Source organism: Mugil cephalus, chromosome 5, assembly GCF_022458985.1.
Source record: "Mugil cephalus isolate CIBA_MC_2020 chromosome 5, CIBA_Mcephalus_1.1, whole genome shotgun sequence".
Classification (NCBI taxonomy): Eukaryota; Metazoa; Chordata; class Actinopteri; order Mugiliformes; family Mugilidae; genus Mugil; species Mugil cephalus.
The window spans coordinates 5,765,938-5,905,910 of NC_061774.1; the positions used below are offsets into that span (position 1 = coordinate 5,765,938).

General features: G+C 40.6%; 12 protein-coding genes, 1 non-coding gene and 1 pseudogene across 19 annotated transcripts in view; 10 read left to right on the forward strand and 4 right to left on the reverse strand.

Annotated features, from left to right (window-relative positions):
* Positions 1-4,359: 4,359 nt before the first annotated feature.
* Positions 4,360-9,451, reverse strand: LOC125008388. Its single transcript, XM_047585606.1, has 6 exons — positions 9,309-9,451; positions 8,858-9,199; positions 8,412-8,756; positions 6,921-7,034; positions 6,724-6,788; positions 4,360-5,324 (listed from the first exon to the last, which is right to left on the reverse strand). Exons 1-6 carry the CDS (start codon positions 9,349-9,351, stop codon positions 5,199-5,201), a joined length of 1,035 nt encoding a protein of 344 aa, XP_047441562.1. The 5' UTR covers positions 9,352-9,451; the 3' UTR covers positions 4,360-5,198.
* Positions 9,452-16,706: 7,255 nt separating this feature from the next.
* LOC125008390 lies at positions 16,707-19,000 on the reverse strand (annotated as a pseudogene).
* A 15,332-nt stretch (positions 19,001-34,332) lies between these two features.
* On the reverse strand, positions 34,333-48,767 carry gpc2 (glypican 2). The gene is made up of 11 exons (XM_047585769.1): positions 47,134-48,767; positions 45,487-45,645; positions 44,075-44,209; positions 42,302-42,477; positions 42,122-42,202; positions 41,388-41,553; positions 40,550-40,680; positions 39,626-39,772; positions 38,943-39,079; positions 37,536-37,708; positions 34,333-37,413 (listed from the first exon to the last, which is right to left on the reverse strand). The coding sequence occupies exons 1-11, from the start codon at positions 47,303-47,305 to the stop codon at positions 37,136-37,138; spliced, it is 1,755 nt and encodes a 584-aa protein (XP_047441725.1). The 5' UTR covers positions 47,306-48,767; the 3' UTR covers positions 34,333-37,135.
* Positions 48,768-49,409: 642 nt separating this feature from the next.
* LOC125008205 (cohesin subunit SA-1) lies at positions 49,410-68,166 on the forward strand. 2 transcript variants are annotated; one of them, XM_047585333.1, is made up of 32 exons: positions 49,410-49,505; positions 49,869-49,959; positions 50,404-50,497; positions 50,765-50,989; positions 51,709-51,805; positions 52,127-52,203; positions 52,598-52,802; positions 53,277-53,422; positions 54,373-54,570; positions 54,930-55,028; positions 55,538-55,617; positions 56,796-56,903; positions 57,131-57,227; positions 57,477-57,579; positions 57,744-57,847; positions 58,483-58,575; positions 58,663-58,755; positions 58,956-59,156; positions 59,555-59,622; positions 59,717-59,804; positions 60,385-60,465; positions 61,300-61,392; positions 61,897-62,065; positions 62,509-62,642; positions 63,353-63,454; positions 64,987-65,120; positions 65,371-65,493; positions 65,846-66,024; positions 66,464-66,659; positions 66,872-66,973; positions 67,153-67,246; positions 67,737-68,166. In XM_047585333.1, the coding sequence occupies exons 2-32, from the start codon at positions 49,931-49,933 to the stop codon at positions 67,785-67,787; spliced, it is 3,663 nt and encodes a 1,220-aa protein (XP_047441289.1). In that variant the 5' UTR covers positions 49,410-49,505; positions 49,869-49,930; the 3' UTR covers positions 67,788-68,166. The 2 variants fall into 2 exon arrangements, with proteins under 2 accessions (XP_047441289.1, XP_047441290.1); XM_047585334.1 differs by having other exon boundaries at positions 49,413-49,505; positions 49,874-49,959.
* A 2,212-nt stretch (positions 68,167-70,378) lies between these two features.
* Positions 70,379-73,255, forward strand: LOC125008327. The gene is made up of 5 exons (XM_047585525.1): positions 70,379-70,653; positions 70,777-71,244; positions 71,577-71,881; positions 72,245-72,546; positions 72,702-73,255. Exons 1-4 carry the CDS (start codon positions 70,484-70,486, stop codon positions 72,520-72,522), a joined length of 1,221 nt encoding a protein of 406 aa, XP_047441481.1. The 5' UTR covers positions 70,379-70,483; the 3' UTR covers positions 72,523-72,546; positions 72,702-73,255.
* Positions 73,256-73,700: 445 nt separating this feature from the next.
* On the forward strand, positions 73,701-82,128 carry mcm7 (minichromosome maintenance complex component 7). 2 transcript variants are annotated; one of them, XM_047585593.1, is made up of 15 exons: positions 73,701-73,929; positions 76,163-76,242; positions 76,911-77,075; positions 77,164-77,288; positions 77,379-77,559; positions 77,641-77,778; positions 77,866-78,015; positions 78,147-78,261; positions 78,369-78,500; positions 78,846-78,929; positions 79,180-79,391; positions 79,474-79,739; positions 79,858-80,026; positions 80,962-81,071; positions 81,552-82,128. In XM_047585593.1, the coding sequence occupies exons 1-15, from the start codon at positions 73,899-73,901 to the stop codon at positions 81,775-81,777; spliced, it is 2,184 nt and encodes a 727-aa protein (XP_047441549.1). In that variant the 5' UTR covers positions 73,701-73,898; the 3' UTR covers positions 81,778-82,128. The 2 variants fall into 2 exon arrangements, with proteins under 2 accessions (XP_047441549.1, XP_047441550.1); XM_047585594.1 differs by lacking the exon at positions 73,701-73,929 and adding an exon at positions 75,457-75,561.
* A 1,481-nt stretch (positions 82,129-83,609) lies between these two features.
* LOC125008066 (leucine-rich repeat extensin-like protein 3) lies at positions 83,610-85,978 on the forward strand. The gene is made up of 5 exons (XM_047585095.1): positions 83,610-83,669; positions 83,947-84,010; positions 84,095-84,139; positions 84,233-84,393; positions 84,832-85,978. The coding sequence occupies exons 2-5, from the start codon at positions 83,956-83,958 to the stop codon at positions 85,615-85,617; spliced, it is 1,047 nt and encodes a 348-aa protein (XP_047441051.1). The 5' UTR covers positions 83,610-83,669; positions 83,947-83,955; the 3' UTR covers positions 85,618-85,978.
* A 246-nt stretch (positions 85,979-86,224) lies between these two features.
* On the reverse strand, positions 86,225-91,407 carry cops6 (COP9 signalosome subunit 6). 2 transcript variants are annotated; one of them, XM_047585098.1, is made up of 10 exons: positions 91,138-91,407; positions 90,508-90,633; positions 90,276-90,407; positions 89,735-89,823; positions 89,369-89,431; positions 89,223-89,270; positions 88,989-89,103; positions 88,224-88,316; positions 87,885-87,985; positions 86,225-86,698 (listed from the first exon to the last, which is right to left on the reverse strand). In XM_047585098.1, exons 1-10 carry the CDS (start codon positions 91,217-91,219, stop codon positions 86,558-86,560), a joined length of 990 nt encoding a protein of 329 aa, XP_047441054.1. In that variant the 5' UTR covers positions 91,220-91,407; the 3' UTR covers positions 86,225-86,557. The 2 variants fall into 2 exon arrangements, with proteins under 2 accessions (XP_047441054.1, XP_047441053.1); XM_047585097.1 differs by having other exon boundaries at positions 89,223-89,288.
* Positions 91,408-91,456: 49 nt separating this feature from the next.
* On the forward strand, positions 91,457-94,751 carry LOC125008065 (F-box/LRR-repeat protein 12-like). Its single transcript, XM_047585094.1, has 3 exons — positions 91,457-91,597; positions 91,737-91,812; positions 92,459-94,751. Exons 1-3 carry the CDS (start codon positions 91,497-91,499, stop codon positions 93,506-93,508), a joined length of 1,227 nt encoding a protein of 408 aa, XP_047441050.1. The 5' UTR covers positions 91,457-91,496; the 3' UTR covers positions 93,509-94,751.
* Positions 94,752-95,458: 707 nt separating this feature from the next.
* Positions 95,459-100,399, forward strand: aurkb (aurora kinase B). Of its 2 annotated transcripts, XM_047584377.1 has the most exons (9): positions 95,459-95,583; positions 96,897-96,935; positions 97,148-97,211; positions 97,293-97,326; positions 97,401-97,589; positions 98,048-98,186; positions 98,275-98,423; positions 98,548-98,722; positions 99,670-100,399. In XM_047584377.1, the coding sequence occupies exons 1-9, from the start codon at positions 95,578-95,580 to the stop codon at positions 99,841-99,843; spliced, it is 969 nt and encodes a 322-aa protein (XP_047440333.1). In that variant the 5' UTR covers positions 95,459-95,577; the 3' UTR covers positions 99,844-100,399. The 2 variants fall into 2 exon arrangements, with proteins under 2 accessions (XP_047440333.1, XP_047440334.1); XM_047584378.1 differs by lacking the exon at positions 96,897-96,935 and having other exon boundaries at positions 95,497-95,583.
* A 214-nt stretch (positions 100,400-100,613) lies between these two features.
* On the forward strand, positions 100,614-100,695 carry trnal-aag. Its single transcript has one exon. It is a non-coding gene; the product is annotated as a tRNA-Leu (tRNA).
* Positions 100,696-101,976: 1,281 nt separating this feature from the next.
* On the forward strand, positions 101,977-114,585 carry bod1l1 (biorientation of chromosomes in cell division 1-like 1). 2 transcript variants are annotated; one of them, XM_047585474.1, is made up of 30 exons: positions 101,977-102,216; positions 102,856-102,980; positions 103,065-103,255; positions 103,405-103,896; positions 103,981-104,130; positions 104,227-104,393; positions 104,519-104,615; positions 105,538-105,664; positions 105,753-105,813; positions 105,902-107,798; positions 107,889-107,959; positions 108,067-108,184; positions 108,819-108,932; positions 109,008-109,051; positions 109,141-109,192; positions 109,271-109,335; positions 109,449-109,524; positions 109,871-109,929; positions 110,015-110,090; positions 110,312-110,358; positions 110,439-110,622; positions 110,743-110,813; positions 110,980-111,106; positions 111,223-111,275; positions 111,392-111,467; positions 111,604-111,683; positions 111,858-111,954; positions 112,184-112,322; positions 112,610-112,681; positions 113,602-114,585. In XM_047585474.1, exons 1-30 carry the CDS (start codon positions 102,100-102,102, stop codon positions 113,726-113,728), a joined length of 5,172 nt encoding a protein of 1,723 aa, XP_047441430.1. In that variant the 5' UTR covers positions 101,977-102,099; the 3' UTR covers positions 113,729-114,585. The 2 variants fall into 2 exon arrangements, with proteins under 2 accessions (XP_047441430.1, XP_047441431.1); XM_047585475.1 differs by having other exon boundaries at positions 110,454-110,622.
* Positions 114,586-124,523: 9,938 nt separating this feature from the next.
* Positions 124,524-127,078, forward strand: nkx3-2 (NK3 homeobox 2). Its single transcript, XM_047585476.1, has 2 exons — positions 124,524-125,235; positions 125,945-127,078. The coding sequence occupies exons 1-2, from the start codon at positions 124,857-124,859 to the stop codon at positions 126,367-126,369; spliced, it is 804 nt and encodes a 267-aa protein (XP_047441432.1). The 5' UTR covers positions 124,524-124,856; the 3' UTR covers positions 126,370-127,078.
* A 4,942-nt stretch (positions 127,079-132,020) lies between these two features.
* Positions 132,021-139,973, forward strand: part of rab28 (RAB28, member RAS oncogene family) — a 27,018-nt gene continuing 19,065 nt past the window's right edge. For both annotated transcript variants that reach the window (XM_047585851.1, XM_047585853.1), the window contains exons 1-2: positions 132,021-132,486; positions 137,661-137,757. In XM_047585851.1, coding sequence (XP_047441807.1) covers positions 132,412-132,486; positions 137,661-137,757 — 172 coding nt within the window. In that variant the 5' untranslated portion in view covers positions 132,021-132,411. The remainder of the gene's footprint in view (positions 132,487-137,660; positions 137,758-139,973) is intronic.

Sequence of the window (139,973 nt, forward strand, 5' to 3'; positions counted from 1 at the left end):
CTACACCAAAACAACAACATTGACAAACTTATCTCACAGCCCTCCAGAGCGTAAACTTAAGAAGTAACTTAATGTATGATTTCATCAACAAATACAGCATAAATTAATATTACCTGACATTAAATGTGAACCGCAGCACCGGGTTTGTGCCTGGATTCCAATTGTTTCGTAGTAATGCTGCGATCCAATTACTTCTCTTTGGCAGTCGGAGATATCTATAAGAATATATCTCTGACTGCTTTTCACATCTGTTGGTACAGTCAATCGAAAAACAGCTATTCTTCTTTAAAATTAATTTTACAATTTAGGCGCTATTGAAGCCTATGATTCAAACTAATGTTGCTAATCTCCATCTTCAACTGTCACTTTTTGCCGCTCAGTGGCCGTAACCACGGAGACTTCGCTAGCTGTGACGTCACGTGTATATGCAAACCCTCTATTTAAAAAAAAAAATGTTTTGTTGTTTTTTGAAAAATTAGTGTTAATTTAAATAAATGCATTTACAATGGAGACCCAACAGTCCAATCCAAGTCCAAACAGGAACTTCCTATTAAGAATGATAAAACCACAATGTGCTGAAGTGAATATTTATCATATATTTGTGATAATTATTTTAGAAAAATATGTCAATATCAACATTAATGCTTTTTAATTCACATTTACAGACACCAACATTATAAAAAACAAGTACAACTCTAAGACACATGTTGGGCTGTTAATGTACTTTAGAAATCTTAAAACTCTGGACTGTTCTGTTGATATCTTGAAAACATTGTTTTATAAAATACCATCATGTTCCAGCAGAAAGTTAATGAAATGTTAATTAGTCTGGGTCTCATGCTGAACTGTATTGAACTTAAATGAATTCATATACATTTCACCCTAAATATTGCACATGAGAGTTAGCTAAGGTAGATTATAATATGTGGATAAGTGTTTTATCAGCTCAGTGTAATGATACAAATAAGATGTTTCCTCTCAAATCTGCCAATATTCTCAAACAGAGTCACATCAGATTCACTCCAGCACAAATCATCCTTCAAAAATAATTAGGTTTACAGTGAATTACGACATTTAAGCTGTCCTGACTGTCTCGGGGTTCAAATACTGTCCAACTCTGTTGTTTAAAAATATATTTTTTTAAAAAGTCTCACATTCATGATGAACTGGATCTTGTCAGTCTTTGTCGTTGGACGATGGTCGCTGGAAAAGTTGTCGCTGGAAATCTTTGTTTTCAGAAATCGTGGAGAAATGCTGAAAGCTGCTTTTTCTTGGCTGTCTGTAGTAGAGTGCGTATTTTTGAATAATTGTAATTTTGAAATGTATTTTTGGAATTTGTTGTGAATTTGTGTAGCAACGGTGGAACCTCTGAGCTCAGAGTTCTACTGAGGATCATCTCAATCAGAATCAGAGATCAGAATAATAATGATATGAGGATCCATGATGGAAAATAGAAGTTATTTACTGTCTGTGTTCATTAGATCTAAGGTGGTTACCATTTTTGCCTTCCAATTGTGACTGAGGGGCATTCAGGCAATTTAACTAAATCTCAACACATTTAGCTGTTCCTGTGGAATAACTGTATCTTAGTTTGAAGTTTAATGAAAGGGGATTAACTTAATATTTTTAGGGCTAAGAAATCAAATGACAGGATGATTCAGAGCTGAAGGGTAAAATAAAATCAGTTCTCATACTAAATTCTACAAGAAAGTTATAGTGTTGCAGACAGTTGTGGTTATTATGTACAATGTATTGAATGGCAGTTATTTAGAAAAAAAATCAGAGACAAAACAGCTCTACGTTTTCAGTTTTATAGTCATTTATAAACTTGGCCTATGGGCAGAAAGCAGCAGCAGCTACACACCTACCACCTCAATCTCCCATCATCTCCAGTTGCGATGGTTGAAACGTAGACATCAGTAGAGCAGCATTGTTGCTGTAGTTACCTGGCATCTAAATCCTCAGCAGTCAGAAGTGAAGTCTGTATCACTTTGGAGTTCCTGGGCAGATGAAACAATAAATAAAAAACACTTTCGGCTCTTTTGAAATGTTGAACATTAATGAGGGGACCCCATTCAGCAACCAAATGCATCTCCCCTTTGCTTGGTTTATTTGTAAAACTTTATATTATTTTGTGGCAGTACTGAGCATTATGGATTTCAGCCCCTTTCCACACAGTTAAAGAAAACCATATCAGCTCAAAACTGCATCATTTGCATCTGGCAGGATGCAGCCTGACACACACACAACAATTCAACAAACATAAAACAGAACAAGGTGTTGACCTCGCCTCCAATTTTGCGGGATGCACTGGAACAAGCCGGATTTCTGTTTACATGGATGCAAAATAAAATGACCCAGATCATCAAGAAGAATGTAACGTGCTGTTTTATTTCTGTCCCTCCTGGAAACTCTTCACATACCTGATGTTTAACAGACTTCAGGCAAACATGTAGAGGAAGAACAGGTTTACATGCCTGCCTGTGTAGTGCTGTGCTCCCTCCCTGCCGGTAGGGGCCTCTGTGTTTTCTTTGTTTTTTCTGCTTCCTGTGTGTGAGCAGAGATTGGACAAAATGGATTGAGCTCAGTTTAAAAAGTCCACTATGGGGACTTATTATGGGTAGAGCACCCCCCATGTTTTGAGGCTGCAGACGGCCCCAGTTCGAATCCCGCACCAAACGGCCTTTGCTGCATGTCAGTCCCAGGCGGCAACCTCCAGGTCTGAGCGATGAAGCCCATGCAGAAGATGCAAACAATTGCAGTTCATCGAGTGGCCACTTGAGGCTGGCTGCAAAAGGGAGAAAATCCCCATTGACCCCCATGTTAAAAAGCCCAACTTTACAGTATTATTAAACATGTTTCCAGCCTGGTTCAAAAAACGGTTTTGGTGTCAATGGTTTATTTCACTATGCTAGTCAATAATATATTTTATTTTATTTTAATCTAATCTTATTTATTTGATTTTTTCTTGTGTGTGTGTTTTACTTTTATGTGCACGAAGCAACAGTAGTTGTACTGTAAGTAATTTCCCTCGTGGATCATTAAAGTCTGTCTAAGTCTAAGTTTGCAGCAAACACTTAATCATGATGATGCTAACATTAGCTAATGTCAGTCGTCAGAGTGGTTATGTTAAAGATTCATGCTAATTCAAAGTAGTGAATGTTGATGCTGAACTAAAATGACGGGTAACAACGGGGCACAGAGTTATGTTCCTGTATTTATGTCATGATTCATTAATCTAACATTATGGAATTATTATGAATTGATGGCGACTGTCATATATTACCCGGTGATTCAATGACACAAGAGTACATGTCCGGTATGATTACATACGGCTCCTATTTTTTATTTCTTTATTTTTTTCTATTTATGTGTCTGTTTGACTAAGGATAGTCATTTTGCCCAAGTTCCGGCTTCCAGAGGCTCAAATGTAACTCCATATTTATAGACCCTTTCACAGTTTGTAAACACAGTGACCTTTGTTGAGGGGCGGGGCTCAACTGGATGCCAAACATCTCAAACACTATAGCCTGTAAACGCTGGTTAGCATATTTCAATGGACTGTTTTGATACGAATGGACGAGGAAAACGCATATTTTAGAGACTGACTCTGACGGATGGGACTACATTCACATCGACCCCTACACTGTCACTGGATGGACATTTGACCAAAGGAGGACAGGGGCGAAGTCTGGTCTGTTTTTATCAAGTGAAGCCTCTCCAACAAAAATATTACAAGAAATAAGTGGAACCACTGTGGAGGGTAACGTAGGAAATGCAACTTTTGCTTGGACACCGCTGAAGTGTTGCATTGGCTCGCAATTAGCATTAGCATTAACGTGTGGCAAGAATCCCCCAAATAATGATTAACATAATTTGTCAAATCATCCATCACTGGATGGATCATTTGACAGGACTGCCCACCCTGCAAAGGGCAGGCATTTACATGGACCTAATTGAGAAACCCAACATTTACATGAAAGAAAAGAGGCATACAAATTATTAGACGCCTATAACAATGTCTTGAATAGATATGTGCAAGATTTGCAAATTTGAACGATGACTTTTGTCCATGCTTTTGCCGCTCTGTACATACAGAGGGGCTGTCTTTGTCAATTGAAGCCTCTTCTACAAAGATATTACAGTGGAACCACTGTGGAGGGTAATGTAGCAAATGCAACTTCTGCTTGGACACCTCTGAAACTCGTTGCGTTACTTAGCGGTTATCATTAGCATTAATAACAAAAATCCCCTAAATAATGATTTATTTATTTATTATAATTTCAGTCACGTTTTAGTTGTTGTATATTGATTTGTTGATGAAAAGAAGTTATCACCGCTGACAAGTCTTCTCTTGTACTCAAAAAAGCTTTATTAGAAGAAAGATCAGTGTCAAAAAAATCCTGGGCGAAACAGAGAGACTTTCAGGTGCCAACAGTTCAGCTCCAACACTCTCCTTATATAGCGTTTCTTTTCTCCAAGAATTCCACATTATAAACAAAGAGATTTTTCATGCCTTACTGCTGGCATTTTTACCACCATCAGCTGGTGAATAACCATTAATAACCTAACCTGTTTAGACAATGAACACGTTAGACAAACCTTGGACCCTAACCCATAGCGTTCTCCAGGCTGAAGCTGATGCTGCATTACATATTAATCTTATCTGATATGAAGTGTTCACATTTTTGATTGTCTCACTCCAATCCTTTCTTTTAATCAACTGACCAAAGACGTATGACTGACTGGGAAAAATACAGAAAGGACATTTTCATGGTTGAAGGGTATGCACGTGACGTCACAGCAAGCGAAGTCCCTGTGGTTACAACCACTGAGTGGCAAAAAGTGACAGTTGAGCGTGGAGATTAGCAGCATTAGTTTGAATCATAGGCTAAATTATAAATTTGATTAAACAATGGGGAAGAGCTATTGTGCGATTGACTGCACCAACAGATTTGAAGAGCAGTCAGAGATGTTTTTTTCTGATAATATTCGTGTTTATCCATGTTTTTATGAGGTTATTCAAAAACAATCTGATATGCAATACAAGACAAAAACAAAAGCACATTAGTAATCATGACAGTATCCAGCTTTAGTTTAAACAGCCAACATCCGACAGTTATAGCGCTATATGTATCTTACTGTATTTAAAAGCTGAACAATAACAATAACTGATCATTTTTCATGGGGTCAACCTTTCACGATTTGTCTCTCATGCTGGAGTACAAACATTCCTCCTGCAACTCCTTCTTCTCCTTCCATCTTTTGGATTTTCTTGAAGGGAAATCCAGCGCCACATAGTTTAATTCAACTTCTTCGCCATTCTGCAAAACAACAATATCATAACTTATTTTACAACTGTAAAACAGTATACATTCAAATCTGTTAAATACAGCGTGCCACAAAACATCCAATGATGATTTCCATTGTAACTGAATTGTGTGGTAACATAACATAACAATCTTGAACCAATGCAAACTCTTCTTCCTTTAAGGAGATCCTCTGTACTAGGAAGCCCAATCTAATCTAAGGTCATTTAGATGGGACTAAGAATAAGACACATTCGTCTCATCAAAGCTCGGTTGTAACTTAAATTAATTTGCATATAATATAAAAACAGCAGTAACAAATGGAAACTGAAGAAGTGCCTTGCATTAGTTGTGGCAAAGTTTAAATGATAAAACAAAATCAGCTGCTGTTTCTGTTTCACTTCTCTTCTGAAAGGCTTGTTTTGGTCTAATTGATGGGGATTGGTGGGAGTCCGTTATTTTTATTTATTTTTTTTACCTACGGTGTAGGTTCGTGGAGAGCTCTCAGGGTTGTTTACTCACTTGTCAGTGTGGTAACCAGCCAGCAATTGTGGACATTCATGGTTAGAGTGTAATGTAGAGAAATGCTATTTGTTAAAGGTGTCTATTAAAGGACGTTTTTCCAGGGGTGACCTTACATCATGGTCTAGGACCGAGAAACTGTTCAGCCTGTGCAGGAACATGAACGTTGAATGTAAATCCTGACTTTTTGTACAAGTTCTGTAAAATTGTGAACAATGGAACAGTTGCAGATATTTCTCTATTGCAACAATCTTTTACCTGTGTGCAACTAAAACTCGTTCAAACATGTTTGTTCATTACCGCTCCGACTACAAACAAAAACCAGAAGGCTTCCAGTAAAAAGAAATCTTACCTCCACATTTGCAATTTGATACGTGATGTGGATGTCATAAACGGACAAAAATAGGGTCACTGACGCCCACTTTCACCAAGTAGTCTCGCTTTGACTGAAACCACATCCCGTACAGACTGATGTGAATGCAGTCGCCCAATCACCAGGTTTTTATTGTAACTGTGACAACAAAGAACCCTTAACCTCAACATTATAACCTGACCTACAATATTTCCTTCTGTCCCAACCAAGGAAAACCTATTTTTTTTGCCCACACATAACCTGTCGTTGACCTCAGCTGTGTAAAAACAGAAAATGCTAATATGTTTTGTTCAAGAAGGAATTAACCAACAACCTTTTTTCGTACTTTGATTTTATATTCTGTAATCCCCTCCAGGTCAGAGGTCATGTATTTTTGTCTCCCCCTGCCCACATCTCACTGCAAACTCATTTTAGTTAGGGAATTTTCCTTTTCTCATTCAAACCGCACTTTGTGCATTAATCAGCATTCATTTATTTACCAAAGAATTGCACATTTGGCGATATTTAGATTATATTTACCCCATTACTTGTCTGACCCTCATTTGATCCGTCTTGTTCAGCATGATTCGAAGCTGTTACGCGTCCTGTTACAAAAAATTAAAAAATACTAATTAGCAAGGCAACTTTAACATTTGAGAAGATCCAGAGTTAATATTAAAGCAGTACATCTGGCACCAACAATCATGCCACATGTGTCGTACACGTGATAAACCCACCTTTGCAATGTCCACAAACTGGCTTTTTCCTCCTTTTGATGATCAGAGCAATATTCACAAGCAGACTGCAGCCCAGCAGTGCCCCGAACACAATGACCAGCAGACACTGTTGTTCTGGAAAGAGAAAACATCCCACACATACAGAGCTGACATCAGTTCACAGAAACAACACATGGACTTATTGTGGATTTTTTGTTTTTAAATATTTTTATTAATTTTGTCGGAAATAGAACACAACAGATATAACATATAATCACAGTCCAGAATGGTATGTGGCACAAAAAAAAAAAAAAATGAAATTTAAAATACAGCGACCAAAATAACACATGAACAAACTTTTCAGACTACACTTATCGGATTTATGTACGGGTCCCAAGTCCTAGCAAAACATTTCAATTTAATTTTGTTGTAATTTCTGATTTTTTTCCAGACTTCCCATCTAAGCCACATCTCAAACGTTGGTGCGGAGTCAGTTATCCACATTTGCAAAATAATACCAAAAGATGCAGCCTGAGTTTTGTATTAATTAGCCCTAAGACCGCAATCAATTGGTCTGGGCTCCGGCTCTTCTTAAAGGCTCTGGAAAAACACTGAAAAATATCATACCACTAGGAAGATAACTTGACCAAAGAGTATGTGCCAGTGTTCCTTCAGAAATCTTGCATCTGATACATAATGGTGATGTTGTTGAATCCAACTTGTGGATCTTAGCTTTACAATAGTACAAATGATGAAGTGTCTAAAACTGTATCAAATTGTGTCTAACACTGGCTGAACAGTCATTTATATTTATCATACATTGTTCCCAAAAGCCTTCTCCCCAAGGTTTGATTAAAAAAAAAACAAAAACAAAAACACACTGCACCTTGACTAAGTGGTTCAGATTTGTTAATAGCATTGAGGGTATGGTGACAAGGTTTGTTTTGTGGATTTTTTTTAGCTAGATTAGTCGCATGTATCTCAACAATGAATGGATTATCATAATCTTGAGTACAGCCTTTATAGGCCTTCTGATTAGCGAGCGCGACACATCATCGTGTTGAGAACATCAGATCCTGTCTGCAGACTTGCGGCAAGACGTTGCTTCAGATACTTCAGTATCTGTTCAGATAATAACACTAAAGTTGTTAGAAAGATTTTGTGGTAGTAGTTCTCGAAGTAGCAGATTTGGTTGTTATCTGTGTCTACAGCATTTCACACCTCCTCATTTTCATTGACATGTTCATGGAAATAACTCAAATTTAAAACTTGAAACTAACTCCATTTTAAACACAGACGAATGAAAAAATATACAAACAATAATGTGATACATGAATGATTCTTAATTGATCAAATGCTTTTAAAATACCTTCTGCCAATTACGTTTTTTTAAAGCTGTTAAAATTTAGTGTGTTTGACCAAACTGGTTTCTAAAAATTGACGACTAACTTAAATCAATATTATTAATGTTAATAAATGATCGTCATTTAAATAACACGTTAAAATACATACCTGTCTCCACTTTAGTTCCCTCACCAAGCAGGATCTCTCCACAGGTGACCACAGCACAGTAGTAAGTCCCAGCATCAGAGGCGTCACTGATAGTTTTGGAAAGACGGTAGACACACTTTCTTTGCCCTTGGTCATGACTGCTGTTACCTTGAGTGTAAATGATGCTTGGATATGATTCTGCTCCAGCTCTGAACCAGTACACACTGTGGTTGTCAGGACACTGAGGTACCTTTACTTGGTTTCTGCTGACAAGGGAACACTGCAGAGTCACAGAGCCTCCGATCTGGACTGACTCTTTGTTGGGACTTTGTTTCACATAGACAGATTTCTGCTGATTTTTTGGATCTGTGTGATTCACCAAAACAAAAGAACCATAACTTTTCGGCTCACAGATATAAATATAATGGCACGTTCAAAGCAAACACGTTCAAAGGAATATACTTTACCTTTCACAGCCACCAGAGTTCCAGAGATAAATCTCATGTTGTATGGCGATCCCGCTTGACAGAAGTATGTCGCTTCATCTTCTTTGCTGACATTTGTTATGGTAAGGTAATACACATCACTCACTTTCGTGACTTTGATTCTCGAGTTATTAAATGGTTCCTCCATTTTTATTTTGCCAAAACTTCCTGAAACAATAGTTTCAGTCACGTATCCAAAACTCTGCTTATGCCAGAAAAGCAGACCAGGTTCACTCCCCACTGAACATGTCAGGGTCAAATTGTCCCCAAGTTCGGCCACAGTCAAAGAGATCTGATGAGAAGCCTTGTTGGTTTCCATCAGAGCTAAAGAAAACACACAAACATTCACGTCATTACAACATGACAGACTCTGACACTAAATAATAAATCTACATTGGGTTAAAATAAAACGGTAGTGAAGAAGTGAACTCACACAGTATACTAAGAAGAATCAAAGCAGCCAGTCCTCTGATCATTGTGGTTTATCACCCCTCTCTTGCACAACTGATGTCTTCAAATGGAAGATCTAGTCACAAGCTGATGAAAGTTTACAAAGAAACAATCATAGCGATTGGCTGAAACATAGAACTTCCTGTGAACGTTTGCAAGCCAGTGACCCATTTTCAGAGAATCTGAGCAGCATTTAGTTTTCTTTGACTGACTGAAAATAACTGCACTAAAAGGATTTTTAAAATGTTGTAGCTCCGACGCAACTCCTAAAAAGTTATGGAAAAAATGAGTGGAAAAGGTCTTTGAAGGAACACTAAATTTAAGTAGATTTCAGTGACATATACTAGTATTTTTTGCCCCACTGCATTTTTTAAAACTTATACTGTGCTTTTTCTCATATTCAGATTTTATGTATGAAACATTCAATGAGTGATATAATGATATAACCAGTTAAAATTAGGCCCTGCTCTTCACTTATAACATTATTAAATATGATCTACACAGGGGAACGATGTAAACACATCGTTCACCTGTTTGAAGTCGTCTAATGTGATTTTGGCAATGATAAGATGATGATGATAATCTTTTTGTTTGTGGAAAGTGGGGCAGGCAGTTCAATTTCCGTCGCTCTTTTTTGCGCTGTGCAGACAGATTTAACACCCACATCATCACTGACCAAGAGTAAACATCTTATTTCTTACACAAGACAGTTGACGAGTGGTTACAGTAATGAAAAAGCCACAGCTTCTCATGCAATTCTACAAAAGGTGAGAAAAACAAAGATTGATTCAGTCTCATGGCAGAGACTAAATGCTGTCACATGTTATGTGCAACACAACACGATACAAATCAGGTCCGAGAAACCAAATATAGTACACAGAATTAAATCATACCCAAAAGTTAAAAATAAAGTGCCAAGTTAATTTGAAAGTCCTATCAAAAAGCATTTATAGACTCTGGCCTCATCAGAGTATCTTTCACTATACTAGATGGAGAGAGATGGCTATGTTCACATGGACAATCCCTTCAACTTTTTTGCACTACAACTTAGCCAATGTAAACCACTAACTAACACTAACAACTAACTGTTGCTCAGATTGTTTTAAACATTTGTCTCCAGAGGATTAATCCAGCCCTATGATAGACTGGCGACCTGTCCAGGGTGTACCCCACCTCACACCAGCTGGGATAGGCTCCAGCAACCTCCACCACCCCAGTGAGGATAGGTGGTAGTAGAAGAAGAGATGAGCAGAGGATTAATCTGTAGGCCAAAATTTTAGGTCAACATTTGTGTTGCCAAGAGAATAAAATCTAATGGTTATCACATTCAGTACAGATGCTTATTTTCACTGCATTGTGAATTTAAATAATTTTAGTCATTCCCTTAATTATCTATCTTAATACTAACATTAACATTTTATCGGTGCTATGGACACGTGAGCATGTTAAACAATACTTGCTAAATAAGTTAGCACCGTCAGTGCAGCATGTTAGCAGACTGACATTTAACTGAGTAGGAACACTCAGCAGTGTGATTATGTGCACGTGCACAGCTTAATTGATCTTAAATAACTGACGGGAACATGTCCTCCTCCACACTAGGTGGCGATATGTGTCTCGTCAACAGGTTAACACCATGATAATACCATCCCTTTTCTAGTTGACCTATTAAGTCATATAATAAAGAGTTGTTCATGCGGCCACAGAAAAACGTTTTCCAATGGCATTATCTCTGTGTCTTAATCGGATAAAGAGAACTCGGATTTTAGTTGGAGTAACTTGTTTACATGCACTTCAGTTGTACAGTTAAAGTTGGATTAAGGCGTTAATTAGTTTTTTTCACATTCATGTAAATGTACTGACTGTGCAAAATTACAGTCTCACTGAGATATTGCCATGACTGTGTTATGCTGCATACACACAGACACTGCATCAGAGCAGGAAGCAGGTTTTGGTTCATCACAAACCTGTAGCTCAGTGTATGAAACATGTCATTTATAGTCTGACTCGGTAGGACAGCACCTTACTAACGTAGGCACAACACTACGTATGAGGAACATGTTGAGTCATTGCTGCTCATACTGCCTCCCAGCTGGAGAAACTTTTGACTGGTAGTGTGTGTGTTGTATAGTCTTAAGTGTATCGCCCTCTGTGCAGATACACCTGTCAGCTTGACAGAGTTGTATTCACAATAATTAGGTAACAACCCCTCACCAGCTTCCCACTCACCAAAAATTATGGTACTGAATAATAACCTGTACTGAAAAGAGTTGCTGTTGTTGTGAGTATTAATTATTTTATTTTTTTTAATCTCTGACCTTTTATCTTTATTATTTCAACATGAGTCAACATGAGATTAAGTTTGGGTTTTCTCATATATTATCTTAGTGGGACTTTTGTGAAAGTCATCACTATACAGACTTTCGGTTGCTGGCACAACTCAAAAGTTGCATCACATTGTCTTTGCCAGAGGAAAGTTTCTGTCAAGGATTCCTTTTGAAACAAAAAATAGAATTTGACTCATAGTCAATTTGACTCATAGTCATGTGATGCCATCTCTTCCTAAAAGCACATGATGTAGCAAACCTTGTGCTTTGATGGTAAAAGCTCCTTGTAAGCACATCCGCTGGTGGGTCCCACCACTTCAGAACGGATTGCTTTTGTGCTCATGTACTGAGCAGTGAATTATCAGCAGTGGTGGAGTTAGGTGATATGTTAAATCAACAACAGCTATGATGGGAGGCTTAGACATAGACTCAGACAGACTTTAAGTCAAGTCACTTTATTTAATGATCCATGAGGGAAATTACTTTGTCACAGTAGCTTTGTTACACATGAAAGTAAACACTCATTAAAACACAAAATAGATGAAATAAAACAAGATTAGATGAAAATCAAATCAAAATAATTATTATCTAGTAAAATAAAATGAACATTGTAATCAGAATGAGCGTTAGGAACAAATATACAAAAGGTGCCTTGGCATGTTCAGTGTGTGAGTGTGTGTGTGTGTGTGTGTGTGTGTGTGTGTGTGTGTGTGTGTGTGTGTGTATAACTCATAGTTCAACACACTGTAATTACAAAAGATCTGATCTTTTTAATAACAATTATCTTTTCAGCTGGAGGGCAGAGATGAAATGACATTGGGTACAACAGTAAAAATCATTAAGCCAACTGACCTTATTGGTAGATTAGACAAGCCTGCAAAGAATATCTGATGAACAAGTAGTTCATATGCACTTTAGTTTGAACCAACAAGGTATTTTACTTTCAAAGCACTTTGGTGTTTGTGTGTGACTGTGAAAACAAATTTCAAAGCCACAAATGTCAACTGAGCTGCAAGATGTTCGCAGTGGCTGGCCATATCTGACGCTTCTGACAGACCGCCGAGCATGTTTACTCAGAATGTGCATGACTTTGGCATCAACAGGATAAGAAAGTATATAATAACAGCAAGAGTACAGTATATACAAACTCATAATGATATTTTTGTAATATACTGAAAATAAGGAGCACAGATTTTGGTGCTTAATATGAAAAAGGTGGCTACCATCACAGGTTGGTAGCTTTTTAGGTGAACATCAGCTCAAAAATATCTCTTTGTTTAGAAGGTACACAGCAAATAAAGAAGAGTGGAATTCTTGGTGTTAAACTAGACATACACTTGAAGAGTTAATTATACTCTGGGTAGAGTTAATCCATTATAATTAACTCTCAGTCGATAAATAGTTGTTGTTAAAACTGAGTGTAAAAAGGAAGTGTCACTAAATCATAACCTCTAGGTGTAAATGTTTAAATATTAACTCAGAACTTCCTACTCCAAACTCTAATCCTGTGTTTAACACCTCAAGTGTTAACGACAAACTTTACTTGTCGCGCTGTTACTAATCATCCGAACACTTGCTTAATGAGCTAGAGGTTAGCATGCATGCCTGGCCTCACTGTAACATAGAAAGTGAGTAACAGCAGTAAACGGTACGTTTGGCTTAACGTTTCGGCTGAGTGAGACGAGTCATGCAGTTTGTAACCATAGATATAAAACGTGATAAGATGATGCTAATGGTTGGGAGTTGCTAGCTAGCGTGCTAATGTGGTGCTAACGCTACATACATACATTGTGCCTTACTGTTGCATGTTGTGATATTTTTGTGGTGCAAGTTTGAAAATAAATGTTTTTGAACTGTCAAACAGGACTACCTTTTTTATTTTAGTTAAGTTTATTTTCCAAGTATTTTTTGTAGGATTGTATAAGAATTATATTGACACATTTTAAGTGTTATGGGGATAACACTTAAGTGTTAAAAAAAACTAACACCGGTTGGTGTTAGGCAGTGTTAAATTTAACTACAAGAAGAGTCAAATTTACACTAATTTAGTGTAAAGCTATCAACACTCAAAAAAGTGTTAAATTAACACTCTGACGTGTGGACCCATATAGACACTTTAAAAGTGTTAAGATCAACTCTTACAGTGTTAATTTGGGTATGGTGATTTTACTGTGTAATAGTGGGATCTGAACACTGAAGTCTCTAGTCTCAGTCGTGACTAGAGACTAGGGACAGAAACATTTCCTTCACTCTTGAGCCTTTTCTGCTTCATTTGTCTTGTAATTTTCCCACCAGACAAATAGAACTTGTGAAGAGGTGCTTTCTATTCCTAATGATGAATAAAACAGAAATACCGATTATTCAGAAGGATTTAGTAGATGATTTACCAACTTAAAGTTGTTAAACTGTCTTGAAAAATGACACATTATTTACTAGAATGTTAAAACAATACTCACCTTCATATTGTTCACACATTGTTCTTGGAGTTTGACAAGAGATGAAAACAAAATGTGCGATCATAAATATGGCCAAGCAGATTGTTGTTATCACCAGCACAACTAATTCAGAACCTGCTGCGTGAGCTAGAAAACAGAGAAAATGATACCAGAGCTTCAGAAAAAGACTATTAGTCATGATGCCATCAACCTATTTTAAGTAATAGTTCATTCATTAAAGGCAAAGTCATAACACTTTCCAGTTTAGTTCCATTTCCAAATAATATCTCTCCACATGTGGCCACAGCATCAGAGGAGCTGACGTCCTTAGAGATGCTGTAGTTACATCTCCGAGCCTCAGATCTTTTCTCACATTTATTACTCATATCTCCATCCGTATAGATAATGTTTGGATGAGATGTCTGTGATCCAGCTCTGAACCAGAACACACTGAGATTTCCTGGACACGTCTTGTTCTCAGAGTCAGAGAGGACTGAACACTGGAGAGTCACTGAGTCTCCTGGACGGACTGGACCTGATACTGTCTGAACAACAGTATAGTTTGACGTCCTCTCAGTGTTAGTACATTATGGTTGTTTAGTGGCATGTGTCTCAATGAATGGATTACCATGAGCTTGAGTACAGACTTTATACACATCACCGTGTTGACTACATCAGATCCTGTCTGCAAATTTACAACAACACAGAGTTCAGATACTAACACTGAAGTAGTTAGAGGAGTAAAGGTTTTGTGGTAGTAGTTCTCGTAGTAGTAGAAGTAGTTGTTATCTGTGTCTTCAGCATACGTGTGGCTCAGTGGCACTAGGAGAAGCAGCATTTCACACCTCTACGTTTTCACTGACATATTCATGGAAATAACTCAAATTTAAAACCTGAAACTAACTCGATTATAAACATAGACAAATGAAAAAATATACAGACAAAAATGTGATCCATGAATGATTCTTAATTGATCAAATGCTTTTAAAATATTTTCTGCCCAATTCGTTTTTTTAAAGCTAAAATTAATGAATTAATTAATTAAAAGTAATCTATTAAAATGTTGACTTTCACCAATAATGTGCAGAACGTGTGTAAACTTGTAGATTTAAAGGTATTTTTTATTTATTTAATTTTTGGCTTGGGACAGAACACTGACAGAACAGAGGAATGGTGGCGAGGAGGCCAGACTTCACTGGTGAAAGGTCAAGTCACCCTCCTGTATCCTGTTAACTTAACTGGTTTCTAAAAATCGACGACTAACTTAAATCAATGTTATAAATGTTAATAAATGATCGTCATTTAAATAAGACGTTAAAATACATACCTGTCTCCACTTTAGTTCCCTCACCAAGCAGGATCTCTCCACATGTGGCCACAGCACAGTAGTAAGTCCCAGCATCAGAGGCGTCACTGATAGTTTTGGAAAGACGGTAGACACACTTTCTTTGCCCTTGGTCATGACTGCTGTTACCTTGAGTGTAAATGATGCTTGGATAGGATTCTGCTCCAGCTCTGAACCAGTACACACTGTGGTTGTCAGGACACTGATGTACCTTTACTTGGTTTCTGCTGACAAGGGAACACAACAGTGGTTTGCGCTATTGACAATATTCATTGTGACTGAACACTGGTTAGTTGTGCTTTTGCCTGGAAGACCTTCTTGACATCTCAAGGGTATAACTAACTTACTTTTTACCAACAAATTCCTCCAAACAAGTCTCTCTTGCTGGGGCTCCGTGATCGTTGCTCTCCAACCTGCAGCCAACAGCAGCGGTGCGTCATCATTACCGTAATGGCAGCATTTTTTCTAGAAAGCGCAACTTGAATATTATCCATCGGGGAGTTACGGTAATTCAAATACAGCAAGCTTCTCTTTGTGGGCAGACGGACATCCAGGTCTTAAAGGGTTAAACATTTCTTGAAATTTATTGAGATACAGAAAATAATTCATGTAGCTACATGGTCCCTCCTTGGTCCACCGAAGTTTTCCAAAGAGGACAAAGTTTCCAACATTCCAATGCGTTATATCCAAAACTACACATCGATTGTGTTTCATTTCCCTCTTCAACCTACACCAAAACTCATAAATTTAAATAAATATTTACAGAATATTCTTATGTTTCTGATTACCAGTAGCAGCTTATCAACATATATAATTTACTGCTTTTTACAATGGGAGAAAATTAATAATTAATACTGAGCAGAATTACTTTCAAGTTATCGTTTGGTTTGGCCCTCCAACACAGTTCAGATTTCTCATGTGGCCCCTGGTAGAAATCAATTGCCCAGCCCTGGAGTAACGTGTTTACATGCACTTCAGTTGTTCGGTTAAAGTCGGATTAAGGCGTTAATTTGTTTTTTTCACATGCATTTAAATGTACTGACTGTGCCAAATTACAGTCTCACTGAGATATTGCCATGACTGTGTTATGCTGCATACACACAGACACTGCATCAGAGCAGGAAGCAGGTTTTGGTTCATCACAAACCTGTAGCTCAGTGTATGAAACATGTCATTTATAGTCTGACTCGGTAGGACAGCAGCTTACTAACGTAGGCACAACACTACGTATGAGGAACATGTTCAGTCATTGCTGCTCATAGTGCCTCCCAGCTGGAGAAACTTTTGACTGGTAGTGTGTGTGTTGTATAGTCTTAAGTGTATCGCCCTCTGTGCAGATACACCTGTCAGCTTGACAGAGTTGTATTCACAATAATTAGGTAACAACCCCTCACCAGCTTCCCACTCACCAAAAATTATGCTACTGAATAATAACCTGTACTGAATAAGAGTTGCTGTTGTTGTGGGAATAGAATTTTACTTTCAAAGCACTTTGGTGTTTTGTATCAGAATGTGCAAGACTTTGGCATCAACAGGATAAGAAAGTATATAATAACACTAACAGTACAGTATATACAAACTCAAACTCTGCTTAATATGAAAAAGGTGGCTACCATCACAGGTTGGTAGCTTTTTTGGGTGAACATCAGCTCAAAAATATCTCTTTGTTTAGAAGGTAATAGTGGGATCTGAACATTGAAGTTTCTGGTCACAGTAGTGACTAAGACGACCAATCGTTTTTTGTTTTTTTTCATAGGTTGAGCTCAGTCATGTTTGAGAGAGCAGCTCTTAACATTCACAAATCTTTTTATTTATTTTCTCTTTTTTCAGACAATTAGACATCAAATAAACGATAATTATTTTGAACTACTGTGGAAAAATATGAGAAAGTACATAGAGAAATACAATAAAGAGATAATATTATTACTATGTCATTATAGGTATAAGTAAAATAAAGTAAAATAATAACAACCAACAACATCTTTTGTTACTCACACAAAGGGTTAGTGCAACAAACCAGCCCACAGAAACACAAACTCATATTCACATATCCAGGGACAGAAACATTTCCTTCACTCTTGAGCCTTTTCTGCTTCATTTGTCTTGTAGTTTTCCCGCCAGACAAATAGAACATGTGAAGAGGTGCTTTCTATTCCTAATGATGAATACAACAGAAATACTGATTATTCAGAAGGATTTAGTAGATGATTTACCAACTTAAAGTTGTTAAACTGTCTTGAAAATGTAAACATTATTTACTAGAATGTTAAAATATAATTTCATAAATTCAACTCACCTTCATATTGTTCACACATTGCTCTTGGAGTTTGACAACAGATGAAAACAAAATGTGCGATCATACATATGGCCAAGCAGATTGTTGTTATCACCAGCGCAACTAATTCAGAACCTGCTGCGTGAGCTAGAAAACAGAGAAAATTATACCAGAGCTTCAGAAAAAGACTATTAGTCACAATGCCATCAACCTATTTTAAGTAATAGTTCATTCATTAAAGACAAAATCCTACCAGTCTCCAGTTTAGTTCCATTTCCAAATAATATCTCTCCACAGGTGACCACAGCACAGTAGTAAGTCCCAGCATCAGAGGCGTCACTGATAGTTTTGGAAAGACGGTAGACACACTTTCTTTGCCCTTGGTCATGACTGCTGTTACCTTGAGTGTAAATGATGCTTGGATAGGATTCTGCTCCAGCTCTGAACCAGTACACACTGTGGTTGTCAGGACACTGAGGTACCTTTACTTAGTTTCTGCTGACAAGGGAACACTGCAGAGTCACAGAGCCTCCGATCTGGACTGACTCTTTGTCGGGACTTTGTTTCACATAGACAGATTTCTGCTGATTTTTTGGATCTGTGTGATTCACCAAAACAAAAGAACCATAACTTTTTAGCTCACAGATATAAATATAATGGCACGTTGAAAGCAAACACGTTAAAATTAATATACTTTACCTTTCACAGCCACCAGAGTGCCAGTGATAAATCTCATGGTGTATGGCGATCCTGCTTGACAGAAGTATGTCGCTTCATCTTCTTTGCTGACATTTGTTATGGTAAGGTAATACACATCACTTACTTTCGTGACTTTGATTCTGGAGTTGTTAAATGGTTCCTCCATTTTTATTTTGTTAAAATCTCCTGAAACAATAGTTTCAGTCACGTATCCAAAACTCTGCTTATGCCAGAAAAGCAGACCAGGTTCACTCCCCACTGAACATGTCAGGGTCAAATTGTCCCCAAGTTCAGCCACAGTCAAAGAGATCTGATGAGATACCTTGTTGGTTTCCATCAGAGCTAAAGAAAACAGACAAACATTCACGTCATTACAACATGACAGACTCTGACACTCAATAAAAAATCTACATCGGGTTAAAATAAAACGGTAGTGAAGAAGTAAACTCACTCAATGTACTAAGGAGAATCAAAGCAGCCAGTCCTCTGATCATTGTGGTTTATCACCCCTCTCTTGCACAACTGATGTCTTCAAATGGAAGATCTAGTCTCAAGCTGATGAAAGTTTACGAAGTAACAATCATAGCGATGGGCAGAAACGTAGAACTTCCTGTGAACGTTCACAAGCCAGTGACCCATTTTCAGAGAATCTGAGCAGCATTTAATTTTCTTTGACTGACAGAAAATAACTGGAGGAACCCTAGTACTAGATTTCAGTGACATATACTAGTACTTTTTGCCCCACTGCATTTTTAGCACTTACAGGTGCTGGCCAGTAAATTAGAATATCATCAAAAAGTTGAATTATTTCAGTAATTCCATTCAAAAGGTGAAACTTGTATACTGTATACTTTCCTTCCACACATAGTGATATATTTCAAGTGTTTATTCATTTTCATTTTTATTATTACAACTGACAGGTAAAGAAAACACCAAATTCAGTATCTCAGAAAATTATAGATTATATTATTATATATATATATTATTATATATTATAGAAGACACCTGGTGCCACACTAATCAGCTGATTAACTCAAAACACCTGCAAAGGCCTTTAAAAGGTTCCTCAGTCTTGTTCTGAAGGCTCCACAATCATGGGGAAGACTTCTGACTTAACAGTTGTCCAAAAGACGAACATTGACACCTTGTACAAGGAGGGCAAGACACAAAAGTTGATTGCTAAAGAAGCTGGCTGTTCGCAGAGCTCTGTGTCCAAGCACATTAACAGACAGGCGAAGGGACGGAAAAAATGTGGTAGAAAAAAGTGTACAAGCTCTAGGGATAACCGCACCCTGCAGAGAATTGTGACGACAAACCCATTCAAAAATGTGGGGGAGATCCACAAAGAGTGGACTGCAGCTGGAGTCAGCGCTTCAAGAACCACCACGAAGAGACGCATGAAAGACATGGGATTCAGCTGTCGCATTCTGTGTGTCAAGCCACTCTTGAACAAGAAACAGCGTAAGAAGCGTCTTGCCTGGGCCAAGGATAAAAAGGACTGGACTGCTGCTGAGTGGTCCAAAGTTATGTTTTCTGATGAAAGCAAATTTTGCATTTCCTTTGGAAATCAAGGACCCAGAGTCTGGAGGAAGAGCGGAGAAGCACAGAATCCACGTTGCATGAGGTCCAGTGTAAAGTTTCCACCGTCAGTGATGGTGTGGGGTGCCATGTCATCTGCCGGTGTTGGCCCACTCTGTTTCCTGAGGTCCAAGGTCAATGCAGCTGTCTACCAGGAAGTTTTAAAGCACTTCATGCTTCCTGCTGCTGACCAACTTTATGGAGATGCAGATTTCACTTTTCAACAGGACTTGGCACCTGCACACAGTGCCAAAACCACCAGTACCTGGTTCAAGGACCATGGTATCCCTGTCCTTGATTGGCCAGCAAACTCGCCTGACCTTAACCCCATAGAAAATCTATGGGGTATTGTGAAGCGGAAGATGCAATGCGCTAGACCCAACAATGCAGAGGAGCTGAAGACGACTATCAGAGCAACCTGGGCTCTCATAACACCTGAGCAGTGCCACAGACTGATCGAGTCCATGCCACGCCGCATTAATGCAGTGATTGAGGCAAAAGGAGCCCCGACTAAGTATTGAGTGCTATACATGCGCATGCTTTTCATGTTCATTCTTTTCAGTTGGCCAACATTTCTAAAAAAACATTTTTTTCATTGGCCTTTTCAATATTCTAATTTTTTGAGATGCCAAATTTGGAGTTTTCATTAGTTGTCACTTATAAATATCAAAATTAAAAGAAATAAACATTGGAAATACATCGGTCTGTGTGCATTGCATGAATATAATGTACAAATTTCACTTTTTGAATGGAATTACTGAAATAATTCAACTTTTTGATGATATTCTAATTTACTGGCCAGCACCTGTATACAGTGCCGTCGTCATAGTCGTCTGCCACTTATCCGGGTTTGGGTTGTGGGGGCAGCAGCTTCAGCAGGGAAGTAAAGACGGCCCTCTTCACAGCCACTTCCACTAACTCCTCCTGAGGAATCCCCAGGTGCTCCCAGTGCTACTGGTAGTGCAGTGCAGGATCCAGTGCTACAAGAATGAATTCACCACTAGAAAGAAACATTTGGATCGTGTGTTTACATGGTTATTATTACACCCTTCTATAATAATTACTGAAATATTAGTGTCCATGGAAACCTAGACTATGTAAACCTGCATTTCAGGTGACCCAATATGTTGGCCCAAATAAAATGACAAAAATTTGTCTCCAGAGGATTAATCCAGCCCTGTGATAGACTAGCGACCTGTCCAGGGTGTACCCCACCTCTCACCCAATGACAGCTGGAATAGTCTCCAGCAACCTCCGCAACCCTAGTGTGGTTACGCTGTAGTAGAAGATGAGATGAGGATTAATCTGTAGGCCACAAAAAATTGTGTCAACATTCGTGTTGCTAAGAGAATAATATCTAATGCTTATCACATTTAGTACAGATGCTTATTTTCTTATAACTTTAGTGATTCCCTTAATTATCAATCTTAATAATGAGATTAACATTTAATCAGTACTATGGACACGTAAGCATGTTGAACAATACTTGCTAAATAAGTTAGCACTGTCATTGTAGCATGTTAGCAGACTGACATGTGCTTTTAACTGAGTAGCCATACTGTGCCAAATTAGAACCTCACTGAGATATTGCCATGGCTATGTTATGCTGCATACACACAGACACTGCATCAGAGTGGGAAGCAGTTTCTGGCCCATCACAAACTTGTAGCATGTAATTTATAGTCTGACTCGACAGTGGCTTTGTAACATAGCCCCAGTACTACGCCTGAGGAACATATTCATTCACTTCATTCATGCCTAAGTTGCCAAGACTGACATTGGGGCCTCATTTATCAACCGTGCTTATGCACAGATCTGTCCGTAAAGAGAGCGTAAGCACATTCCAGTGCAGAGTATGGCATTTATCAATTTGTACTTGTGCTTAGAAAAGTGTGTAAATTTACGCACAACTCACACAAAATCTAGTGGTAGAACAGTGGAACTACACATAGAACCCATTAAGAGAGTCGCAGTGTTAAGCAATCTCAAACTTCACGTTACCACATGTTATAATAATGTTCAGTCAGTAGTTTAGCAGACACTTTGAATATTTGCCGTGACGAGTTATAAAAGACAAGAAAAGTTCAAGTACACTGCTACTTGCTTATTGTGTATTATTGGAGGATTTTGAGAACCGTGCGTTTCCAAAGATCGTTAATTAATTTGATCTGTCCAACACCCCAACTTCCCCAAAAACACTCTTGTTTTAAACCAAAGGCAACCCAGTGCACATCTCCTGTCCACCCTGGGATGTATGGCCACAGGAACATTTCAGCGTGAGTTTGCAGATATATGTAGCACTTCACAGCCTACACTAATTAGAACCATTCCGGCAGTGTTGGATGAAATAATTTCTCTGGCCTCAGTTTACATCCAGTTCCCATACAGACATCACCAACAAGCCAACTTAAACGAGGATTTCGGGCCATTGCTGGATTTCCAAACATAATTTGGAGCCATAGATTGATCCACATCACAATAAACCACACAGTATTTACATGAGGATTTCATTCAATCAATAGACAAATAAGGGGAGATGCAACTAAGTCTTGTAGAAACGCACTTCAGTGTAAACCTCGAAAACTCAATCAAGAGAGAGGATCATACAAAGATTTTAGGTCTGTCTGTTAGCTGATGTTTGGAATGTGACAAATTTCATTTTTCTTTATTTTAATTTGCTCTATTTAAATTTATTTAACATTTGATGCGCATGCATCAATCTGTTTCGGCGAGTCGTTTATTTGCAGTAAAGTATTTTCGATGTTCGTCAGATGATCCTTTATTTCATGTATGGATTTGGTGGGGTCTTGTTGATTTTGCAACGATTTTCTTACAACTCTTCCATGAATTCATATTAATCCATATGTCGGGTGGACTGGTTGGGCTGGGTCATAAAAATTAACATTTGGATTAAAAGCGGACAGATGGCGGTTGGGTAAAAAAATAAGCTACTGCATCAATGAGGAGAATATTAGGTAGATATACGTGGTAACACCCACCACAAGTCACAATATCACAAATATCACAAACAGTTGCACGAGCGATATGATGATGGAAAACCCTCTACCTCCTGCTGAGGTTGTTCAGGGCAGATATGGCTGTGGGGATTAAGCTCTTGGCAAAGCATGCCCTTTTGCAAATTATTTGTCTCTATCAGATACCAGAGGGGATGAGCGTGTGGGTGGCAGGTGTCATGTGCTATTTTCAGTGCTTTACAGGTTGAGGTGGTGTGAACTAAAGCTGGTAGGTTGAGAGTGGGAAGGCCAATTATTTTGGAGCATATGTGGGTGATTAGTCTGTTTCTATTGGTGATAGGGACCATGGTGAAGTAACAGGTGGCACAGCACATGATGACGGGTTCAATAATGCTACAGTACAGAAGGAGTAGAAGGTGGGGCTTGACAGAGAGGGGCCTGAGTGTGTGGTTGGTATAGAGTGTCTGCTGGCAGCGTTTGTGGATGTCTGTGGTGGGTTGGATAAAGTTGAGGTTATTGTCCAGCGTGACGCTGAGATATTTGAAACTGTCCGCTGGCCATTGATGAGTGTGGGGTCCTGCGTAGGGTTGGTCCTGTGGTTGTCAATTATGCGTTCTTTTGTCTTGATGATGTTGAAAACAGAAAGTGTGTGTTACTGAGGAAGTTGTGTATGAAACGGATGAGGTGAGATGGGATGTGGAGGTTAGGGAGTTTACTGATTACCAGATGTCGTTGGATGATATTGAAAGCTGAGCCCAAGTCACGTTTCAGTACCTGAGTGTAATTCAAGAAAGTCGCAATAATTACCAGCTTCCCACTCACCAAAAAGTATACTGTCTACTGAATAATAACATAAACTGAATAAGAGTGCTGCAGTGGGTAGGTTTTTTTATGTTTTAATCTCTGACCTTTCATCTGTATTATTTCAACATGAGCCAACATGAGATCAAGGTTGGGTTTTGTCTTGCATTATCTCAGTGGGACTTTTGTGAAAGTCATCACTATACAGACGTTTCCGTTGCTGGCACAGCTCAAAAGCTGCATCACATTGTCTTGGCCAAAGGAGAGAAAAGTTTCTGTGAAGGATTCCTTTTGAAACAAAGAATAGAAGTTACTCAATTTGACTCAAAGTCATGTGATGCCGTCTCTTCCTAAAAGAAAAGAAGCTAAGAATAGGGAGTTCATATGTACTTTTGTTTGAACCAACAAGGTATTTTACTTTCAAAGCACATTGGTGTTTGTATGTGACTGTGAAAACGAATTGCAAAGCCACAAGTGTCAACTGAGCTGTGAGATGTTCGCTGTGGCTGGCCATTTCTGACGCTTCTGACAGACCGCCGAGCATGTTTACTCAGAATATGCATGACTTTGGCATCAACAGGATATGTTGTAGTTCACAAGAAGCCTCCACAAGCTAATTTTAGCGGGAGCTGTTGAACGGTTTTCAGTTGGGGCTTCCTGGATCTTGACTTGTTTAAGACAGATTAATATACAAAAATGTTTTTTAACCACATGCCTGCAAATATATGTTGTGCAACATTTAATGTTTGTGTGGGTTTTGGGCTTCGTGGGGGTTGAGCTGTTCGTCAAATTTCTGCACCATGTTAGTTGAGGGAGGGGACGACACCAGTGTTATAGTGTGAATGTTGGTAAGGTCCCCTGAGGTGGGTGTGGGGTATCAAAACTCAATCTTCAAACCGATCAGCCACACATCTGGTTAAACAAAACAACCTTTACTCTTATAGATACAATCTTCAAGTTAAGTTAGTCATATTTGTACGGTCCAGCATCGCCTCTGCACTTGAGTCTGCACAGTCTGTACCACATCCTCTAACCACAAGCCTGACAAACAAGAAGCTCCACTAAAGACCCTTTAAGGTCAACATGAACACACAAAAATAGCAACAATGTGAGACTACGTTTAGTCAAAAAGAGGAGGGATTAAAGCAGATACCCAAATTAATATTAGAAAAATAAATAAGATGCTTAAAAAGCTCAAAATGTGTACACAGCTGTTTAAAGGACCAGTATGACCAGAAATGAGTATTTGTATCGCATAGTATAATATAAAAATAGTTTTTATAAATGTGTTTTCATTAGCATATTACATAGCAGCCTTTCCAAGCTGTTGGCTCTACAGAGAAGCTCATGCAATTTTACACTGTGAAGAATGGTGGCTAGTTGTCATTAAATCTCACAAAGTAGTGCTTTAAACTGGTTGTATTAGAGTAATCGGTCAGGTTGGCGAATAATACACAAAACTTGCATAAGTAAGTCGACTACATCCCACATGTTACTGGGATTTGGAAAATGTTTACTATAGAGATTTTGTATTCAAATGTTTGAGAATGTGTATTTACTCTCAAAGGCTAAGAGACATGAGAATTCTTCATCTGATTCTTGGGCAAGAAAGGGAATAATCTCAACTCCCCAAATGAAACTTCTTCTTATGATCTGAGCCGTTCTAATTCCACACACAGCAGCTCTTCATTATTATGATATATTAAGTTCAAAAATAGCTACTTCTCATCATATTATAGTTGATGTATTTCAAGATTTGCAAGTGGGATCAATCTAAAGGTCAGAAAAGCGGGTGTACAAGGGGCAGATCAGCAATTTCACCATGTGATTTCACCACTTTTTTTTACAAACATGTACACTACCAGTCAAAAGTTCTGACACACCTTCTGATTCAATTCAGTGAGAAAGTGTGTCCAAACTTTTGCCTGGTAGCGTAGGCGTAGATGTTCGCTGACAACTGCAGTAGAAATGCTCAGGGTAGTTATATTGTCTGGCATTTGTGTGTGCATGTGTCCATTTCTGCAAACAGCTATTTTAAAAAAGGATGTCGTGTAGTTTAGCAGGAGAGAAACACGACACTAAAAAGCGAAGCGGTAAATAGCACCCTCTGTGGATTTACACCTCTGACCACGCAACCACATTGCTGCTCAATTTTCCATTCGTCATTGTCTGCTTCTCACCATGTCCGCACCATGTACATGTGAAACACTGACCACAGGATTTACTCACATAAAAATAAACTCAACGCAAAACATCATATATAGACTCAGCACAGTGGTTTCAAAATAAACACTTTATGGGATTATATTACATGACTCCATTGTGTTTCTTTACTAAGAGACAGGAAGTTGAATGGAGAGTGGACGCGATGCAGCAGCAGGTGCAAAGTCAAACCATCACCTTCTTAGTGTGTCATAAGTCGTAGTCCGCCAACTCCCCTGAACTCATTGCTTTTAAGATAGTTTATCATTTAATGTCATTCATATCAATAACATGGCTGTAGTTATTAGTGTGAGCTGTATCAGTGATCTAAATTATTTCCTGATATTGAAAAAAAAACTATTTATGTTTACGTTCCAGAGCTGAAAGCAAGTAAAGCATTTAAAACACACTTTAAAACACTCATATCACCACAACCACTAATACTACAGCTATTATGACAACTGACATTTATCTTTTCAATAAATAAAGCAAATAGTACCTCTAAAATAGATGAATAGTAGTTATCGGGACTTCTGGAATAGTTTCAGTTGTAATCGTCAAGTTGCACAACATCTTACAGTAGGGGTTGCAAGTACTTTGGCGCCACCCAGTGGTGACTTGTTCATTTCCTTGTGATGTGATGTGTTGACTCAACTGCGACTTTTTTTGTGTTTTCTGTGAACGTGTGTCAGTGTTAATTGGTCCATCTTAAAACTCTGTCCACCTTAAACCTGGTTAAGATTTGTAGGCACCAGGCAAAGTAAAGTTTAGGTGGTTATTTTATCTTTATACCAAAGGAACTGATAACTGATTTGATGAGAAAAATGTGCCCTCTGCTCTTCTCATGTGGCACCATTTAAGTAAGACTTTTTCAACAGATTGTTTTGTGTGTTTTATGTTTTTATGTTCTGATATGTTTTGCATTATCTGTGTCTTATATAGTAGTTTCTGTCCCAACAGTTACAAATTTTTGCTTTGTAGGTATTCTTAATTGAATTTGTCATCCATAGAAAATGGCGTACAAAGGCCTGTGACTCCATCCTGCACTTGCTCATGTGTAGAAATTTTGCACCTAGTGGAAGGCTTTCTCCAATTAAAAAGACACTGCAGCAAAACAGTTAGCTCTACTTGTTGAGTTCCTTGATAGTAAAAGCACAAACAGCCAGTGGATGGGAGTTAGAGTCATAAGTCATAGGCCCTGATAAAAATGTCAATACTCTACCTTTTCAAACATTAAGACGAACCAGCTGCTTTTTTTACCCTGGGAATGAAAATGACTTGCGGCAGAGGGTAGTTTGAAGCCTGTTTTGCCAAGGATAACAAATCCCTGTTATTTGGAGCGCCAGGAGCTTATCAGTGGAAAAGTACAAGTAAACTTACCGTAGCAGATTAAAATTAAGCATATGACTGATAAACTGGGAATGGGCTTCATATACTTCATCTTTTATTGCACATTGAGGAACAAATCTGAGCTTTTACGTTGTGTATTTATCTTTGTACAGCTGCACTTTTCCAGGACAAGTCTTAAAAGATTAGCACTGACTAAGAACCAACCAAACAAAAGTAAAACTAAACATGTAGCCATCTGTCTCCTCGCTGTAGATTCTTAATTAAGATATATATTTAAAGACAATGGTTTATTTTGTTAAAAAAAATCAAATCAAAGCGTTTTTAACTTCATTTGGCACTCTTAGCTGCAGATGAATGCAAAGTGTTGCTATAGCTTCTACATAAAGACATTTGAATATGAGATTGACTCAAATCCAGAGAATAATGAACAAGATCTGCATTCGGATACACAGTTTTACTTAATATTTATGGTGTTATTCTTCTTATTCTATTTTTGTCCCATTATTTCATACACAAGCCAGTGAATTTCTGCTCATTGTCGTCTTTGTGACAACATTACAGATCAAGGCTGGTGGTCACCGTCAGCAACACTTTGAAGACACCAAATTAAATAAACACCACAAAGGAGCAATGCCACCAACCGACATGGTGAGATATGCAAAACTACAAATTAGAACTGAACTTACTGCTAGCTTGTTGCCTTTTAATCTATTTATGCACAAACCTCGATTTATTTTACAGGTCAGGCCTGCTTTACCTACACAGTACATCCAGCATCCTTCAAACCTAAACTGAGCTTCCTTGCTGCCTGTCTGTCTGTGAACGTTGTCAGTCATCCAGGTCATCCTTATGTTCATTTTTTTTTTTTTTTAATTTCCTTGCTATGTATTTTCTCTCATATTTAATGTATTTTTGACATATACTTTGGAAAATAGCCTTTGGATAAGTTGGAATTTCAAAAGGAGTGAAAACTAGTAAGTAGTGAGACATAATTATTTGCAGCCTCAGAAGTTTGAGAAGTAGTGACAGTAGCAGGGAGACTGTGTTTTGACAGGATGGCAGTAAATAAACTGAATATCTGCCAACACCAGTCCACCACACCTTTCCTTTTCCCTCAAGCAAGCTGTTAGCAATACTTTTTTTTTTTTTTTTTAAAGTAATACAGTACACTTGTTTTTTGTTTTGTTTTGTATCAGGTTGGCGTCACAGAAGTTTCCAAAACTCCTGCCAGCTTTTAAACATGCTAATTGCACTCAGATGGTTTGCTTTTTCTTCCTTGATCTTAAAATAACTCCACACAGCTGACGCAACAGTGTTCACATACTAGCTACTGTTACCATTACTTCTGACATGAAATACATCTCTTTTGTAAAGCATGGAAATTATAGTTTTGACTATAAATCATATTGGTTTACAACCTTTTTCCAATATCGAATCCCTTGGCCAGAATTGGACTGACACAGTAGACTATCGAATCAGTGCATCCCTATGAAATATTATTTTGTCTTTACTTCACAGTGCTCAACTACACTTTTGCGGCTTATTGTGAGAGGAAAAATTCAAGACCCAGAGCCGACTTTCTGGGTTTGCAACAGGAAACCTTGTCAGGTATTGAGTGTAGAGGTGAGGACCCAAATGCAGGACAAACGATAAGGAGGCAGGGAATTCGGGAAAAAAAGGTATTTAATAAACAAAGGGGAAACAAAAGGTGCTGCGGATGGCAGGAAAACCAGAACTAAACATAAACAAAAGGAAGGGCTATGTGACAGGAATCAGGGCAATCACACAGGGAGATCTCAATGAGTAATCAAGGGAAAACACAAGGATACACTCGTGACACATGACACAGACACATGACAGAACACAAGGAGGTACAACAGACGCGAAAGTAAGAAACTCGACAAAATAAAACAGGGAACCCAAAACATGATCACGAAATAAAAGACAGACACAGAACCACGACAGTACGCCTCCCTCAAGGGACGGCTCTCAGATGTCAATAAAATCAAAAATCAAATCAAAATAAGTCAATAACCAAGAGTCCAGAACAGGGCGGGCAGGGATCAAACAAAAATAAAGTTCAGGGAGTCGCAATAGTTCTCAAGGGCTCAGGAGGGCCGACAAGGTGTGGCAGGGCCTTCGATAGGGTGACCGGGAAGATGTGGCGGGTCTCTCAGGAATGGCAGCCTGCTCAGGATCAGAGACATGGAGTCGAGCAATCTGCTCCACAGGAACTGAGACGTGAACAGGCACGGGAGGTACTGCGGAGATAGGGGGTGAAGGGGTGGTGATCACCCTCGCGGCGGAGACAGGGGCTGAAGTGGCGATCACCCTCAGGACAGGAGCAGAGATGGGGACTGGCGCAGTTCTGGGGCTAGATGTTTGATTGAAGAACATGTTTGATTTTACCAAGGAGTTTAGGAACGTGAGAAAGCATCAACCAAAGTCCTGCAGTAAGAGGGATCAGCGCATAAGGTGTTGGTTGCTGTTCTGCATCCGAGTCAGGAACATGATCGGGTTGTTGGAGAAGCCTGGGCTGCAACTGATATAAACTGAAAAATGCTGGAGAGCCAACAACAGAGACAGGGCTTCCTTATCGATGGTGCTATAGTGTAGCTGGTGTTTGTTGAACTTTTTCAAAAAAAATACACTACAGGATGGTCAATGCCACTGTCATCCTGCTGCAGGTGCACTGCGCCCACTCCATGCGCACTGACATCAACCTCCATCTTGAATGGACGCACAAAGTTGGGGGCAGCGAGCAGAGGGGCACTGCAGAGGAGAGCTTTGGCAGCCTCAAAAGCACACTGGCATTCCTCCGACCACTGAAACAGGTGTTTAGGACTCACTAAGCTCGTCAACAGAGCCATCACGTCGGCAAAGTTTTTGTAGAAGGCTCGATAGTATTCAGCCATCCCCAAAAAGCGGCTCTTTGGTGGACACAACCCTGTCCCACTTGCTTACCTAAATATGTCACGACCACCTTCCCAAACTCACATTTGGCCAATTTAAGGGTGAGGGAATCCTTGTGGAAATGGGTGAACACATCATAGAAGGTCTCCAGATGGTCCACCCAAGTAGATGAACAGACTGCTATGTCATCCAAGTAGACACCGCAGTTTTGAACACTACTCAGTACTGTGTTCATATGGAAAGCGGTAGGTGCATTTCTTAAACCAAACAGCTTAACGGTGTATTGCAGGAAATTATGAATTTGAAACATTTTAATCCTCATACAGCCTCGTAAAGAAGTGAGGACCGGCCAAAATGTCCTCACTTTGCACAGATGTCCTCAATCTGATGGTGTAAAACTTAAACTGGTCCTCGGAAAGATGGCTGTACTATGACCCCCAGTCACAACAGGACAGAAATAGAAATATCAGTGCCTGCTGCAAGGAGAGCAGTAAATAAATAAGGAACGCACACACAAAAATATATTTGAATATTCAAAAGTAAAAACTTTGATACTGCTGCAAAACTTTGGTAGTCTGTCTTTTATAAGACCAAAACAGGGAGTATTTTGGTCATTGGATTTACGAATGTGTGGTATAGGAAGGTTTTTAGGATAAAACAAGCATGTTTGTTGTAGGAGTGTTTGCTGCTCTGTGCAGTAAATTTGACAGAGTGAGTCACAGATTCCTTAAAATACCAGGAAGATTAATGTGATGCACTGAGGTAATAACTACGCAACTCCAGCTCGAGACAATGATCCAGAAGAAAGCTAAATTAAAAACAGATATGTGAGAAACAACTGGAAATGATTATTAAAGATCAGAGGTCAAATGAAGCTCAAGAAAATGCTTAGTTTGGGATTTAATGTTTTAGATTAAATATTATTTTCTCCAGTGTTATTCAAACTTGTTATTAAACTGTCTTTGGCCATTAACCAGTGCTTTTGTTAATGCTTACTTCCTTTAGTAGAAAGTTGTTTTTAACACCCCTGTATACGTGTGTAAACACAGCTGTGAATCCAACCTTTAGAAATCTACTTGTGTGACGGATATGGTGATTATTAGATACCTAGTCAGACTAAAAAATGTAAAGCAACATTTTGCTCTGTTTTTATTTATGTTACCGATTGTCTTAATAAACACGGGCTGTGGCAGTAACCTTCAGTTACAGTTCAAGTTCTGGTCCAAAACAACACAAAATGATCAAGACGTTTTCACATCACTGGCTAGGTAAACCAAAACATACAAACTCAAAAATAAATTTATACAAACTATGTATGTTTTTTCTGCCTGACAAAGCGAAGCGTGTAATGATAAACTAGGCCCTCCAGCCAAACTCCATCTGTGGTTGTGTCACATCTCCAGAGAGGACGTTGTTCCAGTCATCACTCCTTCTGAGGAAGACATAGCTTTGGGAATCACTGTGACTAATAAAGATGGGGATGACGCACACCACAGTCGCTCAGTCATTATGCTTCCAGACACACTGCACTACACGTCCATTGTTCACAGCAGGGCAGCAGTGAGTGTAGAAGAACACCGCTGTGAAGGAGCGTCAATTTGATATTGTCCTGTGGTGGAGAAAGTTGGGGTATTTTTATTATGCTATATTCCTACGACATTTGGATACATGCATGTGCGTGTGTTTGCATTAACAGGAAACACAAGTGACTTATACAGCCAATGACAAAAGAACGCTAATAGACTGTGAACTGGGGAACCCCCTGCAAAGGGACTGTGAAGTCAGTAGCAATGCTACAGTTTTCTCCACGTAGGCGCCACTATTTACATCCCAGTTGTTTTGTTTCCTTCAGGGAAAGTTTTATGTCATGGTCACAACGACCAGCGTCTCACTGAGCACAAATCGCGCTAACGTCACTACTAAGTATGTCGGTAAAAGCGGACACAGTAGTTGATCACCGGGCTGTTAAGGAAAGATGTTCTCTTATTGCTGTGGTGCAGGATAAGTGCTCAGACCATACAGCCAGTTGAGGCATTTGCCAAAGTGGTGTTTGAGCTACAGTTGCAAGTATATGGGTGGTTACTGATTGTTATTTCTATAGTTTGTGATGTTCTACTTGTCAATAAAACAAACAAAAAATGAAATTTTGTGGATTGATGGTCTAAAATTACTTTTGGTGATTCATTCATTCTGATTATTATTATTAGCACATTCTTATTAGTATAGATATGTCAGTAACATGGAGCCTCTAATATGTGACAATAGGTTGTGAAGCCTGTTGTCCTCTCTTCCAGACGTGCTCAGTGTGTGGAGATACACTGCCCCCTGCTGGGTCTGGACAGTACTGCACAAATTGTTCTTATTTTATGGAATGTCTTTTTCTGATATGAATGGCAGCAGCACTGGAAGAGGGTTTTGTGCGTCGCATTTATTGATTGTCTTTCTTTGAGGCTGCCCCACCCTATGTTTTAATATTACGGCACATTATGTTGTGACAAATCACACAAATCTTCCTCATCATTATGAAGTTTTATAGCATGTTTGAGCTTATTGTTCAGCTTCACAACCTACAGCTTTACAGCATGGGTTCACTCTCTCTGTGCTAACAGTGGACAACATTAATAAATAATTAACAAATGAATAAATATTTTTGTATTTTGAAGAAACCCAAGAAGTCCTGTTGACCTGGTTTCAATTGTTTTCTGGATGTATCATGAAGTGGATGTCTGATAACCTAGAAATACAATCAGATAAATATGTAAACGCCTGTGGTATGTCCACCAAGCACCAGAAGGCCGACAGGCAAAGTTAGCCAATAGCTTAGGGACTAATTAGCAGCTAAACAGTCGGATATTTACCTCATAACCTGATGTTCAGTTGGTTCTAATGCACCAAGTAACAATTACAGTATATACCAGCATAAGCAGTGGAAATCTACATTATTGCAGGTTCAGACTATAATAAGGGAAAGCTAGTGTGCATGTGTTTATTGAGGAATGAAATTAATTCATCTCAACTACACAGATACCTTCAGAATATAATGCAAGAACCAGTGCTGCAGATAAAAGGTGATTTTTTTGGATTAATGCTTGAAAATCCAAAATAGGACCTTTTCTTACATCTTGTACGTAAGTGCATCAATATTGGCTAATGCTGCTAAACACTCATTTCATTTTCCTCGCTAATTTAGGATTACAGCTCCCTGAATTACCTCAACATCGTTGTGGATGTCACTCTGAGTCTGACCAACTCTCCAGAGAATATTGGACTCAAACCAGAGAAACCTGGGACAAAGGTAGAGAGTTAAAAATTATTGTTTTGAATTAGTCAGACAAACATTTGTCTTTCTTAGGTTAAGGTAATGATTTCTATTTAGGGTAAAGTTACGCAGAGTATGCAAAATAAACATCTATTCCCAGACTGGTGTAGTCTATACATCTAAAAACATACACTGGTGATTTTGTGTCTGTACATATAATTTAATATCCACAGGTTAAACTGTCAGTTTTCCTTAAGAAAAAGACTGAAATCTGGACCAAGGCTGCATGGTGGATAATCTTCATGACAACCATTGTGCTGCTGCTGCATGCTGTTGGCATTCTTTGGCTTCTTTTTGTGGAAGGTAACAGTGAATAAAATGAAGATGTAACAGGCTGTATAATAACTGTGGCAAACCCACTCAGGGAAAAGGATTCCTAATATAATGCTGCTGTTTCATGTACAGTACAGAGTCTTTTCAAAGCACAGAATAAACATCAATTTCAAAGTTCATACTGTAAATCAATTAAGTCAATTGAACCATTCAAAGTACACACCTCGGTGACATCCTTTGTAATGACTCTCTTTAATCTTTTGTGTTTGTGAGCGGACATGTGAGAGCAGCGCCCCTTAAATCCCCTTAAATTGGAATCCAAGGACACGCTGGTGAGGCCTCCGAGGTTTGAGATACATGTCAGCTCTTTCTCCCTGTATCTATAGACTATCCATGTCTATCCTACATGTGTTCAACACTGATGCAGAGTTTGTAATTAGACTAGACTACTACATGACTAAGATGTGAACTTTTCTTTCAGTGCTTTCTGTCAAAAGATAAGACACGTCAACATATTTTCGTTCAGTTTTTTAATGAAGCAGAAAATATCACTTGTTTGATACCAAAAAACTGTTACAACAACATGAAAAAGGTTGTGCTATACTTTCACCATGAAGGAATGTGTGAGTAGTGGGAATGGATGAGAGGTCGGACCACAGAACGTTTTTCCTGAAATTCAGTGGAAACACTGCAGCCAGCTTTAATGTGACTGCTGATCATCAAGAGCGCTGATTGCTTCTGAAATAGTGTGATACTGTTTTTTTTTTTTTTTTTTTTTTGTGCGTTTGCGCAAAATGAACACTGTGTGGTGGAGTCCTGCAGAGTGTTGCTGCTCTTTTGAAGGCTTTTATAACTGACATGTTGACATCTCACTGATCGCATTAGTCACTTATCAGTGATATCAAATTTCATGTCTTTTTTTTTACCAAGACTTTTTTTAAAAGGAGTACCATAAAAACAGCAAACATTTTTGGAAATAAAATGAAACACTTCGCTTGCATTTCTTTGTATTGTACAGATACAATCACCCGTTTAACTAGCAGTGTAATTCTGTTACAACCAAGTGGATATTCGGAGTGTCGAGCTGGTTAGCTTAACTTAGCATAAAATCTGGACCTGGAGAAACAACTAGTCTGGTTCTGCTAAGAAGTAACAACCGGACCAACCAGCCCCAACAAAATACAAGTGCTAACTTGTAAAAAATGCTGCTTCTTATTTACTTGCAATGTTTAATACACTAAAACTGAATCGTAAATTTGTTGGTGGATTTTCACCAGAAGACCCCATGAATGCTGCCCTCTTGTGGTATTAAATGTGGACATTTTCTTAAAGCTCAGATGCTGCGTTTAAATGCAGCTCATGAGATTATCGTTACAACATGCAACGTTGTGCACATAAAATGCTTGACGTTCAAGTGGTAACATCAGTGTTTGCATACACCAGTGCTTGGCCATAATTGGCCTCTCAGAGCCACAAAGTCTGAGAGTTTTGGAAAATAATGGTCACATAAGTTAACATGGTAAATATGCAAAGACGTAGGGAATATGTCATTTTCCTCAGACATATTCTAAAATTACAATAACAATAAGTTTCATCTCTTAAGTTTCCATCCATGCGGGCCATTTCTAAAACAAATCAGCAAACACAACTCCTGAATACCACAAGAGGGCGCTACTCATAGATTTTTTTTACATGAACACACTAAACACAGCACAATTTGAAAGTAGATACATTTTCAGAGCTGTTAAGTGTTTGACGACATCCAAAAATGGAGAAGGTCATGAAAGTTTCATTTTGGTGTAAAGTGGGAATTTTATAATAAGTCTCCTTCTTCACAATAACTGTCGCCTAGCTTTGTTCTGAAGGCCACGAGCAGTTTTCAATGGTTACAGGGAAACAGCTGCCAGCCAAGAATGGAAAATTCATATAAATCAGCAAATTGCTGTTCTTACACACACTTTTTTTTTGACCAAATGAGAAGTTGAATTCATTTAATTCCAGCCTTTATGCTAAGCTAAGCTAATCAGCTGCTAGGTGATTCAATCCATCAAACTCTGGAAGTAAATAAGCAAACTGTTCCACTGATCCTTTCAACTCCACACAAGCTTCGTTCTTCTTCTTGATTATTCTTGATCTCTTCTTCATTAAAACACGTTCAGCAAATGAAAATTAAGAGTCACTGTCTTGACATCATTTGTCTTTTTGTAACCATTCAGTCCAATGTTGCATCACATTTTGAGCTCACTCACTGTTTTCATCATCTTTTGTTGCTTTTAGGAAAAATAAGTAGAAAAGCGCACTATTAAAAATGTCCCAACGCCGTCTCAACATTAACCGTAACTTCAAACATATAACTAACAATATAAAATCATCATTCAGACACACACACACATCCACACATGAGGCTCCTTAGGAATCTCTGGTTAAAACTACACCTGTTAAGTGTTAAACATAACTTGATCTTTTTCCCTTTCTTTTTTTAACCAGAGACAGATAAAGACAGTCTTCTTTTAGAAGATAAAACACGACCTTTGCCTTAAAAAATATAGGAAAAACAATACATAACATTACAAATAAATTAGAAAATATCAATATATTACATTAATATAACCAACCCAAATTGTATTGAGCTTTTACATTCAAAATCAGCTCTTTGTTTGGTATCCAGAGTCATGTTTTTGTCTTTTTTTTTTTTTTTTTAATTTCCAAGCCAAAATACTAAGGCTAACCGAGTCAGAAAATTAAACTGCTATTTCCACAACATGAAAAATGGACAAAGTGGACCACGTCTAGACTGAAAACAAATCAAATGAATGAACTGAATTAATCAGCAGACAAACACATTCAGAACAAATCAGCTGCTCACCGCAACGACACAGAAATTAATTGTAGACTAATCTCTAGCTCACCGACCATCAGACCATCAGCTCAATCACCCAAACAAGCTGCTAATTTACTTGATGTTACAAAACATTTGTTCCCTTTCCCCCCTCAAGACTTTCAGCACTGCACACCATTCAGAATCGAACACTAACAGGTCAAACCTCTCACAAATGGCACTAGAAAATGGCAGTACTTATTAAGTTTTCTTTGCAATTATCAATGTGTTATAATGTGTCTTTTTGTTCCTTACAGGAGTAGGAAAAATTATTCAGGTTAACCTATTTATTTAGTGCTGTAAACAGGTTTTTGATTATTGCTAAATTAGCCTGTTTTATTTTTGTTTCTGCTGGTGTAACCAAATGGAATGACTTTGTTCTCTTCATAATGCGCTTAAGACCATAACAGAGACATTCACCTCCAGACTGCAATAACCAGCTATCTCCACATGGAGGCAACAGCGAGCATAAAAGGCAAAGACAACAAAGGAACCAGGGAGAAGGAGAGGAGGCTGGCTGCAGACCGGACTCGCCCCTGGCCGTTGTTTCTGTTCCACTTGGACCCATTTTTGTCTCGGCTTCGAGGAGGCTTTGCAGGGTTGGAGGCGGTGTTGCGTGGGGGTTTGCTGTAGGGCGGCGAGTAAGGCCCATACCCTGGCCCGTCATCATTGTACCTTTCACCCTGGTCTCCACCCCCTGATCCACTGCCCTCCTCGCCTGAAACCAGGAAGAAGATTACATATTAATATACATTCTATTAATGAAAATCTAACATTATCAACAACTCCTTTTCGGATCAGTAGATAAATGGGTAAATTGTGTCAACCAGAAACACTTACTGTCCACAAAGTCCATGTCCTGTCCGCTTTGAGCGTGCCTCAGTTTGTTGGTTGCCACTCTCAGCTCCATGATCAGCTGTCTGATCCTCACATCCGGACGGGCAATGTCCACCTCCACTTCAGGGTTGTTGATCTGGCTGACCAGCCCGTCTCCTGTCACATCTGGAAGGTACCTGAACAAGTACACAAACAGGCATTTACATATGTAGAACATTGTTCATGTATTAATCATCCTTGTTGATAAGCAGCAGAAACATAATATCGGCCAATAACCACTGCAATGTGGGAAGAGAAGGTCAAAGGGTTTTTAAATATAACGGGACGAACTGTAATAATCTGCTTGCGTGTATCGAGAGCTGTCATGTTTCACTCGATTCCAAACTGATCAAGTATCTGTGGGGTGATCCACAGAGTTCCCTCCCGTCAACACAAAGGACCCAAAGACCCCCACTAACCACAGAACACACTCAGAAGATTCATGTCCATTCTCTGAGGAATCCTTATGTTATGCCTGATAGGTGTAATCGTCCCTCAGGAGTAGTTTCACTCAACCTTGGACTGATAGCAGCTCCTATCACTTTTGGTTTCTTGCCTAGAACTACAGCGTTTTGTTTTCCCACTAGCTGCTCTCATGGGTGTCATTTTTCTGCGGAAGAGTTCTAAAAACCCAACCCAGCACCAAACAGGCGTGTGAACATTCTTGTTAAAACCTCTCAACAGCTATGTGATGAATTGCCACGACAGTCAATGTTCCCAGAAGTTGAATCCTAATGAACATCGTCTGAATTTGAATCCCACGGTCAGTTTTTGGTTCAGAGCAAAATGTCTCAGCTACTGTTGGATGGACTTATGTGAACTGAATTTGTAATAACTACGATGTAACAACTTTATTTTTATCTGGGAGCATCGCATTGTCTTAAAAGTAAAGTGAATAAAGGACATTAATAAGACTAAAGGACATTTTACTATTGTTTTATATTAAATATAGTTCTAAAACAATACCAAATGACAAATTTAGTTATTTAATTAACCAAAACCCTCTAACCCTCTAAACAGCTGCAGTCTCATTTTGTGATTATAACCGCCGAGGAGGGTGCACTTATACAAACTGAAATATAAGACGTCAAATCCACCACGCAGACACATTTTTCTTTTCTCTGTATCTCTCACACACTCACAGCCTCTTTACATCAGCCCTGCCTCCTGGTGTTTGGCTGAACCTGTCAGCATAAAAGCAAACAGACCCACGCAGTGAGCATGTGGGTGACTGGTGGAGGCAAAAATTTAATAAACTCAGTTCCATCTGTTGCATCTTTCCACCTCTGCAGCATCACTAACTCGCTGCTGTCTACTCCCTCCCCCCCCCCAACCCCTCCACTCCCCGTCCTTTTCTCTGATCTTGCTCACCTCCCCCGGGTCTGCCCGTTCCAGCAGCGGTCCTCATTAGTGACGTCGGCAGCCATCTTCTCATCGTTGCAGATGGTGTGTGGGAGGGACACCCAGAAGCCCCGCATGGGCCGCAGTCGCTCCTTCAGCTCGGTGACCTGCACGGAGGTGTAAGGAAATCGGTGATGACTCAGACAGGGTTTTAAAGTATCCTTGTTTTGTGTGGCTGGCTGGAGGAAGCGTAGGGAAGCTGCTGTGCTGATGCAGGGCAAAGCGCAAAACTGACGTGACACTGCTTGTGGGTCAGTTGACTTATAAATAGATATTAATACCGCCTACCCTCGTCCTTTCACCTTGCCTCTTCGCTTTATAGCTTTTTCAAGCACTTATATTTTCCAATACCATTCTGCTGGATGATAACTGCTGCACATTTTACTTTTTAGTGTTTTGTCATGTTTTTGATTTCTGGTCTGAACCTGAAACACAGCCCAAACATTTATGAGCTAAGTATTCACAAAGTCTTTCAGTGCTCCGTGTCTTCTTCTGTCTTCTACTTGCTCCTTGCTGTTCCAAGGTCTGGACTGATGCTGTGCTAACATGTAGTTTTCTGTGAACAATGTGCGCCCACTGTGGTGCGATTGTCCAGATGAATGATTTTTGTGGAAAAGTTCCAAGTCAAGTCAGTGATTGGCTGAGCTCCTCACCAGTCGGTCCAGGTTGGTGCCTGCAGCAGTGGTGGGTTTCTCCTCGGTGGTGTAGGTGCGGAAGGGCCTCCAGTTGCCCCCGGACTCTTTGGGTGAGCGTTTGGACCTGGCTGGCGTCGGCCTGGGGTTCCCACAACCTTGGAACACCTAAAGTGAACAACAACACAGAATTAGCTATGCAGACAGATTTTCAAAGATTTTACACTGCGTCCAAGACAAAGTGTGTCAGAAAGTGCTGATTGAACACACTTCTTTCAACCTGCCTTAAAAAAATTGCTAGGATAGGAGTCTTAATTGTCGTCATTACTTTTAATAACACACTTAAAATATGCTTGACAACACCATAAGATACCACCATACAACAAAAAATCTTCTGTGCTGTTTTTAAACCACCTTTTAAGTCTGCTTCCTAGCCATCAGAAAACCAGAGTCTAATTGCTGCAACCGAACCTGAAACTATATATAAAAACAGAGCTGAAATGGTTCTGTAGTCACTGTGTAAGTAAAATGCTGCAACCATACAAAGCTCGCCTGTAAAGGAGAGCACTGCCTGTTCCTTAAAGCAAGTGCTGTCACCTCACACCGGGAGCTTTTCTGTTTCCTACAAGTCGTGGGTGTCTCTCTGATGGATTCGCGCCTGGGATGTCTGCCATGTTTTAATCATACTGTGAGGCTGTTGAGCTCTCAGTGAATAATTCCTGTCATTTTAAATGCATGCTGTCTCATTGAGAAGATTAAAATTAACCACTAATTAAGATTAAAGCTTTGACTTGTAATAGTTTTACTGAAGACAGCGGATGCTGTTTTATACAATCTGGAATATTAGGAACTGCAGCAGTAAAGCAGTGAAGAAAAAAAAAAAAAAAGCTTCAATGTTCATTTTATTTTCATGTCTTCATCGTCTCCTGGCTCCTCTTTGCTTACCTTGCTGGAGATCCCGACACTGTTTTCCTGCATGTGCATAATGGCCTCTGACACTTTGACCGAAATGGAGTCGGCAGCGAGCTCTATGTTGAACGGACCCTCCAACTTCTCGGAAACCTGATACAGAGCGTCTGACAGAGAACAGAGGGACAACGATGGTCGGTGAGTAGAGCTGGCTACGATTCCAATCACTATGGTCTCATTGTCTGGTAACGCATGCAAAGAAAACCTCTCTATAGGTGGCCTATTGTACACCATGATAAATGGTTCCCTCTGCCTGGAATCTCTCACTAGCAAACATGCTAAAAGGTTCAATTTACATTTCTTTAGGAGGTGTTTAGCAAGATCAGGAAGCAAGCTGTCATTGAAGAGAACAAGAGAGAAGAATGGTGGTTGGAGAAAAGAATATATAAGATGCATTTGAGTGCAGTAGACATGGATGGAGTGATGAAAGGTAAGAGGAAGCACTGCACATGGAAGAAGTGTGGGGTATGTAAGGGTTTGATGAAAGGTGAAAGGAAACACGGGAAGACAGATCAATTGTGAAGGGGCAGAGAGGCATGAATGATTAATGGAGGAGGAATTCATTAGGGGAAAAGGAAGTGAAAGTAAATGAGTGACAGAGGCATAATAAAGTGATTCCACTTTTAGATGTATTCTGTTTAATAATAACAATAACCATTGAAAATACAGTAAAAAAAAAAGTGGTAGCTGACATTTTTATTATTTTATTGCCTATTCATTTATGAAACATAGCCTGAATCTTGTCCTATTTTATGAACAGCGTATAAGCATGTCTTGCTCCATCTTCCTAAAACCCTTTCTTCCACTCACTCACCAATGAAATGGTTCCATTCGGTGTCCAGGTCGGCCTGGTTGGCTAAGCAGCCCTTCATCACATTAAGGCACAGGGAGTGGCAGGGCCGCAGGGAGGGGATGCCTCGACACAGCGGGCAGTACCACTGACGCATTAGCCCGCGCACACACTCCGAGTCTGCAGTCAGCTGAAAAGCAAAACAGTGGGTGAGAAAGGATTAATGAGAGTATGCATCATTTTTACTGCTACTACCTGAATAATCTTTACATGTTTGTGACTCTTAAAGTCAGCCATAGTCAGACAACCACAAATTATGATGCTCTGAAAATAAGCAATGTCATTTGAACTAATTTGTCACGTATAACATTGATAATTGCTTTGATAATTTAATGTGCTTAAAGAAGACAAATTTAACAGAGCTAAAGGCCCCCACTAACAACAGTCTGTTTCCAGACACCACAGGACACCCTCAGAAGACCCATGTCCATTCTCTGATGAGTCACAACTGCTTTGGAGGCACAAAGGAGACCTACACAAAATTATGCAGGTGGTCACTCGTCATACTTACAAAACATGAAGCAACATCACAGTCAGCCATCATCACCAACAATTTCTTTAATGTTGATTAGATTTTTCCAGGATTTTTTTTTGGGATACACATAGGTTCCTTGCCAACAAACAGAGGAACACCACTATCCGTGTTGAAATGTGTCCTTCAAGGTGAGTATGATGGGTGCTGAATAGAAACCACTCACCTTTGTTGCTTTATTCACAATATCCCGACCAGTAGCCAGACCCTTAGACAGCGCCCTGGCTGCGATGAAAGCCCTCGATACCTGAGTACCAAATATAACAGGAAGACCAGCCACATATTATAACCCACTGTCATTCCATTCCACCAATACACATGGTGTCAGAGCTTATTACACACACACCTGTACACGAAGTTTGCGAGGCACATCCCCAAATGGCTGCAGCTGTTCGGCGTGTTTGCTGACACACTCCAGGTAGTCCTCACTGAACTGATACTGTGGGTTCACCAGAGAGAAGACACGCTCCACCAGTCTGGACCAGAAATCGGAGAGAACCTCCGCCAGACTGACGCTGCCGCCTGTGGATGAAAGTGTAGCCATTTGTCATGATATAGTTTTTTTCCACCTAAAAAACAAAATACAACAGTAATCCAGGAACATCTTTTTTTTTTTTTCATCTGTTTTTTCGTGACTGCTGACAAGTTTTGTCAAGAAGGAAAAAACTGAAAAAGGATTTACCAATACTTACCACTGTACTAAATATTTTTGTTCTACAATACAAGGAAGTATAAAATATTTGTTTTTGGATGTCGCCTAAAGTAGTTTATATTTAGCCTGTAAAAATTATGAAATTTAGTTAAGACAGTTAGACAGTAATCTTTGAAATTCAAAAACTTGGAACTATCAACAAAGCAAATCAAATAGCAACTTTTGCATCACGTAAAAGGGAAAACAAGAACAAGAACTGTTCTCAGATTATTTAATTTGCATATTCACTATTGAACATAACACACTTCTAGAGCACAATACCACCAGCTGACCACAACATTAAAACCACCTGCCTACTATTGTGTAAGTCACTCTGTGTTGCCAAAAACCATGTCGCGGCACAGGAAAGAGGCAGAGGCAGATCCTTGCAGTCTTCCACTGCATTCACGGATCCCAAACAAAATCTGGAGCATTTGGAAGCCTTGAGCTCTTTGTTGTGTTCTTCAAGCCATTCCTGAGCAGTTTTACTGTGTTTTGTTCTGCTGGGGGAGGTTGCTGACATCGTTGAGTGATTTTGCCATGGGGGCTTCATCAATGTTTAGGTGGGTGGTTTGTACCAAAACAACATCCACACAAATGCCAGGACTCAAGTTCTCCTGACACAACATCGCGTGACAAATGTTCAGCTCTTGTGTATTATATCTTATTTCTTTCCTTTAGGTGTGTTTGGGTGCTTGTCAGTGTCTGTACGGAATGAGTCTGTGATTTTCCAATCTGTCGTCTACTATACAGCCTCAAATTAGCCATTCAGGCTGCTTGGCAGACAAAGACAGGTTGACTAAGCAACAACAGCCTGCAGATGGACTCTCCAGTGAGCGGGTGTCATGCCAAAACACAGCGATCCGGAGCAGAAATAGAAACTGTCTGGCATCCGTGGGAATCCGATTCTCTCTCTCTTTTTTTCCTGCGATTCCTCCTGGCATTTCAGCACTCCACCAAAGACAACGCTGCTTCCATTTAAACCAATATGGAGGTCGACTTACAGAGCTACGCTAAACTGTCAGTGTGGCAGTTGCAGCTCTAAACCAGACCATGTTACTATCTTTAGCCAGATGACAACCAAACATTTCTCTGCAGTTATTCACTCCTCATGGTGGCACTAATAAGCACAGTAAAGTAAAACAGCCAGGTGGATCCCTTGAATTAATGTGTCCTGAAATTTATTAGTTTTCCATTTAACAGAATGCAACAAAATATGGAAAACTTTTATATCTATCTGTATATTCTTCTTTGTTGTTTGTTTATTTCATTAGATTTTATGTGTGATAGACCATTAAACCATTGGGACATCCTTAATATCATTGTTTTACATGCAAGGTCCAACCCTGTTGGTTTTGCTTTGCAAAGATCAGTAGACCATATAAATACGCCTCAGGCGACGTAGATAAGAAAAGTAATTAAACCAACCAGAATAATATCTGCGAAGCTCCACAAACAGTTCCTGGAAGACGTGCGAATTCTGTGTGAAGAGGCGGCCGTAGGTCTTGGTAAACATCTGGTTCATTGACTTCTCGGAAAGGTCTATAAGCTCTCTGAAGAACTCTGCAAAGAGGCAGGAAAGGTAAAGATTACACATAAAATCAGTCATCTACGCTCTTTTTCCAATATCTCAGCCAACTTCCTACGTAGGTGATCCATAACCCTCCTCCCATTGCTTAAAGACACCAACATCAGATCATGTACACTGATGCATGACTCTATTTAAAATCCATCTTTAAGACTCATAGTCAGTCTCCCACTCCTTAAGCGCCTTTCTATGACTCATCACATACATTATATAACAGTATGAGAAGGAAAAAAAGGTGACAGCAATCCAACGGTGTTAGGAGGAGAAGGTTTAAATGTAGCTCTGTGCTGAGCCTCCTCCAAACCTGCATTCACATGTACATGATCGGAGACAATGGCAGCAAAATTCTCTCAAATGCAAACAAAAGCAATCAGTAAAGCTGCTTAGGTTTCCAAAAACATAAAGGATCAACATAAAGGCATTCAAGATATTTTACACAAGAAGGTTCATTTACAGGTACCTTTGAAACATTTTTTATAATGTCTTCTATATCTCTGGATGAATCTGGTGATGTCAGAGTGATATCATCGTGAGTCATTGTGCTTGGGCTAACTCATAATTAATTTTTAAAAGCAAGTCTCCAGGGGATGAGAGTAAAGTGTATCCAGCTGGTTCCCAATCTGTGTCATGGAAAAATGTAAGAAAACAAAAATAAAGGATGGATTGTTTTGTCCAAATCGCCAAGAGGACAGCTTTCACGGTACATAAACACAGCTTCTCTACTTCCCAGTCCAGCAGATTTGTTTGAAATGTATCAATATTAATAAATTAACATCCCCATGAAGTGGCTAGCAGAGTGCTTTCTGTAAAAAACAGAGCTAGGAAGACCGTACCTTTCATAAAAAGCCAAGTCTGCACTGACTGCTCTCCTCCAATGGCCTGAGCAGGGGAGCAGGACATTCAAAAAGCATTTCATTTGGCGCAAGGTTAGTATGTGCCACCAAGTGCAGGACGAGCCATAAATATTTTTTGTACTGTTTTCCTAAAAAAATGACATACCCCTACGAACGTTATTTTTTTGTCAGAGCTTTTCTTCAAGCGAGTCCCTAATACAAGGTTTATGCAATGCAGCATTAACTAAACTGTAGAGTTACAATGTAGAAATTGTGGGCTTAGCACACACCAGATTGTAGTTGCATGTTCCTTCTATAGTTTCAGTAAGAATACTTATATATTTTAATCAATTTCAAACCAGATAATGTTCTCAAAACCAGGATTAATAGCTGCAGAAGCGCCTGAGTCGTCCTCTCACCATCAAACTTGCGGTGTCTGTGAGTAAAGGTGGTCAAGAGGAACTGGCTGTTCTCCTCAGTGGCTTTGAGGAAGTCCCTCTCACTCTGGAGGGCAAGCGTCTCCTCCATCTGACTGGAGCAGCAGGTGTAGTCTTGAGGACAGAGCCGCAGGTGTTCACCTGGACCAGAACAGAAAACGGGTTTGGACTGATAACACATTATGTCACAATATATATATATTTAATTATATGCTTTTGCTATGAATCTGTACAGTACTCCTGGTGTATTGTTAATACCCAAACAAAGACTGAGGCCTATTGTCAGTAATGTCAGTAGGTCTACTATCTGGTTAAAGCAGATGTTTTCAGGGAGAAAGTCAATTCCTCCACTCATCAGTGTATTCAGTGGGGAAATCTAATCAAAGATAATGGTGTGATAGAAAATTGTAATTTCCCTGCATGAATTATTCAGCTTCAATCTGTCTTTCTTTGTCAGCTCAGGTTGTGTCTTTGATATGTCTGAGGTAATGATATATGCAAACGACAGTCAGGAGGAGGGGGACAAACGCACAGCACCCAAAACCTAGAAAAGGTCTGCATTCATTGTTTCTATAATTGTACAACCGACATGAATATTACGGCTTTTTATGCACCCCAAAGTCTGCTTCCCAACTCCACCCTAGCTGGTGCTCCTCTCTGCCTCTTTTGTTCTCTGTGTGTCTCACTATTAGCCCTCTATCATCCCTCTATTTCCATTTCTAAACTGCCTCCCTTCATCCTTCACTCTTCCCGGCCATCTGCTCCCCTGGCCCACGGGACAGTGAGCCAAGACTCAGGCAGGGATAGTGCAACACGCACACGCACACGCGCGCGCGCGCGCACACACACACACACACACACACACACACACACACACACAAAATCAATCAATTCTGCAGTTGTCTCACACACCGAGCTAAATTGCCGTGAAATAAATTCTCTGCAAACATACATGAATTACTTTTACTCGTGCCAAGCCCCACGTCTGATTCGCAGACACTTCGCTGCTCACTGATTTACATCTAAACCTCCAAGAAGTGTGACCACTCATTCCATTTCCCTCACTGAAACGTGAAATTACCCAAGTGTTTAATCCACATGACATCTTTTTATTCTGGAGATAAGATTATCACCGGTGAACAGAGCCTATGGGTACATGCAGGGATTTAACAGTGAGCCAGTAGGCAAAGACTAATTAAGGGCGAGGTTCTTTGTTGCACCGGTGTTGGCAATTTGCTCATCCCCTTAATCATCCCATTTAAACCGCACATAGGGGAGGAGGGGGCGGGTGTAATTTGTTTTAAACCACACTGTATTGTTTCCTCTTGAGGGAAGCCCTCACCATGATGCCCCAGCACTATCTCTCTGGGGTTTTTAGTGAGTTTAAAGCCACCTTTGCACTTTTTGATATTGCTTTATTATGATGCATGGCGTGTCTGTGGCTGAGTAGTGAGTTTGCGTGTTATTTTTATTCCTGCTGAGGCGTTTACGTTTCTGCACCTTATCCCGAATTTCAGTGTGAAATTGACACTGTTTTATAACAGATTATGATGGGTTTGTTCTCTGTGAGTCTAAAGATGTGCCTGGTGGTTTAAGGTATTCCTAGATGTGGAGCTAGATGGATCTTACCGGAGATTTGAGTCAGCGGAGCGGTGCCCGTGCTGTACCCCTTCTCAGCGTACACCTGCCGGGTTTCAGAGCAGCTCCTCCCCGCAGCAGCCACGGGGCTCCAGGACCGGGCAGCGACCGTGCAGAGCAGCAACAGCAGCCGGCACCTGGAGAAACACAGCCGGGTATCCATCCTCACCGCAGGGGGAAAAAATACTGAAGAACGGGATGGCTTAAAGAAAAGGAAGGGAAAAAAATAAATAAAAAATCAGTCTGTGGGTGCAGCAGCTTATAAATAAATAAATGACTGGCCGGCTTAGATGCAAAACTAAAACAAAAAAAAAAAAGAGTCGCGGGATCCCGAATCGTCAGCCGTTTAAAGCGGTCATAGTTTTCTCCAGTGAGTACAATGAACATCCGAGCTGTGAATAAACATCACACATATGTCTCCATCGGCCGTGTCCGGTTAATTTGTCCTTCCTGGGAGACCCGCTGCTGCACGTTAACATGAAGGGAGCGTGAATGAGCGAGGAGGCACTCCTCCCGGCCCTCAGCATCATCCAACTACCTAACTGCGTCAAACTCAAGGGACGTAGCCACGGGGATACCACAAAAGAGCCTAGTTTCAAAATAAAAGACAGCGGTCTACGGGACTGTGCAAATGTTTTTAGATAAATTAATAGAAAAATGGCATGATGTTTTTGCCCTTCTCGTGTGCTGTTTATTTCAGTGTTTCGGGTTGTATATTGGGTGATCAGTCCTAAAAATACAATCTAAGAAAGTGCTTTATGGTGCAAAATGTGTAAATAGGTTTGCTTCTTAGTGGATCAGATTTTCAGGCTAGGAGGATTATTGCAGCCTAATGTTTTTATGCTCAGGGAGAACAGTGTTCGACCAGTGACTGCATTAACATGAGCAATAGATTCTACTTATTAGTTAAATTAATATTCATGAGTAGAAATCAAACATTTCTACTTTGTACATTAATAAAGTCTTACTTTATATTTTAATCAGAATAATATTCCAATCACAATTCCTCTCCTCAACTGGAACAGACTGACACAGTCAAAAGGAAACTTCAAAGTCATTGATGTGGTGGTGTAAATATTTGATAATCTATTCAGTAGGAAAAGAAATGGTGCCTAACAATGTAGACAGAAGGGACAGAAAGCTGTCAGTCACAAAACAACCAGTAGTTGAAACGAATGATTAAAAAGTTCAATGAAGCCATAACTGACAGGGTGTCATTAGAAATGTGTCTCAGTTGATAAGGGTAATCTCATTTTTATTGAATGAATTCAGTGTTGTCAGAACCACTTTGAGCAAGTCAAATCATGTTTGGGGGCATATAGACACATCAGATCATTTTATTTAATGTGTATGTAAAGAGTGAATGATTTCAGGTGGGTTTAAAAATACTGTCCATGTAGCCAGTCTCATCAGACTACCATCAAGCCCAGAATGGCAGGTAGGACCTAAAGTGGGGTAACCTGTTTGTACTTTAGCTGGGTTGGTAACTTGACCTATTCACTTATTGTATGCTTTTAGTGTGACACCTAAGACATTTTGCATTTTTATTTTTCACAAATGTCTTTTGTCATGCAGCTGATTAAGGTTGCATCGATCAAGCAAAATGGAGCCATTACCTTTAAACAGCTGACATCAACCTGCTTGCTGGCAAACAAAATGTCATTCTAACTTGTGTGCAAAGCCATTGAAGTTCTTCTTCTAATGAGGGTTTTGTTTAGGTTAATTTGCTGAAGTGACTCAATGTGCAGTTTACGGAGAACCTCCACATCAACAGAAAAAAACAAAAAACAAAAACAAAAACAAGGTATCTTAAATTGACATCATAGAGCAAGGTAGGGTGTATTTTATTTTGATAGTTCAGGAGCAGAAGTCGTGTGTCACGCTGGTGATATTGACAGAGGTCAGGCCTCTTTCAAACACAGAACAATAGCCCATGTAGAGGAAAAGAGGGCGAGGAGCCTGGTGAGAGCTGCTCAGTCCAACAACTCAGGGTTTTAAAACCTGGACAGACACAGAACAGACTGGTAGTTTATGTAACACAATGCATGACACTGAAACTACAGACTTACATCAAAAATATCATGGGAAAATGAAATTCTCAGAATTGCCTAAAGTTAGGTCAAAGTCAGTCAAACCCGCCGCAAAGCAAAACTGCTAAGTTTTAGAAATGACCAATCGCGATCAAGTGACTTTCCAGAAGGACCAATCAGCTCCCGGGTAGATGAGGCCGTGGCCAATCAGCGCCTAGAACCGCTCTACGTAGTTATTCGCGCTATTGATCGTTGCCGCGTCACGAAGGGAGATAAAAATAATGTAAAACACTGCGAAAAGGGGGACACGGTGGTGAATAATTACATTATCAGGTGGTAAAATGTTTTTTTAATTGCAATTATGAGTTGTAGCTTTGTGTTTTGCCGCTTTGCCTCTTTAAAGACTTTAACATTGACAAACAGGTCAATTAGCACGATGGAGATCGCTAATCGATGGGTCGTTTTTAGCTAACATTTTGTCTCCGTTTTATCATGTCTTGCACATTTGTCTGTTGGCCAGGAAAATTAAAACGCTTTCTTTTCAAGACCATGAATAATAATTTGAACCAGGCTAGTTATCGCTTATCAAAAGGACAAGCTAGGTTTAGCCTATCCAACTAGTTTTAACTTTAGTTGGTCTTTTATTTAGGGTAATTTTTCTTTTCTCATTTTCCTTCACACTGCTTCCTGCTGAAGAAAAGGTCTGCAAGAACCAGCCATCCAATATCCTCAGGTGCCTTCCTGTGACACGGGTCAAAATGGACACTGAAAAGTCAGAGTCAGACAGGTAAATTTACCCAAGACTGCATGGTAATAGTCTCTTATTTAAGGGACTAAATACCAGTAAGGTGTTGCTAAAATTTCCTCTGACACTGTCAACCTCAACCTAACTCAGTGTTTCTCAATTCCGTTCCTCGGGACCCACTCCCCTGCATGTTTTGGATGTTTCCTTCCTCCACCACACCTGATTCAAATGAATGGCTCCTTATCGACCCACTGCAGAGCTTTAAGACGGGCTGATCATTTGAATCAGGTGTGGAGGAGGAGGGAAACATCGGAAACATGCAGGGCAGTGGATCCCGAGAAACGGAATTGAGAAACACTGACCTAACTCAATGAGTACAAATTAATATCTATGGTGCAAAATACCTGCCCAGCTATGTAGACCTGGTAATAAGGATTTGCTAACGCTTCAGTTTGTCTTAATCAAATTATTTTCCTTGTGTTTTAGTCCTGATGGAATTTCAGACTCTGGCAGTGACTACGAGGTCACACTGAAGTCCTCAAAACGCAGAAAGCATGTCAGAGAACCAAGTGTGAAACTGGTAAATCTCTTTAGAAATATTTCACTGTCACTGAGATACTATTCATTTAGCCAGCGAATAGATCAAGGCTATGGTCTTGTCTGAGTTTGTTATTTTTACAGTATTGTCAATCCTTAGATTCAAGGATCAGTACAACTTGTAGTCAGAACAGCAGCAACATTTTAATACATATCTAATGCCTATTCTTTATCTTGTCAAGATTTCCACTAGTTCAGTTGAGTACATCAATTCATGCTAAATCCCTAAATAAATCTCTTTCATCTCAAGCCACCCAAGAGACCCAAGCGTAATCCTTCATTGAGGGTGACATCCAGGCCTAGTAATAGCCCCATCCCCACACATCCGGACCCCTCAGTGCAGCAGCAGCCACCCTCCCATGGGACATCCCGGCAGGTCTCCCCTAGACCCGCGAGGAGCCTGAACAAGGGGAGCCAGGGTATCAGTGCAAAGGACATCTACGACGCTGTCTGCTCTGGAAAGAGTGCCATGGTGGTGAGCGAACCCTCAGCTGAAGAGCATAGAAGAAAGGGGGAAGGTAACACGGAGATAAACACATGAATGGAAGGAGGTCCTGATGTTGGCATGTGTAATGAGAAGGGAAACTAGCTGACAATGAAAGGGGTTATCACATGCAGTCACTGGCTGACTGATGTGATCCGAGAGAATCGCCTTTGATACGCAAAGAGGAAGGGGCACTCTGATTGGTCCATGTAGTCAATGATTGACAGCCCTAGTCAATTTTAAGTATTGGCTGTGCTATGACCATTTTCTTTGGGCTGAGACTACAAAAGGAGGACCATGTAAGAAAGGGAGGACAAAGAAGTGTCATGAGCAGCAATAAAGAGTGTCACTACAGTAAAGATGGTGGTTCTGAATGAAGGAACAAGGGAGAAGCAAATTAAGCAAATCTGGAAATACTTCAGAAAATCTGTTTTGAAAATCTTTCATATATCTTAGCTCATTTGGACCTTTTAATGTTGGTGAATAAAACTGGCATTTAAGAAAGTCAAAAAATACAGGTATAATGGCTAAAGGATGGAGCGCGCAGACCCCATATGTTACAGAGAAAATCCCAAAAGGCCAGTGCCAGGAGAGAACGTTAAAGCTCAAATCAATAATGTTGTTCAAATGGTATATTCTTATTATATCCATCTGTCCTTTGATCTGTGCGCAGTGTTCTCATTGGCTGTTTTCTCCCTGTCAATCTTAAGACGGTGGTGGACGAGTGGCTGGACAGCTACAAGCAGGACCGAGAGGAGGGCCTTCTGGTCCTCATCAACTTCATTGTGAAGTCCTGCGGATGTGGAGGTCAGAGGTTAAGAGAGGGGCCAGGAGATGGGTATTAGGGGGTGGGGGTCATTGTTTGAGAGATTATCTTTCCGTTTCCAGCAGTATTGATATTTCAGTATGCTTACGATGTCTAGGTGCTGTGTTAATCCTTTGTCTGTTGTGAATACAATATCATTATTTTTGTGACAGTGGAAGGAAAATGGTGGAAAGGTGCAATTTCTGGTTAAAGAAAAGAGCCACAATTATTGTAATATTTGGATTGCAGAGGTACAGGTGGACACACTGTTTGAGTTTAAATCTTAATGTGGATCTGTATTTTCTTTTTTATGTATTGTCCAGGTGTTGTTAGCAGAGAGATGTTGGACAGCATGCAGAATGCAGAGATCATCAGCACACTAACCAAAGAGTTCAATGAGGTGAGAGAAACAAAATAATCATTTTTGTAGAGTTTTGTAGAAGTGTATCCTACAAAAAAACATTATTCATTGTTCTTTTTCACATTATCTGTATTGAAGTTTGAATTTAGTTTTCATCTTTCTTCTTTATACAAATAAGTTGAGCAACTCAAATGACCTCCGTGTCCCAAGAGATTACGACCGGAAGGATGGAGCACGGCATGATGGAACGCAATAATTAAAATCTAATGCTGATAAATGAGCACATTAATGAGTTAATCACTTTGGTTTTCCTCTAACGTAATTGCTATTGTGTTGGAGAACAAACTACACGTTTCTGTCTCAAATCACAGTACTTAGTGTAATGTAGGTAGTTAAAGCTGTTTTCTTAGCTTGTTTCTTCCTTTTCCTCTAGGATTCAGTGAGGTACCCTTTATGCGCTCCAGGTCCCCAGCTGAGGCATTTCAGGGCTGGGCTGTGTGAGTTCGCTAGGGTTCTAGTGCGCTCCTGTCAGAATAATCTCATCTATGATGAATTCCTCTTCCCGTCCCTGCTGGCGCTGCTCACTGGCCTGTCCGACTCTCAGGTCCGAGCCTTCAGGCACACTAGTACCCTTCTTGGTAAGCTGGCATAAAGTAGACACACATACGCGCACACACACACATACACGCAATGATTTCTACAGTTTATTTTGCTGATAAATAAAAAACATTTTTCTTCATTGGGGTTAAAAACTTACACTTGATGTCCAAAATACAATCGGACTGATAAATGACCTATTATATAGGTCATTTATACCTTTTGATAGATTGATTTTGCCACACAACAAAAAGAAGATCAGCAGCTTGTCAATAATGTGATTAGGCTGTTAAGTATCATACATTATTGGCAAGAATTTACTCGTTTCTTAAATACAAGATACATTGTGGCTCTAATGTGACTAATGCTTTTACTGGGAGTACCTTTTCCCCAAAGGTAGAAAATAATGGTTTATCTTGTTAGTTTTTTTCTGTAAATTGGAGCAAAACGACTCATGTTGATAGATGCAGCACTGTCAGTGTTGTGTAGACTCTTATTTTATTTTTCTTTATTAGCCATGAAGTTGATGACGGGGTTAGTAGAAGTGGCTGTGGTTGGGTCGGTTCGGCTACAGACCACCCAGCGACGGTACGACGTGGAGACCAGGGCGCATGACAGATCCTCTGATAGACTGGCTGAGCTTCAGGCCACCATCAATGAGGTGAGACATGCAAAAATACTGAGTCCAGTGCAAACACACACACACAGTGTACATAAACATGAAGGTCATGACATCGGAGCAATGATGTCGCCTTTATACAAAGAAATGGATGATAGCACCAAGGATAAATGTCCAAGTGTTCAAAGCAATATTTCTGAAATATACAAACTGACCATGTGGTTGGTTTTAAATGGTTTGATTAGAAGAGAACATTCAGCCAGAGTACATAATTTACTTGATACCGTTTCAGATCTTTCTCTCCAGATTTGGAATTATGGGAACAACAGTTAGTACAAAGCCTGGAAGCTGGACTAACTTCCCCGCATACAGATGTTTTGTGGCATAAACCTGGTCTGGAACCACTCTGGCCCAGAACACAATCAGTTTCCATCAAAACCCACCCAAACAATCGAATTGTTTTGGTGGGTTTTATGCAGTGACACACAATGTCTCTGATGTAGGATTATCCAGTTCAGGTATTTTTTTCTCTGTATCAGTTGAAACATAATTAAATGTAAATGCTGTGTAATTCGTATCAAAGTATGAGTCTGGCTAAGGCCAGTTTTGAAGCTCAGTGCTGTGTCTTTGTTCGTCACCATCTTGCCAGTGCTGGACTTCACGACACTGGCTGGTGATGTCAAGGCTAATACCTTACTAGCAACTTAAGACTGTACCCACTTCCCTAATTCTATAAACGAAAGCCCTAATATAATTAAGGCTTGTATTGAGTTGTGCAAAAGTCCACCCCTCTACACTTGTTATGAATAATGAAATGGTCTATAGAGACAGCACTTCCTCAGGTTGGGTGATATCATTTCTCCTTGTCTAGTAACTGCACTGATAATTATTGCTGACTTGAACGATTGGCTGGTGTATGAAAAAATCATTTGAGTTACTGACGTATTCTTGTATATATGTGAGTATGGCTGCATCTATTTTCTATGTTGCAGTTGCGAGAGAACAGTGAAGAGCTCTCCTCCATGATGAACGCAACTTTCCGTGGTGTGTTTGTGCACCGTTATCGGGACAGACTCCCTGAGATCCGGGCAGCATGCATTGAGGAGTTGGGCCTTTGGCTGAGAAAGGACCCCGAGAACTTCCTAAACGATGGATGTCTGAAATACCTGGGATGGACCCTGCATGACAAAGTAAACACAAATACGAAGGGCAAAGTGTTACTATGAAGTCATTCCTTTACTATTTACAGTGGGAAATATCATGTGTAACAGCAGTAGCACATGTCTGTCTTCTGGCCTCCACAGACCAACGATGGAGACTCCGTTGACAAGCCCTGAATTGTATAGGGAACTGTTTCTGAATTAAGCAGCTTCTTTTATTTTGATATTCATGCTGTGTAGGCTCTGAGTGCTTCTCACACGAGACAATGCTGCTGAATATCTGCAGACAGACACCAGAACCGCAAACAGAAATGTCCACTATGAACGCACCTGGGAATTAGTTTGATTCAGGTTATAGAAAGTGTTTTATTGTACCTCTCTTTTCTCAGCAAAGTCCAGTGCGTCTACAGTGTGTACGTGCCCTGCAGCATCTGTACCAGGAGAAGGAATTCATTGGCCGCCTGGAGCTTTTCACCAGCAGATTTAAAGTGAGGCTTCCCTCTGGATTGGATTCAGCGCCTCATTTAATGCGTCTTTTCTCCCCCTGTTTTCCCCCCGTCTGTTTGTCTGTCTCAGAATCTTCCTTTAATCTATTGTTTCAGCTTTTTGTATTGTTTCTTTTATGCTGTCTGTCCATGTCTCTCCTCCCAATATTTAACGCCTTCTCCCCACATTTCCTTGCCTGTTCCCGTTTGTTGTTATGGTCTCATCCTTTGTCTGGGCATGTGTCTGGATGCATTAATTGCTGCCAATTACTGATGGTTAATAAGCTCTTCTCAAACACATAAAACCCCTTCTGAGCCACATGTGCAGCCGCAGATAAATGTTTTTTTTATGCCGTGGCTTAGTGTCTGATCAGAGGGAGTGTGTGGGTGTGGGTACATTTATGCCTGTCTGTGCATACAGTACAGTGTCTGTTTTTTTGGCGTGATTACATGTTAGTCTGTGTGTGTGTCTGTGCCACTCCATGTCTGAATGTGCGTGTGTGTGTGTTCAGGAAAGGATTCTCAGCATGGTGCTGGACAAGGACCCAGACGTGGCAGTGGAAGTGGTCAATCTCTTGCTGCTGATTCAACAGTGAGGGATTTTTTTTTGTCTTTGTGCCATTTTGAGAAATGTACAATTTAAGAATTTCATCTCAGGAGACCAAAACAAACCAAATATGGTAAATATTACTGGTCTAATGTGTGGCCTTTTTAGCTGTTCAGACTGAAGAGTCGTATTTTGAGTTTCAAACATGTGAAACTGCTACCTAATACTTGGATATTTTGTCTTTGTGCCTTATTAGGGCTGCTACAATCAATATTTGTTCAATTAATCTATCATTTATATTTTATATTAATAGTTGATTAATCCTTTAGTAAATTCACTGCACAAGTATATAATAAACATTACATTTACCATTAAGAGTATTTTTTTAAATGAAAAATTAGTTCTAACATATTTTAGCATCAGTGAAGAAACCAAAGACGAAAACAAGAGCTTTGAGAACCTTGAAGAAAACAAAGCTTTGTTTTCTCTGCATTGCCTTTAATTAGCAAAGATATTGTTGAGTGTGTTTTAGCTTGATTGGCTTGTGTTTAATTGTAGATAAAAAATGTTTCTACATTGTTTTTAAAAGGCCTTTTCTACAGACAGTCTATAATTTGCGAATGCAGTGGAAAGCAGTGTTGCCATACCACCCATTAGCATCTTCTACATACATACATCTTAATCTGTCTCATTTTAAAGAATCCCTGCACCTTTAATGATCAGTTTGGGGATTTTTTTGTCAGTCTTAGCATACTTTGTAGTGGGAGCCACCATAATTCAGAAGGACATAAGCATTGGGATACATCGGCGTATTCATTTTGCCTTAATGAGACACTCATCAAAACCAGAGTAAAAAAAAACATTTTATGTGAGAAAGCCAAATGCTCACTCAAGTGTGATGATCACTTGTGATTGTGAAAACACTCTTTGTCATATTTGCTAATGATTCACAGCGTGAGGTTGCCAACACCCTGCACTCGTTTAAGTGTGAATTTCGTGCTTTTAGGCTTAATCAAAAATAGATGTAAAATGTGGGAATGAAATGCCTGATGATTAAAGATCTTTGGATTATATGTAACAAATATCTGTACAATGTTCAAAAGAAATGGCAGAAAAAAAAAATCGGGAAAAAATAATATAGTGCTTAATGAACAGCGTTTTTTGACTTTATTTAATTAATGTGTGCAACTTAGTTTCTCCTTTTAATGTGTTTGTACATGCAGGTGGACAGAGGAAGGTCTGAAAGAGGATGAGTGTGGCCACATCTATCCCCTGGTTTACGCCTCACACCGAGGCCTGTCGTCTGCAGCCGGTGCCTTCCTCTACAACAAGTACGCTTTCATCTCACAATGTTGGACAAATGTATTCACAACTGCTGCCTCTTTTGCTTTAAGGTGCAGTTTTGCATGTGTAACTCATTTTGAATTTAACAATCACTCTGTTTGTTGTTATGTCATGATACTAACACTGCCACTGTGTCATAACCTCATTCCTGCAATTAGTTAATTGTTTATATTTGGTTCATCCAGCATGAAAGTTACTTATGCATGTTTGTCAGGCTGAAAAGTGTGATTCCCAGTGAAAACCAGGAGAATCAAAAAAGCAAGAATGCAGCCTTTGTTCAAATCCTCATCGCCTTCTACATCCAGAGTGAGGTAGCGTTTGTTTCCATCTGTGTCTCATCTCTGTTCCGCTTCTTCTTTGTGTCACCATGTCCAAATCAAAACAACTGGTTATTATTATAACAGTATGTATGTATAAGCTCTTATTACATCGGTACTGTTATTTTTAAGAAGCAGGGACTGACTAAAGAGGCTAAAATGTCTGGTTCAGAAGTAAAACTATAGTCACTGATGCACTGGTGCTTGACACCTGAAGTAAATCTAAGACACTATCTTTACCAGTTCCATGATCATGGGACGTACCTGGTGGACAGTCTGTGGGCTGTGGCAGGCTCTGAGCTGAGAGACTGGGAGACAATGACAGAAATGCTGCTACAGGACACTGGTGAGAAGATAAAACTGTCACCTGTGATTCCTCTCTATTACTCCAGCATAACTTATCTTACTGGTGTGTTTAGATTGCAGATGAAGACAGCAAAGTTAGTGGCACCTGCTCTTTTTTTGTTTTTGTTTTTTTATGCTCTCAGATCAGACCTTTTTGTTTGTCAGGTCTGATGTATGAGGAAGAGGGGGCGCTCATAGAGCTGATGATGTGTGCTATGAGGCAGGCAGCACATGCAACCCCACCTGTCGGCCGAACCCAAGGCAAAAAGGTGGGAGAAACGTACTGTACATACATAATCTTCTGTTGCCCCCCAAAAAAATAGGCAAATTATTCTGTGATACTAAAAGTTTTGAGTCTCCCAAATGCATACATGAAATATATGTACCATATGTACCAGGTCATGGGTATAAATATTAGTTCCTGTTCTTATACATTTGTTATTGTTTCCTCAGATTTGATTTTCATCCTATTCCAGAACAGATATCATTTACTTAACAACATTTCCTAAGTACGCCTGAAATCATTCTAACCAGAGATTTAAATACAACTGTTTACACAGCACAATATGAATATATATGCATTAACATGCTTGTCACGTTGCCTAATGTTTACCCAGAGTAGGGGATTGAACAGATCACACCAGCCCCCTCAGTCTGATTGATTCCTTCTAGTGGGTCAGTCTGATCAAACCAAAGCACATGAGCAAATAAATAAATGTGAAGAGCTGAGGGTGAATTCAACCACCTTTTCAATATTTACAAGGCTGTGAAACATCTTAAACATTTCTTGAACATAAAATTGATTATTATTTTGAACACAGAGGAACACGTTTGTATGTGTATTTGTTTCTCTGTTTCTCTCATGTGCTACTGGACTATTTCCTGGTTGTTACCGTGAGATTAGACCCTGAGTATGAAGGCTAGGAAGATCCAGGAACAAGACAAGAGACGTATCACCACACACTTCATCCCCTTACTGCCACAGCTGCTGGCAAAGGTATAGAGCTCTTACTATCTATACAAAGACATTATTTGTGTTGTCATTGCACATTAATGCTGAGCTGGTGTTTTTATTGACCTGCAGTACTCAGCAGATGCAGAGAAGATGACGCTGCTTCTCAAAGCTCCCCTCTACTTCCAGTTAGAGATGTACAGCAGTGCTAAGTGGCTGGAAAAGGTAAAAAAAATGGTCAGAAATATGTGAATGGCTAAATCATTAGAATTAACTCTCTTTAGAAAGAGAACAAGAAACAAATGGTAATCATATAACCAGTTGAACCACCGTGAGATAATTTTTAAAGTAGTAGTCATATTCCTGTGACGGTAGCCAGCAGATGTTGGACTAGTACTTCAGCTGATTGTTACTTGCTCTCTCAGCACCTGGACCTGCTGCTGTCCCAGATATGTAGGATCATAGAGAAGCACACCGAGGTCACTGTGCTGGAAGCTTGTGCCCATCTGGCCAGCACTCTCTGCTCTGACTGTTACACCTTTTCCTCCCGTGTACACCTGGCATTCAGCCAGCTGTTGGATCATCTGACCGAATGTTTCTGCACCAACTTAAACGACATGCTGCAGGTGACAAAACGTTGTGTTTTGCCTGATATGGCCTTGTAGGAAATGGTTCCATGGGACCCAGTTTGACTTTAACAAATTAAAGTCAAATTAACAGCAACACTCATTATACTTATTAAATAAATATGACCTCCACAAAATTGTGATGGACCAATTTATTGGTATACTAATGGTGATTGGTAAAGTACTGGTAGCTGTAGATGTCCCACTTCATATTTGTCGTACTATTGAATTACCATATAATTGATTTCAGATGTCTACAGGAGCATAAAGAAACTATAAGTTTTAGACATGCATAACAATGGTGTTAATAAAAGCATATCTTTTTCAGTGAAAAGTTTAAGTGCATCGTTTAACTGCATCGTATCTCTCCCCTCATGAGTGTGTGATTGTAAACCCAGGGTACTGCTGATGAGGGTGACACATATTGTGCAGCCATCGCCTTGAAGAGGATTGCGGCTTTGAGCAGGTGAGTTCTTATATTTAACACATAGACGCAATACTGACTACACCTGACAGTGAAGTGTGTGACCATGTCCTGTTTGTGTGTGAATTTTTTCCAGTGCTAAAGACCTGACTGGCTGGAAGCTGTTTCACCCCTGCCTTAAGTTACTGAAGAGCAGGATTGAGTCCAGGGAGTTTAACGAGGAGGTTTATGACTGTTTCATATTTGATGGAGATTGTTGTGAATTTTGTTATTTTATTATTGTGTCAAATAATAAGCAAGATGGGGTTGCCAGTGTTGGCATCCTGAAGTTGAAAATTGATCACGTAAAGAACAATTGCTTCACAAACGAAGCTTATTTGAACAGTTGTTTATTGACTATTTTGCAATCAAGCGTGTTTCAAGAGTGTTTCATTTTTATCATGACAGTATTTGTTTCAGATAGCGAACAGATTTGAAGGTTTAAGGGAAAATATTTTCTATGTACACTCACTTGCAACGTCTAGTTTATGGTGCTGATAAACTGAAAAGTGTTTCTGTTATTCAGCCCAGCCCACTGACTAAAATTGCATTGTCAAAATAGTGGAAACATGTTGGTACAATACAATAGTTTTACAAACCACAGCCTCCACAATGAAGTTGGATCCACAGCTCAGTTATTTTAAACAAACGCTGGACACCATAAACTTCGTGAAGCTATGATTTAGTGCAGGGCTGTTATATTAGAATCCATTCATTTTCACTAATGTACCTAATTAGCTCATCTTAACTCCCCTCTGTTTTCAGCTCATGGTGTCGGCTCTGAAGTGTGCAGCCTTTCACCTGATGTGGGCCAAAGTGAATGTGGTCAACTCCAAGCCCCCCGAGGTGCCTTGTTGTTTTATGTGTCAGCAATTAAAAATTCTGAAAGTTTGACCATCACTCACTCAGCGATGTTGATAGGATCTATCTATCAATGTACATGATCAATACCTCTATAGAGCTCTTCTGGTCTGGTCTGTTCAGCGACAGCAGACATGTAAGGCAGCAGTCTGAGTCTGAGCAGAGCGTGACGGAGCCCACAGTGACACTTACTTCCCACTGGTTCACTCTTTCTCTTGCTGTTTGAATTTATTTTTTGTTCGTCTCATTTTAGCTCTTTCCTGTGTTTAATCTTTGCTCACCTTATCATTCTGCTCTCTTCTGAGCTCATTTTCACTTTTTCTGCTGTTTTTTTTTTTTTCTCACTCTCGTTTTCACACCCTGAGTGTGTCATTATTACTCATGCAGCCATTTAAGTGTTTTCATTAACAGGGAGACAACACACAGATCCATGTTGTCTGTTTTCATTACTCAAACACCAAAGACAGTCAGTAACGATGGCTGGTGAATTGTATTTGTCAGTGCACACTAACTCAAAATGATCAGTAATTATTTTGAATAGTTAAAAACCTCTCAAAGTGTGTTGCCAACAACTTAAGCCACATGGGTGCTGTTCTTACAGTTTAATTTCAAATATACGATTTGTTTTAAATGCAACTCAAATACAAGAGAAATTTGTTTTTAATTCAGTTTGATGCTGATCCACAAGGAACTGAATTTAGCTGTGTATTTCCTTACAGATGAAAGTTATTGCCTTGCACAATAATCCTTTAGCACACACTAATTGAAACGTAAATAAATGTCAGATTTTTGTCCTTCCATCCCTTCACTCTCTCCCAGGAGGAACTGAGACGCCTGAGGAAGGAGGTGCGTTCGTTCTGCAGCGTCTGTCAGACATGTTTGGCTCTGAACCTGGCTGAGGTCAGAGATCAGGTAAGAGCTTTGTTACAGTGAACATCCTTCCACTAAGACTGGAGCAGTGTTGTTTGTGCAATAAAGGCTTAAAGACTTTTGTTGTCAATACAAAATTGTTGACCTACAGTAATTTTGTGACAGACTGTTACAGAATGAAGCATCAGAAGTTTAGGACCAAAGTCTTTGTAGCGCTGCTGATTTTTCCAGTAGCAAATGCAACTGGAATAGGTGGAAGAGTTCTGAATGTTCTTGCTTTTCTGGTCGTATCACTCTGGAGTACAAAGTTATCACCTTGCATGCAGAAACATGCCTTTTCAAAACATGACAGGAGTTTATGTGGATAATATGAATGATAAGTGTCCCTCCATGTTTAAATACTTTTCAAAATTTATGTAGAGACTTGCTATTCCTAAGTTATGCAACACAATCTAACTGATATTTTAGACAAAGGTTGAGGTCAACATAGATGTAAATGTTGTTCTTTGGCTACAACAAGTAATGGGTTTGCTCTTCCATCTACAGGCGTTTTTGCAGCTGTGTGACTTGCTGCTGTTGTACAGCGTGACTTCGGTCCGCTCCGAACCCGCCCTCCAAGCACTCGTCCACTTGCCATCTGATGCGCTGCGTTCTGAGCTGGCTGCTTTCCTTATAGACTACGTCTTCACTGATGCTGACGATGCCGAGCTCAATGGTATTTTGACACCAACAGACAAAATAACGCCTACTCTTTATAAATATTAACATGAACTGTGCTACTTTCCACACTGTTGTCTGGCAGTGTTCAACTGAGCACTTTCTCAAACATAACTCATCCACCAAGAAAAATAACAGAGTGCTCCCAAAGGACTCTAACCTCATCTGTGCCTCCGGACATAGTGTTTGATGTCTTGTTTTGAGAGTCTTCTTCTGTAACTAATCTCTTTTTCTGTTTCATGATGTTCTTCAATTCCCGAGATAAATACCAGCTACCTTGTATTAGAAGCTGTACGTCTTTCCTGTTTGCTCCGTGTCTTTCAGTGCCTTATAAACACCTGAATGTTTGCTTTCTGCCTCAACATTTCTAAATTTAACATCTCATCGCTTGTTCCTCCATCTTTCCCTTTTCATTTCCTCTAACTCTGCTCTCCTGTCTAGATGAGGATGAGGAGGAGAAGAAGATCACTAATCTCCAGAAGAAGCGCAACCAGCTGGCAGGCTACTGTAAGCTGATCGTCTACGGGGTGCTGGACCTCACGGCCGCCACTGATGTCTTCAAGCACTACAGCAAGGTGGAGGGACCGTTTATTGTTTAGTCTCTTTAGCCCAGCCATATCACACACACACACACATTGGAATCTTTCATTTTGCTAAAATATAGCCAGTGTCTTTCTGATTGGACTGCTGACTCTGACCCTTTGTCAAATCTTCTGTCAATATTTCAGTTTTATTGTTGCTAGGTTAACAAACAGGAGCTGTGTGTGTGAAGTGGTGAGATAGTAAATGTTAGCGACCATGTTAAAACTGACTTTGGACATCACTCGCCTTTTCACCAATTTTCAATTTTATGTATGGCTGTTTCCTCTGCCGTACACACAGCTGTTGATTGTATGACTGTGAAGAATCATAATTTACAAGTTTTCGAAGGTTAATCTATGATATTGATGACCCACATGCCCATTGTTTGCCTAACTTGGCAACAGTAAAGGTGAACTTTGCGCATATAAAAGCAAAATAAGGTTTTAGTGATCGTCAGACAAAATGTTCAAGAAATAGACTGTCTCTTTTGAGGAGTCTGGTGGGTTAGGAATATAAAAAATATAAGCTGTAAGAGAGTGGAGGAGGGTGAGAAAATCTGTTATGGAACCAGCGAGGTGCTGAATGAGTCAGAGATGACGGTGGCTAAAAGAAGCATAGATGGTTCAGAAAGACGTTTTAATTTCTATATTTTCAGACATTCAGTAAATAGATTGATGATTGTCTCTTGTCTTGTTTTCTCCAGTACTTTAAAGACTTTGGGGATATCATTAAGGAGACAGTGAGCAAGACCAAGCTCATCAACCCCATCCAGAGCGCCAAGACTCTCTGTCTGAGTCTGCAGCAGGTGTGCATTTACATGTCACAAATCGGCCTCTAATTATTTCTTTCTGAGCGTCTGTATTGTTTAGGGCGACTCACTGGAACGATGTGGGAGGGTTGTAGTGGGGGTGAGGAGGAGGAGAGGTGAGGCAGTGATGCTGTGTAAGGTGAAATGTGCACACTGATGTTAAAAAACACAACAGGAGGTTAGTTACTAGTGTCAGCTGGTACAGCAGCAGTGGATGGGACACAGCTCATGGATGATTTGAAACTATTCATAATGTGAAAAATCAGCTCTGAATATAAAGATATGAAACACATAATCTGTGTGAGTTGAGGAAGGAAAGAAATCCTTATTGCTCATCTAGGAATTTTAAGTTTTCTTCAGCATCAATGTAATCCAAGGCCAGCTTTGTGAATCTCCTTAGATCATAGATAAAATAACAGGTCATGGCCAGTGGTTCCAGTTTTCTAAAAAGTAATTAGTAGTAAAACAACAGGCCTCAGATTGTAGCAGGTAAAAAACTGATCCATGATTGCATTGTACTTCCTTCCACGTTTTCCTTCTTGCCCCTTCTCTTGAGAGTTAAGTCATTTGGCTGTGCTCAGTTTAGTTTTGTTTCCATATCAGAGAAAAATCTTTGCACTGAAAAATAGCAGCTACTTAAACCTGACAGATGTTTCTCAGTGTGTTACAAACATTCTGCATTGTTTCAATTTGACCACATCAGCAAAAAGAACACCACGTCCTCAGTGAGTCATGGTGGTCACAGCATCATATTTGAGGCTGACTTTCCTCTGCAGAACCTTCTGCTAGAACGTTGAAAACGAAAAGAGCCTTCACTGCTCAGCTTGACAGTGACCCACAGCACACATCCAAATCAGCAAAGAAACGCCTTCAAGAAAAAGATGTGCATTTTGAAAGGACCCAAGTCTGAGGCCTGATCATACATGAATCATGAAATTTGTGTGGGGACTTGGAAAGAGAGCAGTGCACAGGAGAGGCCCTCACAACTTGACAGATCTGGAACATTTTTGAAAAGAAGAGAGAAAAAATGTTCCCAAGTCAAGATGTGCCAAACTGATCCTGTGCAAATAAGACTGAGCTGTAAGAAACCAGAAGCATCATGTTTGTTTTCAGTAGAATTTCATTGGTTGTACATTTTTTAAACAAAAATGTAAAAGTTCTAATGTGATTCATCTTCGCCTGTTTTTTTTAAATCATAATTTCTATCTAATAATGTATAGGTGGTGTAGATTTTTACATCCACCTTATGAGCTACCAGAACTTTGAGATGATTTATATCAGAGATACGTATATATCCTCAGTGGTTTATTTACAGCATCTAGCAAATATCCAGCAGCACATATTTCTATTAGTTTGACATACAAACACATCTCAACTGTAAATGTTTTTAGAATTACTATCAGTCCTTGAATTTCTTAGTACTTTGCATAGTTAACTAACCATTAAAACAAGTGGTACATTCTCTCCATATCTGTAGAACTGTTTGAACAGTTGTGTCTCTATGTGAAGTCATGTCTGTGTGTGTTCAGATGTTCTCAGAGATGGTTATCGAGGAGCGCGGCAAACAGGATCTCAGTGAGATTAGAGACTTGGCCAAGAGGCTCGCTATGAGCTTTGGCATCGATCTCCATCGCGTCCGCAAACCACTGGTGGCCCTGCACATGTCAGTAACATTTCTCTTGACAAACACAAACAGACTCACAAACTCATGACCTTATTTATGCATTTTTTTTTTTTTTTTAATTTTCAGTGGCAATTTTAGAAGTCACCATAGCTTCATTAGCATAAAAGAAACATAATGTATTTACAGACTATTTACATTATCATTAACTCTGTGTTATGGGTCTCTAACATCTGTTTGTTCTGTTCTCATTTTATCATGTCTTTTTGTTTTTGTGTGTGTTTGCTGCCAGGGACGGTATACGTTTTGGATTGCGAGCGTTGGAGGAGGGAGAGGAGCAGCATCCAAATGTGGCCTTCTTCGAGATCCTCAGCGAGTTCAGTTTCAAGCTGCTGCAACAGGACCGCATCGAACTGTGAGAAGCAGAAACACAAATATGTTGACTCACAGTGGGAGCAGCCTTTTTGCTCATATTTCTGTCAGCTCTTAGTTGCTTACGCACTGGATCTCAGTTCAGACATACAGTTAATGGTACTGCCTTAACAGAGTCATCATCATATTGTCTGAATCTAGTGTTTCCAGGACTGTCAAAAGAAAAAAATACACAGTAATCAGTGTTTACGTTTTCATTCTTTTCATATAGTTAGTGTATTAAAGGTGGTGTTTGTTTGATTTGGATTCAGTATCTCTGGCACAAATCCAATAAACCCAACAAATGGAAAACATTAACAAAGGTTTCCATGCTCTTTGTCCTCATCCCTTCCCAGAGTTGCTTTTCTGAAATCAGAGTGTCCCGATGCTGCCCTCTCCTGGCCACCAGTCGGACTCTACCATCGCTCTTTGCTGTCTCGCTCCACCTCCAGGTTCAGAGAGCAGGAGGTGGAAGATGATGCTTTATCCCCACCTGATACTCCTGTAGCAAAACGCAAGAAGACTACAGCTCAGGGTGACACACATATGACACAAAACATTGGAAACACTTTCCATATTTATTTTTTTAAAATGTGTTACTTACTACTTACATTGTTTGAGCAAGCGGTTGGAAAATTCTGTCTTAGCTTTGATTCCTCCCATTAGCAAAGTAACTGTTAATGGAGATTAAGTGGCTGAAGAAAACTTGACAGTTCTCTGTTCCCTATTCTGTCTTATCAATAGTCAAAAGTCAGATAAGTTTACTTTGCAGTGATTTGGTATGTTTGCTTGGCATATGGCCTAAATGATCCACCTTTCACTGACTAATTGCTTCTTTGCCTACTACACACCTGTCTTTGTGTTTGTGAGTCAACCGTGCAGGTGCTGTGATTGTATCTTCTGTGGCTTTGTAACCTCTTAAAATTAATTGCAATAATTAACAATCCTCTGCACCGGCTTCTGTCTTCCTCCAGGCTCGGTGTCCAGCACCACTAGAGGATCTTGGCTGGAAAATAGCAGCATCCCCAGCAGCCTGTACACACCTGCCATCACCTCCACCATCCAGAAACAGCCAGCCAAGCAGCTGGCCTCCAAGAAACCCAGAGCCACAGAGTCTGATGTTGGCAGCGTCCTAACTGAGCTGGAGTCAGAAGAGGAGTTCTCCCCGGGGTAGGCTCTGTTGCAGTATCAAAGCAGTTTGGAAAGTCCTGCTGGAAATTTTCATGGTTCAATTACTCTCTGTTAACCAGCCAGTGGTTGGACAGCGTCTGCTGTGTCCTAAATGATGAATTTGTCCCTTATTAACCAGGTCAGCTTTGGAATCAGTCAGAGACAAATGACTCAAAGATTTCTGCCAAAGTTTACCTTCTGTCGCTCTTCAGGTCACAGATGCGAAAGGTGAAGCCGACCAAACGACTCTCGCTCTCTTCCAGCAAGACTGTGGCCGGCAAGGAGCAGCAGGACCTCAACTCCAACCTCAACTTGTACGTATTTACAAAATGTGAATACTTGTTCTCATCATGTGGAAGCTGTTTTCAGCCAGGTGTGATCACATAGAATCAACCTCTGTGTGTGTGTGTGTGTGTGTGTGTGTGTGTGTGTGTGTGTGTGTGTGTGTGTGTGTGTGTGTGTGTGTGTGTGTGTGTGTGTGTGTGCTGTCTAGGCTTTCTCTGATTGAAGACGAAGATTCAGAAAGAGAGGAGCCTGAGATTGAAGATTACGAAAGTGAACCTGACAGTGAATCTGCATATACACTGGTAAAAACATTCAAAAACGTGGTATACGTTTATGCACCATTTAAAGACTAATTACATATGCGTTTACCTCAGGTATACAATTCTTGTAATTTTAAAGTTTAATTCAAATTTGAATTAAACTGGGTAAACTGGAATCTTAATAATAAGAGGTCAGTTTTTATTTATAAAAATGAAATAATGACATGGACTGATATATGAATAATGATGTCATTTTAACATAATGGTCGTTAGGAAGTTAGGGAGTTATTCCTCAACCAAACAGGAATGTTTTGTAGACTGGATGATGAATGACTCCCTATGAAATTTATTTCTACTCATTATTTGTGGAGCCGACTACAGACTTCTACTACCATTCTACTGTAGTATCATTAAACCATGAAGAATACTGTATAAATAGCTTCATGACCTGTGGCGTCTGACTCTTGGAGCAGCATTAAGGATCACATTCCTGGCATCCTCAGATGTTCCTTTCCTTGTGTTTGATCTGCAGCCCTCCACTCGTCACACCTCAGCCAGTATCCTCGACGAGCTGTTTGACTGAGGACAGTCCGGGGGCATCTCTTCAACAGTTTTGCATTTTCAGTGGTTTCACACTTTGGATGCGATCAGTATTAGAGACATCTTTTAATCTGAACTGAGTTCACCTTTCAGATGTGTTTCAATCTCTAATTTTGTTGATTATGAAGTCTGGAGACAAAAGTTGTTCTAATTCAATATGAAAAATGTTCTAAAAAATATAACAAATGTTCACAAATAAATGTTGTGTTGCACTTTAGTTAGATCACTGTTAGATGAAAGTATTTTCTGCTTTCCACGTTTTGTATTTCATCACATATTGCACTTGTTGGTGACGGCTCTTTTGATTTGTTCTGAACACTTGTTTGTTTAATGTTTATTAAAAACTATATTCACAGGACAAAATAAAACTGAATGTGTCTTACATAAGATCATAATGTGAACAACAAAGGGAACACTAAGAAATACATATAGATCATTTCTATCTTGGTACCACTGTAGTTAATTTATTAATTTTATAGCACATTCATCATACAGACATGAGTTTACATTCCACAGTGTGTCTCTCAGCCAAATGAAGTAAAACATTTTCTACTGTACTGTTTACAAAATATTGATTTAAAACACATTCACAGTCTTTATAAATGAAAGATAAGATTTCACTGCGAGTTATTCTATAAAGCTAGAGGGTTTATACAGTGAGAAAATACATTTATAAAATTCTGTCGAATTCATATTTTTGGGGCTGTGGTTTGTCTTGCTTTTGAGACAACTACTTTTGCTGCATGGACACATCAAGTTTAACAGCACCACAAAGTGCATCCTCCGAAATGATCAAGTATTTGAATTTTCACCTTTCTGATGCTGTTTTCAACATAACATCAACATTATAACCTTCATAAAGCTATAATTCAGTGCAAGAATATTAGATTAAAATGCATTTGTTTTCACTCCATTTAAAATGTTCTCTAAAGTCAAGTTAATTTTAATTTTCTTTTAAAACATGTTGTGGTTATGGTTATTTATTAGAAGCTAGAAACATAGCTAAAGTATACTATTATGTATAATTTTCATCATTATTATTTAATAATAATAATACCAGTAATAATACATTTTATTAAGAAGCGCCTTTCAAGTCAAGGAAGAGATGAATACAACAGTAGATAGACACCAATGGGCACAAAGAAACAGCATTCAAACATCCAAATACAAGAAACATACAATAAGCAACATTCAAACAGTAACAGACAGACAATCTGCAGCATTTAATAAAACCGCATGGATAAAATAAAACTTGGAAATGCAGAAGGGAGAAGTAGGGAATTCCAGTGAAGTTCCTGTAGGATGGGAGTGATACGGTGGGAAGAAGGGCTTTTGGTGATGATTTGTGCAGCAGAGTTTTGGACCAGTTGGAGCTTATGGAGGGACAAGTGAGGGAGACCGACGAAGAGAGAGTTATAGTAATCCAGACGGGAGGTGATGAGGCTGTGGACAGGAACGGAGGCAGTGTTGGGGTGAGGGAGGAATAGAGTCCGTTGATATTTCGGAGGTCAAAGTGGGCAGTTTGAGTGGTGTTACTGATGTGGGATTTGAATGAAAGAGTGCTGTGAAGGATGACACCCAAACTCTTAACCTGAGGGGAGGGGCAGACTGAGGAGCTATCGATGAGAACAGGGAAGCGGTCAACTTGCACTGGAAAGTGTAGCTGGGATACCAATTAGAAGAATTTCAGTTTTATCACTGTTTAATTTCAGGAATTAAGAGGACAACACATTCAGAACCAGAAAAGACTTTATTGCTGAGTATATTTGTACATACAAGGAATTTGCCTTGGTGTTTGTTACATAAAAAATATGAAAAAATATAGAATAAGATATAATAAAATAAAATAAATCATAAACATATACACACTAAAATACACAAAAACACTTTCACAACACAATTCAAAATATGAATTTAATACCATTATATGTGGTGACAACAAAGAGTGTATTGTGTTTATAAGACGTGTAAAAAGACTACCTTTGATATCCAGTGGATTGATTTCACCTTGTTTAGACTTCCTGATCTATGGACGTTTTTCTGCGCCATCAGAGTTTGAGTATGAATTTCTAAATAAATTCAGTTTACGAACAAATTGGGGTTGAATATTTGAACGTTGTATTTTTAAGATTGAATGTTTCAGGTTGTATTTTTTGAGATGTTGAATGTTTGAAGTTGAATTCGTTTGTAGACTGAATTTATTTAGAAATTCATACTCAAACTCAGAAAAACTTCCATACATATTTTCCAAGTTGTGACCAGTACACAGTATTTTTAGTACTTTACATCGTGTTTCTGATTCCTGAGAATCAGCACAGTGGTGGGAGCATCATGTTTAGGGGAAGCTTCTCAGCAGCAAAGCCTTGATGGCCAAGAGCAAAGTATTTATTTATTTATTTATTCATTTTCTATAGGTAGATCTCAGGATAGAATGGAGTGACGTCCTCCCGGCACTGACTGATGATGTCACATTCTATTAGTCCTGCACTGATGACCTTACAGTCTATTGGTAAGTCACTTATGATGTCACAGTCCTGTGGTACCTGAGCATTCCGGAGGGGTATAAATAGCTCACGGAATTATTTTGCATTCAGTTCGTATTCATTACACTGAGAAGTTCGTGATTACTAGCACTTTGACCTGAAAAGACATTTTCAAGCCACAATCCACGTTTGAGTGATGGCAACGAAGACCACCACTGCCATGGACCAAACAAACAGTCCACACGAAGAGGAGCCTCCTCTGGATAGAGTGGACACGATTCACCAAGTCGTGAATTATTATTTTGGGATTCTTGAACCCAAACAGTGGGCCTTTTTGCTCACAGGAAATCCTGACGACAGGACCAGGTACTTCACTTATTTCTATAATTCTTGTAAATATTGTGTATAGTGAGTTTCTCTGTTTTATAGTATGTATGGTGTTGAGTGTTCCCTGTTTGGGATGAATAAAGTATCTATCTATCTATGTAGGTTCATGCTGGGACAACTGCTAATGGACATGATGGACTTAATGCTCATCACCCGACCAACGCTGGCAAAGGAGGAGATGAGAAGAGTTCAGCCTTGGGAGCGCCTGTCGTGCAGTTTGGGGGAGGCACTACCCCAAACTCTTCCTCACGTTCTGGTTGTTCCAGATAAAGTATTTCGTGAGATCCTGGACTCTTTGAGGAGCATCCTATTCGAAGTGGCGGCAGTAGGGTGTGTCAAGTGCATGCTCTACGCCAGCAGTCCACCGAAGCTATATGGACCATACCGCACCACAGTCCTAACAATGGTTATGGAAATGGTCAATCGCACCATTAAAATGCTGTGCTCAGAGAAGGAGAGGCTGACGAGCAAACACCAGCGTCTCCGTATGAAACTGGTCACTACTACACCGAGACCCCCTGAAAAAGACCGAGAAGATGTGGGGTCAAGAAGAGCTGGAGTCAACAACAAGTAAGACAAAATGCTTCAATTTGTATATTAATGATACATGTAAAATTACTACAGCCAAATTGACTTAAATTTACAGACATCGTGGAATATCAAACAGCACAAATAATGTTCAATGTTTACCTATGATGTTTATCTATAAGTATCAGGCATCATGTCTAGACAAATTTAGGCTAGCAGAAGGTGTCGGAGTTTATAAGTTATACTTCTTCGCACTCCTTTTTGAATATGTATTATATGTCTTATGCCTAAATGTTTTGTCTTATTTTATATTATATAACTTTTGTCTTCATATTCGAAAAAATAAACTTCAAACTTCTTCTTCTTCTTCAAAGTGACGACCCAGAGAGTTTGGTAGAGAGACCTAATCCAGACCTGAGCCAGACGCCCGACGTGACACACGTCACAGCTGTGGACGTCGTTGTGCCTCCGGACACAGCTTCCGTGTCCGCCTCTGCATTAGAGGACAAATCTGGACATGAGGACATGAGAGCAAACGAGAAAACATTTGTGAGCAGTGTGACAGAGAAACTCGTTTCGCGGGCCCTTAAAAGGTCCAACATGACCCCAGCTGCAGATTCCCTGCATGCCATCCACCAGCGGCTGTTCACCAGAATCTGGGATGAGGTCGAAAGCAAAGGTACAGTGGCCCTGAAGGTCAAAACACAACAACATTACAGAAAACACGACATTTCACGAAACACAACAACATAATACCAATGCTGCATGGTATTACATGTAAGTTGTCCTCATACTGAAAGTGTGACCTGTGCATACACAACATCACTCACCGAGATGCAAGAGGAAAGCAAACATATATATTTTTACTGAAGAAAATGGGAAAAAATAGTAACGCACAGTAACTTAGATAAATCACTTTAGTCTGATTACTGTGTTTTGTATAATGTCGTTGTGTTTTCTGAAATTTCATTGTGTTTTCTGGAATGTCATTTTCTGAAATGTCATCGTGTTTTCTGAAATGTCATCGTGTTTTGATCTTCAGGGCCACCGTACGAAGGTCTTCACATCAACCTGGACAGGTTGAAGAACATGGACAAAGCCATTTACAAAGACATCTGTAAAACAATTCACTGCTCTAAGACGACTCTGTGGAACCGTATGGTCTCAGGAGATCCACAGATTGAAGACGCCATCGTGTCTTCATTTAAAAACCAGCTGAAGAGACAGTCCCAGGAACCTGGTGCCATCAAAAAGTTCTTTGCGGCAATAGGCAAAATTTTCAAAAACCCTACACCCAGCTCCACAGTACTGGTGTTTTAAAACTGAACATCTACATCATCATCGGTAAATAGTTTTTGTAATAGTAAAGTTACATATTTTATTTGTGCAAAAATGGATCTGGTGTTTCTATTGTTTTAACTTGTTCTATTTTCTGTATTTTATACTGCAACGCCCTAATTTCCCCACAGGGATAATTAAATCTTATCTTATCTTCCCAGACGAATCCATCACAGAGCTCAAGCAGGAGGTTACCCACTTCCCCTCCCCTCCCCTTCCCCTTCCCCTCCACTGTTGCTGCTAGTCAGAGAGCAGTGGAGGGGTTGGCTACTTCCATCTGGGGACACCTCCTCCTCCACTTGTTGCTGCTAGTCAGAGAGCAGTGGAGGAGGGGGTCACCTAAATGTGGGGACACTTCCTGTTTCTGCCTGTTTGTGGGTTGAACTCTGCTGGAATCCGCTGGACGGAGACCAGCGGAGCAGGAGGACGCCTACAAACAGGTCAGGACTGAGCTCGTATCGTCATCTGGATGGACACCAGTACCACCTGACATCTAGAGGGCCAGGGATCGATTGCCTGCATCATCTGTGCTGCTGCTGCTGCTGCTGCTGCTGCTGAGGACTTCTCTTCACCTGCTACCTGTTAGCAAAATAAAAAGCTAAAAAAAAATCTGTTGCATTTCTCTTTATGTCAACAAGTTACATAAAACCTGTTAGTGAAAAAAGTGGTCAGATTAGAGTAACGTTACCGGCATCACTGAAGAGGACATACATACAATGTCATTCTTGATATGATTTCAACCCATCATGACATTAACGTGTCCCGCAGCAAGGAGCCGATACATGGACTACAGCAAGTACAGAAACGACTGATGATAGGTTACCCGGTGTTGAGACTGGCTCTTTTTGAGGTTGTATTTCAGAGGTTGAATTTTTTAAGGTTGTATTTTTGAGGTTGAATTCTTTGAGATGTTGAAGTTTTTTTTTATTATTATTATTTGTTTGCAAACTAAATTTATTTAGAAATTCATACTCAAACTGTGATGGCATAGAAACACTTCCATACTGATCTGACGCTGTTGTGTTTAAATCCAATCGCCTCGTTTCGCGCCCTTCCTGACACACAGGGCGGAAGTTGGTCAGGTCATGTGACTCGGAGTCGCCCGCAACTTTCGCGCCACCACAGAGTCCTTCCTCCCCCCGCTGAAAGTAGCGACGTGATTGGCTGCCGGAGACGTCAGACTCGCGCCACTTCTTGCACCGCGACAGGGAGAAGCACAGGAGGCTGCAAGTGAATGAATACTTGGTCTCCGGTTGACTAAAGTCTCTAAATCGTGAATTTTAAACCGCATTTTGGTTCGTCGGTACTTTAAGACTCCGAACTTTAGTGATCTCACCCCGAGCTCGACGTCTGCAGCCATGGCTCGTAAGGATTACGCGGCAGAGAAAGGTAATGGGTTCACATTAACGGCATGGCAGCAACAGGTCTGAGCAGATGACTAAACTTTCAACCAAGCATGCTCTTTAAAATGTCGAAAATTAAGCCAGTGAACGCATATCGTGGCGCGCATTGAGCATAAAGTCGTATAACCGATCTTAAACCAGTTTATTCAGTCCCTTATCTGATAACCACCTTACTTTAACTCGTAACTAACATAACTTTTTAAAATTAATAATCGCATAATCGCGTGCGCGTAAATGGATTTACAATCGTGAACGCATGATGGGGTTGTGTTTATCCTGAAGTTGCGTTAACTTTTGTGAACATTTGTTAACCTGTCGTTAAATGCATTGTCTGTGAGCTTGTGACTACACGGTGACCCGGATGGATCCTTAAACAAAGAGCAGGCGCCACTGAGCAACCACATGTCCAACAATCACTGGGACACACAACGAGACTTCGTGTTAAGAAACACCTTTAATATTAGAATTTGTGACATTGTATGCCGTTTTTAATCCCTGGTGCATAACCTCACAAGTAACGAAGCATTACTTTACCACGAAACAGTTGTAAAAGAAGGTTTAGTATCCTCTGGTGCAGGTTGTTGAAGTTACAACTTAAGGTAACGTTACAGATTAGATGACGATAACGTTATAACCATATAGCTTCCATGTCATATGCTGAGTTTAGAGGCTCATACTCGGATTTTTGCAAACATAGTTAATATGATTTTTACATTAAATGGCCAAGCCGTATTAAAAGTGTTCAGTGCACATTTCAGGCGTTTGAAGCATCCTCAAACCCAGATAATCCACTGAACATTCACAAACCTTAACTAACTAAACCACCATTAGCAGGAAAGCCGGGTTAGCCTGAAAGGTAATTGACAGTTTACAAATAGACACTCAGTTAAACATGTTCTCACGGTTTAGATAAAATAAAAGAATTGACTATGGCGTTGACTTGCTAAAGGGTACTTCAGAAGGATATTCTTGGTTTGGGCTTACAATACTTGTGACCAAAAAGTTTATATTCGTGTTGGATAATTGCCTGACCAAGCAATGCAACTTAAATCTATAATGGTGTTATTAAATTAAACGGATTTCGTTAATAACAAAAATTCCAACATAACGGCAGTATTTCAACGTCATGTAGTTAATATATGTAACAGTGTTAATTGCATGGGCCAATGCGTGTTTTTAAACTGATTTATTGTAATATTTTGCATGTAAGCGAACTTTGAAAGGACCTGAGTCATCTTCCAATCTGTGAGTTCAATTAGCCGTATTAAAGAGGCAGTTACAAGTTTTACTTGGGCCGTGTCATGAGCCATCACAGCCCTGCTGGTGTTAAACATTAAATCCGCGTCTTCTTGCCGCTTACTGATTATATTTAAAGCAGAAGGGAGCTATCGCACTAGCAGCACGTATTCAACACAACTCGGCTAACCTAAGCTAACGTTAGAAGATGGCTGGCAGTGGCTTGAAAACAACAACCGGGACTATTTTTAAGTGCGCAGGGATTGCGGAGGGATACGAAGGTGACGGGGCACCCAAAGCCATGTGCTGCTTTGTTTACAATAACATCCTCGAACAGAGAAATAATAAAGCAGAGCCGCAGGATTTCTGCTACGGCTTCAAAGTAAGTGGAGTATTTTAAATATCACACGAAGACTCGCTGGCTTCCCTGTAAAGAGAAATTAAATTGTGTTAATAGCTCTTTCGAGAAGTGGGGATATTTTCCACAACAAAAAAAATGGACACTGAACTGAGCGCGCCTGTTGTTGTTGTATTTACATTCTTACCCTGCAGCAATCTGCTGCGTAGCTTCAATTATTTCACTCTAAAACTGTGATAGTAGGTAACCTCGAGCGGATTTGGCTTCGTGTATTGCACCAGTAGCAGTTTGTGCTTTACTGTAGTCAATAGTGACTCATCGAGATTACAGGATGCCGTGTTACTCAACAAAGGGGGTCGTCGCAGGACAACAAATTAGCAGCCAGTGTTGAGGCCCACTACTTGTGGTCCCAACATTTCCAACTGCTTTGAAACTTACATGCTAATTTTAATACACAAAATTTTTTTACAAGACACACTAGTAAACAATAATTTCTTTGTGCGTGCGTACATGGCTAACAATCAATCTCCACCTAGTGTCTGCTTGATGTGACTTGTTTTTGTTTTTCTGCTGTAAAATAGTGCTCAAGGTCTTTTTTTTAAAATATATACATATTGTTTTTCAGAAAAATGCAAAAGGTTTCTGCAGGAGTTCTACACTGAGGATGATAATGGGAAGAAGGTGTTCAAATATGGAGCTCAACTTGTAAGTATAGTGAACACTGAATGGGAGAAGGGTTTCTCTCCGGCCCTGGCTAAAAGGCCTGTTTGGTGGACTGATATTATTGTGATAAGCTGAATAGATGTGGAGCCAATACACATTAATGCTAGTGCCGTCAATAAAGTTTTGTCTCCTACAAATGCATTGTGTTTTTGGTTACACGTTTGCCTTTTTCAGCAGAAATTCTTGTTGGCTAAAATCAAAAGATTGTTTATTTAGAACAGGCCTGCACTGAGCCCCTCTTTGTAATGTTCACTTTATTTTGTAACGTATTGGTTCAAGTGTGCGTTTATTCTGGGGGGATGTAGTTTGTGGTGCTGTGAAACTGAAGTGTTTCTGTTATTCAGCCTAGACCACTGACTAAAAATGTGTTTGTTAAAAAAAATAGAAACATGTTGGTACAACACGATAACAATAGCACTTAAGTGAAAACGCAACTTTGTGTCTATTAAAGAAACGCAGAGTACCACAACCTTCATGAAGATAAGATTTAGTGCTCGATACATTAGATGGTGTTCAATTTCAGTACTGTACTTAACGATCTGGCAAACAGGGATACAGACTGTTCAAGCTGATAAAAAAAAGTGTAGCAGTTTCATTATTGGCATCTGCAGGCGACGAGGCCTTGTCTAACCACTGGTCTGTGTGTACAGGTGGCGCTGGCCCACAGGGAGCAGGTTTCTATCGCTGTGGAGCTCGACGATTTGGCTGAAGAAGACCCCGAGCTGGTTGAGAGCATCTGCGAGAATGCCAAGCGCTACACAGGCCTCTTCGCCGATGCCATCCACGAGCTGCTGCCAGAATACAAAGAACGAGATGTATGTAGATATTAGCAGCACGTTGCATGTAGATCTTTGTCCATTACCTGTCAGTATGTTAAAGGTTTTTTGTTAATGGATGTTTAAGGTCGTGGCCAAAGATGCTCTGGATGTGTACATTGAGCACAGGCTGATGATGGAACAAAGGAACCGTGACCCTGCAGATACCCGAGACCCCCGTAACCAGTACCCACCTGAACTCATGAGGAGATTGTAAGTTAGTTTAGGGGTTGTGTTTTTATTCGACTGTATTGTGTTTTTTTTCTTTATCTTCCCCTCATAATTTCCACCCTCCATCCACAGTGAGCTGTACTTCAAACCTCCAAGCACGTCTAAACCCAAAGTGGTGCGTGATATCCGAGCTGACAGCATCGGCCATCTGGTGACCGTTCGAGGCATCGTGACCCGCGCCACTGAGGTCAAACCAATGATGGCTGTAGCTACGTACACATGTGACCAGTGTGGTGCCGAGACCTATCAACCAGTAAGAGCAGACGAAATCATTCAAACATTCCGATGCTTGTGACGAGATTTATTCTTACCCTCCTAATGTCTTGTTCTTCAGATCCAGTCTCCGTCTTTCATGCCGCTCATCATGTGTCCCAGCCAAGAGTGCGTCACCAACAAATCCGGAGGCCGACTCTACCTGCAGACCAGAGGCTCCAAGTTTGTCAAGTTTCAGGAGCTGCGTATTCAGGAACATGTAAGAAGGCGTGCGCGGTGAAATGCTCTTGTTGTTGCATGAACCGAGCTTCTATTTGCTCATTGGCTTTTTTCTGATATTCCACAGAGCGACCAGGTCCCAGTTGGTAATATCCCGAGGAGCATGACGGTGTATGCACGGGGTGAGAACACGCGTCTTGCCCAGCCAGGAGACCATGTAGCCATCACAGGAGTCTTCCTTCCTCTGCTGCGCACAGGCTTCAGTCAGGCGGTTCAGGTAACCTCCTGGTTTTGTCCTAGAGCGCAGTCTCCACTAAGGAGAAATCAAAATATGTCATGGGAACATATTTCAGTGTTGCTCTGTAGGATGTGTTTAACTTCATCCTGATTTGGTTTTGGTGTTTCCAGGGCCTTCTGTCAGAAACCTACCTGGAGGGTCACAACATCACACTCATGAACAAGACGGAGGACGATGAGCTCGGTAACGAGGAGCTGACCGATGAGGAGCTGCGCAGCATCACAGGTCAGTGTCTGTGTGATGTACTAAGTCCAACAAAGATTAGACGAAGATGCAAATGCTTTTACTTTTGTCATTGTTTCAGTGTCTGAGGTGTTGTTGTTCCGTTACAGATGAAGGATTTTATGAGAAGCTCGCTGGGTCAATAGCACCTGAGATCTACGGACATGAAGATGTGAAGAAGGCTCTGCTCCTGTTGCTGGTTGGAGGAGTGCAACAGGCTCCCAAAGGCATGAAAATCAGAGGTGAGCACAAACAGCTGAGAAATTACAAAAATACTGTGTAAGCTGTGTTTCTCTAAAGGAAATAGGTTCTGTCAAAAGCAGTATTGTGTCTTTTAAACAATCATGCGAGAAATGGTTATATCTAGTTCTTTAGAAATCAGGGTTGGATTTCTATCTAAACGTATGCTTTTCTTAAATGCCAAAATGCAAAAGGGGTTCACTTGGTTAGTTTGTTTCATCACTAATTTTGTGCTTATTTCTAACCACAAACTGTGTGTGTGTTTTTCTCTTGAAATGAAGTAATAATTGCAACACTGCCTGTTTTTTTTGTTTTTTTGTTTTGTTTTTCTTTCTTTCTTCCTCAAGGAAACATAAATGTCTGCCTGATGGGAGACCCTGGAGTTGCCAAGTCCCAGCTGCTCTCCTACATTGACCGCCTGGCTCCTCGAAGTGAGTCCTGTTTGTCGTCCTGCTTTTAATATTTTATCTAGTGAAGCATTTTTTTTCCCCCCATTAGGCCTCACGCTGTAAAATATTAACTTTTTTTATGTCATGATGGACTTAACTTTATATTCCAAGTTTTAAATACGTAATGAAAGAAACGCTTTCAGAGTGTCTAAGTAAAAACTACACACAGTTGTACAGTATCTAAAGTGAATGACTTTATTGTAGTAAAACTTTTACTGTCTTTGGTCTCCAGGCCAGTATACAACAGGTCGTGGTTCGTCCGGCGTCGGCCTGACTGCAGCAGTGATGCGTGACCCTCTAACTGGTGAAATGACCCTAGAAGGTGGAGCCTTGGTGCTGGCTGACCAGGGCATCTGCTGCATCGACGAGTTTGATAAAATGGCTGACGCGGACCGAACCGCCATCCACGAGGTGATGGAGCAGCAGACCATCTCCATCGCTAAGGTAACGAATCGCCGGTGGGATGACCGTGTCGACTCTGAGACATTTAAATGTAATTCCCATAATGTTCCTCTCTCCCCTCCAGGCTGGCATCATGACCTCCCTCAACGCCCGTTGTTCTATTCTGGCAGCAGCTAACCCCGCCTACGGCCGCTACAACCCCCGCAAGAGTATCGAGCAGAACATTCAGCTGCCGGCTGCTCTGCTCTCCCGTTTTGACCTGCTCTGGCTCATCCAGGACAAACCAGATGCTGATGCTGACCTGCGTCTGGCCCAGCACATCACCTACGTCCACCAGCACTGCCGCCAGCCGCCCACTCACTTCACCCCCATTGACATGAAACTCATGAGGTCATTTCTTTTTTTTTTCTTTTTTTTTATTTGCATCTCAAAAGACAAAAGCTAAAAGAACAGTATAAATTCAAACTGTGTACTTCATACTAAAGTCTAAAAATGTGATCTCCTCCAGGCGTTACATAGCTCTCTGTAAGAAGCGCCAGCCTGTGGTGCCGGAGTCGCTGGCTGATTACATCACTGCCGCTTACGTGGAAATGAGAAAGGAGGCTCGAGTGAGCAAAGACACCACCTTTACCTCTGCCCGTACCCTCCTCTCCATCCTCCGTCTCTCCACTGCCCTGGTGAGTATTGCACATCCAGTCAAACCGACCGTAATGAATTTAAACTGAGGCCTAAACATTTGTCTGATGCGAAGAAGTATTTAAATGATAATTTGTTGAATGTTGGTTGCACTTATTGTCAAGTTACTAATGCAGTTAACTGGCCAGTGTGTGATAAAGTGCTTACAGTGCAGGTAGTGATGATAACCAGGCCTACTGCAGTGTGAGCACTTCTTTCCCACGCTGGACAAAAGCTCTCCAGTCTGCCAAACCAGCACAAATGTAAACACGTACTACTTTTATCTTTAAATAATTGCCTGTAAGGAGCTAATGGCTTGAACTCAAGTCTTTTATGGTTCTGCATTCTCTGCCTCTGGTTGTCAAAAGTGCTGTTTGTGCAGGTAGCAGTCTTCCTACTGCAAAACCAGCACTTCAGGTGAACAGGTAGGCATTGTGCTGCACAAAGATGTCCACAAGGGGGCGAAACACTTCTTCAGCCTCTGCTTCCTATGTGAAGTTATAGTGTTGGGTTCAGTAGCTCCACGCAATGAACGTTTTTATACTTGGTTAATCACGGAGGAGCAGCTCTTTATGTCTTCTGGTCCTGGCCAGCTTTGCAGGGTGGGCAGTCAGCCTGTGTGCGTTAGGAGCAGCTGTGCAAACCCATGCAAAACTGACCATGGCCAGTCCAGTCACTCGTGTGTCATTTCAGATTTGTTTTTTGTTTAGCCTTCGTATGTGGTGGTGTGATTTCAACCCGTTGACAGACTAGCTGGTGTTGAGAGGCGGAGACTTGGGCAATTGCCGGCCATCCCAGAGGGCATTGCACTTGTCTCGGTCTGACAGTGCCGGCACAGCGCAGCCTACGTCTAGATGGAGCTAGTACCATGTCTGTAATCACTAACTTTGCTCAAATGTCAGCTCTGCACGACCTCACTTCAAATGCTATTCTTCAGGCTCGGCTTCGCATGATGGACAGTGTGGAGAAGGAAGACGTCAACGAGGCCATGAGGCTCATGGAAATGTCGAAGGATTCACTACAGACCGACAAGTCCAGCACCACAAGGTTAGTGTTTGAACCCTCCGACCTGTCTAGATGCCGGCTCAGACTTCACAGAACATGAGTGACCGGATCTCGTCTGACACAGGATCCCCCTTTATGAGTTCCTCGTATGTCTGTAATAGTAACTGCTTGTCCTGGAGGAAGCTGTAAAACTTCTCTGGATTTTTATAGAGCTCTGTTCACACAGCAGCATGTTAACGGAAAAACCAGTCACACGTTCGCACCTTTTTAATGTGTACTCGTCACACATCAGTTCTAAACTTCCTGGAGAGTTTTGTTCTACGATAGAAAAAGGGAGAAAAGCCATTTTTTTTGACAAATACTTTAAATATTGTGTGTTCTTTGAGAATATCCATCCCACTCATGTATTTCTCATTAAGCTCAGTACAGACACAAGAAGAGTCAGACGGTTCATTTCATTGGCCGCACACATTTCTGTATTTTTCTAGAAGTCTCAAATTATTCGTATCGCTTTCTCTGCAGGACCCAGCGTCCGGCCGACGTCATCTTCTCTCTGGTGCGTGAGCTGGCCACGGAGGGCGTGGCCGGCCGCGGCAGAGCCGGCGGCGTGGTTCGCATGTCTGAAGCAGAGCAGCGCTGCGTCTCTCGCGGATTCACGCCCGCCCAGTTCCAGGAGGCTTTGGAGGAGTACGAGGAGCTGAACGTGTGGCAGGTCAACCAGGCCCGCAGCCGCATCACCTTCGTCTGAACAAACCCCGGGACACGTCTTCACGCACGCCTTCTTTCAGCCACCTGAGTGGAAAACTCTTCATTATCGCTTTTCTACAGTCCAGTAGTGGAGCTCCTTATTTTTTTTCTTGTTTTGTTCTCCCGCATTTTGTAACAAGTTAAGCAGAACATGGACTTATTTTTATGCTAGACTGTTTCATAAGACTCCCTACTGGATGAGATCCACAGCTTTTTATGTAAATATGTATGTCAAAATGTATTATCTGCAGGTGAAATAGAGCATTCCTGTACATTTTATTCTTATTGGGCAAAGTGATGCTGAGCCTTGTATTGTGACAGATCGTTAAAATAAACTGATGGTTCAATGTTAGACTTTCATTTTCACTCCTGTTTGTATGAAATGAGGAAAAAGATGTACGCAGCAGTCACCTCCGAACACCTGGTCTGGTAGAAGAAAAGTCTTGTTGCTCGTTTCGCGTTGACATATAGGCTCATAACTAACAATTATTTTTTATGCACTCTGTAAAAAGATTGAAGCGGCCAGAGCGACTTCTGCTCTGCATTGCAAAAGAAAACGTCAAGACTTTGCCAAGTAAAAGATATTTGAAAGTATCCAATGACATTAAAACCAACTTCCTCATGTGTAGATCTGCCTTGTTCTTCAAACAGTCAGTCTTTGAGTAAGGACACGTGGGCATTGTTATATTTTTCAAATATTTCTTCAACGAGTGCTTGTTATTTTCTTATTTAAAGAAGCCAGATATTTTTGATCATAAATGTGAAGCACAATAACCAGTGTCATTCAAAATTAATTTGTGATAGTGTTTAATCTGCACGTGCAGGATGTATATACCTAGATTTAACTTGATGCACTGCACAATTAACATTTTAGCCCACAACCCTCCCCCGGCTTCAATTCAAGCCCCCCACTGACCCAGTGCCACTTGAACACAGTGTGTTTTACATCTGCCGCTGATTTCTTCCGTTCTACTGTTGTTTTGAGTGTAATTCTCCCAAAAGAGAGAAAATGACAAAGTTAACATTTCTTGTTGCTATCGTGATAATATTGTTATTGTGAAGCGAAAATTGCGGCAGCCCTAGTATGAACATACTCCTTTCATTCATTTCACCGCTGGTCAAGCAAGAATTTATCGCATTTAAGAAGACAAAAGTAAATCTTTGTCTCATTCTTGCAAGAAAACGTGCTTTCACCAAGATGGATCACTCCTCCGCTCCCAAGTGAAAATCATTATATTTATGGCCAGCTTTGACACTGTTGTTTTGCTTGGGCTATATAGGAAAAAGACGAGACAAGCATGCATTAAGTTTTTAGCATGTACGGTTAGTGTGACTGCATCCTGTAAAGATGCAGGACGTCAAATTTAATAGTGAACATGCCACGACACAAAAAAAGGGGGAAAAGCGGTTAGCCTCTTTGTTGATAGCCTTCCTCCGGGTCACAGTTAGAAAAGCAGGTGTTCTCCAGCCAAAAATAACCCCCTTCAGGAACTGAAATCTGCAAAAACTCATTATAAATATATGTTTAAGGACATGGGTGATTTTTTAAACTGCTTGTTTGGCAGAGATACTGTGTTAGTAGGCAGCATTTTCCCCACCGCTGCAGTCGCCCCAGCAGGTGATGCTTTCCTCCCAGACTTAATGGGGACTTTCCATTTGAAGTCTGTTCTCTTTATTGCTTCGCCGCTTAAGTCCAGGGGCTTTTTTATAACTAATTGGCGCCAAAGGCCCCACATTAACTTGAATTAAAAAGGAGGTGGAGACCAGATTTTGGTTTCAAGGCTGGTGAAATCCCATTGGACGGGGGAAAATGTTACAGGTCGACTAACGCGGAGATTTGTATTTAGCCAACTCAACCCGGTTTAGTCGAGTGAAGACAGCCTCCTGAGGCAGGTGAGTAGAACAGGGTTTTGTTCACAGTGTTGGTTGTATTTTCAGCTGCAGTTCTTAGGACGTTTCAGGATTTAACTTTACAGTGAATGTGAAAATGGTCGACATTTTCATTTGTTGTAATCTAAAATGTGCAGAAAGTTACCTTTGTACCATTTTCCACGTGGTTTCTTTACAAATATAGATGGTACATTTCATTACCACATTTTTTCTTAGTAATCAGTTTTCTCCGTCCACATCTCTTCTTTCCATGACACAATCCTTCTTCTCTGGACTCCAGGGGTTCAAGATGATTTCTTCACTATGTTCGACGGGGACACTCTGCTGTCTCGTGTTTCTCACAGGTCAGGTTTAATTCTCAACTTCAAAAAACATCTTATAAAGAATAGAAATCAACATCCACCACGTTTCTTTTTCTGGTTTTCCAGGTCTGCTGGAGGCCAAATCTTTGCTGAGTGCCATTCAGCAGGAAGGTAAATGCAGATCCTGAATCAGTTGGTCAGCGTTCACGAACTGTATGCCTTTTTTTTTTTTTTTTTGCTGAGCTTCATTTCTTCTTTGAACAGCGATGGTCCCTGTCGGTCATCTCAGCATTGACTCACAGAGAGCGAACGGCTTCCTGGCTCAGTCCAGGCCCAAGCGTAACGCGGACCCCAGGTGGTACAGAGGAAACCCAGACTTCCAGGCTTACTACAGATACTACAGCAGCATCGGACACACTGAGGGGGTGAGGCTTTAGGCTTACTACTGTACAAAAAAAAAAACATTCCTTCATCCTCCCTTTTCTTGAACTCACTGCAGTTGTGTTGCTGCATCTAAATCTCTATCTGCCTTAAAGATTAAACACAGAACCGTTAAAGCTAACCTGTGCATTCAGATCTCAGCTGATCATTTAAACCCAGATTCTAGTTGGAAACTGAACTGATACCATGTCTTAGTATGTAGGTTCACTGAGTGTCTCTAGCTTTCAGTGCAGACCGAAAACACAAATGAAATCGCATGGTACAAAATAGAAATATGTACAGCAAAATCCTTTATTCACTGTTTTATTGTTGTGCTTATGGAAAATCTAAAGTCTCTAATGCTGGTCTATAACTCTGAACTTGTGCGAGTCCGTGCCTCAGTTTGAAATTGTCTCCATCCGTTGTGTTTTTCCACCTCTCAGCTCTACGAGATCGACAAGCTGCGGATGCTCTACCAGCAGATGAGGTACCTGGAGCACGCCTACGGCCCCAACGCCTCCTACTTCCAGAACAAACTGGGAATGCCAATGGCCGTGTGCGACCCAGCCACGGACAAGAAGTGCAAGGTCGCCCACCCTCCTCCTCCTCCAATGAAAGGGGTGCCGAGGCCCACCGAGCCCCCCCCTCCCCTTCCTCTCGTTCCAGCCATCTCCCAGGCCGACGTGCTCTACCTGTGTAACCCCAAGGACCCCCTCTGCAAGCCCCACATCGTCTACCTGCCCACGGGGGCCGTGCCAGTTCTCTGCGACCCCCGCCACCACCCCCACTGCACCCCGCAGAAGGCCCCGCCGGCCCCCGTGGCAGTGCCTCACCCGCCTCCGCCAAAGAAGTCCGCCCCGCCTCCACCTCCCCCCATCCTCGTCAAGAAGTCTCCCCCCGCCCCCATCCGCACCTTCAAGGGCATGGAGTACGACTGCGACCCCTACTGGGACCCAGACTGCCTGATTGACCACCCACCCAGGCCCGTCAAGGGGAAGATCGTGCTTTCCCCCCCGCCGCCGCCTCCTCCTCCAGTGGAGGAGGAGGAGAAGGAGGCTCCCGTGGAGGAGCCAGCGCCTCCTGCACCCATTGCAAAGAAGTTAACCATCTACCCTTACCCTTACTACCCCTACCACTACGACCCCAGGGATGATCTGTACGACCCGAGCCGCTTCCAGTACCCGCAGCCTGCCGACGCAGCCGACGAGCCTGCGGAGGACGGCGAGTAAAAGCTCCAGGAAGGCCGTGTCCGTTTAAAAAGCGACCAGTACTAGAACATCGATAGACTTGTTACCGTGTTTGTCACCACTGTCAGCATGTAAAAATCTGTTTTCAGGCAACACGAGCATTTGATGCTGGTGGTTTTTGATATTAAAAGATGGCATTGTTTTTCACCGATGACTGGTTACAAGTTTGATTATGCTTTTAAGGTGCAACAAGTCAGAAAGAAAAGGATTGTTCCTCCAGGTGCCACATGGCAGGTAAACTCAGCCTTGTAAAGTACCAGCTTGCAGGCTGGGGGTCATTATGTCTACTTCCACTGTACATTTAATACCCAAATAAATGCTGACTCCTGCTGTACAGCTTTAAGACTCTTTAAGTTGCCCCTTTTCCCTGCCACGTATACCTGTCTGTCTAAAATATCCAAAGGCAATCAACACAGCAGGAAGACCTCTTCAAAAGAATGGAAAACAATAAACCTGCAGCTCCACTTCACAGATTTCCGCGGGCTCATTTAAAAGAGCCCATCTGGCTTTTTTTAAATATTTTTTTTGCTTACTATAATATGCACCTAATCTTTTAACATTACAGACGTCAGAAGAAGAAGAGTCAAAGTCCGATGAAAAAAATCAGCAGATCATTTAATACATACAGAAACATGAAACAATAAAACAAACTGGGTAAAATAATATAACGTCCATTGCGGTGCATAACCAAGAAAAGAGCTGAGTGACTCTGTACACATCTCTTGCTGATTGGTGTATTTTAGTGCTTTTAGACACACTTGCGGCTGAAAACTGTGAAAATGTTTCGAAAAGCTACTGTTGGCTTAAGAATTTCATTTAGCTAATGAAAAATACAAACGAATCCCCAAAAAAAAAGAAGAAGAAGAAGAAGACGAAGACAGGGCAGAGGAGAAAAGAAAATGCAGTGCTTGTTTGTTTCAGCTCAAAAGAAGAGTCCTCTCATCCTCCGGCCGATGCCCTGTCTGTCGTACAGGACGTTGAACTTGTTGATGAACTGGTTCATACTGTTGCATGTCTTGGTGATGGTGCCTAAGTAGGCCATGAGGCCGACGTCATTACATTGCTGCAGGGACACAAGAGGCAGAGTTGCACACAGCCCTCATTTGGCAGGATAACACTGAGACTCACTGCAGTCATTGTACAACATCATGTCTCTAACCTCACCAAACAAGAATAACTCTGCAGAGCAAATTCTAATCCGTTAATATGTGTAGAAAAATACTCAACACGTACAAATGAAGTGCTCATTTCTGAACTCATCATTCATGCAAGTTTGCAAAATATGTTAAACAACAAAAGCCACCAAAAGAAAACAATTTAGGACTAATTGATGTAATAGTAGTATCGTCTACTACACACACACACAAAGTAGTTAATTTCACGTCTGCCTTGAGCATTGAATGTGTATACATCTTCAAACGGCCTCAATAAATACACAATTAACTTGGATTTAAGTAAAACTAAAATACTACTGCTACCAAACATACTATTTTTGGAAGTGACTGAGGCTTTTTGAAATAGCACATTTCTCACCGCTTGTCAATTTAATGCCAGGTGCTGTTTATGGATAATGTAAATTAAAAATAATTAAATTCTATTTTCAGTACTCTGTTGCTCTGGATTACTCATCTAAAGTACTACGGTGCTGTTTCAGGTGTACGTGTGAGCTTTTCCACCCTTTAATCTTGTACAGCTGTTGTTGCGTAATGATACTGGTTTCACGGTAAAAGCAGTGTCAAGACATGAAGGACTTCACTCCATTGAAATTCTAGACGAATTTTAATTTTAAATGGTTACAGGAAGTCTTGACTTTGTTTTAACAGCCTGAGGCAGTAAAAGTTTAAAAGAAAAAAAACAGGAGCGGATCAAAACGAAGCATCGTACTGAAATGTACTAAAAAAAAAATAATACTATTGTTAAACTTAAGGAACTGCGGGAACTCTGGAAATAAAGACCTGTCTCTAATATAAGACCCGTCAAATTAAGGACAGTTTTTGCAGTTGGAGTGAATAACAGACCAGGTCAGTGTTTGATGAAAATACTGTCAAACTACATATAAAATGTCAGTTTACCCTCTTGTGTTGTTATGTCTTGGCATTATATTGGAATTTTTAATATTTATTCCTTAATAATTGTTATGACAAATCAGGTTGGATTATTAGTTTCGTCACTTCCAGGGGATTTACCAGCCTTTAACTGGCACCTTAATGAAAGATGAATGAAGGGAAGGTCAAATAAAATTTACTTACATCATAGAAGTCAGTTTTGAATTTTATGGTGCTGAGGACTGGCAGTCTGTGGCACAGGGCGTTTGCTTCTCGAAGGATCTCGTGATTGAATGGCACCTCTCCTGTGACACACACACACACACACACACAAAATCACAATGCAGCAATGCAGATGTGAGATTTTTTGCTGTCAAGACACTATGAAACTTGTAATTATGGAGGCGTGTTTGAGCTGCGTCCACTTATAGTGTTGAAACAGAGAGGAGAGGAAACATCTCCTTGAAGAACAGCTGTTTCATGGTTCTATCTTCACATTCTTTGCTTTCACGGTCTCATTAAACAGACCTCTCGCCCTCTCACCTGACTCCACGGCTTTGACGTACTCCAGGATGATCTTCACTCGGCTGTGGAGCATCTTTATTGCACTGTGTTGGGCTATAAGGTGTTCAGCAACTAGACAGAAGACAGACACACAAATCAAAGTATCTGCAGTTATTTTGGAGGTAGTTTTCATTCTTCATGCATTGCATAAGCGGTCCAACATCGAGGCTTACGCTTTAAGTGCAGTGTATTTTACCGTGAATCAAAGTAAGATAAGAAAAAACATGATGAATATCCAAATAATGATAACAATAATAATAACGATGAAGATCCCAGGCTTTGATTGGCCAATACATGTTAAATGACAGAGGTTTGGATGGGCGGCAAAAAAACTGATTGAGCATGTGAAACACTACAAAAATGTGTGACCTGCTACCTGATCTTAAAATCTATAATATTTCTTTCTTTTATCATTATTGGGTGTATTTTAAGTATAGCAGGCATAGCATAATGCTACCAAATAAGTATCCACTGAAGAACCAGGAGACCTTGTATAACCTGGTATAACCAGTGAAAAACACAAAAACTAAATTTATTTATCCAGTTCAACAATCAGACTCTACATGATGGACTTCTGCTCTACCAGGATTCTGTTATTTAATTCTGAAATAAGATCTACTTTCTTATCAGAACTTGCAACTAGTTTCACGATTGCAAATGGTTAAACTGTTACCAGGACAGTGGCAGAAGTCACTGCATTTTAAGAACTTCAAAGCTAACATCTTTAGCGACCGCCTTCCTTACCCGTGGAGTTTTCTCCAGTGCCGGTTGCCGTCATTCGAGCTACGTGGTCAACACCAATTCTCTCTGCTTCCTCTGTGGCCAGAGTGTACGTCAGCTCAGCAAACAACATAGTAGCCTGGACATAAAAAAAAAACAAAAAACATATCAACTTAACAACTTAAAGCAATGATCAACAAGCAAACCAGGTCACTGCTGCACAAACATAAGGATAAAAAAATTAGGGGTAAACGCTACCTCGCCATTGATGATGTCGATCACAGATTCAAAAACGCTAACAGGAAGCTGAGGGGGTAAAGGACACTTTGTTTAGGTGCAGGTGTGTAAATGCGTCACAGTAACATTGGCCCATTCTTAAAAGAGGAAAAATAAGATGAACTCACATCAGTGTGTTTGGTCATTGGGTTGAGCTTGAGAAAGAGGGGGCTCTCAATGATCTCACACACCTGACGGGGGAGGAAAAAAATATCAGTGAGCAAATATGGACAATCTGAAATCCCACTCAGGTTTTATGCCGATGCTTTTGATAAAAGATTTAGTAGACATTGGAAATGTTACTCCTCAAGAATGACCACAATTTTAACAAAATGTGTGATGAATCCAAGCTGCGTAAAAGCAGCCACTTGGTGATTTGCATTTATACCAGATTTTTCACAGGATAAACATAGGTTTGTCTCCAACCAGGTGGCATCACGAGAACTATTTATACGCTGCCACTTGTGACTGGGTGAGCTCCGGGGTCGGCCTACCTGCTTGTGAATGTGGATATCTGACTGGTCTGGGGGACCGCCTGTGGTGTACCATCCCAAGAACTCCATTTCTTTGAAGACCTGTTTGACTGAGAAACAAGAGGACATTTTACAGAAAAACTGTCTGAACTTCATTTACTGGTGGTAGAGGAATACATAATATGTCTTTATCAAAAAACTAGATCTCTAGTTGCTCTCTTTTGGTGTTAAGACACATGCGATCACATCTCAGCAAACAACCAGTCAGATTAACCACGTGCAGGTACTGTTTAAAGTTGAAATGTCAGACTTAAAGTAAGTAACATATTCTGACCTGAACTAGTGACTACTACTTTGAACTTCATGTAAGAACATCAGAATGTAATGTGAGATGAGATATCAAATGTTCAGAATCTAAAACTGTCACTGATTAAGTCATTTTCCTGAAACTGTATTCTGACAGCAGGTCAGTGCTGCAGGACGGGGAGGCAGTCATGCCAAAGAAAACACATACGCACAAATACAGGTGTATTCCTGTCCACAATACCCTAACACTGCTTACATTGCTCTTCCTTGGTGTAGTAGTACTCCTTGTCAATGTGCACTTTGTCATCTATGGTGTGAGACAGCAGTTCAAAGGAGTTCATCACTTCGATGTTCCTGCCCTCCTGTTTCCCGATGAGAGCTCCAATCACTGAACAGAGAGAAGACACAATGACCAATGGTGCCCTATTCTACTGCGGAGCAACTGAGATTAACTTGGAACAAAGCGATCAGTTGTATGTCACACGCACCCTGCATGGGTCGCCCCTCCTGCGAGCGGATGCGTATCCAGTGATCAGATATGTTGAGGATAACCAGAGGGTGTAAGGCCACGGACACGCTGCCGGTGACCCCTGAGGCCATGACACTGGGGGTGGCTGCAGACACACAGGGACACAATGTACAACAGTCAATTAGTGGATTACTTTATTAACAACTTGTTAACCAAAAATACAAAGCTTATAACCATCACCATCAAAACGCAAACTCAAGACAATGATGAGTAGTAATCTTAAATACTGAGACACATGCACAGTGAACGCTCAAGACCATCCCTGATTTTAGATTTGGTTATTATGATAGATAAATAGAAGTGTTTTGCTCAAATCTACGTGTGCTGGTAGATTATATTCACCACAGTACGCGAGCAGAGCAGAAAACTGTCTTAAACCTCCAGAAGTGATGGATGTATTGACAGCTTTACAGCACAGCCGTGTACGTTAACCCGCTTATGTCAGCAAGCTCGCAACCTAATATCTTTAATACAACGAAGTCGTCACTTACACCAACTTGTAATACAAATTTGGAACATACTCAGGAATCTACATACATGTCCACGTTAGTATCGGGGAGAAATTAATAGCTAAGTGATAAATACTTGCCTGCCCCATCCACTTCCATTCCTCCACCATTGCTGGTCGCCATCTTGTCCGGTAAGCCGCGCAGGCGCAGTGGACAGTTCATCAAACGAACGTTAGGTGGCAATATCGCTTCATCGGGATGTTTCGAAAGAAGCGCTACTTCTCGGTTATTGTCATGTATTTCTCAAACGTTTGTGGAAACAAAGACTCTAGCCGTCAAGATGAGCTGTGTTCAGCACAAATAGGCACGTTTTAAAAAACCTGACACATTGTCGCTGGGTCCTACCGTCCCTGAGCAGCTGTTTCCGGGGGATTGCTGATCAGGGCGCAACCCTTGTGCGCCGCGATATAAGTCCGTGTCCAAGAGTTTTGTTTACAAAATGGATGAATTTAAAGCTTGTAATCTGGACTACTTTCCCGAAAACATTTTAATTGATGTGTTGTCGTTCCTGAGCGTACGAGAGCTTGTCAGAGCTGGGAGGTAAGATAAATTTAACTTTGCTGTCAGCATTTTGCAAGTTACTCGTCTTGTGGAACAAAACTCAGTGTCTGATTTTCCTTTGTTATGCGTCCTGTCATATGATTAAGTTATTTGTTGTTTTTTCTAACTGCATTTTCAGAGTGTGCAAGAGATGGAGACGCCTTGTGAAAGACCAAAAACTGTGGAGACTTGTCGATCTGACGACATGGAAAGGGGTAAGGATGTTACTGGTGGCGTTACCCTTTTATATTTATTACGCTTTTCTGACAGTCCACGGGTGATTTTTATCAGGTGAATATCACAACATGACATGTGCACACTGATATAATCAATACAACGTGACAAGAAGCTGCACAACTGCTAGTGCTTGAAAAATACATGTAACAATAGCTTCACTAATTTATTTGGTGCTGAAAAGAAGAATGTGAGAGTCAGTGCTCAGTTTATCCTCTGTGTGAAAAGGGAAAGAAATCCAAAATCTGACTTATGGTCTCGACAAATAAAGTGAGTGCACTGTTCCCAGTGTGCAATAAGACACACAACAGAAAAACATAGAGCAATGAAAATATAGCATAGCTATATAAAATGCTTAACTGACTGTCTTTTATTTACACTCAGAACATCTGTTTGCTAGCTGTTTTCACAGTCTTGATTTCTGCTGTATCGCCTTTAAAGCATTATGTAAAACACTTTGAAATGCCTTTGTGTATGAAATGTGCTCTACAAATAAACTATAACCGTCTTTTGATCAAATATGTGTCGTGTGTCTGTGCAATTATTGACAGAAATTGTTTCTCTTTTGCCCCCTCCCCCTTCCTCATCTCCCAAACACATACTCATGGACTGTCCGCTGTGTGTCAGGTGACATCCCGCATCCTTTGGGTCCTGCTGCGTCACTACCTTGGTTGCGGACTAAGGTGTCTTCGGTTGCGTGGTTTGCTGCTCTCTGCCCGTGGCGGCACCTTTCTCTCTGAGCCTTGGCTCAAAGCTTTGTCCGCAAAATGCCCTCGCCTGACTAAGCTCTATCTGCTGCACGCAGACCTGAGAAGCCTGCCCAATTGCCAGATCCTGCCTCCATCTTTGCAGGTGCTGGAGCTTCGTGGTTGTGAGCTGCCTCGTACTTTTTTCATCCAGAGCCTGCCTACTTCACCTACACATCCTCCAGAAACAGCAGAAGCCACATCCAGTGTTGGTGGTCAAAGGCACGGAAGGGATCGGAAAAGAAAAGGACTTGGCCCTCCCTCAGGCGTTGGAATTGAGAGGTTAGTATTAAACAATGTGCCCTCTTTCACAGACCAGCACCTACTCAGTCTAACATCATGGGAGAAACTCTGTCGACTGGAGCTACGTGACACCTTTCGTATAACAGCTAACGGACTTAGAAGCTGTGCTGCCAAAGATGGCCTAAGTGGTGTGGAAGGGCTTTCCAGGCTCAAGTTTCTGGAAATAGGCATTACCGGACGGCAAGGCTACCAGTTACAAATGGCCTCCCTTGGGCTAGGAGCAGGGTGGCTTGGACTAGAGGAGCTAAGTCTAGGTGGCAAGGAGGTGGGGCCGGGCTTACTCTGTGCCAGCCGCCTGAAGGACCTGAAACGTCTGTGCCTGTGGGCCTGCACACTCAGTGAGCTACAGATAGTCCGGAGCTGCAGGATGCTCCGTGGACTCCGCCAGTTGGAGTTTTTGGATGTGACCTTCCAGCCTAGACAGAGTCCACCAGTGGAAGAGGGCGAGGGTGGTGGTGAAGGAGAGCAGGACAATGAGGAAGCTGCAGGTGCAGATGGTAGCAATGAAGAGAACAAGACACTGGATATAAATGATCCTATTCCAAATCTGCGTCGCTCTCTGGCTGTCCTGCTGCCAGCCTGCTCACTAGTTTTTACCAACTGCTCTGTTCAGATTAATGCAGACTAAATGATGTCTCCACTGCTGTTGTATACTAGTGGCCAATATGGATAAAATTCTCCTTCACACAAGCTTGTATAGTTTTATACAGTGTTACTGATATAACTATTCAATGAAGATGTTATCACTGTGTCATTCATACAATCCCAAATTCCTATAAACCAGATACAGATTTAACATTTTCAGACAAGACTAGTTAAGAATAAAAAAAAATAAATAAAGACTTTAAACTTTAGACTGTCTATAAATAAGGACCTTACCCAGAAAATATGTGCTGTAGTTATTCAGTCAAATAATTTATCTTGTTTAGAACAAAGTTGGCAAGAATTGAAACTGAACAACCACTTCATATTTGGACTGTCTATGTAGGTATACTATATTTAAGGGGTTGTCAAGTCACTGATGAAAAATTTATAGTCTTTGATAATTATATTATGTGCAATTCAAACGATGAAATAAGTTTAAGCTTCAGTTACTCTTTTATTGCACATGCATTCTATTTTGCCCCTGAATACATGTAAATTGAAACACATAATTGATCCAAGCATCCTTCAAAAACAATGTTGCCTTAAAGCAGTTTTGTCATTGGTTTTAAGTATGCCTCCTGAAGTGAGATATATTAGAGCTATTGCTACGAAAAGATTACATTATCTCATGGGATGTAACATATCATTATATCCTCCTAATGTGCTGCTTTACCCAGTGTTTCTAGGGTAGTGGATAGTCTCACTTCCAAATTCCTTGTCTCTTTATGAAAATAAACAGGCCTATCACATGCATGGAAGAATAGGTTTGTAGCATACCCTTTTAAACTCAGATAACAGAAAGCAGGTGTCACTGATAAATCGTACAGAGATCAGCAGGTGTCACCTACAACAGAAAAAAACTGAAACATTCTTTCTGCAGTGATCCACCTGTTTCCTGTTGCTTTTACCACTTCTTAACAGTTTATACATTCAGAGAACATATATTTTACCGGGCAAACGTTTGGTTTGATTGATGTTAAGGCACAGCATAACATATGTAATCTTTACCAAGTCTGTATTTTGTCAGTTTTTGCCTACATAATTTTTTAGAAATTATGAAAGGAGAAATGTAAATGTCTGTTGTTTGTATTCGTATGGAAAATCATGAAATCTCCATGATACAGAATTGTTTTGCATCCAGACTGACCTTTTAAGGATGATTAAACTTATAAATGATAAATTGTTTTTAATAAACCTATTTTGAATAAAGAAATCTTGAAGTCTGATTTTTCTGATTTGGTATTAGCCAACAAATTTTTGAAAACATGGTTAAACATATTTGTTTTGGTGAATATAATACAATTTTCATGAAACTGCACATATCAGCTTGATTTAATAAAGACTAAGACTAACATGTCTTATTCTTACATCAGCCAATCTCAATCTCTACAAAAAAAGATGTAGCCTTGAAATCATTAGCTAATTTATTAAATTAACCTCCAAATCATTTAAATAAAAACCAATAGTTCCTCTGGTTTGATATTCTCTTGCATGACTGATTCCTTTATTTTATTTTATGCCACTGAAAATGAAACATGTTAGGGCTTTCACTGGTTAATAAGCAACTAACTTTATTAATCACATAAGACAGAAACACCTTATTTTTGTAATTAAAGAAATACAGAAGATAACTGTAGGACGGTAGATAAATAAGGATGTACAGATTATTGTCAAGGGCTTGTAATGGATGGAAAGAAAAATGTAAATCTGTGTTGTCTGTATCCATATGGGTAATCGTGAAATTGTCATTATAAAACAAAATTGTCATTTACAAAAGAAAACAACCATTGACTGTATCTAAAACAACAGACGAAGAGGGGTGCGCTGTTCTTCCTGTTATAGTGCAGAGGGCGGATCCAACCCCGATGCACCAATCAGACGCTTCCGGTTGCTCCAGTTTTGACCAATGGGAGCCTCCTCTGCAGCAGCGCGTCGACCAATCACGTTCGCAAAGACAGGTTTTTTGAAAACGTTGGCGGCGGAGGAAGAAGTTTTAAATAAAAAGACTGGACCTTCCACGCTGTAACGTTAACAGCAAATTTCTTCGCAAAGATGCAGGTAATTTAACTTTTTTTTTTGACAGTGAAATAATATTGGGGAACAGTTGAGAACGATTTATTGTATATTGATGCAGACTTTAGCCACCATTAGCTGACCGCGATAGTCTCCTTCGCTAACTAGCATGAGATGTTAGCTTGGGGGAAAAACGACAATTTTAAAGATTTATATGTGTTGTCAAAACATCTACGCATGGATTGGTTATAGTTAAACCATGTCAATCCATGGAATACACCTTTAGCTTCGGTGCAAATATTTTAACGTTAACTTAACTTTAACAGTGGCCCAAGGACATAGTTTCATTGTCTGACTGAAGTATTTTAACGTTAAACATGCGTCCCATGTAATACTTTACAGTATCTTTAAAAAGAATTTGCACCAGTGTATATAATGGTGGTACATAAGAGTGCATCTCCTAGCTGCATTAACACTATAGCGAAAAGACCACATCTTCAGTCCATTGTACTGTATAAAAAATACGCAATAAAATAGCGTTTTATCCACTATTTGGTTCAAAGTAAATACACTCACTTGTCAGTTCATTAACTTAGATACACTAGTGAAACAAATAAATTCTAAAATGACAATCCTGCACTGAGTCTTAGCTTGATTGCTCTTACAGTTCAGTTTATTCTGAAATAGCACAAGAAATGTGGTTATTGTTTGGTTGGATGATGCTGTTTGTGGTGCTGTTAAACTGTAGACAATTAAAAACAAAGTTGTTCTGTTATTTAACCAAGGCCACTGACAAAAATGGGGCTGTCAAAATAATAGAAAAGCATATTGGCACAACACAAAACAAGTAGTGCTACAAACCATAGCCTCCAATGTGAAAACGCACTCGAATCAACAAGTCTTTCAGCTGTTTTAAGCAAATATTGAATACCATAACCTCCATGAAGCTTAGATTTAGTGCAGGCTTGTTATGTTAGAATACATTCACTTTCACTAGTGTATCTAATGAACATGTATGAATAAAGATAAGTGGATGATCAAGAAGAGTTCTCCCAGAATCATCTACAAATTCAAATATATGGGCGAATCAGACTTTAAATTTAAAACAGGAGGAGTAGTTGACTTACCACACACCGCAAATTTAGTCAAAAATTTAAATTTGCTTTATTATAGATTATATGCCATTTTCTGTCCTTTCTGGTTTATGCCGATGACTTCCTCTACTTCCTGCTTGCTATGAGCGATTGTGTAAAATAACTAGCATGGACTGACCTAAATAAGTCTTAATAGCATAGGACACATAGTGGCTGAAATTGGCAGCTAGTTTATGGTGACTGTGTTTGTGTATTTCTGTACAGAATAAGGAAAATTATGAGCCCAGGGCTTTTCAAAGACCGGTAAGTAGTAATTGTCTCCTAATGTGTTTAATTACCAAAATTAATGAGTCTACATGCACACGCGACACACACACACACACACATTCAGCATTGACTGCCGACATTGGTATTCGGTGTATGCTCACACAGAATATACTGGTGTGTTCAATGCGATTTAACCCATTAAGTGTTATTCTTAATAAAACTTTTTGTGTGTTTGCTGTGGCTATTAGTTTGCAACTCCAAACATGCCGCCAGGCCCACAGCGTGTTCAGATGAAGCCACGAGCTGATACAGGTAACTTCTTTCTCTTACCATACAGATAATATTAAAGCACCTCTGGAAATATGCCTGTTTTCATTGTATTGTCATTTTTAGGTGCCGTTGGCTCATCCACCGGCTTAGTTTCAAAGTAAGTGTATCACTTCAGCTGTGTATTTCCTGTTTGGTTCAAATGTCTATAAGTAATCTTTTTCACTTTGGCAGGAAAGTTACTATTGATGATTTCGACATTGGTCGGCCACTTGGAAGGGGCAAGTTTGGCAATGTCTACCTTGCAAGGGTGAAACAGCTGCAAGCAATTGTGGCGCTGAAGGTGCTGTTCAAGTCACAAATGGAGAAGGAAGGTGTGGAGCATCAACTCAGGAGGGAGATTGAGATTCAGTCACATCTTAAGTTAGTATGATGCATTTTATTATCACTCCTATACTTTTTATGTTTCTGTTTACTACAGTTGCCATGTAAGCATCTTGCTCACACAGTTTCTGTACAATTATTGAATTAATTATGAATATTATTTGAATTAACTCTGCTCATTTCAGGGCAGTGTAACAACTAAAGCAAATTAGTTTCACTTCTATATCGAGAAACAAAACATTGACAGTACTGAAGCTACTTGAGCTGAATAACTGATTAACCAAAAGGCATCTATGGTTATTTCACTGGAAATGTTTGCACAAGATATAAAATTGGTGGTGGTCATTGGTCTGTTACCATATGAATGCATTTACAAAACTCACTCACACAAGGGTTTGAAAAGTTCTGTACAATTTGACCACAGCTTGTTTAAAATTGCTTAATTTTGGAAGTATTGTCTGCAGATTAACTTACATCATACTGCGTTTTTTCCTCAGGCACCCCAACATCCTGCGCTTCTACAATTACTTCCATGACCGCACCAGAGTGTTCTTAGTGCTTGAGTATGCCCCACGTGGTGAAATGTACAAAGAGCTACAGAGATGTGGAAGATTTGATGACCAGCGTACTGCCACAGTATGAACCAATCCACACTTGTTAAATTTTGGAGAGTCATTGCAAATACTGTTGTTGTGATCTAATACAAACATATTTGAATTTCCAGTACATGGAGGAGATATCTGATGCTCTTATCTACTGCCATGAGAAGAAAGTGATTCATCGTGACATCAAGCCAGAGAATCTGCTCCTCGGCTATCGTGGAGAACTCAAGATTGCTGATTTTGGTTGGTCCGTCCATGCACCTTCTCTAAGGTGAAGAATCACATCGTCTGCACTATTGTGCTTTTTTTATGAACAGCTGTTTACTGCCCTGTGCTGTCACATCACCCTGCTTGTTGCTTTTCCTCCGGTGACCTTTTATTTCAAACTTTTCCAGACGCCGCACTATGTGCGGGACACTGGACTACCTCCCCCCAGAGATGGTTGAGGGAAACACCCACAGTGAGAAGGTGGACCTGTGGTGCATCGGGGTCCTCTGCTACGAATGCTTAGTCGGCCACCCTCCATTTGAAAGTGCCAGCCATTCAGAAACATACAAAAGAATTATGAAGGTTGGTGTTGAGTGCAAATAAAAGTTTAGGGTTCCCAGTTTCCAAAAGCCACAAAATTCTAATTTAAGCAGGTCTATCTACTGATCTTTAGTGATGTTGAGGTCGGACTGTGTGAGAGCTTTGTGTTTGTGCTGCTTCATGCCATCCTCTTCTCACTGTCCTTCCTTTTACTGTGATATTTACTTCCTTTTGTTTCTGTTATTGAAATAAATACATCCTTCCTCTTACAGATATAGTTTTAACTAGATTAATCCACATGCATATTTGCCAAAATACATCACGTTTATTTAGATCACAAACTTATTATGCTGAATTTTGAGATCAGGGATTCAGGGAAAGGTTTTCTGCTGATGACTGAGCCTGTGAAGGTCATATTTGTGCAGGTATTCTGCACAATGCAACACGACTGAATAGTCTGCTAATTTGTCCTGAAGGTCTTTTGTGGACATGTTCCCACTCTCCCCTTTGGTCTCTGGTGCTTTCTGCAATGTCCAGGTGCCTGAAAACAACTGGTGGATGCACATTTACCATATTGCCAAACATTTAAGGAAGAATCTGGTAGTTTGCGCTGCTAGACATGTAAGAATATAGTACTCAGAGAGTAGTTCAGCAGAGGAAGCAACAAAAGCAGCAAGTTTGATACAAGTTTTAATGAAATCTGCGTTCAGCTAAATCTTGTGTAAACTTTGTGTCCACACTAAGACCCCACAAGTAACCTCCTGTCTTCACATAACAGGTGGTTACTTGTGGGGTCTTAGTGTCTCTGCTGATATGTGGTAAATCCACCCTCAATCAATAGAAGTCATAGAACATTGTAAAATGACTCTCATTGTGAACTACTATGAATTACTTAGCTGAAAAAAGTAATTTGCCATCTTATAGGATGTCTTGGTTCTTACTGCAGTGGTCACTATGCTGATGAATTAATACCCTCTCACCTTCTCCAGGTTGATTTGTCGTTCCCTGCAAATGTCTCTTCTGGTGCACGGGACCTGATCTCCAAGCTGCTTCGCCACAACCCCACAGATCGCCTCTCACTTAAAAGCGTCATCGACCACCCATGGGTGCGCACCAACTCTCGCCGGCTCTTGCCTCCAACCTGCCCAACCAAGAAATCCTGAGCCCACCTGTCGAGCATTCTCACACCGCTCTGTGGGAGCTTTTATCTGTCCTCCACAAAAGACTCTAGCCCAGCATGTATTGGTTTCACAGCCATGGGCTTCAGACTGCCATTATTATTTCACACGTTTTATAATGGGTGTATATTAGAGGGTACCGTTTATTATTACATATATGATAAAGATAAGCATTTGAGAAGCTGGAACCAGAAATTGTGAAAATACTTCACTTCTTTTGAGAAATCTAAATAATTCAAGTGTTCTCTTTCCTAGTCTAGTATACTTGCATACCGTCTGTTTTTTATTTTGTACAGTGTGATGTCATTATCTATGTCTAGTGCTTTCTCTTGATCTGTTTGTGGTTTTATTGTCTTTACTGAAACATTTTAAAATGGACTGTATCCTGTTTCAAGCTATGTCTACACCAACATACTACTGTTAGACTGCCTCAGGCTGAGCACATTCTCAGATTGATGGAAGTGTTTGGGGCTTGTGAAGGAAAGTGTTTTGTTTTCCTCAAGCTATGCTTCATATTTCAAATAAATATTATAAAAAGACATCTCAGGAGTAATCCGTTGTGTAGAGGGCTGAATGAACATCATCATTAGTTGTTCAACTTGCATTTTGGAGGATGCACTGAATCTTGAACCATACAGAGAATTTCAAGTCTGTAAGTTAGAGGCCACACATATCGCTACATAACAAATCTGGTTACCATCAATCTATATTCATATATCCTTTATATGCAGCGTTCACGATCCTGGTGCACACTCGGTAGCGTGGCCGAGCGGTCTAAGGCGCTGGATTAAGGCTCCAGTCTCTTCGGGGGCGTGGGTTCGAATCCCACCGCTGCCAGTAACTTTTGGTTCTCATGTGTTCCTTACAGCTTCGTACCATTGAATTTGGACAAGTCAAAAGCTGCTGTCGCTTGTGATGTTTTTCCGGTTTGATGAAACTTTCCAAGGTACTGTAAACCATGCTGAAAGCACATGGCAGCCGTTATCCGTCTAACTGTCCATAAGCAGATTTTTTTTCTTAAGCTGCTAGAGGGCGCCACATGAACAAATCATCACACTGAGTTTCTACTGTTTAGTCTGTCCCGTTTAATATGCTGAAAGATAAATGATGTCTAAAAAAACGCGAGTACAATTAATTCAATAAAATTCAACAGCTCTACGATATGCAGAAGAACAACTTTAACTCTCCGTCTTCTTCTTCATCATCATCTTTAGTAATGTAGTGTGGCAACCAACGTTAAAGCACATTACCGCCATCTACTGCGGAACGGTGTTAATTACCCCGTAAAATTCACTCAAAACATGGTCAATGTAAAATGTACATTGATTTACTATCCACCTTCTATAAGATAAATTGCATAGCTGTAACAACCCCATTCTCCAGTATTTGTTTCATGTTTTCATTTTTCCAATCCCTTTTGTCCAAGCATTTTTTGAGAACACTATTTTGATACTGACATTATACATAAGCTGTCAATTCCACTGTTTAACAGTGATCCCACAAACCAGATATATTATTTGTTTGGATGTAGTATTTTACTTCGTCTTGATCGCAACATAGATGTCTTTAATTTATTTCACTTTCACCTGAATTGCAATACTATGTCTTCCTGTTTTTGGACTTATTCCAGTTATAAGGTATGTCATAATGTTGCTCTTATATCCCTCATTTTTTAAATAAATAAATAAATTTACATTACATCTTCTTGTGTAAACATGTAAACATAACGCTACACATAAGACCGGTTTTTGCATTACATTAACACACCTTTCCTGGAACATAGCCTGTATATTCTGTTACTAAACAAATAGTTATACTGTGAACATTTGTACTCTCCCTGGCTCTTTTTTGGACATCCATGAACAATCTTCACAGTTCTTTTGCTATTTAAAATTAGACTTCTTGTTATATATTTATGACCATTGCTTGTTATTTCTTATTGTTTACTGCGCCAAAATTACCATGAAAAATTCCTTGTGTGTGAGCATCAGTAGCAGTAAAACTGATAATGATTCTGTATTAGCGACATGTTCGAACTTTTATTTTGATAAGATAAAGCGCCGCGTTTGAAGTTGTTCCGGGTTATTTTTCACACTATTACCTTTCCTTCCGGGTTAGACCCGCTTCGAACTTCACAGAGCACAACAGAGGACTGGGGCGTTGTGTTTAGGCTGGTATTTATCTGATGTATTGTGAGAATAATTACTTTTAGTCGATCACTTAAACTAACTACGCTGAGACATGGCGGGTTTACCACCAGGAGACCCGCAGCTGGTCTCCATGATCGTCAGTCATCTGAAAACACAGGGTCTGTTCGACCAGTTCAGGAGGGACTGCCTGGCAGACGTTGATACGAAGGTAACGACTGAGAGCATCTTCATCATGGATGTTAGATTCAATTCATGAGAGTTTGGCTGCTGCTGCTGCTTCTCCTGATGGTGGTGGTGGTGAGTCAGGTTGAAACGTCAGTGTTTAGTTAAACATAAACTGCCTGCTCTATTTTATCCGTATCTTTGTTGACTTGTGGCATTGCGGTAATGTCTTGGTTCCCAAAGCTACGTATCAATCGTGCATCCATGTCCTGTACAGTTATATTACTTTATTATTTCAGTCTGTGGCTGTGGCTAATTACTTCTACATTTTATTTACCCCTATATACCCCCAAAATCAACAACGGCTCCCAGATATGCTAAACATTCATTGCCTTTGCCTGTTCTTAATGTTTTAATAAGTAACCCTTAAATGAAAAATGTATTTGTTACTACCTACACTTCTTCAAGGAATTAAAATCAACAAAAATGTACTGATTTGATTGGCTCCATTCAAAAAAATAAATATGGAACATTTAGATTATTATGATGATATCCTCATGTCTTAAATAGTAGGGTCCTACCGCCAGTAAAGACATTTATGATTTGTTTTGTTTCTATGTATAGTCCTGTCAGTCAGTGTGTGTGTGCAGAAATTTCTAATAAAACCATTTGTTGTCTTTTGCAGCCAGCCTACTTAAACCTGAAGCAACGAGTGGACAACTTTGTCTCTAATCATCTGTCTAATCACACATGGAGCCCTCATCTGAACAAGAACCAGTTGAGAAACAACATCCGGCAGCTTGTCCTTCAGTAAGTCAGAAACACTGTTGTTTTTCCACATTATGATGTTCTTTATGTAAGTTACCTAACTTTACAGTAATCTGTGTTCCTCAGATCCGGCATGCTGGAGCAGGGAGTGGACAGGATTGTGGCCCAGGTGGTGGATCCCAAAATCAACCATATCTTTAGGCCACAGGTGGAGAGGGTGGTCCGTGAATTTCTGTCACCTGGCAGCTGCTCTGAGGAGCCGCTGGCCCCTTTGCCTCCAGCAGAGACCAAACCAGACGCCAGCATTCCTGAGCAGGGTACGCATTATTTCACCCTTTTTTCGCGACTGCCATGTTTGATTGTTTGCTTGTTCTAAAGTAGGGGAATTCATTTCTTCAGGTTGCACGTGTCTCCTTGTGAAATATTTAATATAATATAACTGAATGGCTTCTAATTTTGTTTACAGCTTCATCATCAGCTCCGTCTACCGTTGCATCCAGCAGCGCCATGTCCATCCTGGACACCATAACCACACTAAACCAGGAGGCCAGTGTCAGGGCCAGTTCAGTAACCGAGAGAGGACGTAAAGGCCAAGCTTCGGATGACCCCATGCAGCAGATGGAGGAGGGCGAGCTGGACATGAGTCTTGATGAATGTGACATACAGCTCGACGGGAAGGATTATGAAGATGCAGAGGAAGCCAAGCTCGCAACAGGAGAGGAGGCGTTAGTGTTCAGGACCGAGGACCCGCAGGAACAAATGGATCTGGGGAAAGAGGAGTTAACAGAGGAGGTGAAAATGGAAGAGGAGGAGTCAGAAACTCAGGGGAAAATAGAGGAGGAGAAGGACAACCCTGTGAGCAAAATTATTGGAAAGCAATCAGAAGAGAGGCATGAGGATGATCAACTGAAATCCACAAGCCAGGCCAAGCAGAAAGCCAGAGAGAGGATAAAAGAAGGTGAGCTGCTGTATCCTTTGTGTTTGTCCAAATGTGGTGAAAAATAACAAAAAAAGTCAAACCTGGTGTGTGTTTGTGCTACAGAATACTCTTTGGAGGACTCTGACCTGGACGGCCTGAGCGACATCACAGTGAGCTCCGTCCACACCAGCGACCTGTCGTCATTTGACGGGGAAAGTGAGGATGATGCTCTGGCCTCTGATTCTTCTGAAGAAGGGGAGCTTCCGCCAGACGGTCCGTGGCAGCAGAATCAGATTTGGTTTGACCAGCTTTGTCTGGATGATGGAGTTAATGTAATTTTGTGTGTGTGTATTTTTTTTTCCCCCCAAGATGAAGGCGAGTGGACAGAAAACAGACAGGATGGTGGAGACACTGCAGATGAAGACAGGGAGCGGAAACCACGCCGCAAGGCCTATGTTCACAAACCCTTCCTCTACTCCCGTTACTATAGCGACTCGGATGATGAGATCACTGTGGAGGAACGTCGCAGATCTGCGGTGAGTCAGTTATTTTTTTTCTACAGCTAAAAGCAGAGATTTACATCAGTAGACAAATGAAAGCTTAATAATGAACTATAATGTAATGAAGATGTATTATCCATAATGTATATGTGTCGTCACAGGCAAAGGACAAAGAGGAAAGGCTGCTCAAGAGACAACAGAACAGAGAGAGGATGGAGGAGAAACGGAAACAGAAAGCAGTGCAGGCAGAAGAACAAGGTTGGACTTGAATATGACTTTACTGTGTTTTTCTTTTATGTTCCTTCTTGCTGCGTACACCGTGTTACGCCCAGTCTAGGGCTCTGGGACGTAGCATAAGAAGGCCCCATCTTCTCCTAGTTCCAAGTAGCCACAAGGACAAAAGGTGTCAACAAACAAAATGATTCTAAATGAAAAACAGCCAAAGTCTAACCTATGGCCCACACTGATCTACATACAGAGACGGGGGGGGGGGTTATCTTGGAAATATCCGTGTGTGCTCTTAACTGTCACATCATGCATGATATTTTGAGGATTTGAGGATTTTGTCTGAGTACAGCAACCAAAATTATTAAATGAGTTAAAGTTTGGGCTTGAATACCCTAAAGTCAAATTTCATCATCTTCCTCCTTGATCCACTTGGAACCGTCTGAATTGTTACTAACTTGCATAAGCACAATAGAGCTTGCACAAGATTGTTGGGTTTCATGGCTTAAAAACAAGAGCAGTGTGTGTGTGTACTGAAGTTTAAATGTTAAATGGAAATGCCACTGTTTTTCAGTCTTGTGGGCCATCCTTATTTCATAAAATGATCTCCTACAGGTTTCAAATCTTGCAGAAATATTTCACCAACACTGATTAAGTACAAATCGAAGAACATTCTGTAGTGATTCCGACTTTGTTAATCTTTTTACACACTTGTTTGAACAACTGGTTGTTTTGCTGCCGCCATGTTTTAATCCCTCTTGGAAGCCTGATGTTTGTGTGATTTTAAAATCTCTTCTGATTGCGCCTGTCTGTAGTGAATGAGGTGCATTTTTGTTGTGAGTGTTATTCTGTTATTCTGATTATTGGTGGAAATGTAGCAAGACTTTATCTTGGAAATATCTGTGTGTGCACCTAACTGTCACATCATGCATCATTTTCTCAATGCCTGTCACAGAGCACAAAAAACAAAAAAGTGGAGACTCTGGCGGGCAGGATGGCCCCAGAGCCAAGGAGGCCCGCAAAGAGAGGAAAGTCCTGGAGAAGAAAATGGCGCTCAGCAGGAGGAGGAAACTAGACTCAAGGTGCGTCATCCCACAGAATAAATTCATGCAGCAGCCGCTGATCACCATCACATGTTCTTTAAGTGTATGTTTCAACTTCACCTTTCAGGAAAGAGGGAGATTCTTCAAGCAAGAAGAAAGGAGACCCAGCAGACATGCACAAGAAAGCTGTATGTCAAAGCTGATGTCAATAATGTAGCAGCAGGCTTGTCCTTGGTTTGTAATGCATGTTTTTGTGTTTTGTTATTTTTAATTTAGGAAGTGAAAACTGCCCCCTCAAAGACCACACAGCCTAAACTGATCAGACACGTTTCTGAATCAGCGTCTTCTGATGAGAGGCACCGGAGAACGAGCGGCAGCGTCTCAGAAGATTCCAGTGACACGAAGAAGCTGTGCGACAAAGGCCGGACACACTCCTTCATCTTGGACTTGGAGCAAGGCTCCCAGGAGGCTCTCAAACAACGTTCAGTCGGGAAGTTTGACCGTTTATCACGCAAGGAGCTTCACCCTAAAGAACGCAAAGACAAAGAGCGCAGCTTGTCCGATGAACGTGCCAAGCTCAAACAAAAACTGGAGAAAAAATCCGAACATCAGACGGATGAATCCCAGCAGAAAGAATTCATGGCTGGTAAAGTATCCTCTGAAGAGAAGGGTGAGAAGAAGCCTAAAGTTAAAAGTGAGAAGAAGGTGGCAGGCGGTGCAAGGGAAGGAAAGGTTTCCCTGTCTGAAGGTGTTGCTGAAGAGGGAGGCTCTAAAGATGCCAAGAAGGTAAAGGCTGTATCTGCAGAGGCTGTCAAAGCAGAAAAGGACAAGGAGAAGGATAAGAGCAGGGAAAAGGACAAAGATAAAATCAAAGAAAAGGAAAAGGCGAAAGGAGAGAAGCCTAAAAGTGATTTCAAACCGCTGCTTCGCCCAGATTCTGGAGGCTCCTCAGAGGATCGATCTGACATGGAGCCTGGTTCAGACAGCAGCAAGAAGAAAGAGAAACACTCCAAGGAACTCCTGAAGAGGTCAAAGAGTCACTCTGAGGACAGGCCAGGAGACAAACCCAAGTCTAAGACCGATAGTGAGAAGGAAAAGACCAAAGCAGATCTAGACAGCCAGAAGGTGAACAAGTCGAGCTCTGAAACGGACAAAGACCCGAAAAGGGTTAAGCCAACAGAAAAGGGAAAAATCCTCGAAAAATCTAAATCTAAATCCAAAGATGAGGCAAAGACTCCATTGTTGTCAAAGACGGAAAAGAAAGTTCAGATTCCAGAAGTCAAAAGTGCAGCAGGTGCTTGCATCACCAAACCTGAAGCAACAAAGGAGAAGAAAAAAGAGGCCAATGCTAAAGAACCGCGGAAACTCTCTGAAGAGCCTTCACAGGACAAGATGGACATTAAAACTGCAAAGAAAAAACTGGAGAAGAAAGAGAAGGTTTCAGAAAAGAAAGATGACAGCCAGGAGGAGAAGAAAGCACCGAGAGAAGACAAACTGGAAAAGTCCGATAAATCCTCAAAGTCTTCGGTTTCTTCTCTGAGCCTCGAGGCGGACGAGCCACCAAAGAAACAAGCGCTTCTCCAAGACACGAGCACAGACTCTGAACCCGTCACCACCACCGTCACCACCTCCTTCTCAGACGACACCTGCGACGCTTTGAGTGACATCACCCCTGAGCCACCCGAAGGTGAGACGGAGGCCCGGCTCAGCGAGATGCCGGCTGTGCCCGCTGAGGCCGACGCCCTGCTCACTCTTATGGACGTCTGCACTTCAGCGGAGGCAAGACTTCCACCCGAGAGCGTCAGAGAGGACGTGGCACCTGAGATGGAGCTTCACGAGGCAAGACTTCCACCTGAGGAGCTTCAAGAGGTAGTGACCGCTGAGATGGAGCTTCAAGAGGCTGACATGAAGATGAAAGAAGCAGCTCTGACGCTGCTCTCCATGGATCCTGATAGTACAGTGCCTTCCGGCTTAATTTGCCAAGACACAAGGGAGGAATCGGTGGTGGATGTGTCTTCCCCACAGCCGATGGAAACTCCCGCAGCTGAAGAGGAGCAGCAGATTCCTGCTATGGAAGTGGAGACGGCTACGGAAACCGAGGAGTTCATGGCCACTGAGCCGTCACCAGTTTCACCGCAACAAACTGCTGAGCTTGAGGATAAAAGTATTTCAGGTCGGTGGAAAATGGCTAAATGTTTATTAATCAGAAGGTTTCTGTTGTTTTTTAAAAACAAAAAAAAACGTAGTTTGCGTCTGTTTACAGAAAAGTCTGAAAGCTCGGACAGAGAAGTGGACGCATCACAGGGTGAAGCTTCAGAGACGCTTCCTCCACAGGTACATGTCACGTTTGCTTTGTCACATCTGTGGACATGCAGACTGATCGAAATATATTTAAAACAAACAAAGAATTGGCTTTTTACCAATGTGTTGTTCTCCAATAGGAGGAAGACGCCGCCTCAAACAACAGTCAGACTCCTTTAGACGAAGAAGAAATAAAAAGTTCGGAAATTCCTCCTGAAGCTCAGCCAGACGAGGAACTGGCAGCACCAGCTGAAAAAGGTACACTTTATAACTTCCCAGTATATTGATTTACCATATTATCGATCAGCCATAACATTATGTCCGCTGACAGGTGAGATGAATAATGCTGATTGTCTGGTTAGTACCTTCTCAGTGGGTGGAATATATCAAGTAGCAAGTGAAGATTTAGTTCTTAAAGTTGATATTTGAAGCAGGAAAAGAGCTTCTAAAATAAAATATTTGAGCGGCTTTGGCAAGTGCCAGATTGTGATGGCTACACAACTGTGTCAGAGCGTGTCCAGAACTGCAGCTCTTGTGTGGTGTTCCCAGTCAGCAGCGGTTAGTACATGTGATCCAACGAAGGAAACCAAGCAAGCATCTGTGGGGTGTGCTGGGCAAACAAGTTTAGTCCATGGAGGCCAAAGCTCGCAACTTGCAGGACTTGAAGGATCTGCTGCTCATGTCTTGGTGCCAGATACCACAGCACAATTTCAGAGGTCTAGTGGAGTCCAAGCCTCGACGGCTCAGGACTGTTTTGGTGGCAAAAGGGGACCTGCACCATAGGAAGGAAGGAATAGTAAAGTTGTCGTAATGCTGTGGCTGATGGGTGCATGGAACTGTTGTTTATTCAGCTTGTGGTGATGTATCCTGCTCATATGACTTATTATTTTAGCTGCAGATGTGGCTGTGACCGAAGCAGAAGAGCCCAGTGGGAGCAAAGAGGACGGCACAGATCCCATCGTATCTGACACAACTGAGCTAGTGTCAGAAATCTCCAGTGAGCAAAGTAAGAACTAAAAAAAAAACCTTGAAAATGAAATGAATCCAATGATTTTATTTAACTCTGCGTCATTTCATTAAGTTCAAACAGAGCCAGCGGCTGCAGTCACGACAACAAGCCCCCAGGTAAGTTCAGATTTACGCTGCACTCAAAGACATTTGAACAGTTTCTGTTTTGTGCAACTGAAACTCAGTCATCTCATTTTGAACTATAGACAGAGGACGACGTCGGGGAGGAGAACCAGGCCGGGATGGAAATCGACAACAGTAAGTTAATTCTCTTCCCACTCATAGACAGGGACACGTGTCTCAATCTAAACACTCTTAACGTCTTTTCACCACTAGGTGAAGCTGAGAGTAAGACAGCAGAGGAAGAAAACGTTTCCACTGAGAAAGGTGATCCGGAAACTGTAAGTGTTCAGCCGCTTCCCATCATTTTCAAGTCACAATTCTGTCATTATTATTGAAAATTTCGCTATTACACACATTACCTCACATACTTTATTGATAACATTTTCTTTAGATGGAAATCTGTGTTCCAGACCAGACTGAAGAGGTCAAAGAAAGTGAACCTGAGGCTAAACTAGTCAAACAGATCAGTGAGTAAAGATTCTTTTTGTTTTTAATTATTCACATTGATTCATTTTGCTCAGGTCTAATCTATATTAATGAGCTACACTGTTACTTCTGTATATTTTGTAGGTCTGCTAAGTAAGTTTTTAAAGTTTGTGCTGTCATCATTTTTCATTGTTTATTTAAAAAGGACAAATACAGAAAAAATTAATGCTGTTCTAAAATAAAAGCAACTGCCTGTAACAAGTAAATAAGCAAATAAAGAACAAGTTTAACATGAGCTCATGGGTCATTTTTATATGTTTCCTCCAGTGTAGGTGTTGTCTCTCGTGCAGTTATTCTCCCTCACTGGTGTTTCCATGTATTTCTCAGGTAACGCCTCTAGCACAGACAGCCAGGAAGATGAGAAGGGCTCAGACCTGTCAGGAAAGGTACGTCCCGACAACACGTCTGTCCATACAATGAGGACACTTCTGAACTTTCATGCTAACGCTCTCACTTTTTTGTGTTTTGCAGGAAGAGAAGACAGAGGGACGAGGAAGACGCAAACGGAAGCTGTCCACTCAAAAAGCTGCAGCCGTGAAAGAATCTGGTACAGCAGCTGAGATGATTCAAAGATTGTTCATGTTTGTTTGTGTGACTTAGAAATAAAAAAAAACTCTATTAATCAGGTAGATAAAGATATAAGGTGGTTATGTTTCAGTGAGTTACTACCATTTGTTGATGAGCGACTCATGACTCACTGCCTTAGTGTGACTTTTGACTCACGATCAAATTTAATAATGTGCTGATTTCTATTTTTAAACACATCAGGTGATGAGAAGGACGAAAAGGAGAGTAAAGAGCAGCTATCTGCTGAGGTAAACGCTCCCTCTTTCTTTTCATATCTGACACACATTTTGTGAATAAAAGTCTTTGTGTGATGTGACTTTTCTCACAGACTCTTTCTCTTCAGGAAGCTGAGCAGGAGAAGGCTGTAGAAGTGAAAACGCCTCGCAGGGGGCGGTCATCCAGAGCCACGGAGGAGGCAGAGAAGGACCAATCGAAAGAACCGGAGAAACCAGAGGAGACTCCGAGCCGTAGAGGAAGACGTTCAGGAGCTGCAGCCAAAGACGCCACAGCTGGTAGAAAGACCTTTTTAAATGAGCTAAATGTTTGTGGTTAATGTGTAAAGCTGCAGGAGGACATGTGCTGATGAGTATAGAATAATAATGTAATGTTTTTATTTTGTTTTTAACCTTCAGATGCTCAGAACAAGTCTGAGGACAGCGCCGATAACGGTTCATCCCTGACACCAGCGGAGAAAGACGATGAGGTGTGTTAGGAAACACCTGGATATGTAACAGCTTTGTGCTGCTTTTTTTCAAAGCCATGTGTCTTTGCAAGTAGTCAAATTGCTTAATTAGCACCGAGAACTCAACTGACGCCACGTAGTGACCGTACTAGATGTGAAGAACGTTTTATATTTTCCATTTTCTCAGAGAGCTGAGGAGGACAGTGAACCAAATCAAAGTTGTGAGCGGGGAAGTGAGGTCAATCTGTCATCTCCTGGTCCAGAGGAAAGTGAAGGGGCGGAAAGATCAGACTCCAAAGAGACTGCTGATACATGTAAGTCCTTTTAATGTGAATCATATAAATGCACTGTACTTCTTTTTTTCTTTAAATGCACAAGTGTGCCAGCACATCTGCAGATGAGACTACGATGAATCGTATTTAACTTCCAGGTGAACCAGCAGAGAAGAGACAGAAACCTGAGGAAGTGGAAGAACCTGTAGAGGTGAGATTAGTTTTGTCTCAGTCTGCAGCTGTTCGCACTTTTGTCCGATTTTGCTTTGCTTTAGCAAACTTTATCCAAATTCTTATTTGTGCCTCTCGATGTGTGTTATCCTGCAGGAACCCCAGACTCAGGAGGAGCTGAAGGAAAGCGATGAACAGGAGCAAAGCAGCCAGCAGCCTGATCAAGACAGCGGTGAGACAGCGCACGCAAACTCAAATATCTGGTCTTAGACCAAAGCATCAGATGTGTAGTTAGAACATCTTAAATACATAAAGAACCCTGGACGTTGTCTGATTGGAAGCTTTCTATACATTTATCTTTGTTCCAGGCTGCTCTCCTTCAGTGGTCCAGTCAGAGGGTGTTGAGGATGGAAAAGAGGAGAGCAGCAGTGAGAAGAAGGCAGATGAAGTAGGTTGGGATTGAAATGAAATGAAAAGAAATAATCACTCATGTTCAGTGTGAATACATATGGTTGTACCAACCTGCCACAGCATGCATTTACTATTTTATTATCATTCAAATACAATAGTGCTTAACATTTAAATGCTGTGGCATTAGACTTAAGTATTTGTTCCTCTCCAGACTGAGGAGGAGCAACAGCAAGAGGACCAGGAGACCAGTCCAAAGAGACCTGCTCGGAGGGGACGGCCACTGAAGGCTGCAGCTACAGAGGACTCAGGTGAGGACATTTAAAATGCAATGTGTCAAATTAAAACAGAAATCTCTCTTTGAAATGAGCAGCATTTAAATGTGTACTTTTAATATTTACTTCAAATTGGAAGGTAGAACATGCACGAGTGGCTGATATTATTTTACATTCAAGAGCTGCACCTTTAGAAAAAAACAGCTTGACGGACCTGAAACACCGAACCTTTGGTTGCTGTGACCTCCTGTCGTATTCCCCACAGAGAAAAAAGACAAAAAGGCAGAAGAGAAAGAAGGTGAGCAGAATGATGAAGAGGAGGAGGACGGTGACAAAGAAGAGGGGGAAAAAGGAACCGCAACCAGAGCTACGACACGGTTAGCATCTCGTCTGGAGGCTGAAAGGTAACGTGAGAGTTCTTTAGTGGTCAAAAGTGTGAACAAGTGCGCAGAGTTCTGACTGAAACTCTGTTGAAAGCTGTGTTGTCAGAAAACCCACATTTCATATGAAATCATTTCATCGCTCTACTGGTGATAAATCAGTGTCGTTATTTTAATTATTTTTGACTGTTTGCAGCTTGAATCACCAAAAAGCGTCTTCACAGTCACACCATATCAAAAAGATATTATTTAGTCTTAACGCAACAGTTTTTTCTTTTTCCTTTTTCATATTTGGTTTTACTGTTCCTCAGAAACAAGCCAAGTAAACCCTCCACCCGGGCAAGTCGACAGAACGGCAAAGAGGAGGCCACAGCGGGAACACGGTGAGTTTGCCTGAAGGACGTTCAGCAGAATGAGTGAGAATGAGTGATCTTAATACGAGACAAACCGAACAGAAGAGAACGTTTCACCAAACGTTTTCCCAGAATCTCCAAAGATTTCTGAGCTGCTGGCTCCCAAAGTAGAAATCATACGACCTTATCACAGTCTGAACATATTTAAAAGTAGGTAAACCGCTGTAGTGACTCCAAAAAAACCACTGTATGTAATTATTTTTTATTTTATTTAGAGTGTAGTATAATTTATATATGTAATTATATGACATAATTTCACAGCCACAAAAACACATTTAAATTATGATAAACGATCACAACTTGGTCCATCATAATAAATATGTAGCTTTTTTTTTTAATTCAAGGCATTTTGCATAAATGAAAACAATTATTTATTAGTTAATCAACAAATCCTAATTTTTCGGTTTCAGACCATAAATTCAGTTTAAGTAAATTTTCGAACCACTTTTGTTTGATAATACAATATACCTAAAATCCATTTTTCTGTTAATATTTATCTATGGATAACTTTCTGCCAAATTAATCTATAACTAACTTTAATTACGTCTTTTAAATTTCCATGTGTTTGCTGCTTCCCGTCTCAGCTTAAAGTTCTCAGGGTAGAAACACAGAATACAGCTTCTCTTTGACAAACACACCTCTCCTCAACCCCTACTTTTTTAACGTATCCAACCTGATTTATTACTATGACTGTGAAATGAGTGACTGTGTATGAGAATACATAAATATAGATATAAACTGTCTCTTAAATCTTTAGTTTTTTCTTAAATTTAAATTTAACAACAATCGGATTTTTGCTGCAACTCCTTTTCACAAATAACTTTCCAATTAACGTGAACTTGCCAATTAGACAAATGCACCAACACTTGCCTCTTGTTTCCCTCCTGCAGCGGGACGAGGGGCCAGGCGGCGGCGGCGGCGAAGGGGGGCCGCAAACGGGAGGCCAGCCCTCCTGCGGTGCGAACGAGGGCAGGACAGAAATCAGAGGAGCCCCCTTCCAAGAGAGCCAAGCGCTAAGCTCTCTGACAGCGGTGGAACGGTTTGCCCCAGCAGTGTTGTTTTTACACTCCACATTCAAAGAGCCTCTACAGTCCGTTAACACAAACAGCTGTTTCTGCTTCACTGACTGCAGATATTGAAAAACTCTGGATAGTATTAAACACTCTCCTCTGATGGTCGAGTGTAAACCTGAGGATCTGTGTAAGAATCCCCCAGAACAGCTTCTGCCGCCCCGCGCCCATATGGTTCGAATCAGGCTTCGTCATTCCTTGGTTTATTCGGTAATGCCCGCTGAACCCGAGTGTTTGAGGCCAATCAAAGGCCTAATGTGCCGCCGAGTCGTCCTTTGAGACGAAGCGGGCGAATTGAAATGTACTGTCGGTCAGAAGAGATTGTGTCTCACTGTTACACACGTACGTAGAAAGCACTGTGAAGCCTTCTTTCTGATTTTTATTATTGAATATTCATTCTGTGAATGAAAGGGGACGTTTTTCCCCCACTTTGTTTTTTAATATATATGTATATACATATATATATATGTACTCGGCCGGCAAGGGAAGTTTTTTTCAGATATATTTCTCACAAGAAATAACAGGAGTGTTAGTCACAGAAAACCAAAACTGTGAACTCAATATTCATTTCTAACAATATGTACCGCTTCTTACTGGCTAAATAAATGTGATCTAGTTATTTTTAATGTTATAGAGTTAGCTGACATTTGTTTCATAAATGTAAAAATACTGAATATTGTTCCTTTTTTATGGTATTGAGAAAGAAACCACTTCGAGTTGTGGTCCATCATCTTAATTTCTATGTTTGCATTCAAGCTGTGAATGTAAAGGAGGCGTTTAAATACATCTTTGTGCATTTCTTCACTGAAACCCATTCTTTCGCACTTCAAAACGCACTGAACATCCATGTTTTATTCCCTCTCACATTCATTTCAGACTCAATCAATGTATCGGCAGGTTGTACTCGCATAGCAGCGAGTCAAGTAGATTCTCTTACACCAGAACGATGAGCTGAACACACACATCTGTATTGATCGGCCCTTTGTTATGTCTCAAACGTTATCTGCCCGGTTTCCTAAACGGATGTGCTGTCTGTGATGTGGAAATAGCTCGAGACATTAACCAATCACCTCAGAGCGCGGAGAAGAGCAGAGGACATTCCTGCTCGCTAATGGGGGATAAAACTGACAAACTCAGCGTGAAATATTCCGCCATCATTAATGCGTAAGGCGCCTTTAATCACTGCACCTGAACCATCAGGACGAAAAAGAAAAAGGAAAAAAAAAAAAGACGTTATGGAAAAGCCGGAGTCCTCTGGTTGTAGTTTTCCAGCCATTCCTGTGGATTGCTAACTTTGACTCCTTAAAGGTGTTCCTCGCTCAGGTATTTCCTGGTGCTGCAATCCAAGCCTTAAAATATTAGCCCACCGGCTCTTATTTAAAAGGTTTGGATCAGCTTTCATTTAACCACTGGCAGACAAACAGCGCTCCTTTCACTCGCTGATGCCATTGGAGCGACTTGAGACGTCATTTTATTAGCCGCTTGCATTGTAGTCCAGGATGGTTTTTTGGGGTTTGCCAAGCAGGTTTTTCTACCGCTGAATATTTGAGGCGCGGTAGATTTATAGGCGGCGGCTTTTATGGATGAGAAGGAGGACGGCGACCTCACATCGAGAAGCCACCTGAGAAAAACATCCAAGCCGCTGCTTTACGTGGAAGGACATTTCCTCGCGCTGTGGGAGAAGGTGTGTCCATTCTCATAATCACCATTTGTACATAATCCATGATCTACGCCACCGTTTCTGATTTTAACTGCGCCCACACAGAGTTGTTGGCCAGTGTGATCTTAAATAGAAGTCTGAACACAGCACAGAAGTCCTGCTTTAAAAGGTGGTCTCCACTTATCTTATATCCATTGGTCATTTATTACAACTTCTTAATTTATTTTAGTAAATGTAGTATTAATTCAGGGTAAATAGAAAATCCTACACCAGAACTATGAAATAATAAAACCTTAGAGTTGGATAGTCAGAAGACAGTCAGGTTTTAATTTTATCTTTAAATAAAGTTGTCAAATACTTGTGTTTAATACTAATTAAAATACTCTAAAGAAAGGAAACTTAATTTGGAGATCAACCATAACTTTAAAATAACCAACCAGTGAATTGAATGACAAGGACGATCTCATTACATTATAATGTTCTTCTGGGAAACCTGGGTCCTGGTGTTTCTGAAGAGGTTACTTGGAAACGTTCCTCCACCTGGACACTGTTGCAGGCCGAGCACACTCTCATGCCACAGCGCGGGGCTGTTCCTTGCATCCTGGTGCTGTGTGTTCCCCAAGTAAGTGACACACACCTGTGCACCATTCATGTGCTGTTAAAAAAAAAAGAAAAATGTAATCCATCTCACCAGGTTAGCTTCCTCTATTTGTCAGAGGTCCAGGTTCTGATGCTCGTGTGCCTGTTTAAGGAGCTCTCTGCAGTAGGCAGGAGTCGGCATGGACGCCCTGACTAGTCTGCAGCTACACAGCCCCCGGACAAAAACACAACCATGACTGGCCATGATTCTCTCATCAATCCACACCTTCCTTAGTCTGCTTTTTATAGCTACTGATCACAACAGACCAGGAAGAAGTGCTGAAGTTATAGATGTGCTCTGACCCTTCGGTCGCTCAGATCTGTCACTAGCCTTTTTTTTCTTTCTGCCTCTAACGTTGGATCCGAGGACTAAATGTTGCCCTCGGTGCCAAACATGTTTCACCTGTAGTCAGGTACCACAATAAGAAGATTATCAGCGTTATTAACTTTGCCTGTCAGTGGTCATAATGATATGACTGACTCTTTTAGAAGAGCTAAAATCTGTCTTTTTCCAACACAGTGTGACTATTTAAAGCATCTCTCCTGTGCCTAGAAATGAAAAGAGTCCATCAAAAACAGAAGCAATCGGACTTGTTTCAGTTTTCTTTCACACAGGTAAGAGTCCGATAATTGTACTGAAGATTTTCAGTTATTAATTCCTGGTTTAAATCAAAAGTAAATATGGTTGTTCTCTTCCCTCCAGTGTAGTACATGTTTGTATAAGATCTTCTAGTAGACGCTGGTATGGTTTTGGGTTTCGTCACAGTTTATCCTGATATGAGTCACATGACTGATCACTAGTAGAAAACAAAACAATAACAAATGATATTCTGTTAGTCGTTCAGTATTATTTTTCCTCATGTAAAGGTAATTGAGTACTAACACAAATTTAACACAAAGTACTAAATGTTCATCTCACTGTAATTGGTAAAAAAGGTGATTACAGTTAATAATATTGTTACATTTCCTAAATATCAACTATGTCAACAAGTTAAATGCAGTGCAGTAAACGGACGTTATTTGTCTGTGAAATGTGGAAATGACACAAATGAAATCTGCTTCCTCCACTGGTGGATGGTACATAAAGAAATGGAAATGACAACTACCATGAAGGAGGTGAAAATGTTTTCTGGATGGAGCACCTTGAGCCGGAAAAAGGCTGATGTCTTGTTGACTTGGGACGCTTCATACTGGGAGGTAAAGGACACACGGCACCACCCTCACCCTCACCCTCACCCGTGAACATCTGGACGTGAAGGGCCGGACGGCAGCATACATAACCTAAGCTGCCTCACGTCTTGCTCTGAGGCTCTGCTGGTGGGCAGCCGTGCAGTCGGTGCAGCGGGGACTTGTGGAAAGACGGCGGTTTCGTGCGGCTGTCAACTGGAATAGAGGAGAGTGCTGGCTCTGAGCGGAGGGGATCCTCGCAGGATGCAGCAGGGGTAAGGGGGCTCACTCAGCCCCGCTGCACTGGGAGTGGTCTTTCCTCTACTGGGGATTTGGCCCGACCGACTGGCACTGAATATAATGCTCTCCCATTCAAGCACTCCTCTCACAGGACATAAAAGTTAACAGGTGTTTAACGTCAGAAGTGTTTCATACAGGAGTCATAGAAATAGCCAGCGACAGGCAGCAGGGAGGGGCGGGGGCTTTGACTTGTTTTTTTTTTGTTTTTTTTGTGGGTTTTTTTTCATCATGTTTTTGCAATATTGAAATAGTTTTGGCAGATTTGAATTGGCTTCGGGCATCTGAGGCTGCAACAAGTACACATTTCTAAAATATTTGTTTATGTACCAGCACTTTTGATTGTTAGCAGAAGTTAGAAAAGCACATGGCTACTTGAGAATTTTCAAAACCATTGTTTCAGCCCTGATTCTTAGCTCAGCGATACAAACCACAGCATCTGTGTCAGATGAACGTGACATTACTTCCATTACTGACATTTAAAAAAAAAAATACAAATACTAAAAGTGACTTTATTTTTTTAATCCTGTGTTTTCAAACAGGATAAGTTAAAACCCAGAACTCTCTCTAAAACTTTAATTTCTTTTTTTTAATGAAAGATTTAACAGTTGATGATTTAATGTTTTCTCAAATACCTTCTTTGTCATGTTTGTTAGAAAACTGGTAATTAGACTGAATCAAGCAACATGAACATGTCACTTTAGGCAATCAAAATTTTATAAAAGTCATGTAATTATATATATTACTGGAAAATGAGCAGTAATTACTGCGTTTATATTTTTATCCCCTAATAATCAGAATAAAAATGTCTCATGCCGCCGCCTCAGTCAGAATGCCTCATGTGAGGTAAACATCAGGTGATGAGTTTCCAGGACGAACAGAAACATGTAGGAAGAGAAACAATAAGTTGTTAAAATGAGCGTCCAAACTAGTGTCTTCTACTAAATGAATTCATTGTTGTCAGTGAAGTTTGACTCCAGATTTGGGGATGCACAGTGAGCAGATGTCTCATCGGATTTAAAGACATATTGTCTATGTAAGTGTAACTAGTGTTTCTTCATAGTTGGAAGGATTTTAGGGCCTTAATAAATGAGCCTGTTGTTATTCTGCACTATAGTCGGTCAAAAGATCCTGTAAAATAACCAAAACCAAACAATGAACTGATCCCGTTAATCACTGCTCTCTCATCCAAAGCCTCATATACCTCATTCCTTCGTCATTGCCCGTAAACACATCAGTGTTTCTTCAGCCGTGAACACTGTAGAACCTCTGTAGACTAGAGCACCACATCTGGATGAGACCTTCTGAAAGGAAACTTTATCTTTGTGACTAGTTTGATATGAATATGAACATGAATCAGAAACAGAATTAGTTGCTTAGTCGATGGACAAAACAAATCACCCACAAATCTGACTGCTAATTTCTCAAAGAAAAAGGCCAGACTTTTGCAGGTTCCGTCACATATCATTAGCATTGATCAACTTTGGCCTGTCGTTCAGCCAAAATAGTATCACAGAATGATTAAAGCTCGATCAGAGCTTCAATAGATGACATGAGTCAGTGCTGTGAACACCTCGGAGCCGTGCGCGCAGAGCTAATGCGGCCGCAGCCTTTGACCTCCGCTTCCGCCGCCTGAAAAGAAAAAGGCCCGCGCCGTCTCAAAGGATTTCTGAACGGTCCTTGAGTTTTCAAAACTCGTACGCTCATGAGTGGCTTTCTGCGTGTGACGTGAAGCCCCTGAGAGGGGGCTCCTCCGCTTTGAAGGACGTCTTTATTTAGGCGTGAGCGGAGCAGAAAGGAGCCGGTCACAGAGCCCTGAGAGCAGGCAGCAAAAGGCCCTTCAGATGTGAGAAGCCTTTCATGATGTGCTTGAGCTGCACGCATTATCTGTTGCGTGCCAGAGGCGGATGGAAGCTCGTTTGTCAGCTCAGCAGGGCCCAAAAATAAACTATAAATCACGTCTGTGCTATCTACACACATTAATTGGAGTGTAACAGCGAGCTGTCCTCCTCCCCCCCACCACTGCTCCTGTGCCTGCTGTAACGTAGCCATTGCTCAGATGTTTTGAATAGCTTCCAAGACACGGAGGAACTTCCCTCTGCTTGTCTCTTGGTTCCATTTACTGTATTAAGTGCGCCGTCCCGAGGGCTCCTCCATTTAGTGCTCCATCGCATGCAAGGATAATTTTTCTTTGAGAAACAGGGTTCAGTTGTAACTTAAGTGACTAAAAGCATACTTAAAGCTGGCAGTAACCCCCCCCTTCCCCTTCCCTTTCCCTCCACTTTCCAATGTTGAGGTTGATTAAGGGTGCTATCACGGTGGATCCGATATTTGGTGAGAAATCTAGAGGCCGTTTGGGAGCATTTACTGCAAATGACTCTTGGCAGTGCCCTCTTGTGTGCTGCTCCATCTGAACACAATTTGGCAGCTTTTTAAAAAAAAGAAGAAGAAGAAAAGAAGAGGGGAGGGTTGTGGATTATGGCATGCTGCGAGCCTCCTTGTTCATACCAGCAGACCTGTCATAAACACACCTCGGAGAGGAGGCAAAACAGGAACGTCGCCGCGGCAACTGGCATGTCCCTGCATCAGGCGGGATTTCTGTTTAAAGTGTGAGATTGAAGTTACAAGAAGCGGCAGGGGAAAGAGGAGGCTGCAGGGCGGAGGCGAACCTAATAGCCTAATACGCCATTTAAGTTTATTTCTTTACTGGAAAAGGTGGTGGGAGTTTTAACCCAGTGTGACTCTGCGGGGCAGCAGACAAAGAGTCTGGGCGTGTAAACGATTCATGTCATCGTAGATAAAGAAAAATAAGAAGACAGAATATAGGTTTTCCCGGCATGGTCATTATAAAGTGAACGTCTCATCTTTCCCAGTCATCCTGTTTCTATGGCAGCGGGTTCTTATCCTCGCCAGCAGAGGGAGCCGTCCTGCACAGAAAGTTACAAAATTATCTTTATGTGGACGATAAAAAGGAGGCTTCATGGTCAGCAGCAGTGTCTTTTTCATATTTCTATTTGGATATTAGCCAAAAATATCAGCTGTTTGCAATGTCTGTTAACAGTTTAGATGAACAAATGCCCAAAATCCACTGACTTCAACTTTTTCTTCAGATTTTCTTCAGATATTCTGCCTTTTTCTTTGTAAGCTAAATTTAACTAGGTGATTAAAGGTATGTGGGATCCAACGCAATTATTTTGGCTCATTAGTTAGGCAAAAGAAGCTGCTATCTTCTTATCATATAAATGCCACGTTCCCACTATTTTTTGTTTCATAGTCACAAATACAATCAATAATTTAAGATTAAGCACCTACTGGACACTTGAATATTCCCCTCGGGATGAATAAGGTATTTTTCTATTTCTCTATTTCTACTTCTGCTTTTTACACACCAGGCGTCAGTGTGAAAGGGGATGTTTGGATTTCTGTAATTATTCCAGATTGTCCTACCAGCCATTAACTGAGTGAGACAAAATGAGACAGCTGAAGCGTGTAATTCCCTCTATCCCTCCATGTCCACTATTCTATCATGAAAACCTGACACGTAATGTAAATTTCCATATTTATATTGTGCATATTTTTAGTCAATTTGGCAAAAATGGAGTGGACGACTGGAAAAAACCCAACATTACCAAACTATCACTGCAACAGGTCAGAAATCATCCACTAGACTCTCACGGGAGAATCTTGCAAAATCAATTCTTTAGATAAGTTGCTAATATCTTAACTCAAAATTTATTCATATTGTGTTGTTACTGATCATTTGGAAGCTTCATTCATTGTGATGTCCATTTGGTTTTAATTGTTCTCTGACTTGACATGCTGTGCACATCCCACCTGAAGTATTTTTTCATTCCTCGCGTGTCATTTTAGGGATAACCCGATATCTGACCCCAAAAACATTGCATTAAAAACGTTAAATATACTCTGCTCAGACCTTTTAATGGGTCTAGCCTAAATTTTAGCATTAAATTTGTGAGACGTTTGTTGAAAAAAGGCCACAAAAGCTTAATTTATAGCGGTTCTTTGTGAATTATATAATTGAATTTACATTTTTTTCCCAAAATATTTTTTTGCTCAGATGATCTGTTGACCAAACCAGCTGTGTATCTTTATTATCATTCCCCCACAGTTGTCTGAATGAAAACCACGCTGCTGTTTACATTTCCTGCCACTTACAGCTACTTACTGCTTATTGCTCTTCCTCCAGTGTGGTTACTAAAACAGAGAGGAGACATCACAGTGATGGGATCACGCTGACTCACTTCGTTGGGGACGGCTTTTATTTATTTTCCGTTTTTCCCAGGATAAAGCCCGGTGTCCGGGCCAGTGAGGCTGCTTTTAGGACAAAACACAACAGTGCGGTATGACAGAAAAAAATGCATGAGGGATACAGAGGAAAGACTTGCTGCCATACAAAGCGTGTGATGCACCACTCGTGTATTGTCCTTGGGTGGAATAAGCTAAAAGAGCAAGGGCAGGGTGTGTGAAAGTATCCAGATGTGCCAGTGGTTTGTGCTTTTCATTCTCCCTATAGTTGTGTTTTCGTTGGTTGCGGCGATACAGACGTTCATCCCGACAAGGTCACATCCAGCCCGGAGACAATGCCACATAATTCTCATTCACCAGAGTTTAATTTATTTTCACGGAGCAGGAGAATGCGGTCGAGCGCGGTTATAGGGCTATTTTCTAAAAGACACAACAGTCTGAACTCAAACTGCTGTTAGAGTAAAACACTTTGAAATGCCTTCAATGAAATGGTCTCATATCTTACTCAGAGCCGGGGCGTCGTTACGCACGAGTCAGGCGCAGTCTGCTGAATGCGGGGCTGACCCCAAAAGTCAAAAAGTCAAAGAGGTATGTTCAGTGGCCACTAGATGGTATAATATATGCACGCAACGGCTTTTTCACGAGATGACAACGGTTCTGGTGAATTTATTTCGAAAGCAGTTGATATAATGGCTTGGCTTATTGGATGTTTTATTCTTATTTAATATCCACAAGATGTTGGCGTCATTTGGCGTGAGCCGTGGCTATATTTTATAGCTGGGTCGGGTGTTTCAAGCTCTGAAATAATTAGATTAATACATTGGTTAAATTAAATGAAGACGTTCTATTTACTCAACGGGTCAATATTTCAAACAGAATTTATGTCCCCTTTTACTTCTAGTGTCTTCTCCAATGGATGTCCAACAGGCGTCTGCGAACAAAAAAATACACAAGCACAAGGTCAGTCGTTTATCTGTCGGAGATCATTTTAGCTTAAGAAGTTTTCCAGCGTCTTTATTAAAATGATTCGTTCTGCGCGCAACAACCAGTAGTGGTAATGGTGGCATAATAATAATAATAATAATAATAATAATAATAATAATAATAATAACAAAAGATTTTTTTAATAAACACATATAAATAAATTAAATAAAAGAATTATTTGCGCATCTGATTTTGCTATGTTATTTTTGATGGTACTAATAATAATAATCATTTCTTTTTATGACCTATGTAGGCTATTGCCTTACTATCTTAAGACAAAATATCACTCTACGCTTTTATTTTAATTTTATTGATGTAATTCCTTGCCATACATCTGATAAACAAGCCTGGACTTTGTTAAAGCGATTTAAATGAATCGAGACTAATTACACAGAACACAGAGATACATAGATAATTATATAACTTCTGAGCAAAAAAAAAAAAAAACAAAGAAATGTTTATTGACAAGATGTTGTATAAGGTCATGTAACCTGGAGGCGTGCACATCTCAGATGCGCTGTACAGATATCCAAACCAAGTGCGTTTAGAAGCTAACTGTTTATGTTATTTTGTCAACAAAGAGTGTATTTTCAGACGCGTTCAGGTGTGAACATTTAAAACGGCAAAGTTCTCGATCCGGATCTGCAGAGACATATGTTTGTCCGCTTTAACCGTGAGACAGAGCGGTGTGACAATAATACTTAATAGTGCCCACGCATGACAATGCTTGAGCTACACAAACAGATCACTAACATCAGACAGGGGAAAATAAACAAACGATCCTTTGACGCAACATGAATATCAGGCGGAGGATTTATTCTCGTTGACAAATCGAGTCTTTAGACACAGATTAAAATATTCGCCCTTTAATGGGATACTTTTTGTTGTTTCTTGCGTCACTTGTTTTTCAGAAACCTGCGTCGCTGTTGATGGGACGTTACACGAGATGAGTGTTACGGACACGAATATAATATAATAGTCTGTGAACGGTTTTACTTCGTTTCACGAAGCTGTTGTTTTTGCCTGGTTTTAACTCATAGCCTGTTTATAAGAACTTTACGTACAAGTCGAGGCCTACCTGGTCACGGTGATTCATGAGCTGCAGAGGGGGTGACAAAAAGGAGCACTTCGCTGACCCTAACAAAATTAGAAGGAATGAATCAGTGATAACTTGTACTCACTGCTCAGTGCCGAACACGTTAGCAAAGACAAAAAAAATATTGATATATTGCGCGTTACGCACAGGACCTCTTTCTGGATGTGTAAGGGTTAAGTTTGAAAAAGATGACATTTCCTACAAATTCATTGTCCTGGTGTTGCGTTCAATAGATGATGGGGAAAATTGGAGACGTCGGTTTTCTTTAGTTCTGACTGGTTGGGTGCAAAAATCCTCTTTCTAGTGATGTCAGACTTTTACGCACAAGATCTCTATTTTCTGACTCCATATATTCTAAACGTTAGATGACAGAAAATTCCGTACATTGGTCAAATGAGTCGTAAGCTATTTTAAAATTAATCAGACGCAACCAGCAATGAATTTTATCAAGACACGCAGAGAGGAATTACGTTACTTTGCTTTGGATCAACTAAATGTGTGGTGTTGCCACCTGCAGAACTGTTCAGACTTCCGAAAAAGAGCCTCGACCGAACTTTATTTTTTTCCCCACACGATTGAAAGCAGCATGACGCCGTTTACAGTGGCCAATCGTGCTACGGCTTTCCTTCTCTTCGGACCAATAGGAGGGGGCGGCGAGTGCCTGTCAGTCACAGGTGAGGGTGTATGGTTAGAAAAAAAGTTGGGTGAAAAGGGCCGGAGACTGAAGAGAGCCCGGGCTGATGGCAGAGCTATGCGGTGGAGTAGCATCGTGCCTGCGGATGTAGCAGAAACCTTTCACGGCTTCTCCCGCGGGGATGCAACCAGGAACCAACACTGGAGGGAAAGAAACTAAGCGCCAGCAGTGCTCCTCGGAGTTAAGTAACCTAAAATGTGGATGAACTGACATAAACTCCACTCTCCAGGCGGTTAATTTACTCAATTTGCAACCGAGCAAACTTCGCTTTTATGAAAATGGCCGTTCGAGGCAACTCGCTCATGCCTTTCTCAATCCAAGCTATCCTAAACAAAAAGGACGACAGCCGACACTTGCCGGATTTGGACATGTGCTTCTCTAAAACGACGTGCTGGAAAATATTTGGGGAGATGAACGGCGGTTCTAGGGGGACTGATGGGGAGGCTTGTGAGCCGACCGACCAGAAAAGCTACGACTCAGACTCGGGACTCAGCGACGTTAACGACAGCAAGGCTCCGGCGGTGTGCAAGTCGGAGAAGGACGGGGACCCTGCTTCGGATGTCCCGGAGGAAAGTTTTCAGGAAGAGACGGACCACGAGTCTGCAGCTGCGGAGAACGCAAAGAGTGACAGTGAGCCCAACAATGCCACGGGTGAGTAGGCCAAAAGTACCAGCATGCAACCGTAGAAAAATACATAATAAATGATGGTTTTCTGATTTTAGTAAACTCATAAGATCATTTCAGATTTCAGCAGGACCTTTCCGAGTGAAATTTTTCAGGTCCCTTTTAATACAGATGTTTTATATTGTCAAACATGTGTAGAATCACAGCGAGTCGGAGATTGAGTTTATTTGATTATCAGATTTATGTACAAAACTTTCCTGCGTCCTGCTCGCTTTTACGCACAAATTGTCCTTTTTACGCACCCTTATTAATGGATGCCCTGGCTAGTCGTTAAAGTTTGTCTATATTCCTTTAATGCATTCTGCATCTCAACAATTTATATTTTGACAAAATATTAACAAAGGCCAACAAAACACGGCATATTGAAGTATTTTACATAATAATCTCCAAATCGTCTGCACAAGTTATGATCTTCAGGCCTGAAGTAAACATTTTTTTGTATTTGAAACAGCTTCCAGTGACTTTAGAGAACACCCAACACGGTTTACTTTTAACAGCGTGCTAAGACAAGAAGTAAAAACATCCGCTTGGATGAGTGCACACTTATTTTTTGTTTTCTTTGTTTTTGTTCTCATGTAGTAGCCTATCCAGATATGTCAGATATGCGCCTGGCTGCGTTGCAGTGAACATACGGGAATACACCTTCATTGTTTATCTGTTTGTCTCCCTCTCTCAGACTCCAGCAACCTGGACGAGAAGAGCCTGGACCAGCCCAAACAGCGGAAAAAGCGCTCCAGAGCCGCCTTCTCTCACGCGCAGGTCTTCGAGCTGGAGCGCCGATTCAACCACCAGCGGTACCTGTCCGGGCCGGAGCGGGCGGACCTGGCGGCCTCCCTGAAGCTCACAGAGACTCAGGTCAAGATCTGGTTCCAGAACCGCAGGTACAAGACGAAACGTCGCCAGATGGCCGCCGACTTGATGGCGTCGACCCCAGCAGCCAAGAAGGTGGCGGTGAAAGTTTTGGTGCGGGACGACCAGAGACAGTACAGCCCGGGAGAGATCCTACGGCCCCCGCTTCTCTCCCTGCAGCCTTCCTACTATTACCCCTACGCCTACTGCCTCCCTGCATGGACACTCTCTGCGTGTGCGGGGAATCAGTGAGAACTCAGTGACTGTATTTATTCATTTTATTATTATTTCTCTCCCAGGAAAACAAGTTTTGTTTTTGTTTTTTTCTGACAAGAGGAGTAGACCTGCTCAGAGTGATTGAACTGCCTCGTCGTGTCCCCGAACCTTTTTGATGGTGTTTCACCTCTTCAGATACTTTAATACGACCTATTCCTTCATTTAGGAAGCGTCTTGTCCTGAGAGATCCCAGCAAAGAAGGTATTTCCCACGATTTAGGCTCTAAAATCTTAAACGTCTGAACTGCAGGTGAGCGGGGAGACAGGACCTCCTTATTAATTGTCAGAATGTTAACCTGGGAGGAGTGACAGTAATAACTCCAAAGTATTCCTCCAAGGACCTCTGAAGCCCTAAACAGACTGAAAATGTCACCTTATGTTGGTTTATATTTTACATACGGTTTCCTACCTCTGCAGTGATTGGAAATAAGCATATTCCATTGACTTTTCAAATAACTGTTACAGGTTGTGTGTGTGTGTTGTTTTTCCTCTTGCTGTGTTTGTTAAGGTAAGATATTTCAGCACTTTTGAGCATATACGTTATTATTTCAATGCATTATAGTGTGTTCGGTGTCAGACTGAAACAGGTTGAAACAAACCGACTTCCAGCTGAAATGTACTACATGTGTTATTTGTGTTAAAATACTGTTTAGAGAGAAACACATTAAAAGAAAACATATCAGGCATTACCCTCATTTGGATGCAGTTTTATTTTAATTTTTTATGTGAAATATTGGGACGTAAAAACTATAAATAAAGCAAATTTTTACCACATTTTACGTAACCGCTCGTCACATTTCGTTATATTGATTATAAGCAACAAATTGCTTTTTTCTTTGGAGTGCAGCGTATTAACCAAAGCTGTTGGTGTTCAACCGCTGTGTTGCGCAATTATTTTGACCAGGATTTCTCTACAAGTTAAGCGAAATGAACTTTGTCCGTGCTTTATATCCACATGGCTCATTTAATCACTGAAGCAGCAATATTAAGGACAATATTAAGGCAAATGAAATTAACGTCGTAAACAGTAAATTAAACGGGCCATGCATTACATTGTGCTTTATTCCCGCCCTTTTTGAGTATTTTTGCGTAAATCTGTTGTTTCATTTCACTCCCCGTCTTTTATATCAGTGCCACAGATCCCGATAGATGACGTCTGGGGCGCCGTGACTTTCTTCCCAAACACACCTGTCAAACGATGATGAATAGCCCTGTGATTCCCGGACAGGGCAAACTGACAGCTACCTTTAGGGCTGTATGTCAACACAAGGAGAGGAGTATTCCGGGGTTAAGGAGGCCCATGTCACTGCGCCTAAACTGAAGTCAAGGCAGAAAGAAAGAAAGAAAGAAAGAAAGAAAGAAAGAAAGAAAGAAAGAAAGAAAGAAGGGGGGTCTTATTTTTGGGTTGCTGGAAAAGCAAGCAATTTATTTCTTCTTCTTTTTTTTCTTTTTTCTTTCTTTTTTTTTTTTTGTCCACATAGGTGGACATTCTTTAAGGCCTAATATTGGAACTGAAATATTACGGGGGTTTTATTAGCTGTTATTCTGTATCCAGTAACAGCCCGAGTGTTAAGTCGGGGTCAGCGGGGAGCTGCCGTATATTAGCCATTCATCTCTGGTAACATACTTACATGCCCTAAAGAATCTCACGCGGCATGGCTGTGTAAAAATACGCTGACAACTCCAGGCCGTGGGCACATTACAGCACAGACTTTAATAAGCTCACACATGGACGCAGATCTTGACTCCCGGAAGAATTTGGCACACATGGACAATCCTGCATTTCAGAGACGATGGCACTGGTGCGCTTTTACGCGCGTATACGCGCCAAGAGATGGTGAGGATGCGGTTAATCAGTTCTCCATCTTCTTTAACCCTATAAGTTTAAACTCCTAAACGGCGCCTATATGTCCCAAAATCTGATCTCCACGATGCAGGCACCAGTAACCATCACCACCAGCGGTGATGCTCCCCATTGTCTGCTCTGGAGCTGAAAGGACAGAGTTGGGTTCTCTGAGTGGACCGTCCCACATAACTTCCTTCCATACCTGCATGTGGTGATATCAGATATAGAAAGACATATCGCGGCTTTTTTCCCTTTCAACCTTGACTACTGGAAATGCAAACACCCCCATCGGTGAACATTAACCCCATCACAGTGTCCCCCCATTATCCCTTCATAGCTGACTCTTAGGTAGGAGTATAATTGTAGTAGTTGTTAATTAGGCTGTGGCTCTGTGGTATATGTTGAGTTGAGTGTATATATATATATATATACGCACACCACACACACACACTATACCACACACACTATACCCCAAAATCTTATATCTTGGGGTATAGTGTGTTTTTCTGCAGAAAATGTATGCAGAAATTATGGAATTGTGATTTTCAACTAAGTCACTTAGGTTTTTATGATTATTTTGCCGTGAACGTTGCTGAACTGTTCTTTTCGTAAACAAGGACAACAGAACAACGCGGCCGCTTGGTTTTAACATGTGTACTGCGCAGTTATTATTTTAATGTTCACAGAAACGCTCCAGTTGTTGTTCTATATTGAGTTACAGCCAGTCACTTCGCATTTAATGTAAATTATGTAGAGTCTGAAGTTAACAAAGCCTTACCTTAAGCAACATCATGGTCGATTTAATGAATATTTATTGTTCAAATCCTGTTATTATGAACAGTCATCGCTAACTGTCGGTCGGTTGAACACTTGCGTGCACCAGTCTGTTTTCGGTTGAATTAGATGATAAAATGCTCCAATGTGTTATTTAACGCCTCGGTAGCCTGTGAGTTGAACGTTTAACACGGAGGGGAAATATCCATTTTGCGTTTCTTATTTGGTTTAATTGCATAACTTAATTTATCTACGCAGTAAATAAATAAATAAATAAATAAACTGCAGTTTGTAAACATTTGTTAAAGTACATCTTCAGATGATCGTACTTACTTTTGTTTAATATAGTTCTAATATCGAAATCTAAAATAATTTATACATTCGTGCACAGATCAGGTTTTAATTGTCTGAGCAGTCTTTTATTTTTAAACCACAATTTACGTATATCTTTTTAGATGTCTAATAATGTCCTACTAGTTCTGCAGAATGCTTAGACTATTTATAAACTGTAATTCATGTGTGATTTTTATATTTTCTTGGTTTCGGTGCATTCCCCGACACTCCTTCGTTCTTAAATGAATCCATTTTCATATTCCTCCAGCCTTGGGGGAATATAAGCACCCTGCTTTAAGTCGATAAAGTCGCGCAGACTGAATTTACACCCCAGAATATTTTCAAAATGAAATAAAATCTTTGGCTTAACTTTTTTAGCTGCTCTTCCTCTACAAATGTTCGCCGTCCTTGGTCTTGAACGTCTCTTCTTACAACAGCCCCTTTAAAAACAATAGGCCTCATTTTCCTGCACACAGCTTTCTGTCCGCTGGGGAAGCTGTCAATCACACCATTATAAGCATTTTTTTTGGACATACTGAGCTGACACTCACTGCCACCTGCTTCAAAATGGCCCAGGTGCAGATTCCTCCTCTCCCCCCATTCATGGTGACATCCTCCCGTGGAGGGAAAACGATGTGTGAAAGAGGGAGACCGTGGGTAAACCTCTGGACTGCGAAACACTGCTGGTTCAAAGGACATAACAGGTCGAAGAACATAAAACAGTAATAAAGAAAAAAAAAAGAGACTATAATTATATAATAAAATGATTAACCAACACATGCAGAATGGATTCTAAAACGGACTAAAACAGAAACTTTATATTTATTATAGGGTATAATAAGTGGATCTCCATAAAAAAGATTACATTTAAAAATAAATTCCTTAACATCACTTTTCAGCTCCATTTTACATGCTACTGATGAGAAAAAGTTATATAAAATTCAAAATCTCTCAGTGACGTTTGCTGTTAAATCCCATTTAAATTACTCAGTTTTCCTTTTTGACAGATCAATCTTAAATATGAGTACAACCAGCCAGGCTATTCATTTCATTTCTCGGCCATATTAATTCATCTTTATGACAACTTATGGTACACATTTTTTAAACTGCGCTTTTCAGCGACATAAAAAGTTGAATGTGGTGTGTTTATACACTCACTTCAACCACTTCATTACAAACAGCAGTGAAAACAAGTGCGTTCTATTATAACAGTCCAGCACAAAATCCTTGCTTCATGAAGGTTATGGAGTTCAGCGTTTCTCTAAAATAACTGAGAGAGCAGTTGACTCAACTGTGTTTTCATTTTGGAGGCTGTGGTTTGTAGTACTATTGAAATGTATTGTGTTATACCGACGCGTGTATTTATTATTTTGACAACCCCATTTTAGTCAGAGGGCTCGGCTGAATAACAGAAACAGTTCATACAGTTTAACAGCACCATAAACTACATCCCCCAGAATGATCATACAGTTGAACCACATTTATTACACTGTTTCATCATAAACTGAGCATTATAACAGTCTTTAAATTCAGATTTAGTGCAGGATGTTATATTTGAATGCATTTGTTTACACTTGTGCACTGACCATTTTGGCAAGTGTGTGTGCATGCATAACAAGAAGTCAGTATTAAAGTATTTGCCCCAGATCAGAGATAAATTTGACACTTGATATTTTTCCTGTAAATCAGTAAGTAAATAAATCATACACTGCAATTCAACCGCATATCACATAGCAGGTGAATTTTTTCTCTAGAGAATGCTGTGAACTGAGCAATGGAGGAATATTAAATACACAGAAACAGGTTGTCTCAGGAATAACAGCAATCTCTGAATAGTTGTTTAATACTTAGTCCATAATGGTTTAACAACAAAAACAAAATAAAACTTATTGGGGCTTGATTGGGACTTTCCATAGTTTAACATCTAGCATGTGATTTAATTTAGGTGAACTTAAATCATAGTCATCATAATCAGCTCCCTGAGACTGGCTTTTACACTCTGACGTGTCTGTAGTGGACAAGAAAGGTGCATTTTAAATTGTATAAATTGCAGAAATGTAGTTATAATAGCCAACATTTCTTTTATGAGTACATAAACATAATACTGAATAGACTGATTTCCAGTAGTTTGTGGGAGTAATAACAGCACCCAGTAAAAGGGAACTTCTATTAGGTTAGAATGAAAGGATCGCCTCTGTATTGAATAGTGGCTTGTGAAAGTATTCAGGTTAATAATTAATAATAAAAAGGTTAATTAGAATACTCAACTTGTTAGAAAACACATAATTACCACGTAACTTTTTTTTTTTACTTAAATGGGCTATAATCAGAAAAAAAATAGTTGGAGCTTGGTTAGCGTTAAAAATGTCACGTATATTAGGGTATTATTATTATTACTGATGCATGACCTTATATTAATATATTTACTGTAAAGCGTTGTCTGATTTTTCATGAACAAATCACGTGGCTTGTGTCTGAACTCTCAATTGCAACAAAGTATTTGAACTATAAAAAAGTAATATGACGTGTAAAGTAGCTGAAAATGCAACACGGAAGAAAATCAAAATGTATGTAGTTATGTTAATATTTTTAGTTCGGGTGAAATTCGGCTCGTGCGTTTCACGTTTTATGTTCCCACAGCTGCACTCTGACCTCTGTTTCCATGGCAACTAGAACGCGTCACTCACAGGACTCAACCACAGGCGCCGGTGCTTCGGTTTCTGATTTTCCCAGCGAGGACAAACGGCTTCAGCGGCGATACTGAACATATTTACCGCCCGAAAGCCTTCCAAAACAGTGGCCTCCGTTTTGTGTTTTAGTCGCTGCTACCCACAGTTTAACTGTAAATATGTGTGACGGCTGTGTGTGAGTGGATCACGCCGAGAAGAGCAGCAGCAGTAGCAGCCAGCCAGTGTTAGCTAGTGGAGTCAAAATGGCGTCTTCTTGCCCACTCAACGCTCGTTTAATCCATCTGTGATTAGCCAGATAGCTTCATTCAGCAACCGGGGACCCATTTATAGTGTTTGGATTTCACACGCTGGTAACGTTGGTGTATATTCCTGCGTCATGTCGGACTCGGAGGAGGACAGCCAGGACAAGCAGCTTAAAATGGTAGTGATTGGAGACGGAGCGAGTGGGAAGGTGAGACCACCACAGACACGCACCAAACGCACCGCGTTAGTGAAGAAGGCGTTCGTTCGAGTGGGGCATTTACATAGTAGCACTGTGTGTGTGTGTGTGTGTGTTTTATTTTATTAGGTGCGCGACGGTTCAGTCAGTTTCCTTCTGACACGGCATTGTCTTCCTAGTCACCATGGCGACCGACGCTAAGTTGGCTATTAGCTAAAAACACCGCTAGGTAGCACCACTGCTAGTAAAACACAACAAGACAACACAATGGAGGAAAATTTAAATCAGAGTTGTCACTTTGTTATTATAGCATAGGCAGGGAAACGCTATTTTTGCCGTATCTGCCACCGTGCAACGGGGTTTTATTCTTCCAGTGCAGCAGACATTTAAACGAAATAGCCACACTAAAATAGCACCCATATAACTTTAATGTTAGTTTGTCCCTGATATAAAAACATAAGGGAAAGTGAATTGCTTGTAGTGCTATGTTTATGTCGTCGTCATAGGTTTTGTGTTGTTTGCTGTAAAGGTATGACTTTCATATGTTTGTTTTTAATGGTTCTTTTGATTTGACACATTGGAGGGTCATTTCATTAGCATTATAATTTGCCACTTACTCTGTCTGCTAATCAGCTGAGGTGACATTTTCAAATTTCTTGTTTTGTTTGACATTTTGGACAAATAAACCTTCGAAAGCTGATATCAGCAGACCAGCTGGTCATCTCTTTTTATAGCCTGGCTGTTGCACACAACTGTAGTTTCATTTTGTTGACAGTGACTATGATTTTTTTTTTGTTACTTTATTGCACACCTGAGTGTGTGAACAGAATACCTTATAAAGGTATTAATGACAGTCTGTGAGACAGGAAGAGGTGTGCAACATTTTAACATTAATGATTACAACTATGAGAAAGATGTGGGGCATTTATTCCTACTTTATATAGGTCAAAATGATGAATATATTATGATTAGGTGGCTATTAAATGCACAACCTTTGTGTTTACATTTAGATGCTCTTTTTGCATGTTTTTTGCACTTCCTTAAATTTGTGACCTGTTATTCAACAGGTTGCTTGGTTATATCACTCAAGAAAAAAAAACACCTATGATGGACAGAGGGTAATAATTTTGTAATTTTTGCATTGCAAGCTGCAGGACATTTGATGCCAGTATATTACACAGTGAAAGTCCTGCAAATCTGACAATGTGGAAAGTGGACCAGAAAAAGTGGTGTTGTATTCCTTTAAGTGCCAACATTATAATTTACTCTTGCTATGAAAGGATTTTATTTGCATGTAACACTAGTAGATGGTGCGCAGCTCTTTTTAGTACAAATAACATCATCCAAAAAATCTATGATGAGAAACATTATTGTTATTTTTTACAAGACAAAGCCACGAGAAAGCCCTGAGTGGTGAAATGTACGTGTCAATTTTATTAATAATACAAGGAAATACTGAAGCAAAACACCAGATATTAGAGGAAAATGTTTCTAAAATAACACCATGTGCTGAAATAAAGGTAATCTAAGTAGAGCTTTTTCATACAAGGATTAAATGAAATGCACATTTTTCTTGAAAATAACTCTCATTCTATTCTTCCAAAAAGGGCTTTTTATCAGTGTTGAGTCAGTCTTAGAACAAAGTACAACTATTAGTTTAGATTCTATCTCAAAGATGGTATAGTGGATTTATATCTGACATAAACCTGTCGTTCTAAACCTATTAAATCAACCCAGTCCTTAATCCACATTGCATGTGCCGTTGATTGACTTGTAGACTGTGTGCCTGTGGAGCCGTGTAACTGAAATTGTAGATTGTAAAATAAATGGTTGTTTGTGTATGCTTTCTGCCAGTCTAGTCATCATGCGAAGATGACTGCTTTAATGAATATCTATGAAACCCGTGTTTTATGTGTATGAGACTGAAGTGCCCAAACAGAAACAACAGACACATAAATTACATCTTTGAATAAAACACATCGGATCGAATATTATTATTATTTTTGGTTTTCTTCAGTTAAATATTTCATCTCAGTTTTCGAACAGTAAGTGAAGCTGTGATCATGAATTTCCACATTTGTAATACGCTTTGGGGATTCTGCTACTGCTCAGTGGGCTGAAGTGCTGCACAGTACAGAGAGTGACAGTCGATAAAGAAAGGCCACAATTTGCTTAGCTGCTTACCTGCAGCTGGTGGCTGTTTTCCGTCAGTATACTTCTCTTCTCCTGGCCAAGGACCCCATATGCATTTGGTTCCAGAGGGAGGCCCAATTTAAGAAAATTGCGTCTGGGCAGCCCATGTAAGAAATGCTGCTGTTTTCTCAATATAATACGTGATATTTTTGTTGTATGGATGTCTGAGGTGTGAACAAAAATAGATTTTGCCAGTGCATTGTCTCTCCTGGCTAAGTCTGCACAAGCTTTAGCACTGCTTTTACTTTGGATTTCCTTTCAAAACTGCTGGACTGAATCATATTCATTACAATCATTTTAAAGACTTGGAATAAAAAGGCTTCACTTGAGTCACTTACATCAACAACAGTGGAATTTTTCCTAGTTACACCAAACAATCATTTTCAGCAAAGCAAGGAGGTTGTCATGACAATACAGCTATGTTTCTTCTTCACTGCATCTCGAATCCCCGAGTGAATGCAAGTGTAAGGCAGGGATGTCAAGTGCTTTTCAGCTACACATCCCCTCTTGTAACTAATCTCCCCTTCCTCTGGGAGAAAGAAAATGAATGTAGCAGTAATGGTGAGACCCAATGAGAAAAATGAATGTTCTCATTCTGGAAAGTCGACATTTTCTTTTTGGGGGTGGGTGTGTGTGTGTGTGTGTGTGTGTGTGTGTGTGTGTGAAGAGAACACACACAACTCAGTTCCCAGTAGATACGCTACATTAATAACCCTCCTCACGCTGCTGCCAGGTGTCAGCTCGTCACTGTCCGAATGACTTACCTGCTTGTCTGTTTTGGGCAAAAAAACAGGATCCCTGCCCCCCCTCCCATTTTGAGTAGGCACCACTGACTGACATCTTGAATGCCGTTTCCCCCCTTATTAATGTCAATTTGCTGAGCAAATTGCAATCGGATCAGTTTTTCTTGGACAGCCTTTTCAGTGGTATTTTTGCTTGTGGTCGGTTGTCCATTCAGAAATACAGGGAGATGTGGGAAGGCTTGTCCACCTGAGCGAGATGTTTTTAAAATATGGAGTCTCACATTTAGCCAAGCTCTTAAGGCGCTGGGCCTAGCTCACACACAGGTCTATTTTTCAAGGCACTTGGTTTTTCCTCAATATTTGCTGTTCTCTGGCCCATAGGGTGGAAAGGAGCTTTAGGTGCAGGCCCTGTACATCAATAGAACCTATATCTTAACAAATCTTTACAGTCCGACGTCTTTCAGCCAGAATAAGGAGCCAGTTTTGATACCATGCCTCTGCTCATATGAGTTGCATCACATGGTCATAGTCAGCTTGCCATATTTTTTCCCTCTCTCCCAGTTTCTTGTTTCAGTTGAACTTCCCCCATTTCCCGGCATCGGTATCAGTAGTGACCCTGTGCTGTTCTCTGTTGGAGTGTCAGGATTACGCCAACTTTTTACATTCCTTGTTTAGTTCCAATTGTACGGTGGAAAAAAAAAAAAAAAAGGACTACGTTGAGGGAGGAGAGCCAAGCTACTGGAATGCCAAGACAAATGGCCAACGAGGCCAACGCGAGCATGTGGAATACATTTTTGCTGTCCGATCTTGTTATTCCTGTGTTGTCAGTGATTGTTTGGGCTACTTAAATGGCCTGATTTTCTCCTTTTTGCGTCAGTCACCTCTAGTAATTTTTCAGTCACTCTTGAGGCCGACATGCTCCACTGGCTGGGATTACAAAACGTCTGTAGATTGTTGAACTTTTTGAGAATTAGAAGGATCAAACATTATTGCAAAGGTCAGAATTACACATGAAATTATTACATTTCATGCGTAATTCACATTAAATTATTACATTTAAAAACCCAAGCTCGAATAATGATAAAGATTTTGTGACATCCACAATGACAAATTGGGTAGGTTAAGAAAACCAACTCTTTTTTTTCTCTTTTTTTTTTTTTCGCGTTTTCTTGTTTTATTCTAATGAAAGAAATCCTGCCTTATTTTAAACATTTGGTGAAAATCATGTGTGGTAGATAAGAGCAGAGGCTCAAGTGAAAGCTTAGTGGATTGAAAGAAAGAATCTAGTTTTAAATCCTCTAACCCTCAGCGATCGTCGAGTACCACATTAAAATGCATTTGCTGCCACACGAACACTCAGGGAATCCCATCGCTTCACTTTTCTGTTGTGTTTATGTAAGCACACTGCTCTAAAGATAGCTAATAGACATTCAGCACTTCATTTTTTTCCTATCCTCATCCATCAAAATGAATTAAACTTGGCATGTCAAGCCTGCGTGTTGAATTCCCATGGATTTCAGGACAGCCCAACATGCTTTTTTTCTCTCCTCAAACACAACGGTGACAGTGATGGAGGCTTTATAATTTGTGGCAATTATTAGGTCTTCAGTCCGGAGACATGACACAGACTCCGACACCTGTTTTTGTAATTTGCGTTGATTTTAACTGTCACACCCGCGACGGGCAAAGGAGGCAGACAATTACATCAGCAGCCATCGGAGTCAATCACAAAGTATCTGAGAGAGCTTAAAATGAATTTGAATGATGAAACCAGTGTGCACTTCAATGCTTCAATACGTATTTTCTAAGGCTTGTGGCTGCATGGTGTTGTGAAAAAGAATCACACAGAAGTGTTGTGATATGATAAATGATAGCTCTGTATTTTTGTAGAAATTGTAGAAAATAAAAATATTGTTGAACGCTTAGTTTGGCATTTGGACAATGTCTATGAAATGAATTTTCTTACTGCTCGCTGCCGAAATATCACTTTTTCAGGAAGTTCTTTAATATACTGTGTATTTTCTCTGGAACAACTTTTGCAGCATCTTGCATTTTGTGCTGGAGCACGATGTGTATTTAACTTTTTAGTTTTTATGCTTTGCATAAATGTGTATTTATTATATTAGACAAATAATATGCACAGAATGAATCATAATTGACACTTAGCTGCTTTAAATGTGATACCTTTAGTCCTGCTGATCGCTGCAGAGGCACTCATTCTCCACGTCTTTCCTTTTGTCTCCGTTTCAGACATCACTCGCCACCAGGTTTGCACAGGAGGCTTTTGGGAAGCAGTACAAACAAACCATCGGCCTGGATTTCTTTCTGAAGAGAATAAGCCTTCCAGGTGAGACATCTTCTTAATCTTTTGGGAGTACTTGATTTTTTTGAGACACACGCAGACGGGCATTGCACGAGCACGTACTGACAGCTGCAGATTTTTAATAAATCAATAAATTCTGAACATAATATACTGACTTGCTGATATGAACTTTAATTTTACATGTGTTTTAAAAAAGAATATTAATAGAATCAAACTCTAACAAGAGGCCTCTTGTTCACCATCGCTTTCTCTTATGTTTGTATTTCTTGTTTTTTCTTGTCCTGCCTTTTCCAGAGTTTATCCTTCAGGTTAACTCTGGAGATGAATGTGTCCTTTCTGGTAGCTCCTCATTGTAGAGCGTCTGTCACTTCTCAGGATTATTCACTCTGAAAGTTCTTCTTTCCAGAGCAAATAGCACACAAGGCCAATGGACAGGTAATGTCCAAATGGGCGAGCCTTGCTCATAATCCTGTGGGCACAGCATAGAGTAAATACATTAACATTTTATATCCATACGTTGCTGATCTCCAAGTTCAACCGATCTTTGTCCTGCACAGCATAAAACTCTGATGTTGTTATTTGTTTATCTTGAACCTGTGGAAAAAAGGCCACACTCTGTATCCCCCACTAGATACGTAAAATAAATGTTTATTGACTGGTGCTATATTTAGACGAAAGCACTCCATTTGTACTTCCTACCATGTGAAATGGGGATTTTCAGCATTTAAAAGGCATTTCTCAAACTCTGCCAAAGCCAAAGTTCCAGAAATCTGCAAAGTGGCTCCATTCTTTCATTACTAATAAAACAACATTAAGCGAGGGCAAATTAAGTGCTAAAAGTAAAAGTTATGCTGATTTGTGAGTTGGCCGAAGGGTTCTATTTTGATTTTGTGTCAGGTTCAGCTTATGAGACTTAGGAGAACTAAACCCCCAAAAATGTTGTGGTGGAGTGAGGATGAAAAAAATCTAACCATAAGCACAGACTGGGTTCAGCTCCTTAATACAAACTCGAGCGAATGCAGTTAATCGTGTGACTTCTCTTTCCAGTAAGTTTCTTTTCCTGAAATAGCCACTGATCTGAGCTTTGTTTAAATATAGTGTACATGTGCCTTTATCACTGAGGCAGCAACAACACTGGGTCCGACACCAGAGTTGTTAAATGGCCCATTTTCTGGGGAATTGGGTGTTGATGAGCTGATGAAGAGGAGGGTGGCTCTGCGAGCTGGGTGGTCTCAAACTTTGGTGGGACCCCCACCCTGCCTTGTACTGGAGAGGTTGTGTGGTTCTGCGGGTCTCTATGGGGCTGTAAGGGTCTTTTGCAGCAGGGGGGAGAGTAGCCTATAGCCAGCGTTGGCCCCTCTCACCATGAAGGCCCGGCTTGTCAAACTTAATGTACATTTTCCAACGCAGGGAGAGGTGAGGCGAGGCCGACTGGCACACAACAGCCTCCTCTGTGTGTGCTTTTTATAACAATACCTCTTCCAGATGTCCCTGCCAAACCAGTGAGGTCCAGGCGCTGAAGGGGATTGACTAGAGGTGAAATGTACTTGATAAATTCTGTTAAACTCTAACTTTCAGAGGCTGTTGGTCTGCATCAAGTAAGCATCACTCTTTAACGACAGTTTTATTATCAACACGCTCTTTTTTTCTGACCCTGCTATCAGTTTGAGGTGTATCTGCTGGTCTTACAATTGCAGTTTTCAGTTTTTGCAAAGCAGAAAAAAATGTCAGCACTGTTGAGTCAGCGTGAATCTTTGAAACACAAATAAAGCCAGTGTCTGAGTGGATGGGTGGGGATGGCTCTTTATGACACCAAGGAGCCGTTATTCATTGCACTCTTCAATGTAGCTTTACATTGACACTGTATAGTCTAGATCTAGTGACTGTGAACCTCAGCGTTTCCTTCCTGTGCTTTAAAAAGGGGACTTATGAAGGGGTTGAGTCGTCCAGCCGTGTCCACAGCGTACGCTCTGCTCCAGTCCAGCGCAGGGCCTTCATCACACCAACATAAACTCTGCGCTGTCTGGTCCTCCCTCCTAGTTTTTTTTTTTTTTTTTTGACTTTTTTTCACCAACCCCTTTCATTTTCCAGAGGAAGAAAATATTTATTTGGATTTGGTTTTTTGTGCCCGTCTTTTTCTCTCTCCCTCTCGTTCACTCCTTCTTTCTCTTTCCACGAGCAAAAGGACAACAGTCCTCTTTTCCTCTTATTTTCTGTTTAATTATTGCTATTTTCCTTAA

What these genes read in the sequence shown, in the direction of transcription:
- LOC125008388 (XM_047585606.1), bottom strand. Translation starts at nt 9,351, where the DNA reads ATGATCAGAGGACTGGCTGCTTTGATTCTTCTTAGTATACTGT. An exon ending in AACTCTGGTGGCTGTGAAAG is followed by an intron (nt 8,757 to 8,857) that starts GTAAAGTATATT and finishes TGAATCACACAG; the next exon opens with ATCCAAAAAATCAGCAGAAA. An exon ending in GGGAACTAAAGTGGAGACAG is followed by an intron (nt 7,035 to 8,411) that starts GTATGTATTTTA and finishes TTCTCTTTCCAG; the next exon opens with AACAACAGTGTCTGCTGGTC.
- gpc2 (XM_047585769.1), bottom strand. Translation starts at nt 47,305, where the DNA reads ATGGATACCCGGCTGTGTTTCTCCAGGTGCCGGCTGCTGTTGCTGCTC. An exon ending in GTGTCGGGATCTCCAGCAAG is followed by an intron (nt 39,773 to 40,549) that starts GTAAGCAAAGAG and finishes TGTTCACTTTAG; the next exon opens with GTGTTCCAAGGTTGTGGGAA. An exon ending in GCACCAACCTGGACCGACTG is followed by an intron (nt 39,080 to 39,625) that starts GTGAGGAGCTCA and finishes ACCTCCGTGCAG; the next exon opens with GTCACCGAGCTGAAGGAGCG.
- LOC125008205 (XM_047585333.1), top strand. Translation starts at nt 49,931, where the DNA reads ATGGACACTGAAAAGTCAGAGTCAGACAG. An exon ending in GAGAACCAAGTGTGAAACTG is followed by an intron (nt 50,498 to 50,764) that starts GTAAATCTCTTT and finishes TTTCATCTCAAG; the next exon opens with CCACCCAAGAGACCCAAGCG. An exon ending in GGTGCCTTCCTCTACAACAA is followed by an intron (nt 56,904 to 57,130) that starts GTACGCTTTCAT and finishes CATGTTTGTCAG; the next exon opens with GCTGAAAAGTGTGATTCCCA.
- LOC125008327 (XM_047585525.1), top strand. Translation starts at nt 70,484, where the DNA reads ATGGCAACGAAGACCACCACTGCCATGGACCAAACAAACAGTCCACAC. An exon ending in AGAGCTGGAGTCAACAACAA is followed by an intron (nt 71,245 to 71,576) that starts GTAAGACAAAAT and finishes TCTTCTTCAAAG; the next exon opens with TGACGACCCAGAGAGTTTGG. An exon ending in GGATGAGGTCGAAAGCAAAG is followed by an intron (nt 71,882 to 72,244) that starts GTACAGTGGCCC and finishes TTTGATCTTCAG; the next exon opens with GGCCACCGTACGAAGGTCTT.
- mcm7 (XM_047585593.1), top strand. Translation starts at nt 73,899, where the DNA reads ATGGCTCGTAAGGATTACGCGGCAGAGAAAG. An exon ending in TCAAATATGGAGCTCAACTT is followed by an intron (nt 76,243 to 76,910) that starts GTAAGTATAGTG and finishes CTGTGTGTACAG; the next exon opens with GTGGCGCTGGCCCACAGGGA. An exon ending in GTGCCGAGACCTATCAACCA is followed by an intron (nt 77,560 to 77,640) that starts GTAAGAGCAGAC and finishes CTTGTTCTTCAG; the next exon opens with ATCCAGTCTCCGTCTTTCAT.
- LOC125008066 (XM_047585095.1), top strand. Translation starts at nt 83,956, where the DNA reads ATGATTTCTTCACTATGTTCGACGGGGACACTCTGCTGTCTCGTGTTT. An exon ending in CTGTCTCGTGTTTCTCACAG is followed by an intron (nt 84,011 to 84,094) that starts GTCAGGTTTAAT and finishes CTGGTTTTCCAG; the next exon opens with GTCTGCTGGAGGCCAAATCT. An exon ending in GAGTGCCATTCAGCAGGAAG is followed by an intron (nt 84,140 to 84,232) that starts GTAAATGCAGAT and finishes TTCTTTGAACAG; the next exon opens with CGATGGTCCCTGTCGGTCAT.
- cops6 (XM_047585097.1), bottom strand. Translation starts at nt 91,219, where the DNA reads ATGAACTGTCCACTGCGCCTGCGCGGCTTACCGGACAAGATGGCGACC. An exon ending in TCGACATCATCAATGGCGAG is followed by an intron (nt 89,104 to 89,222) that starts GTAGCGTTTACC and finishes TTTTATGTCCAG; the next exon opens with GCTACTATGTTGTTTGCTGA. An exon ending in CACTGGAGAAAACTCCACGG is followed by an intron (nt 88,317 to 88,988) that starts GTAAGGAAGGCG and finishes TCTTCTGTCTAG; the next exon opens with TTGCTGAACACCTTATAGCC.
- LOC125008065 (XM_047585094.1), top strand. Translation starts at nt 91,497, where the DNA reads ATGGATGAATTTAAAGCTTGTAATCTGGACTACTTTCCCGAAAACATT. An exon ending in GAGCTTGTCAGAGCTGGGAG is followed by an intron (nt 91,598 to 91,736) that starts GTAAGATAAATT and finishes CTGCATTTTCAG; the next exon opens with AGTGTGCAAGAGATGGAGAC. An exon ending in ATCTGACGACATGGAAAGGG is followed by an intron (nt 91,813 to 92,458) that starts GTAAGGATGTTA and finishes GCTGTGTGTCAG; the next exon opens with GTGACATCCCGCATCCTTTG.
- aurkb (XM_047584377.1), top strand. An exon ending in GAGATTCAGTCACATCTTAA is followed by an intron (nt 97,590 to 98,047) that starts GTTAGTATGATG and finishes TTTTTTCCTCAG; the next exon opens with GCACCCCAACATCCTGCGCT. An exon ending in ATGACCAGCGTACTGCCACA is followed by an intron (nt 98,187 to 98,274) that starts GTATGAACCAAT and finishes TTGAATTTCCAG; the next exon opens with TACATGGAGGAGATATCTGA.
- bod1l1 (XM_047585474.1), top strand. Translation starts at nt 102,100, where the DNA reads ATGGCGGGTTTACCACCAGGAGACCCGCAGCTGGTCTCCATGATCGTC. An exon ending in AGGGGAGCTTCCGCCAGACG is followed by an intron (nt 104,131 to 104,226) that starts GTCCGTGGCAGC and finishes TTTCCCCCCAAG; the next exon opens with ATGAAGGCGAGTGGACAGAA. An exon ending in AGCCAAAGACGCCACAGCTG is followed by an intron (nt 110,623 to 110,742) that starts GTAGAAAGACCT and finishes TTTAACCTTCAG; the next exon opens with ATGCTCAGAACAAGTCTGAG.
- nkx3-2 (XM_047585476.1), top strand. Translation starts at nt 124,857, where the DNA reads ATGAAAATGGCCGTTCGAGGCAACTCGCTCATGCCTTTCTCAATCCAA. An exon ending in TGAGCCCAACAATGCCACGG is followed by an intron (nt 125,236 to 125,944) that starts GTGAGTAGGCCA and finishes TCCCTCTCTCAG; the next exon opens with ACTCCAGCAACCTGGACGAG.